The 144,179-nt window shown below is 43.1% G+C and overlaps 1 protein-coding gene across 5 annotated transcripts; it reads left to right on the forward strand.

Moving 5' to 3' along the window:
- The first annotated feature begins 278 nt into the window (after positions 1-278).
- KLHL13 (kelch like family member 13) lies at positions 279-64,249 on the forward strand. Of its 5 annotated transcripts, none has more exons than XM_088538477.1 (9): positions 291-365; positions 5,645-5,703; positions 14,179-14,250; positions 46,396-46,537; positions 48,907-49,039; positions 49,178-49,374; positions 54,545-55,340; positions 60,541-60,654; positions 62,689-64,249. In XM_088538477.1, exons 2-9 carry the CDS (start codon positions 5,684-5,686, stop codon positions 63,174-63,176), a joined length of 1,962 nt encoding a protein of 653 aa, XP_088394603.1. In that variant the 5' UTR covers positions 291-365; positions 5,645-5,683; the 3' UTR covers positions 63,177-64,249. The 5 variants fall into 5 exon arrangements, with proteins under 5 accessions (XP_088394605.1, XP_088394603.1, XP_088394601.1 ...); XM_088538475.1 differs by lacking the exons at positions 291-365; positions 5,645-5,703; positions 14,179-14,250 and adding exons at positions 31,597-31,660; positions 32,367-32,411; positions 32,920-33,032; XM_088538476.1 differs by lacking the exons at positions 291-365; positions 5,645-5,703; positions 14,179-14,250 and adding exons at positions 31,914-31,935; positions 32,364-32,411; positions 32,920-33,032.
- Positions 64,250-144,179: the final 79,930 nt, after the last annotated feature.

Genomic DNA, 144,179 nt, shown 5'->3' on the forward strand with positions numbered 1-144,179 from the left:
CAGCTTCTGTGCTTTGTCAGAACCGTGTTACTTCGTGTGGAGTTGGGAACGAATGTCCATAATGGCACTGTGTAATCCTTCACGCGTGCTGCCGTTCAGATGAATTTTAAGGATTAAAAAGTGCTTCTCAGTGCAGTCAGGATGCCTGGAATGATGTATTTTAATCTACCAATTGGTGCTGGGTGTGAGGGGGGTGTTGGGGCTGGGCAGCTCTTATATTTGTGTTTGTAATCCTGGGCTCAATGTTCTTTATGTTCCTTCCTAGGCCGAGCATCGTCGGACGTCCCCGTCTCGTCTCCGCCGTGGAGCCCGTGGAGTAGATCCAGTCTGTGCAGCTCGGAGGAGCAGAGCTGCCCGCACGCGAGGCAAGTGCCTCCTGGTCACCCTCGGGATGTCTCTTGGCTTGGGATAAGCTGGGGAACGGCTCGGGATAAGCTGGGGAACGGTGCGCGTGTTGCGTGCCCACCCGTGCCCTAGGGCTTAGTGGCTCCCAAGTGAGGTCAGTTTCTTGTTTCTGTATTTTTTTGTTTGTTTGTTTTAAGGTATGATCAAAATACCTGTTAAAACAAATGAAGACTAATACCTTTATGCTGATCTGCAGCCTGTCTTCCCTGAGCTCGTAAAACTTCACCTGCTAGCAGCGCTCTGGAATTGGTAAACTTCCTGACAGCGCCTGGTGTTCGAAATCATACTGACAAACTTCATCCAAAAGCATTTTTCCCAACACTTTAATAGCATACGTAGATATTTATATATATACACACACATTTTTCCCAAGGATGTGATTTAGCTGGAGCCTGCAGGTAAAGGACATGGCTGAATAAAGTAACAACGGGTGGAAAGGCTCAGAGTTCAGTCAAAAGTTGTTGCAGGGGGACTTGTCGCGTGGTTGCTCAAAGGATTTACAAAGAATTTAATTCCTCAGTGAGGCGGGTGGCTCTGGTCTGCGAATGTATAGTACAGCAGAGCAGTGCCAAAAAGTTTTCTAGCAGAAAATGGGAAAGTGATTTTTAATGTTCTGAGCTTCTTTGATTTTATTGTCAGAAAATGTATGCTGCTTATTTAAACATCATTTTTGAAGACTGGGAGATTTCAGGCTACTGGAGTGTGTGTTATTTTATTCAGAAATTTGACAGGTTTTAAACCCTTGCCATCATTTGTGCATTGACAAAGGGCATTAGTTAATAGCCACACATGACAGTTAACTAGCAGGACTTGGTCCCTTTGGATAGATGCAACTTCTGCCCTTAGCACAGCTACCTGTTCTGTGAGGTTGATGGGGTTTTTTATTACCTTTTTCTGACTGAAATAAGTTGATTATTTCAATTTATATTCTGTGGCTTATGATGCAGGATTTCTTTTGTTCATGGATGTAGTTTTTTTTGAAAATATTGAAATATTCATTTATTTCTAGTTTGTGGGTGGAATCTGGTAGTGTTTCTACTTGTCCATTAGTGATTAGGAGATATTTGATATGTGTTAATACTGCTTCCATATGCAACTCCAGTGTGTGCATTATGAGAAACAAATACCGAAAAACCTGCAGAAAGTTTTTCCTGGAAACTGACATTAGGCTGCTCTATGTAGTACTTTATGCCTCAAAAGGTGTTTTTATCTTACACTTTTCTATTTCGTTAGAGCCTTTTGAGATTGGAGGCACGTTGTGTGTAAGAGTAGAGTTCAGTGTCAGATGGAATCAGCTGCTGGAGGGACAACCTGACTTTCTGTCCAACTGTATGCAGTTGCTGGTGAGGCCACATCTGTAGTCCTGGGTCCAGTTCTGGGCCCCACAGGACAAGAGGGATGTGGAGCTGCTGGAGAGAGTCCAGCGCAGGGCTACAAGGATGATCAGGGGCCTGGAACATCTGCTCTATGAGGAGAGGCTGAGGGAGCTGGGCCTGTTCAGCTGGAGAAGAGAAGGCTGAGAGGGGACCTGAGCAGTGTCTAGAAGTACCTCAAGGGAGGCAGTGAGGAGGATGGGGCCGGCCTCTTTTCACTGGTGGCCACCGACAGAACTAGAGGAAATGGCCGGAAACTGAAACACCAAAAGTTCCTCAGGAACTTATGGAACAATTCCTTCCCAGTGAGGGTGCCAGAGCCCTGGAACAGGCTGCCCAGAGAGGTTGTGGAGTCTCCTTCTCTGGAGATCTCCAAACCCGCTTGGACGCAGCCCTGTGCCACGTGCTCTAGGTGACCCTGCGTGTGCAGGGGTTGGACTGGATGATCCCTAGAGGTCCCTTCCAACCTTCAGCATTCTGTGATTCTATGTGCCTCGGAACGTGTGGCCGGCACCGGGACAGCTGGATCAGCTGCTGGAAAACCCGGTTGTGCCGAGGGGCTGCATTTTTCCTGGGCACAGTTGCCTTCTGCTGACCTGCACAGCTGGTGGCTTTGGCAGATCCAGCCCAAGGAAGGCAAGTGGTAGCCGCTTGCATTAGGATACAGCTCGGGCTACATCACAGCCTCTTGGGGTTTTAATCCCTATGCAATGTTCTACATTCTAATTTCTGCACAAAAACATGCTTGTGTGCCCTAGTATATTATCAGCACATGCAGGGGTTTTAAGTTGCCTGTGAAATGCTTATCAATTTCCCATGGCTCTTAAAGCTCTTAACCCACCCCACTTAAAAACTCTATGCCTAAATTCACGCCGGAGGTCACTGCAACAGCTGTAATGGTTGGATGGGGAATGAATCATTCTTCATAAGCAGATGTATTTGCTTTTGGGTGTCAGGAAAAACGATGGCAAAATATGATCCTTGCTTGTGTCTGCAAGGAAGGTTTAGAAATCCCATAACAGCAATAGGAGCAGCAACAGCAGCAAGGAACCCGACCAAAGAGTCTGGAACTTGCAGAGCTGTGAGGAACCCCCGGGTTCTGGCCAGGTCTGCTGGTGGTGAGCAGATATTTCCTTTACGGGGATGTAGTGGGTAGTTGTAAGCAGAAGTGTGAAATTCTCCTTTTTGTATGCTGGGCGTGTTGAGTTAATGGGGACACTGGTTGATAGCAGGTCTGTCATTCAGGTGATTTTTTTTTTTTAAAGAGTTTGTTCATACTAATTTCTTAAATAGCACTTGAGCTGTCTCAATTTCTATGGTAAAGAGAGCTGTGTAAATATTTCCCACACACTTTATTTTGTATTTTATTGAAATAAAATTCTTCAGCTGCCACTAGAAGGACTTGTGTATGTTAGGTTCCCTGTTGGGCACTGTTATTTTCTGTATTCTTTATTTTTTTCCCATGTACAACAAAGCAGTGCATGCACATCCCTTGGCTGCACAGCACACGGCTCTCGAGAGGCTGTACAACTCTTGTCCCATAAGCAGAGATTTTAAAGAAAATGGCCCCCAAACTTAAAATTAAACCTCAGTCTTTCCCTGCCACTGGAATTGGCTCAGCACTCCTTCTAGAGCAGAATATTGTGACTGGAAAGTTTGTAAACCCTTTAGCTGAAATGTAATTTCCCAAGGGAACGGAGGTGTGAGCAGAGGAGATAGGCAGCTCTCGGGTGCTTCGTTTCTGAAGTCGCTCCAATGATGTTTTTTGTTTGGAACTGGTGAAACAGGCCGAGGAAGTTATCAGAAGCAGGATGGAGGGGAGTGTGTGTAAACAGCTTGGCCAGTCCCTGGTGTTGAAGGTTAAGCTCCTTTGCCAGGGATTTAGTTCCAGTTTCTTTGGGTGAATGCTGTGCAACAGCCCACTTACCTATTTTTTCCTAAAATAAACTTAACAAATTTGTAAGTAAGAGGCCTTGGAGTAACCTGCTTAGGCAAGTTACATAAGGTGGAAGGATTTTTTTTTTTAAAAAAAAAGTTGCATTTGGTTGCTGAGAATAATCGATAGATCTGGTTTCCCTCCCGTTCTTTGCGCAAGCTGGAATGAGTGTTTTAGGTGAGGGGTACAGATAAGCCATCCTATTAAAGACCCTATCAAAATAGCACTGTTTGACTTTGGCAGGGGGTACGTGGATGGGAGATGCATAACTATGTGTACACAAAACCCTCTCCAGTGTACACTGGTCCTAGACAGGGCAACTTCACTTATTTCTGGAAATACTTAATCTCCAGAAGCCTCATGGAAGGCCTGGATTTTTTGCAAAGTGGAGAGGACTTGTCTCTTGATCATAGTTTGCAGCTCTGCAGTGTATTTGCCTCGTTGGGTAAAATAATTAATACTGTATGTGTTTTTATTACATTAACCTTACTGTACGTGGTACAGGATTTGACAAGTGACCTTTTCTGGGTCTGTTTCTAGAAAAGCAGTTCAGGTGAATACGACACTTTTCGAATGTGCTAGTTTGATGGAGGATGGAGAAAGCAAATTCTAATCACTCAGGAGGCTGATTTAGCAGGGGAAAACCTGTAGTTTTTTGAAATGAGGATGTCCCGAGGTGCTGCAGCGCTAGGGGTTGAGAACCACCTTGTGCTGCCAGCAGCTCAGACATCATTGCAAAGGGAACAGGAACCTTTAGCTACTGCTAAGGGATTCTGTTTGAAGCCATCTCGGTTATGGCACTTCTGAAGTGTTGCAAGGAACACAGGGAATTTGTAATTCATGCTTACAAATACTGTGTGCAAATTCTTTCTGCTAACTGTGTCTCATCTGTTTTAACAAAATCAAATTTTCAGAGCAGAACCCCCAAACAAGCATTGCTTGTGGCTTGTTCTCTGAAGTCAGAATTTGCTTTGCATTTGGTAGTTTTGTTTTGGAGGTGAAAGGGGGGAAACAGCGGCTAATGATTTGCAGAAGTTCTTGTGTTCTTTTTAATATATAAATTGACCAAACACTTTGAATGCCATATAGATTTATTGTTTTGTGAGCCTGTGAAGCAATACTCATTTACTCTTGTTTATCATTCATTTGTGTTTAAAATGCAAAATATACCCAAGACCAGATATTTAAGTGTGGCTTTCTTCGGTTTATTCTATATCTTATATTTTGCAATGCTTGCTGCACAAGGACAGCTGCAAGCTGAAATATTACCACTTACCACTGTACCTTCCAGTAGAGATGGAGAAATGAGTTCAAAAACAAGACTGAAATCTTTGGGAGAATGACTGTAAGAGATATCCTTAAACTGAAAAGAAGCCTCAAGCATGGCTATAGCTTTGTGTTCAACCGTTATTAGATCTTAAAACTGGAGCTCGTTAAAATTTAGGCTTTTTTCTCTGTACAAATTAGTGTCATTACTTATTGCACATAAATAATGTGAGCTATTTCCCTTCCTCGCTCTTAAAATACGAGGCAGCTTTTAAAATAATGAGTCACAGCTTCCATTTTAGTAAATTGTTCATGGGATAGGCAGGCTCAGGAGCAACTGGGTTAAACCAAGAGATTATTTGAAAAATCTAGGGCATGCGCTCTCTCTGTTCACTTGATTAGTTTTCATAATTCATCCTTGTTTTCGCAGCAGGAAGGAGCAGTAGTCATGTAATACAAATAAGAAACATTTTTTTCTTGTCTTCCTTTAGCTCTGTATTTTTTACTGTAGAATGTTAGTGCAGTGAGGAAAAAGCCATTTTGGGCGTGAATATTTAGAGAAATCTTGTTTTGTTTTCCTGAAATACGTGGGATTTGGGAGGTGGAATGCTGCTTCTGGATGTCTGACTGTGACTGCTTCAATTCTTTTTCTTTTTGACTATAGGTGCATGAAGAACAGAGGAGACATTTCCGCTTATCAGAGATGATGTGGAGAGACACTTTGTGAGTAACTGAAATGTGTGCTTTTTTGTTCTTTATCCTTAAAAGAAGCCCCAAATGCTTTGTGAGATTTGAGAGAGAAAGTGGGAATTAATCTCTTTTGTAATTTAGAGTGTGTTGTTTGCCTAGAATTTTTGTTTGATTCTGGAAAACTGTGAACATATGCAGGGGAAAAATAGACAAAGCTCAACTTGGAAATGCAGAGCTGGGGACTGAAGAACAGGAGCTCTGAGGTCTCCTGAAGGGTGAACTGTGCTGCCCAACTGCCCTGTGATCACCCAACTCTCAAGCTGGTGCTGGTCACCTTTAGTACCATTAGGTGCTTGCTTCTATCAAGCCTGAGAGGCACCGCCTGTACTGCGTGAATTTTCTGTAATTAAGCCCTTGTTAATACTTCTCCATGCCTAATTTTGGTTGTCAGAAGCCTCAGAATTGCAAAGGTGGGTAGAGCGGTAGTCTATAGAAAAAGAAAAGTTTCTCGAAAGCTTTCAATTTGCATCTGTGTGCAGGAATGTGATATTCTGGTGTTATGCAGCTAAATCTCAGTTCCAAAAATGACAGGAAGCAAAGAGCCTCAAAGACAGCATAGAACTATACTGAAGTACCTGTACTGTTCACTTTTGTGAGGGCAAAGTCATTTTTTTGGTTGCCATGAGTTGCTGTTATGCTGTATTTGAGCATTTGTTTAGATTCTTAGACTGTATTTGCTTATTTCTATTGCCTAGTTCCAAAAAGATTTTAAAACTGTTTTTGCGCTTCCCTTATTTCAGAATATTTTGTGTATTTTCCTTGATATGTTTTTGTGATTTGTAGCTTAGTAAGTACTTAAAAAGAGGTGGTTAATAGTGAAGTTCCTCGTTCCGGGGTGAGATTGTGCACACAGTGGGTGCCAGTCTGTCTTGCTCTCCTTTAAATCTGCCTCGGGACAGCGTTGGTTCCCGCTGTTCTTCCCATGGCTCCTTCCAGGCTCCGCTCGCCAGCTCAGGAAGGTGGTCCCAGGTTTTCCTCGTTGTAGCGTCACGAAGCAGCAGCAGAAATCCTGTTTGTGATCCAGGTAACCTATCCAGTAGGAGCAGTGCTGATCTGATTTACTCTGCAAGCTTGTGAGCATTCTCCTTGGTCAAAGGCCATGAAGGCTTTGCCACATGGGCTGACAGCAGCAATAGTGAAGCATGGTAGGTAAAGGGAAAGTCCTTCTTATCCAAAGGTGCTTCCAGAAATGAGCTGGATCACCTCTGGTCTAGCAGTTACTAACATGGACTGCAGTGGGGACCCTACCCTAGAGAGCAGCTTCTGCAGCTTTGGGGAGAGAGCATCTCTTCTGTCTTGCTGTTGCTCCCTGATGCCTTGAGCAGAGGGACAAGCTGCATAGACCTTGCTGCCCCACAGTTATTTGGAGTTATTGGAGCACATACTCATCAGTGTTGGAGAATTTGTTATGTTTTCTTCCCACTGGAGATGGAACAGAGCTTTTGGGCAAGTTCTGTCCCTGTGAGATAGTTTCTCATACTCAAGAATTACTTTCTGGGAAGCCTCTTGCAGTGCTGGGCTGTCTGGTTCGTCAGTCCTGACTCGTGTTGATCCGGGTGTTTGTGGGTTCTAAGCAGTGCTTCCAAGCAAAATCCCTGGATCAGGAGTTTTAGGGAATGCTGCTTCATGCAGCCCTTAAGTGCTCCCTGTGCCTCCAAGACGGTGATCTTCCAGCAGTCCAACTTCCGACCAGAGAAAATTGAGGAGGACTTGCTTGGTGTTCTGCGTATCAGTCTGGAAGACTGAATACTCATTCAGTGGATAATGCTGCTTTAAAAACGTGTTTCAATTATGCAAAGTTACCAACAGGTATTTCTGCTCTTAGTGATAAGAGTGAAGGGGGATTCCATGCCCAGAGCCTTGGCTTGTATCAGAACTCCTTGTTTCAGTTTGCTGGACTATTGTGTTCCTCCTTGGGCAAAGGGAACTTCTTTTTCATAGCTCAATCTTTTTTCCTATTTTTTTAGTAATTACCTATCTTTTGCTGTGGCTTTGTGGAAGCTTTAAAGCTGAATGAAGGAAACAGGACTCGTGGCAGTCTGGTCTGTACAGACCAGGATAAAATATGCTTGAAGTGTTGTGGACAGGCACAGTGTGATTTAATTGCCAACTGGGTATCACTATATAGAGCATGGAAAACTTTGCAGTTGAGAAATAAATTAACCATTCCTCTTAATAAGGCATCCTCGATGCGAGGTTAATAAAATTATACCTTCATTTGATTTGTTTACCACAAATATAATTTAGGTATAAATATTTCAAGTATCAGTCTACATACATTAAATGAAATGTATTCCTAGTGCATTCACTGATGCATAATTTTTTGTTTGGATATATTTACAGATGTTGGATGTGTTTTACTGCGGTAGTTTTCAAAACGGGCTCTATGAGGAATATCCGTGCCGGTTGCTTTGGGATTGGGCAGTGTTTGAGATCCTTGCTGGTGAGGGCTGCAGCTTGGAGCCGTCAGCGTTCCCGGCTCCGACGTGTGCCGGGGTCGGGTTGTGCCCTGATATCTGGGAGAGAGTGGATAACGCCCGGGACACCCACCGGGAACAGGGATCCTGGATTGGCCTGCATTGATTCCTCTGGGTCAGCATTAGCAGCTGCAGGAAAAGGTAATATGTATCCATCTAGGTTGATTAATTCTTTCAGGATTATAGTAAGGGTGAATATGGTTAAGTTATAATGGGATTTTCTGAACTCAATAGATTTTAGTCCTTGCTGCAGCGTGAAGGTCCTTTTTTCAGTTCTGCCTGCCCATAACCTTGGCTTTAATCTCTGCAGTGTCTCTCTCAGCAAGTGATATTTACCCATTTTTTAGGAAGTTCGTGGGCTATATAAAGGGAATTGCTATTGATCTGTTTTTATCGCTGTTGTGAATATTGCTGAGCGGTTCTGACGGTACAGAATTTCTGTTAAAAGTAGAAAAGTGTTTTTCCTTTGAGTACTTGAGCAGCATGATTTCCAGGGCTTAAAACAGATACTGCAACTTTAGTGCATTACACTAATTTTTTAATAAAATGCAAGCATGCAATAGAAGCGTTTGAAAGATTTACTATTGATTTGTACATTCACAAATTTTAAAAAAATTGTGAATATGTTTTATAATGTTGTAATGGTGGCAATAAGGTACTCGTGAGCAGAATGCCAGGATTCAAGCTGCTCCCCTGTTGTGTTGTGCTCTGTGAGGTGCCTCGTCCTGCTTGACGTCTGCCCTGGGCTGCGTAAGCCTCATTTGTGCCGTAGCAATAGGTGCTTGAGCTGTGCCCGGGGTAATCCGCAGATCAGGGTGTATGTGCCAGGCTGGGCGCTGGAAGGACATGCTGTTTCTAAGCTGTTCAGGTTCCTAGGGAATACGCTAGTGTGCTCTGCTGGCTCCTAGGACCAGCGCAAAGCTTTACACTCCTAAAATAACTGGCAGGCAGCACGGGGTTTCTTAGCAGACTCTTCTTTCCCCCTCTGCTAGTGAGGAGAAAGTGATACCCAAAGGTCACTAGTTCTGTTGTCTTAGTGGAGATAAAAGGCTTTTATCTTTGATTTTTGTCATATTTGTTGCTTTTGTGTTTATTAAAAAGCAATCTAATCAGGCTTTATCAGGGGCTCCATGTCAGCAGCATAAATGTATTAAATATAAGTGATGATGAAGGAGCTTTACTGGACTGAATCCCTCACCATAGGTCGCTGCTATTGGCCAAAGACGTTGTGAAAGGAAAGAAGTGAAAGGCAAGAAGTGAAAGCCCTTCATAGAGCCCTGAAGGTTTGGTTCTGTGAAGACTTGAACGTGTTAGGAGTACTCTACATCAAATGGACTACATGTTTTTGGGGGCAGCAAAAATCTTGGGGATATTTTCATCTTTCTGCAAATATGCGAGAGAACTTGGTGTGCGAATCAAGGCATGAAGTATGTGATGAGCTCCCTTGCTCAGAATGCCTGGAATTCGGATTAGGAAGGGCACGAGTGTCAGGCACAGAGTGACTCGAGTCCAGACCCATCCGGGCGCAGATCCTGTGCACTCACACGGTGACATAACCCGATTCCAGGACAGTTACACTAGAACAGCACAAGTGCTACCCAGAGGTGCAAATTGTCAAATTGTTTGGAGATTAAATCTTGATTGCATTACTATCTCTATACATTCCCTTCCACCACCATGTAACATCTCTGAAGGTTTAATTTGCTGTCTGTGCAACATCTTAAAGTTGTAGCTATAGAGTGAACTCCTTTGTGTTTTAATTTGGTCAGGCATCCTGGATGGTTTCAGGATGCTATAAGATAGTGAGTGAGGCAGTAGGTATTTTGCAGGTTTATAACTGCACACGTTGTTAGTGTGTCTCGGTGTCACCTTGTGTGCCCAGATGTTCACATTGCTTTGACAGTGCTTGCTCTGCTGTACACACGAGCTTTGCAGTAGGTTGGTTTACATACAACAGGAATTACTTGCACTGATTTTAAACAGGGTTTTGTGTTATGGAGTTCAGTGTAATGGATGCTGTTCTATTAAGCAGTCCTGCTTCCCTATTAGCACATGTGGCTTTTTTGGAATGGTATTGTTTGTAAATGATATTTCAGGAAGTCTGAGCAGATCCAGCATGTGCTTAATGCTGAATGTTAATGAACTCCTATGTGCAGTGTGAAGTGTGGTGTTTTTTCAGGAACAGAAACTTCCTTAAGCTTCAGGCTTTGGGCAGTTTCACACCTATACTTTAATGATGATCTCTTGGTTTTGCTACAGGGAGTCAAAACTAAATAGCTTTGGAAAAAATATGTTGATTTTTAAAGACAGCAAGAAACATTTGCCTTTTCAATTAAATCCATGTGGAATATGTTGGGTTTTCTGGTTTGCTTTTTTTGTCTCATGCCTTGTTTAACACTTGCTCATAAGGATCCCTGACGTGACATCTACTGCAGATACCTCCTTGCTGGATCAGAATAACCCGCAGTGGAAAAGCTGGAGCCTTTGTGCTGCTCTCGAGTTCTCAGCAATCAGCTTACACCTCTCGCCGTGTTTAGTGGCTGTTGAGCACAAATAACATTCCCGTTGTTTGCACAGGTCCAAAGTGCCACCTTGACAGCAGGTCCTTGTGCTTGTCCTGTTTACCTACGGTTTGGCAACCATCAGCTCCTGCTTCTGGCAGCAAAAGTTCACAGGTGGTCCCTCTTCCCGGAGGAAGAAGTTTGGGGGGTTTCCATTCAGAAATAAAATTTTAAAAGGGTTGTTGAAGAGATTTATGAACTTTAAGATTTTTTAAAATTCATCTGGATGCCCCCCTCTGGCAAGCACAGACCTTTTATTCCTTTGAATTCAATGATTCTAAGTTTGTGTTCCTGCTTTTTTGTTTCATAAAAATACGAACTGAAGAGCACAACTCACTGTCTACTCTGCAGAGCCTCTGTGTGGGTAATGTGCTGCTTGGATACTCGCCCAACCAGCATTGCCAGGGTGCAAATGTAAAACACAGCATCTTTCACATGGCTTGTAAGTCCAAGAGTGCAAACAGAGAGCAGGGATGCATGGGGATCTATAGGAAATCAAACCAAATGGCTAAGAAGAAATGATCCCAATATAGCAGCCCTCTGACAAACGTCAAGGGCCCTGCACCATCGCTGACTTGTTGGTGGTTCTGAAGAAGAAATTGTCATGGCCCTAGTGTAGAAAAGCACCTTTGTGTGTGAGGGAACCTGAAAGAGACTGTAGAGGTGCTGCTTGTGCCATTTGCCAAAGGTGGATCTAATTAAGGGGAATCAATGTGGAAGCTGTAGTAAAGCTGCAGCCTTTTGTGCTTGATGTGCTGAGAGAAGTGGGATTATTGGGTGGATGTGCTGGAGTAAATGAATGTGGCTGAAGTGACAGCCAGGAAGGCATTCAGCAGAGTTTCCAAGAATTAAGCGTGTTATTTATTAGAAACCAAAATAACTTCATCCTGTGCAAGGTGGATTTTACCCGAGTAGGTAACAAGAAGCAAAATTGTTCTGAAGATGTAGAAATAGGAAAAAAAAAATTAGATGTTTGAGAGTAACTCTCTACATGCAGGCGTGTGCTTTCCCAGATGATTTGAAACAAGCTGGTGAGAGTTGTTTGCTGATGAAACTGTGTTAATCTAAGGCTTTTGCTAGTATAAATGTGTGAAGTGTTTACAGAAGCAGCACACTTTGTATTTCCTATACCTCCACCCCTTCCCAAGGGAAAAAGGTGATGCAAACTAAACACTCTTCTCTTTCCCCCAACAAATTGCCCGTCAGACAAAATTGCATGTCTGCAGTGAGATAAGCACAGGCAAGATGAAAAGCTTCAATGTGGATCTGCCCAGAGAGCCAAGGTAATATGTGGGTCTAGAGGAACAAACGAAAAGACTGTTTTGCATATAAATATCATTGCATTCACCAAAGGCTTTACTATTAACATGTCTGAGGACCTAGCTCAAATTTGAATTTCATTTTGATTTCTAGAAGCTTTGGAGGAGAAAAGTACTGCTAAAACTCAGTGATGCTGCAGAGCTTATTCTTATTGTCCAGAATATTCTCTGGTGACAGAAGCCTCTTTTAATGCCAGTTTTCATCAGAAAGTAATTTCCTCAGTGTGTAACACTGATTTCTTTCAAGCAAGATTTTTAAAAGAAGCAAGAGGAGGAAGTAGTAAATGTTGAAAGTAGCAGCTGCTGTGCTATATGCATCTCATATTTAAAACCCTTTTCATGAGGGAAGTGTTCTCTCTTTACTATGAGTGTGTTCTGAATAAAGATACCTGGACCGAAAGTCGGAGCACTTCATTAGATACCTTTATTTTAAGGCACTCTAAGTGCCTGGATCTAATTTTGAACTTGAGGAAGGATCAGTGCTCCTGAGCTGCTGTGTGCCCTGGATTGCATGTTTTGGCTTGAGTCAGATAAGCTATTTTAATTGTTAGTTCACAAGCAGTCATTTTTGGCCTCGTTTTCTTACCATTTGAAGCTGTGATTTCTAGTCCTCTGATCTTTATTGGATACAGAATTTAAGTCTAATACTCTTTAATGGCAGATGGGAGATTTTAAAAACAACTCGGTGTTTTTACTGCGGAACAAAGTTGTGTATCAAAGTGCATTTCTAAACAACTACTTTAAATCTAACTTTATCGAGATTTATACATGATACTGCTTTGGTTGTCCACAAAGTTCTTTGTTTTGAAAAAAAAGAAAAAAAAAAAACTCACAAGAACCAAATCCAAGGTTTTTTTAATGTGTTTGAAGATCATCTATAATGAAGCTATCTCAGTTGTGTGTGCTTTTTTTTTTTTTCTTTTTACTTTTGTTTTTTGCTTCTGCTTAGTCCAGGATTAATAATTGCAACAAAGCCGCTTGGAAAAGTCTTCTGGGGATGAAAGCGGGGTTTTAGGTTAAGTCATCCTAGGCCTTGTCAGGCTGAACACTGAATATTTCCGATCAAGGGAGACTCCATCACTTCTCTGAGCAAACTACTCCAGTTTTAATTCTTGTCATTGTGCCAAGGTGGTTTTTTTTTCCTTTTATTTCTATTTTTTTCCTTATATCCTCATGGAGTTTCCTGTGGCCCAACTTGGACTTTTTGCCTTTTGTCCCGTCTCTGTGCACCCGTTCGAAGGGAGCGGGTCCATCTTCTTTATAGTGACATTTCAGGTGTTAAAACACTGTGGTTGTATCACCCTGAGCCTTCTCTTCTCCAGCATGAACCAAGATGAGAAAATAGAGAACAATTTCATTCTCTCATTGTCTTATTTATTCTAAAGTTTAGGCCTTATGTTTCAGCTCATCTTTACAAAGTTGAGGAGCAGCAAAGCTTCGGTGCTGGTATTGAAACTGAATACTATGATTATTTTATCTTCTAAATGTTCTTCTTGTGATCCTAATGCTCACATGAATGCGAGACTCACAACAGTAATCAGGAATTAACATCCTGCATGAGAGCCCATCTTTGCAAGAAAAGAGGGCTAATTGGAGTTTATGATAGTCAAGGGAATAGCAGAAATACAGGCATCACAGCTGAATGCTGGAGAGAAAATTTGTGCAGAGGTGGTTTGTAAGCAGTATGTTTGTGAAAGACAAAGACTTCTAGAAATGTGATTTATCATGAGATAAAATCTTTCTATCAGGAATGATAGTTTTTTTTATATCATCAGTATTTTTTTCCCCTTTGAACTAGAGATGTTTCAGTTGATAGAATTTTTCTGAATCATTTTTCTCTGTGCTGCTCTTGAAAGTCTTGATATTTTTTCTTTCAGAAGCTCGAAAGGTAGTACTGAAATGAACGGCATGCGGGTACTGTCATGTTCAAATAAGTTTGAGTACATCTCTGCTGCTTTGTGGCTTTCTGGGGCTTATTTAGCCATCAGAACCACGGATGGACTTCACCAATCTTTGGTAGTTGCTGGCTGCAGCTCCGTGTGTTCTACCAAGCTAAATGACATATGGCATTTTATCTGCTTTGGTTGACAGGGGAGTTACTAAGCTCGCCGGCATGGATCCCTCTGTGCTCCGAGGGGAGCTGGCAGCAGCGCTTCACAACAGGTACGTCGCAAGGGGACGGGGTGATTTTTTAGGCAAACCCAGAAAAAACGAAGCCATTTTCCTCTTCCGGTTCTCTAATCCAGGATTTCTGTGCATCTGCTTGATCTAGCTGATGCTACATCTGCTTTTAGATCTCAAAGGCCAGTTTTACAACAAGGAGGCAGTAACGAAGTTCATTATGAAACCTTTCAGAATATGCTAACAGCATTGATTCTTGATATGGCTAGAAAGGGCTTTTTGCCTTAATATACAAAATACAGCTGTTTCTCTTTCTTCACTACACTTTATCTGCCACTTCTGCAACTTATTTTTAAAACAGACTCAGGAGAAGGGTTGAGATACTTACCTTATCTTGGACGGTCTCCCAGCAGCCTTGTTGCAGTGTCTCAAAATGAAGTTCTTAACGGATTGATTATGTTTAAGCATCTGAAAGTTTTACAGCTTCCTGAAATCAGGTTATGTTCGTATCTTGCTGAACTTTGTGTTCCTTTTCTATTAATGGTTGTCTGCTCTGATCTGTTTCATTTAAGACGTTAGGAGTATTGCTTTCATTCTTTCAAAGAAGCCGCCAGAGAAATCAGTATTTGTTTCTAGTGCAATGTCTTTCCATAAGAAAAGAGGTGTATTTGGTATTTTGATTTTTCTCATGCTTTTTGTAGTTGAAGTAGGAACTTTGGGTTTAATAAAATGCAGAGGAAAGCAAAAGTTTGTGTCTTTGCTAATTTTCTCATGAAATGGCTCACGTAAGCAACTATTCTGACATATCCTTCAGATTAGATTAGTCTTGATATACTGTATAACACTGCAGACTTTTTGCTGATTGTATGTTCCTTTGTGTAGAAGTTTTATTGCACCAAGAACAACTGTTTTGATCAGATCTTTGAGGAAGTGCCAGATCCCTGTTTCTCTGCCCCACTGTATCTAATAATAACCAGCTGCAATGTGAATGTGAGTGTTCACTGGGGTTGCTGGGAATCCGTTTTCCCTTGTAGTGGTTGAAAATATTGCTAGATGAAATGCCAGTGTGACTAATGGTCTTCTGTTAATGTTGCTTAAGACTTCCTCATTGTTCATTAGGATTATTTATAAAGGGAATTTACAGCTTTTATTTAGCTATCGTAACAAATTGAAAGGGCTGCTCTGAGCATGTTTGTTAAGAATAAATGCTCCATTATTTCTATCCCGAAGCTGGTATTGACATTATGCTGCTTGGTGAGATTGTCCTGATGGGCAACTCTATTAGAGTTGTAGTTTCATTGACTGATCTTGTGTATGAGCAGTGAATCCATGGGACTGCAGTGTGAATTAGTGAAGTTGTGTTTTGGCAATAGCAAAATCCTTCCTGAAGGATGACCAGGCTCATCAGTAACCTGCCCTCCGCTTCAGGTTCTTCTTACTACCCTGCTTGGGCTGGGATTTGAAGCAAGAGACTTTTCTACAATTTTTTTTTGAAATGGGCACACAAGCACCTTTTGTCTTGCCAGATTCATATGTGGCAGCTTGATGACTTGACGATATTCAATCTCAAGGTTCATTTTTGATCCTTATGAGTGAATTTCTGCTGCAAATCAGTGAATGTCTGTAGCCTTTTAGCAGTGTTTGATCAGCTGCATTTCTGCTTAAAATAGAGTGGCTGTAAAATGCTGTAAAAACTGAAGAATAAACTCCGTAAGTTCTCTTTAGACAGGAGGTGCAATGAGTAAGTCCTGTTCATCTTCCAAAGTTTCCAAATTGGAGTAAATCAAGTTATATTCTTTTTCCTTCTAGTTATGCACTAACACTTACTTTGGTTTGCTGCTCGTGCCTCCTCTTCCCTGCAGCAATCAAGTTACCTGGGTTGTCTGTCCTTCTCATTCCTGCACTTCCTTCGCTCTCAGCACGTGCACTTTAGTGTCCTAGGGCAAGTTTTTTTCCTTTGAAATGGGATTTCTGATGTCTTTATATAAATATCACGTAAGAACTGAGTTTAGAAAATAAAGAACTGGAAAAAATCCAGTGCATTTTTAAGGTGATGAAAAGCGTTTGTTGATCGTGGTTATTGGCCGCTCGTATTGTTCACATCTGGTTCCAGTATGGTATATATGTTTGGTGTGCTTGATAAGGGGGAAATTATTTCCTAACTTTAGTTGAATTAACCTCTTCAGGCAGAAGTTTCCGTTTCCCCAATGAGCGCTTCGAGCTTTGCAAATTACTTCAACCAAACCCTCCACAACTTCGGGCTTAATAATGTAAAAACTGGCAGCCTCTGTGCTGACTCGAATTTGAAGAATATTACTTTAGCCCATCTAGCGAAAAACTTTATTTTGTTGATAGAATATTTCCTTAAAAGCATCAACTTTTTGGATAATTTGTACTTGTATACAGCTGGAATCTTATGTACAGGCTTGGTGACTAAACTGGTAGCATGACAGGGTGCATTTGGCTTTTATTTTCTGCATGAAGGGAATGGTGTTTCAGTTTGGAAACACCCTCCTCCGTATCCCAAAGCTTTTTTGTTTTGGTTTATTTTTGGTTCAAATGCATTTCTAGGCTAATTGCAATTGAACTTCCTCTATCCATGCCCTCTAACTGTTAACATCTGTCTGAATGCAGTCGTTGTATCCTGTATGTGCCTTCAACGTGTGAAATGTTTGCAATTCGATGTTGGTGTGGGCAGCAAATAGGATTTAAAATATTAAAAAAAAAATCTGACAGAAGCGTATTGTTTTTAATTGGATAGGTAATGCTCACAGGTGATCATCTAAAACACGTTTGAAATAAAAGCTGTCCTCTTGAAAAGAGGAATGCTGTCCTTAAATTCTCCTTGTAGGCTGTTTAGGAATGCCATCTGTTGATGAATAAACATGTTGTTTCATGTTCTTTCCTCCTAGAAAATACTTCTTGGTGCTTTCAACTATAATTAATGTCTCAAGACCTTAGTCAAGCATAAATGACTTGAGGTGTTATTGATTCATAAAGAAAAAGGTGAGGGGGAGAAGCAGAACTATTTTATTGATGCATCTGTGGTTTTTTATTTTGTTGAATCAAATAATTTTTAAAGACTAAAATGCTTCTTTGTGGGTGCTCATACTTTATTGGCACTTTCTAGATTTTAAAACAACTTTACGGACTTCCTGGGAATATGCCCTGTACTTGAAGGAAAAAAGCAACCAAAATCCCCAAACCTGAACACCAAAAAACCCTGACTGTGCATTGGAAAAAATACTCTTTTATATATAATCTATTTTTTTAATGCTGAAATTCATTGGCATGTGCATGCACATGCACTCTAGTAATGTTTTTCGGATGGTTCCATTGCCTTTGGACAGCTGGGAACTCTGTGATTCAGGTTGTAGTTCACTCGGATGCAAAATCAGGCGTATCTTGGAGAATAATTATGCAGTGGTGGAAAAACAAGATGCCCAATCTTATTTGGGTGTTCACCCCATGGGAGATGGGGAGACTTTGCATCGCGCTGATTTGTTTTGATGAGCTGCACTTCCAACTTGCCAATATTTAGCTTACCTTGTAGGAATGACAAGTGTTAGGTTATTCGCACTGGTGTCATGCGCTGGACAGAGAAAACCAAAATAACTATTTAAGGATTTCCTTCATCATGTGCAGAGGTCTCGGAGAAGCATCCTGCAGAGGTAGCGAAGGCTGTTGAGAGGAACCAATTCAACTGCTGCTGTTTCAGACAGTGTGTTCTGCCTTTGCCTGGGCTCTACAGAGTCCATAAACATTTTAAAAACAAGACGTGCACCGAAATCCAGATAAGTGGGATACTTGTTTCTGCGAGTAATAGTAATTTGAACAGTGGAAAATAACACACTTAAAATGCAAAAATGTTACCAGCAAATCCTTTCAGATGGTATTTCTTCGACCTCTGCTCTCCCTCGTCTTACATGTATATTTATGCCTGACCTACGCGTGACATTCTGGAAATCTGAGCATTTTGCTAATCTCCTTCCATCTTCCCAAGCCACGTTATCGCTTCCAGATCCATCACTTTGGATATCCAAAGTTCTCAACGTGCAGCTGCCGCATTCCGGCCCTCTCGTGCCGTTTTCCTGCCTCTGCTCACCTGAAGCGTAGCTGACAGCCGGGCCGCGCAGATGTGCAACATCTGGAAGGAAACTCGGTTTGAAGTCAATGTCTGAAATTTCCACGCGCTCTCAGTTTACGTCTCGTCTCTCGAGGTCGTGTATCAACAAGTCGGCGGTTCCTCGGTGCCCCGGCCCGGCGGGGGCAGCGAAGCCGTGTTGGTGGTTGCTGAGAACTTAGCTCGCCGTGACTTGGGTGAGTCAGAGCGACGTGGGGGGAGAGCAGAGCACAGGAGCTGGAGCTGAGGGGTTTGCAGGCTCCGTAACGCTGCTCTCCCCGGCTTCAGCAGCAGCATCTCGGCTGCACAGAGAGGCCTTCTCCCTCTTTCTCCCTTTCCCTCCTAGAGAGAACGAATGAATTTAGAGGGTGAACGTGCGTGTGTTCGGTTCTGCTTTCAGCTACTCACACGCTGGCCCTGTGCAGTGGATTCAGGGCCGTCCTGCTCGGTTTTTGCCCTGGGCTTTTCCGTGGTGTCTTGGCAGGACCTTGGTGGCCTGTCACTGCAAGCCGGAAATCCTTCTGGTGGCTGCAGCTCCGCGGGCTGTGACGAAGCCGTCGCTTGTGAGCGGTAATTACAGGAGCACCGGGGTTTGCTCTGGAGTCAGCCCGGCCGTCCCTGCTCGGCGGGGAGGAACGAAGGGTGTCCTTGAAAACAAGGGCACCCCTGTTCTCTCGGGGAGCTCAAATATTGCCCTGTGACACCACGTGCAGCGCTGAACTCGGGGGCAGAGCAGGGGGAAGGAGAAGCGAGCTGAATCCCCTCACTGAAGTGGGCTCTTATAAAGAATTATTATGTGCATTTGACTGCTGAAAGGCAAATCCAGACTCGATAAGTGTCCTGCTTTTTTCCAAAGGGGGTTTGTGTCCTTTGGATTCTGTATTCCTTCATCAGATTACATCAGTGCAACAAAAGCTTAGTCATTCTGTGGCTTCTGCATTTGCTGTGCTGTGTTGGTGTGAGACCATCATAAATAGTGTTTATCTGCAAATACTGGAACTGAGGTGTTTGACACAGGAGCGTTCAGTGTGATGACTGAGAATCCTGAGTAACTTCTTAGCTGATCATTGAACATAATTATTCAGTGTCTCCATTAGTCTCAAAAGAAAAAGCCTTTTTGTTTTAGTAAGTCAGTACTTGTGATTGAATTGGGCACTGTTCGGAAGTCTTAAAGCTCCTCCTAGGGTCCAGCAGAACTTTTTCACACAGAAAAAAAATAATGGTTTTCTTGAGCAGCTGCTTTTTGTGCTGCAAGCTGTTGGCAGTTTGCTTATGTTTCTGTTTCGATTAAGATTACAGCAGCAAAGGTATGTTTGTGCATGTTGTTTCTCGATTCAGGATGTGAGCCAGTTCTCAAAAATTTCTTCAGAAGCACTGAAGAAAGAACAGGCTGCTGTTAGAGTGGGTAAAACCCCCGTGGTGCAGTAATTGCTCTAACTGTTGGCCTCCCTGCATCGTATTATTATTTGCTGGGCAGTTTCTGATTCAGTGTTTACAAAAATTCTGGTGGCGAATGGTCATTTGGTCTCTGACCTAACAACTGGGTTTTGCTTTACGTTCCATACTGACCCTATTGAATATTTGCCTTATTGCCCTTCCTGATCCGACTGCTGTCGGGTTTGGAATAGTTGGCTCAGCTGAGATTCCCCAGGCGCCCCCAAATTAAGCTTACCTTCTTTTCATGTTTCCTGTGTACTCTGCTCAAAGACCTCAAAGGCTTCAGCTTGCAAGGGTTTTAGTGGCATGAAAGTCCCGAGTTCCTTTGAGATTCCCCTCGACTCGGCAGGCGCCGGCAGCGCTTTCAGCACGAGGTTTGAAAGGTAGATGCAGAGTCCCAGGAGTGTGGAGGTGCTGCACTCAACTTCCCAATTGCTTCTCTTCAAGAGTAGTCATAAATCCCTTGAAATACAGGAACAATCCAGGAAGGGCTGATGTCAGACTTTTTTAAATATATGACTGAGACTGAGGGAGCTGGGCCTGTTCAGCTGGAGAAGAGAAGGCTGAGAGGGGACCTGAGCAGTGTCTATAAGTACCTCAAGGGAGGCAGTGAGGAGGATGGTGCTGGTCTCTGTCAGTGGCCACCAGTGAAAAGAACTAGAGGAAACGGCCACAAACTGAAGCACCAAAAGTTCCACAGGAACTTAAGGAAAAATTTCTTCCCAGTGAGGGTGGCAGAGCCCTGGAACAGGCTGCCCAGAGAGGTTGTGGAGTCTCCTTCTCTGGAGATCTTCAAACCCGCTTGGACGCAGTCCTGTGCCACGTGCTCTAGGTGACCCTGCGTGTGCAGGGGGGTTGGACTGGATGATCCCTAGAGATCCCTGCCAACCTTCAGCATTCTGTGATTGTGATATATATTTCAATTTTTAGCTTAATTATTTAACACCTCATGGAGTGACACCATTGCATTTTTTCATACAATGCTCCATTGAGGTGGCTGCAGTCCAATTATGCCTGGCCTGAGATTCCTGGTTCTTCCGAGTTTGCTGGGCAACCTTGGTCTTCTATTAGATATTTGTGCTGTGGTTCTCGTAAGGGATGCAGGTAAATAAAGAGCTGTTGCTCCAGCATGACTTTTGGTGGCGGTTGTGATTAAATTAATATTTAGTTCTTCTCATCATACGTGTATGCCATTCTGTATATTGTGATCATTCTGCCTTGTCTGGGCAAAATAGTAATTATAGTATTGCAAGAAACCAAAATGCTGAACTTAAGTAATGAAAAACCTTAATTATAAAACCCATTAGAGCAGTGTGTTGCTTATCATAAGGTTTGTTTTGTTTAGAGATTCAGAAAATGATTATATAATAATATATATATACACACACATGCAAAGAGTTACTGGAAATTGTGATGAGCAAGTGGGGATCCTTATGTTCTTGCACTTCAGTTGTCTGATGTTACCAGTCCACAAGTTTCTGAGCATGGTTTTGGGCTGCTCTAATACCAGCACCAACTGTCTAATTGCATTTTGAACCTGCGTGATTAAACTTGTCTAGTTTAAACGTACACTGGAAAACTATGAAGTGCCTAATAAAAACTAAAATTAAACTGTTAGGTACTTCTAAAACCAGAAGTACTTAATTGGTGGAGCGAAGAGTGACTAAGGCTGGAGAATTACTAGGTATGTGTTTTCAGAGCACCTGTGGAGCATCAGAGCTGAGAAACTGTTAGGGTCAGTTACCAGCATGCTTTTAGCAATATAATTTTATACTTATCCCATTTTCCTTCCCTAGAGACGCTCTATTTTTTCCATCTGGAAAATTGTATATGGAACTCTGAAATCTAGAAGCACTTTTGCATTGGAAGCTTAGTTTTTGCAGAAACTTGGAAACAGTCAAAGTCTTGGAGATGGAGTCCTGGCTTAACTTAGCTCCTCATCACGTGCTTAACAGCACAGGGCATTTTGTGTCGTTCCCGGTGCAATTCGGAAGAAAAGGGAAGAAAAGGGTGCAGGTGCCCCTTGCAGGTCCATGCGTTTTTCCTCCTGCAGCGTTTAATGGTGCTTTGGTAGGAGATAAGGAGAGACTTGCACAGTGTCATCTCCTGGCCTGTGCCTGCTCGTGCTCGGGGTCCTTCTAGAGCAGCGATCGGACTCACCCTGTTTTATAGCTCTAGGGGGGATTTTTTTTATTACTTTGTACAGCTGCAGCTGTAAATCCACGTGTGCTGTAATAGGAAGATTTTCCTGGAAAGACCAGAGCTTGATAGCAGTGGCACATGCTCTGTGAGGAAGCAGCTCCTCTTCCGTTTGCTTTTCTTTTCTTCAGCTTCATTTGCTACTCTAGTAGTGTTGGAGAGATGGTGATAATTACCTCTTGTTGGCCTTTTCCATATGTTTTGTGACATTACGGAGACCATTAGTGTATTTATTCTCAGTTATCTCTCTCCTGTGCTGTTAATTCCTGCTCCTCCTTTTCCTCCTTCCCTGCCTTGGCCAAGTTTCTGGTGCGACGGTTGGGAATGGGCAAGGAGCCCTTCATGCCTGGACCAGGTCACGCAGGGACCTGCTTCTTTGTGACAACAAGTGGCCCAGCCACTTTGAGGCTGAGAACAGGTTTGTACAAGCTCATGTGGTTAAAAAATCCACCCAAGAGTGAGGAAAACCCAAAAACCCTCAGTCCTGTTTTGCATCTGTGCCCTTCTGTGTATGGTATTTTTTTCTATTTAAAATGAAAATTGGTGAAAAGTGCATTTGTCTTGCAGAGCTGTTCTTCTGTATGCCAGAAGGTGGCATAACTGATTTTCCTAAAACTTTTGAGTGCAAGAAATACAGCTAAGGTTATTTTCAAAGGTCAAATTTTGAGGGAAATCTGATCAGCTTAGTGTTTTAAATTTAAGGCAATCCTTTAAAGATACATATGTTCTGCTGATTTTCGAATTTCCAAAAAGCAAAAGGGCTGGTGGGATTCGTGTTGGCATATATGGCTAAAATTTTTGAAGCTGAAAGTAGTTTAACTGAATCACATGATGGAAAGAAAGGGCTGTCCATCATGTGTGTAGTTGTATCTTCCTGAGATGCTTTATAGAATCTCTTTTTTTTTGAACAAATCGTTCACACGTTTTGCATTTAGTGATCTGCCCAGTGACACCAACTTCAGCCTGCTTTAAGTTCTTCATATTTGTTGGTGTTATGCAAAGATAAACCATTAATACAATATAACTTAAAGCTTTATGCAATAGCAGCTCCACCTACATGCAGCTTTATAGGTGCATTCATACCAGTTTTGGAAAGTAAGCAGTAAGTACAAAGTGTGCGCAAAAACAACCAGGGAGCACTGAAATGAAGAGCGGTTTTCAGTGTGATTTTTTGGCACGCTGAAAGCTTTGGTCTTTGCAAGTCTTACCATTTGCCAAAAGAAAAGAAGTGAAGTAACGGCTGTAATTGGGATTTTGATACCATCTTGCCAGCCTTTTCCTAGAAGTTAGAGGAGCCAGTGGCTGGATTAGCTATAGGGAGGGTCAAAAAAGCAGTTAAGTGTACCCAAAAAGGAAGAATTCTTTTCCTTTTTACACAGGACGTATTGACAAAGTGGCCGAGGAAGGGGACTCAATGCTGGGAAAGGAGAGGTTCAACAGTGGTTCTTCAGGAAAGGTCTGAGAGATGGACAGGGTCTGGACCTGGGAAGTAAATACCCATTTGGGCTGTTCACCCCCTACATAGCAACAAATCTGGCTGCTGTTGAGTTGAAGCTCTGGCTTTGGAGGGTCCCGAGAGGCCCCGTGTGTTTCAGATATTCAGGAGGCAGTAGTGAGTAGCACAGAAGGAAGCAATGACAGTGATGGAGACCTAGACCTTTTTGTGTGAAAAAGGAAGGCCATCGGGGTTATCCAGTTTGAAGAGAAACAGACTGTAGGAAAAAGCAATACTAAAGGTTTTCCAAATACTTCTTACCCGATCAACTACAGATTTTTTGGTCTACTTAAAAGCCACGTAATTGTTTAGGTTGAGTGGTGGGATTGGAGTTGGCTCTAGAGCTCTTGGTTGAACTCCTTGTGCATGGGTAAAAAACAGCAGTTTGGGGGGGAGAATTTATACATGTTGATTTTGCAATAAAGCCTAATTTTGCTGATAAGCTGAATGGTGCAGGACGCAAACTTGAAGCATCTCAATATATGGGTTTTTTTCTTCTTTCCTTCAGCTCCCTCTGGCTGACCAAGACCTGAATTACAACTTCATTGGGTTTGTGTTAGCTCAAGCTAAGGCCTGTCCCAACTTGTTCAAAAGAGTTTCAGCTGTAGAAATGCAGGTGACTGCAGCTGCAGAAGCTGCAGAAATACAAGTATTTCTTGGTTACTAAATGCTTTCTTTGTAGAGCCTTTGGGCATGTCCCAGCTATGTGATGCCGGATGACCCCAAGAACCTCTGTCCCGTGTTTATCTATGAATTTCTCTTTCCCCTCTCAAGCAGCCTTTCCTGAGCTTCACTGCATTAGCACAGATGAGAGATGTGACCAGTTTGTAAAAGTTAATGAGGTTTGCAGGGTCGTTGGGCCCTTTTTCTTTTTTTGCCAGCTTCCCTCCCGTGGCTGCAGGTGGATGGGAAGGGGTGTTGAAGCTCCAGCACTGGCACCTGTCATTCATGCGACTGTTGGATCCCTCCACCTGGCGTTACAGTCGGCAGGACAGCCCGGCAGGATGTGATACCGCCTTATGTCCAACACCATCCACGAAGCTGTAGAAAACCTTGTCTAGCTGGTATATCAGTTAATAAAACAGCTCACTGGGGTAAATGGCTACATGGAAGTCTTTGAAAGCGCCAATTTTCAGTCTTGCAGGTTTTAGAGCACTCAAGTTAATTTTGGCTGTTGTCGATGAGTCTGAACGTGATGCAAAATATTCCTGAAACTTATTCCATTGCACTTTCTGAAGAGGAGGTTCTAAGCCATTTGGTCTGAGCCCTTCATGATTTTGTGACTCCAAATGTCAGATTATCCTTCTGTTGTGAGTCTTTCTTAAAAAAAATAAAGAAGCCTCGTGCTCAGGCTTTTCTTGCTCCATGCAGTTTGCTTCATGCAAAACAACGTGCCCTGAGTTGATCCTAAATTATCTGGATAGTTACTGTTGTCTCTGTATAGGGATGTACAACTCCAATCTGCTAACTGAGTATCCTAAAACTGTCACTTTAAATCTGCCTTTGGAAGTGAATTCATGGCTTGTACATTTATCTGCTGTACAAAGCTTAAGTAAAAAACTTAAATAACCTTCATCTTTAGAAACTTTGCACAAAAAACAAGTGCGTAGATACTAGGGGAGAGTGCAGTTGATAATTTGATTTTTATTGTTTTACTATTATGCAGGACGGACATTTGCAGTAGTATATTTCAAACAAATTGAGCTGTTTAATCTGAAGCAGCCATTTTTTGTGATCATTCTTATTTTTTTGTATTTCCAGGAAAAAACTTTTCAGTAGGCAGTGTCTAATTCTGGAGCACACTTGGCTATTCAAGCTGTTCCAGGCGCTTCAGCCTGCAGCGTGTTCCAGGTATGAGGTGTAAATCATCCTGGGGCTGCAAACACCCTTTTTCTGTGGCTTTGCTCCTGACTCTCCTCAGGTGGAAAAAGCCCTGTGAAAACTAACCCCCCTCTCAGATTTTCCCTGCTGCTGTTGGGAATAGAAAAGCAGCAGCTCGAGTGTGAACTAGGCTGGTCTGTTTTCTGTTTGGTAACAGGTAGTGTGCAGGTTATCACCGCTGTGATTTGCTGAGGAAGGGAGGATCCTGAGCAAATATTTTTGGGAGGCCTCTGGACCGTGGGGACTTTCGGGCAGGAGTCTCTGGGCTGTCCCTGCCTTGGTCAAACAGGAGGAGCTGATTCGTGATCCCCTCTGCCTACAGGTAAAGAATATGAAAAGAGGCAGTCGAAGCCTGGGCTTTTAATGCAATATTCCCTTGTCTCATGTGCCCCCTTCAAGTGTTTCAGCTTCAGAACTAATTCTACCTGTTACTTAAAGGCATTTAGTTGGAATGATCTGAAGGCTTAATCTCTCTTCTAGTGTATATAAGCTATAATTTTGTTTTTGTGATGAATGTGGGAAATACTGTCATCACTGATAAATTTGAAACTTAGGTTTTTGCTGCCTTTCCTATGCCCTCGCGTATGAAGACAAGCTGAAATTCAACAATGAGCTGTCAGTGCAGACAAAATCTATACCTGCTTTATACTTAAGACTGGCTCGTTGTAAATAATTGATGGAATCTCTTTTAACATCGTTTTTGTGTGGCTCCTCAGTGATACAGCGAGCAGCAGGATGGAATAGCAGCTTCAGGTCTCCCAGAAGAAGTGTCCCTGCTGCTTGTTGGCCTCCAGGTTGTTCTGACAAGCTGGACAAGCACCAGCATCTCCCTCAGTCCTTTAAATCTCTGCAACTCTTCGTCTTGCCTGAGGGGCTTTGACCTGCAAATAAAGTCTTCGAGGAAGGGATGTGGCTTGTGGGTTAAAGGTGGCATCCGTTGGTGACTGCGCTGGGAATTCCTGCGTGCACAAGAAGTTCATCTTTGTCTTTGAAAGAAACAAACTCCTGTTCCTGCTGCCTGGGTCTGTAGTGGCTTCGTGTGCTTCATTCTCACCTCCCTGCCTGCCCTTTGGAGGAGGGAACACTTTGTGTGCCCATGCGAGAGCAAAAACTCCCTGCAGGGCCTGAAGACAACGGTACGGCTTAGGGGATGCAAAATGACCAACAGGCTCCGTGTAAATAACGCAGAAAAGATCCCCCTAGAAACTGCTATTTTGAGAAAATTTGCAAAATACTTTAATATGTAAGTATACTCATTTGCAATTTGCAGTCTTTGCTGCAGGAAAGCCTAAAGCTGGAGCTTGCTCTGGTTCTTCCTTGCAGCTCCTAAACTGCTTAATATATTTGCATCTTGTGGGTCTCCTGCGTGTCAGTGTTTAGGCGTGTTTTACTAAAGGGAATTGTGAGGAGCACAGATGAGAACAGCTCGGGAGAAGATGTTTATACGTTTTCATAGTTTAGAGATTGACCTAATAAAAGTAACTTGCTTCAGACCAATCATTTTCCATAGGCTCCATCTGGCTGCTGTGACTGTGCATTCAGATTTCTATTTAATTTTATTAAATACGTTATATGGTGACCTGGGAAAGATAAGCACTGTCCTTTGAATAAATCAGCATTAATTCAGGAGCATTTATTCTTAGCTCTGTGTTGGCAGTGGAGCGCCCAGGCTTGGCTCTGAAGTTGGGAACGTTCATTAACTTGCTTTGGTTTTGAGACCTTCCTCTACCTGTTTCCGTAGGTGGTTCTGGGTGTAGGTTGTTCACCCAAGCACAGGTGAGGTTTTGGATTTGCCTGTGTTATAACCTGTAGCCTGCGTTAACACTGTCTCACATCTTGGAAGGGATCTGCTCCTAGAGATCTTCCTTCCGTTTAGAGAGCAAAGCCCTCAGGATGCCCAAGGAGAAGAGGCAGAGTGTCCACACATGGAGTAAAATAAAAAACAGAATTGCAAGGAGCAGCGTTGTGGACTTCTGGAGCTGCTGAGGTCCTTCTAGCTTGGTAATGGAGTGATTCCTTATTCAACGTGATGACTTTTCGGTAGGCAGCTCCTCATACCCATTTGGCTTATTGAGAAATATCCATTTTGATAGTCTGAGAATCATGCAAGACCTCAAATCTTTCTAAATGGGCTGTCAAGGAGGGAAGGGGAAGTGGCTTTGTGAGATATAATATATAAAACAAATGTGCATAGCTGTGTGTGTATATATGTGTAAGGATATGATGTGTATCATATGCATATGTACACATATAAATCAGTATTTTTCTCTGAAATCATGCAGCCTAAAACATTGCTGCAGCAAGTTTCTATTTTATGTAGGAAATAACGCCAAGTGGGTGGGGAGCAAACCGCAATATTTTTTGTTACGCATGTGGTGCACACCCTGAATGCAAACCTGACTGCCTTATTTAATGCTTAAGGACTGGCTGTTTTATTTGTTTGTTTTTGTTTATTCCTGTTTAACAAATAGCCCTACATATATTGCCACGGAGACAGGAACTTGCACTGTTTATAGTATGCTGACAGCAGGAGGGGTTGGCCACAAAACTTGCTTATCTATATTTTGTGCTTTTGCTCTCTGTGACTGTTCCTCATTCTTTCCTGAGCAGTCAGCTCCATTTAAAGGAATTAATTATGTTTGAAAACATCTTTTTTAAGCATCTCTTCTATTTATGAAACCCTGTGCATCTTGATGTCTGCTGTACAAATGCTTCAGAAAGGTGCTGCGATACATGTCTTGTGTTGAAGGGTTTTTTCCCCCACTTGTAAAAATTCTTTGAGACAACATAATAGATAGTAAATCAAAGCACATGTGTAATTCTTCTGCAGCGATATAAATGCTTGAATTTCTAAAATTAAATATTTCTAAATATTAATTTCTCTATTTAAATATCGAATTGCAAGACTACCCTGTAAGACAGATCTCTGGGGCTTCTGGAAAAGTTGTAGCTTCAGGAAAAACATGGTCAGATACGTGTTGCCCCTTTTTTTCTCTTAATATTTTAATATGTAGTGGCACTGTAAGAGACTGTAGGCTTAACTGCGCTGGTTTCATCCACACTCTTTTTGCCAAGCAGGTATCTTCTTTACCCTCGTATGAATTTTGCTATTAACACCTTCAGGATGTATGGTCAAAGAAATCGTACTAATGAGCTGGCTTATGTATGGGGCAGTACAGGAGAGTCTGTCTTTTAATGATTCTTTTCCACTAATCAGGACAGCCAGGGTTGAACAGGCTGAAGAGCTAAGGTAAAGGCGTGAGAAGCAGCAGTGTGAAGGGGAACCGAGAACTGAAGGAGGAACCCAATTAAACACACCGTGAATCTTCCAGAGTCTGAAGGTGGTTGCTGATACTAATTAACACCAGCATTTCAGCCTGGTTTTGGATGTCACTTTTCTTATACGAAGAAACACTTTTTCCGATAGAAAGTAGCTTAATTATGAAATACCATTTTCATGACAGAAAACACACAGACCTGGCTGTTGCCCCCGTTTCTGGGTGAAGTCGAGGGGTGTCACAGCTGCCAGCCCCATTTCTCCCTAGCGCTTTCAGCTCCACAGAGACTTGGTCGATGAATAAAAGCAGGGAGGTAAAAGGCTTGTTAAAGCAGAGCAGCAAATTTCATAGGCAGAGCGGATCGCTTGACTGAGCAAATGGTTTTTGCCTTTTAACCATTTAAAGATTGAAAATTCAGTGGCATGTCTAGAAGACAGGTTTTACAGTGCTTAATTTTCTATAAAGTTCCTTTTGGAATGCCAAGGCTGAGAATAATATTTTCTGACCAGCATCTTCTTGCATTGCCACTGCGTTCAGGTGCTTCTTTCTCCCTGAGAGTGGTTCTATTCTGAAAGCCCCTGAAGGGAAATCTTACAGGGAAACTTAAAGCTGGTTCTAAAGTTATTTGTTGGAAACACACGTGATGCAGCACGATATGCTTACATCTTTGTAAGAGGAGAATTTGAGGGCTTTTGTGTAAAAGGCATATGCAAAAGATGGTAGGAGCTTAAAGCCTTAAGCTGCACGGAGGAAAAGGAGAGAATGCTGCAAGGAAAAGCAAAGAATCGCAAGGGAAATGGTTTTAACTTTTCCCTTGCGTCCCTTCTGTCCCTGCCTCTTACGCCACCTGCTCCGTAGCTTTCTGGAGCAGTTTGCAATTGCTCCCGCGTGCTGGAGAAAAGCAGATCTCCAACGTGGTGCTGGAAACGTGCGTTTTTATAGCGTTTGCCTAAAATAACCGGCTCCTCGGCGCGGCGGGCTCCGTCGTGCTGCCCTTGGCCTTCGGTGCCGGTCAAGCTGGGCCCGAAGGGCAAAGTGCTGAGATGCCAGGTAAGAAAGCAGAGCCCACGGAGCCACGTATGGCCCTCCTGGAGATCAGGGGGGTTATTTCCCCCTGGTATTAAATGTGTGACTAACCCGTTATCTTGAAGCCTTCATTAAAAGAACAGAATAGTATACTGAGATTTCTTTGTTATCTCAAGAGTACATTATGTAAAGCGTGTAATATTTTTAGCAATCTTTTTTCTCGGGGAATATGCAACCCATTCGTGACTGTCAAGAAGAAACAGTTGCACTTGATTTGGTTTCCTACCTGGGTGCAGATAGGTGATTCATTCCTCACATGGTTCCTTCTTTTGCAAGTCAAAACCAGGGGGATATTTTTAGAGAACCTGACAGCGCTGCTTCCCGGTGCCGTAGCTCCGATTGACTGCGGCCGCGTGCTCCGCATTGGAGAAGACCAACTTGGCTATTTCTTGGAAATGATACGCCTTGAAAAATGCCGGGTTTACTTCAGCTTTTGGCTTAAACTCTGGCCTTATAAGTGTGCTGTTGTGGTGCCTTTTGGTTTTACTGGAAAGGTTTTGATTAGGTTTGATTAGGGGTCGGAACGCTGATGTTGCCCACTGCGGGTTCCTTGGGATCGGGAATGACAAGTGACTTGAGCTCCCTTCCACTGAGGCGGTGTCTGAGGATGCCTGCATTGCTCAGCTTTCCTGTTCTCCATCTCTGTTCAAAAGGCAGATATAGGGGATATTGCAAGTGTTACTTTCCAAAAAGTAGGGCCGTGATTGTCTGCAGAATCTTCCTTCTATATGCGTATTGCTGCAGATGATAAAATCTATAAGCAACTCCTTGGGATGGGTAGAGCAGGCAGAGACTGTTAAAAACACTAGTTGGCTTCACTGGTTGGACTCTTCACATGAGGGAGTAGCGGCACTTAATCACAGGATCACAGAATGCTGAAGGTTGGAGGGACCTCTAGAGATCATCCAGTCCAACCCCTGCACACGCAGGGTCACCTAGAGCACGTGGCACAGGGCTGCGTCCAAGCGGGTTTGGAGATCTCCAGAGAAGGAGACTCCACAACCTCTCTGGGCAGCCTGTTCCAGGGCTCTGGCACCCTCACTGGGAAGAAATTTTTCCTTAAGTTCCTGTGGAACTTTTGGTGCTTCAGTTTGTGGCCGTTTCTTCTAGTTCTGTCGGTGGCCACCAGTAAAAAGAGGCCACTTACTCATTTTAAGATGCTTTCTGTGTGATGGTAAATGTAACCCCCCAAGTGAATATACCAATTCATTTTTGGGGTGCATGGTTTTAATGCCTGCTATCTAGATTCTCTTTGAACTTATTTTTAGGCCTTTGCAGCTGGGTCGTGATGGAGTACCTTGGTGTTACTCGTGAGGATGAGGCTGGGGGCACTTCCTCCCCTGTGTGCAGACAGCAAGCCTGCAGCTACATACGTGATCTACCACAAGGCAGAACCCTTGTTTATGCCAAAAATACATATTCACTCTTTTCAGGACTATGCTTTTTTAGTAGTTATAGCATGTAAAGGCTTTCTTGCCCTACACAGCAAATATCTGTGTGACACTGAGTAGTAGTTTCTGTGAAGTTTATTGCTGGTATTAATAAGGTTAATATATAGCGAAAACTTATTTGGAGTAGTGGGAGAGCTCAGCTACTTCTCATAGAGGTGGGTCTGGTGTGGAGTTAGTGCTGAGCTGTGGTCATCCTGGATTATTGCAGTTCATTCCCTAGCTTTAAAACTCCCACACTGTATTTGGGGAAACACTCGCAATAGTCATCGTCGGCTGCAGAAGCAGCAATTGTTGCCTAGTGATTTCATCCCCAAAATAAACTTGATACTGTAGGTTTTGCCTCTATTTTGATAAACCTATCAGAGTGCTCCAGAATGCTGTTAAAGTGCTTTAAAAATGTATTTATAGAAATTCTGCTCCCGGTTCTATTTCAGCACCGTGTGACAGGGCGTTGCCTTCGTTGCGCTAGGACTAAACTAACCTGAAGAGAAGAAAAATTGCTGTGAGATGGCTCTGAAATCTGTAGAAGAAGTGTTGGAAATAGGGGTGTTTTGTGCTGCCGATGGGCTGTGTCACCAGGGCGCTTTTCAGCACAGGGGTTTCTCAGGGTAGCTGCAGCTCTGCCGCTTCCCCCCCTCCAGCAGCCCCGGTGCTTTTGCCCGGTGCTCCATTCCCATCCCCTTTTCCACAGCGTCTCTTCCCGCCTCCCGCCTGCCCCGGGAGGTCCCGCGCGGTCCCCGATGGCCACCTGCGTGACCGGCCGCTTCCTCGCGGCTTCGGGAGCCGCCGGGAAGGGGGGGCTGCTCGGGATGATCCCGTCGATGGGATAGTCGCTCCGAGCGCTGCCGCTCGCCGCTTCTCCGCTGCGGGAGCCGGAGCGGGATTCGTGTTCCCCTCGCGTGTTGTAAAATGCATGAGGTTTCGCTCGTCCTCCCTGGGAAGGAGACCAGGAAAATGAGAGCATCCCGACCCAGAAGCTGTTAGAAGAGCATGCAGAAACCTGCTGCGATTGATGCTTTATTTTCTCTTCCTAGCTATGGATTAGAAGGACTGATTTTTTGCAATGGGCTTTTTCCATAATGGCATTCTGGTATTGTCTGGTCAGAGCTTGCACAGGAGGAAAACAGGCTGCTGAATTTAGTCACTGATCTCTATTAGCCGTGGCCTAAGGCTATGCTGAGATTTATATCCCATTTGTATTGTTGCAGCTCAAAAGAAGACTGCTCAGAGGATGACAAGTGTATTCTGAGTAGGTATGTTGCTTCATTTTCATATGAAACCTCTTCTTTTTTTTTTTTCCTGCTTCCATTGGTCAGAAATCAGGTTAATAGGAAGGGAATATAGTACGGTGCTGCAGTGTCCCTGCTAAGGTAGAACAATAGCCTCCGAAATAGCTCTTTAGAAATTAGCTGCTTTTGCTAAATAAAGCTGCATTGTGCTGGCGTGCACAGTGCAGTCTTTTTTTTTTTCCCTTTTCTTTTTTTCTTCCTTTTTTTTTTTAAGCATATACTGCAGTCAGCGCTTCCCTAACGAGGTGGCACTATTGTTGAGTTAGAGAATCCTCGTCTGGCTTTAGGGGACAGCAGGACTGAAGCAGGCGATGCCCCGCGGCCCCGTTTCGCCGCTCGGCAGCAGCGCTTTAAGGGCATCGGCAGGATCGTTTCCTTGTTCTTCGCGGCGGCCGCCGCTGAGCCGGCAGCGTGGGGAATGGAAGTCCTAGTTGGTAGCCTGTTATGGAAACGCTGTTTGCTGTTATTGTAGTACCGTGGTGACAACATGCCATTGAAATGGAAAACGAGCTCTCCTGCTATCTGGAAATTCCCAGTTCCTGTGCTTAAAACATCCAGGTCATCGCCACTTTCTCCAGCATACATGTAAGTGAGAGAAATGAGGATAATAAGGTGGGATTTCTTTCGTGAGACTACCCTGTGGCAAAATACCCTGTTGTATATTATATGACATTGGCATTCAGTATTTTTACCTTTTCCTCTGTGGACCCTCAGAGTTTCTCCTGGATGTTTTGTGATGGATGTTGTGTCGAGTCTTTCCCCCTTTTGTTGGAACATAGAGAAATTGTGCAGATGAAGCCTTGCTCCTACCAATACCGTAAACGTTCGTTTGCAAACTTCACCTTGATGTGAATTTGTAAGAACCGATCTCGAATTGGCACGGGGAAGCTTTGAGGCAGGCTTTATTTGTAGTGTATATGCTCCCATTCCCTCCTCCCGCACCCGAGCATGGAATCACCTGCTGTATCGGAGTGCACTTGGGCTTCCTGGGACTTCTCATCTTATAAAGAAAGAAAAATATCTTGCTTTGGTTCTGATCTGTCATTTAAAGTGCTACCCTTAATGCAAATGTAATGTCTTGTGTTTTAAAAACGTACAGGAAAAGCTTAAAAATGTAAATCATTAATATTGAAAAAAAATATATATATTACAAAATATACAGGTAGCTTATGCAGGTTGTCCTTATCAAGGAGCGTAATATAAATGAGTATTTCAGTTCCCAAGAAAACAGTATGTCTTTGTTCTTCCTGCCAAACCTTGGTAAAGCTTATATTCACCTTGTGCTGCTGGGAGCTTTGTGTGAGCACGTACAGGTGGCTTTTTTTTCTGAAATAAAACCAAAAGTAGCTACTCTGCTTGCTTCTCCCTTTGTTCAAGGAAGCAGCTCTTTGAAAATGAGGAAGAGATGCTTTAAAAAACACATATTGTCTCTGGGAAATGATTCTAAAGTCTCCTGTCTCTCAACAGTATTCTGTTTGTAAAAGCTGCAGTATTTGTAGTTTTAAGCCAATATTGCCCCTTTATGGATAGGTTTTGGCTTCCTCCGCCGTAGGTGGGTGCTGGGAGGAATCCGTATGGTGGGTGTTGAAGGGTTTTGGGAATATCCGCGTGTTTGGAGAATTGTGGTGCTAATGAGCGGGGCCGCCGCGCTCCCGGGTCACTGTCATCCCCGGGGGAACCGCGGGAGCAGCCCCGCTCTGCCCACCCGCTCCAGGTTCATGTTCGTGGAAGTTCCTTGGCTCGCTCTTTGGAGACATTAAAAACGCCTCAGGCTGTTAGAAAATCTGCCTTGTGCAGTGGATTGCTGCGAGTTTATCCAGATAGGGCCAAATGCAGAGGAAGTATCGGGGAATAAGAGAGTTGGGGGCTTGGAGGGCGACTCGGGGAAATAAAGACTTGGGTATTGCTGGGGTGGTTTATTGAACTACAGGATTTATAAAATGCAGGGAAGAGACTAGGCTGGTACGTCTGCTGAAAACAAACATTTCTTTCATGGGCTGCCTTTTAAATTGCTCATCTCTTCTGTGCCTGCTCCTGCATTTATTATGGGATCGTGTGGCCGGTTATCTCCGTGTGTTGGAAGCATGTGGGCATGTTCAGTATCGTGCGTGACTACACGGTGCTCCCTTACGTGGAGCATGAGAACTGGGTGATCTGCAGTCTCAAACATCTCTCTATAATGATACGATGCACCCCAGTGCTTACAGAAATGCATTTCTTCACTGATCCATAAGTCCTGCTGTTAGCTGGACTTTTAAATGTAACATAAAATTATTCATCCCTCACATGGTAAAGGATGGAAAGCGCTGCAAGATGGCACCTATTTGATTAGATAGTGTTTATTAATTGCTAAAAACAGACTTGTGATTTAGCTTGACCAGTAAAATAGGTGTTGGAATTGCTATTTTTCATTGCAGAGATTGCACTGAATTTGCTAAATGTTTTACAGGAACTTTTAACATCAATATTTATAGGCTTTTCTTTCCTTAGCAGTGTTCTGTGTGTTGAGAAAAGACTTGTTTCAAGTAAGACTTGGGTGTAAGTGACCCGCGACATGAAACATCTATTGATGTAAAAGATACGACTCAAGTCTCCTGCATTTACAGATCAACATTTTGGCACTTAGCATTTTGAATCTATAATGTATAAATGTGTAACTAAATCCTTAATATGTGGCATCTAAATTTGTTGTAAAATAAGTTTGTAATGTAAAATATATTGATAACATCAGTGCAGCTTGAAGTATGTTTTTTTCCAGCATGAAGTTGCAAACTTTTCAAGTTTTCCTAGTAAAGGTGACCTTAACTTGCAGTGCCCCATCCTTATTACTTATAAGCAAATATTCCGCAGGGGTTAAGCTGACTGTGCGGTGCCCTTGGTTTTTATTAGCTGCTTTATGTGGTTTGTGTGCCGGATTCCTGCCCTCTGCCATAGTTTTGCTGCGCTGGGAAGCTGGAATTTGTGGTCGGGAGGCTTCCTGCATGGAGCAGGTACCTGCGTGCAAAGTACCCCCGTAAACTGGGGAATTGTCCTGGACGCCGCGGAGCCTCCCCGGCAATTCCCCGTTTCCCACTTGTGATTAGATCCAAACGTGCGGCGGGAGGACAAAGGGCTCGTTTAGGAGAACCCGCTGCTGGACCCGGGCGGCACGTGGAAAAAGAACCGGTCCGGTTCCAATTCCTGGCTATTTTCACAGTATCCTGCACTGCAAGGAGCAGCTCTTTGCCTTATGCAGAGGCAGAACTGCCCATCGCAGGGGGATGCAGCCGTCCCCGGGCTCCTGGCCGAGCTGCTCCAGAGCAGCTGGAGCTTTTCCAGGCATCGGGAAGGAGCCGGGGGTGGATTTTGGGAAGGAGCAGGCAGCGACGCACCCAGCGCGTTGGAGCAGCAGGCAGAGGTGCAAGGCAGTGCTCCAAGCCCAGCTTTCCAGATGTGCACGCAGCTGCAGGCCTCCATCCAGATGTGCGCACACCTGTGCGCCTTCAGTTATTTGCCTTTTTTCTGATGTCATTGAAGTTTAGGGTATAGATTCCTTTCGTAGCAATGAGTGCAGGGGCTATTCAGCAAGTGTATGCCCTATTAGTGAAATTTTATATTCTTACCTGCTGGGGTGTCACCTCTTTGGGACAGGACTGGGCCTTAATATTATTGCAGACCCAGGATTTATTGTTAGCAGTCAGGGAGCAGCTCAGCAGGTGAATCAGAGGAAAGGACAAAGTGACTAACAGTGCGTTGGAATAGCCCAGCTTCAGAGAGGGTGGCATGCAGGATTGCACCGCGTAAAATCAGCTCAAAGTGCATCAGAAAACGTGTCCTAATTATTGAACAATCACAGATCCTGGCATATAACGTTACAAAGGGAAAGGAGAGCTCTTGCTTCTCCAAAGCGGCAGTACGTCCTTAATTCTGTTCTCCAAAGTTGTTTAGAGCTTCCATTAAAAAGACTGAAGAGCTGCATGTGGAGGATGTGGCACTAGAGTCCTGTCATGCGCTGCCAAAAAGATACAATCTGCAATAATGCAAAAATACCATTTTTCCACTAAATACAAGTGAAGATAATGAGAACTTCTCTAATTCTGATTTCCAGTGAGAATGATTGTTAGCAGTTTTCTGTAAAACGACGTTAAGTGTTTTCAATCCCCAGGCTGCCGTGCTTAAAAATAAATAACGCAAAATTTACAAAATTCTTAATGGGGAACAACTGGTTTGTAACCTTAGCCTTTTAGCTTTTTATGTTGAACAGTGTTCTGATGCTTTAAATGGAAACTCTCCTTTGAATGTGTTTTCATAAATAGCTGGATAAATCTAAGAGAAATAAATATGATACAAGTATGTTGTTATCAAAGTGTTTGCCACAAAGCCTATCCCCAGAGTGTGTGTTCTTAAACTGGTCTGATAGAAACTGCTGTACTGTAATGGAAATCAGTTACTATGCAGAAAAGCTGAAGAAATTGTGAGCAGCTGAGGGTGATCTGTGTTAGGTTTAGTTACTTACAAAGTAAAAGCTTTTATATCTTCTCCCAAACCTTGGATTTCCACTGCGGTGAACTTAGATTTCTGCTAAACGCTGTTGTACTTAAGATGGAAAAAGATGTTTTTGTGGCAGCAAATAATTCATCAGAGATCATCTGTATTGGGCGGTTTTCTCTCTTGAGATTACCCTACATTTTTGTTGGTCAAATTCAGGAAATAAAACATTTCACCGGGCTTTGGAGCATTTGACAGACTTATTATTTGCTTAAAGACTCACCTGTCTTTGACAGGGTTTCCATTCTAAGCAATTGCTTCCTCGGTGTCTCTGTCTTCACTGCCTTGGAAGTCAACATGCAGGTTTCCCAAAATATTTTTTAAAAATAATCCCTTTCCGCTCTCTATGCGCTGTGATGGTGCAATATTGACACTGTGACATGCTGAAGTGTCTTTATTGGAATATCCGGAACATGTTGCTCAACCTGTTCTGCCAGAATGGCACATCTGCCAGTTTGGCATTTTTGTCATTATTTCCTTGTTATTAAGAGAAAACGTCGTTGCGCGGCGACTGCTGTCGCTTTCTCCTTGCCAGCCGCTATTGCCATGCAGTAACTTCCACTGAAGTTTTGGGGGTACCCATGTCTTTTTTAGTAATTACATGGTAAATTCGGGGTTTGAAAAAAATAAGTCCCTTATTCTAAGTGATAATGATGGGAATAACAGTGTAAAAGTGCGCCGATGTGACATTAAAATGGAGGTGCACGTTTGTATTATTGCTGTATTGCTTTGCCTAGGAATAACTGAGAAAAATCCTTGCTGTACCCAAGTTGCAAAAATTGGCATTGACAAATAGCCCAAACTTCTTGTTTTAGATTTAAACTCTTCATTGTCTGGGGGAAAATTATTTTGCAATTTGAGCTAATAAAAAAAGAGGAAGGAGATAGTAGTAAAGATAAAACAACTGCTATAGTTAGAAATCGCTATGAAATAACAGGAAAGCAAATGATAGAGCAAACCTTAGTCAGAGAAGGAGCAAGGGTTAAATAAACTGCAAAGTCAGGATGTTTTTATCTTTTTTTTCTGATAGGTTTTAAGCTCTCAAGACCATCCTGTGTAGCAAGTGGACACATTCTGGGGCAGAAAGAGGGGATATGGACGGGAGTTCCTAGGTCTGAAACAGTGATGAGCAGATCTGGAATGCAGAGATGCCACCTTAGAGAGACCAATAAGGGGTTTTAATACATTCATTTTGCTTTCATTCTAAGGAATTGTTCTGCCAGTTAAACAATATTTATGTGTGTGTATATATATAAACTAAATGTAAAGGTGTGTCGGGGTGTGATCTCCATGTGCACACAGTGGTTTTCTTAGTGCTTGTCCCGCCTGGGAAGTGTTCCCATGTGCAGCTCCAGTGATAACCTGGAAAAATGAAGCAGGAAGGGCGGAGGATTGGACTGCTCTGACAATGCACAAAAGCGGAGCCGCTGAGGGCTGCATTTTACCTGTTTGAACTTAAATGGCATTAAAGTAGTAGTTCTTGTGCAGGAAGGCTGCAAGGCATGCGCGCCTGTGCTGCTGCTCCTGCTTTTCATGAGTGAAATCAATAGACTTTGGCAAGATGTCATTAGAGAACTATTTCTAATTTGGAGTCATTAAACAATCTGAGTCTGCAAATCCGAGCTGGAAATGGCTAAATGAATGTAAACCCTTTCCCAAACAGATAAACGCGGATGTTATATTAAGGCTCCCAGAGGGACTGAGTACTGTTAGGAACAAAAGCCTTATAGCGATGTCTGAGCCAATTATTGTTTTGTTTTGGTGGAAAAACAAATTTGGTTTAACCAGGGGGCTGTAATTATGCAGCAAACATTTGGAGATGTCTGATGGAGTTTGATTGTTTTTTAATCAGGATATTTTGAGGAGAATCGTTCCTGTGCGCGCGTCCTCGGGAATTGCACCTAGGCAGTGGGCTCTGCGGGGCGCATGTCGTCGTTGATGTTATTGCTCCTGGCTTTGCAGGACCCAATTTGATGCTGATTTGGGGGCCTTCACAGCCTTCAAAAGGGTCAAGGGACGTGGAGAATATCCTCATTTCTCTCCCTCGTTCCACCCGGATCCGCTGACATTTGGGACAGTCATCACTTGAGGCATCTGAGAGTTTCTACTAGTGTTTCCCAATCTGTGTGAATCAGGGGCTTGTGGGCACGGGGAGAGACTTCTGCCAGGCCTCATGGCTGTGTGTGGCAGAGCAGAGAGACTTCATGGAAATCCGGAGGAAAACCAGCAATTCAGAACATCCAGATATTTCTGCTCTCCCCAACTCGGTTTCTGCAGTAACTCCCCTTGAGCCTGGCTTTGATTCTGTGTCCAGAATTCTCAAATTCTGACTGGGGAGCTTGGTATTGGGTTATCAAACTGAAGTTTAAATATTCTGCCCTTATATTCTGCTATATCAACAAATTCAGGTGTAAAAAGTGTGACGTTCGAATACAAGCTCTCAAATTCACCTGCAGTAGTTAACAGCAGTGTTAATCCGTCGGAGGTGCCAATTTGTTCACTTTGGGTTGCAGCGACCCTTTCGAGCAAACAGCATGAAAATGCAGTTTGCACGAGAGAAAAAAGGTAAGAAATGCACAGCAGTAACCTGGCAAATGCACAGTGTCTCCAGGTAAATGCTGTATGTTAAAAAGCATCCTTTAAGTTGTGCAGTAAGTGATGTGAAGTGGATGGCATGTGACTACTGCTCACCATAGGAGCCTTATGAGTAGGACTGGGCATGTGTTTTAAGTACAACCGATCACTTCAGTGCCTTCCCCTGCTGCCGTTTTGTCCATCCTCACTTCAGATCTCCAGCAGCAGCTAAAGATAAGGAGGAATGGACCCGAATGACCGGGTCAGTACCTGTCGGCCCCCAAAATTACAACGGGAGCTCCAGGAGCCTCTTTGCTAAATGTTTGATCTGTTTAGAGATCAACCTCTCAGCCAAAAAATAGCTTTTCTCTTTGTTTTCTCTTCTGGCTGAGGCTGTGCATGTATTTGGCAAATGTAAACTAAGGTTTTCTGTGCAAACTTCTACTGTATTTTTAAATTGATTAATTGGGAACAATGATGCAACTTTTACTGATACCACAAAAGAATGTAACTGAAGAAATTCCTCATGAAAAGTAGTAATAAAATATGAGAAGTTATTGTAGGGAAGGACAAGAATAAGAGCAACTCCACTGGAATAGAGTTTCCCAAAAACGTGGGTATAAGATGCAAAATGGAAGAAACATGAAATGCTATGGTTGTGCAGCTTGGTCATCTGTGTTATAACACCATTTGCCTGGGTATCAGCATGATGAGATTTTTTTTTTTATACAACACTGCTGTATCAGTTCCACTTAGTGAGCTCATAGGTGGCCACAATTTATTGGGGAATTCCTGGATTCATTAATGAGGAAGCTGGAACATCCCTTCATAAGGGGAAGACGATAAGACAGTCAATATTTAACCTATTTTTTGGCAGACTGAGCATCCTAAGAATACACCTTGGCAGACCAAGCATGCAAAGTGAAGAGTTACTGGATATTCTAATAATAGCTGGAACTTTCATGGTATTTCGGTTGGCCTTTTCATTCATAGTTTCCTCAGCAAAGCGTATCCCCGGCTGCACACACAACAGCCCTGTGCTTTACCAGGTTGTTCAACATCATAAAACAGTGAAGATTTGTCCTGGGAGAAGATCACAGCCATATGAAATTGAAATCCAGTTCTTTGTTTGCTGATAAATGCCAGAGCGCTGGCACATGCCAAGAGCAGTTTCTGAAGATGCCATTTACCCGAGCGCTCGCAGTCATGGCTCGTTGGATAGCAATTTGACAAAGAAAATAAGGTTATAATCTTTTCAGAAAGAAGCCATTGAGCCTCACCAAATTAAGAATGCTCTATCTGGGCAGTACTGCTCCGCTAGGCTTTTCCTGGATTATTGTAGAGATTGTGGGTTTTAAAATAAATCAGGGAAGACGTACCCTGAAATATCTGTAGATGCTCCTGTGCTCTTGCCTTCCAAGACCGCGCGCTGAACTCTGGCCGTTTCAAGCACATCAGTGCTTTACTGATAGAAACGAACAAGTTGACAATAATTTCTATGGCTGCCTTGTTTCTGTCGCATCAGAGAGTTCAATTTCTTACTAAGAAAACGGCGCAGACCAGTTGTTTGTTTTCATTCCTCTTAGTGCTGCACAAAATGGCAATTCCGCACCTGAATATTTTAGGCTGGAGTAAAAGTTTCCACAGGTCCCTGATTATCGTAAGTCACTCGGAACTATTTTAGCAGGCTAATATTTGCTAAGCGCAAAGAAAGTGGCTTGGCTGCTGCCTCTGCACTGGGTTGTAATTCAAGTCAGTCCAGAAATATTTGTCAGTATTGGCTGGAAAGCGCCCAACTTAGGCCCAACTTTGGAAGAAGGTGCAAAATCCTGTTGTGGAGATGGAGATGGATGTCTGAGCAGCAGGAATGGGCTGAGTAAACTCCAATTCCTGGTTGGATTACTGTGCTGCCATGGGTATTTCTGCTCTGCTTTTGAGGTCAGTCCTTGCAGCCTCTGTAAATCACTGCAGATAACCCAGAGTGTGTGTGCAGTAGTAACAGCGAGCAGTCCTGCAAAGGCTTGTGTCTGTGTGAAAAAAATTCAATTAAAAAAAAAACTCCAAAAATACTCACCTCCCTAATGCTTGTGCTGGGCCAGATACTTGCTGGTGCCTCCTATCTCCTTGTAGCTGCTAGCAATTAAGCTTAGAAACTCGATACAAAGACTCACTGGGGTGATTTTCACCTTCTGGTCATCTCCTCGTTAACAGAAGCTTCTCATTCTTGTCGTTTTCCCCTCCACATTTGGACCTGTGTTGTGATTAGATGAAGGACATTATATACCTGCCCAACTAGCATTTAAAAGCCCCTGAAGTTCATCTCTTTGAAATAAATGAGGCAGACGTAGAATGACGTTACTGAATTGTTCTTATTTGAACTTCCACCTTACTTGTCTTCTACCTGAGCTTAAAAAAGAAAAAGAAAAAAAAAACCATTATTTTCATTTTTTTTTTGTAGCTCAGCGTTTGGCTTACAGTCTTTCCCATTCTGAAGTTCTATTTCTAAAGGTACCTGCACAAACTACCTGCGATGAGGTTGCCTGATTAAAAAGATTAGAAAGGATAAATGTAAAGAGAAGATAAATGAAGAGAATCCAGGAAATCCAGTAATTATTATGGAAAACCGTACTAGAGACCAAGTGTATATATGGGAAGTGGAGTTAATATCCATATTTATAGCAGCTTCCTGTGAATTATCACTGCATGCCATTGTACTTGTCTCTACCAACTTTTTTTCTTCCTGATTAAAAATGCTCCTGCTGCACTTCTTGTTTAATGACTTCTATTGATCAGAACAATGGAATTAATTAGAAAACGAATTAGCTTTCTTCTTTGGTAGTATGCTTAATCGTGATATACTGTACTTACAATACAGTACAAATCAATGTATTTGCATTCATTATTATCTAATTACTTATAGTGCTTGGCAGACCGATGTTAATGAATATAAATAATGCAGTTGGAAACGGTGCCTAAACAAGGCAGTCGTGCTGGCTGCGAGTGCACTGGGGATTGAGCTGGATGCAAACTCAGATGAACCTTTGTGGCCTGGACATAGCAGCAGAGCTGTTCCTGAATATTTGCTTTACAGCTCCCAAACTGGAAATTATACTCTGAATAATTTGAAATCTCTTTAGAGGACAGTTTTCTTATATATAATATAGTGTTTTTCTCACTTCTTTGTCTACTGGTATCAATGCAATATGTAAGTGCTGTTGCATTTCCACCTTCTTGCAAAGATAAGTAGCTTCTCTTGGTATGTGAAAGTAAATGTTGAACCTGGTACAACGCCAGTGGCAAATTCCAGCCCTGGTCACTTTGGGAGCGCTGTTTCCTCCTGTGTGTACATCACACGCTGGGGTTCAGCAGATCAGTGGGCAGTTTCCAGGGTTTATTGCTGACTTGCACTGCAACTTTTAGCAAAATAAACTCCTCAAGTCATCAGCCGTTTCTGTCTAATAGCAGCGTGTGCTGGTCCTCTCTAAACTAAGGGAGTTGTAGGTGAAAGATGCAACGTGTATGAAACAACGCTTTTGCTTTGGGATGGGAATGAGTGGGGACTGAAAAAATGGTGCTTGTGGATTGTATTAAAACTTGCAGTAACCTTCCAGGAAAGCAAACAACATCTTGATTTCAAAGAGAGGAAAGTCTCAAAACGTGGAATGAAATGCAGCAGAAATACAGTTGATTTGTTTGAACGGTGCAATGCCCTTTAACTTGTTTTTGCCTCTAGTGGGCAAAACAAAAGCCTCATAATGACTATTTAAATATAAAGTAAAGGCTAGTGCTATAGGAACAGTATTGCCTGGTTATCTTTTAAAATTATTCTCAGAGAGTCAAATGCAGCCAAGTTAGCAGCTAAGGTTAGAACTGTAACATTTATATTTCTGGTGGATTTATGTAGTGTTCAGACTTGCATTTTTGATGTCTAATTAGCTACACAAGCTATATTATATTCCTGTGGATATCTAACAGCAATTGCAGAGGAGGCAGAAGGGCAGCGTGTTCTGCACGATGGGCATCAGGGCAGCTCTGCACAGGGAGGCTCCGGAGCTGCTCAGCTTTCGTGTCCATGGTAGAGATATTAGATATCTGCCCATTATGGATTGAAAACCAGGAAGGGAAAAATAATTCCTCGTAGGCACATTTCAACTCACATCTCAGCTTTGTAAGTGTTACAAATGTTTTAAAATTTATTGTATTCTCCACTGTGTATGCTCTAGCAATGAGGTATCCTATGTTAGGGACCCTTTTAGGACAAAGCTTGGACAACTTTATGCAATTTATTTTCAGAGATGCTTATAAAATACACCGAGTGCTCTGTAATGGCAAAAACTAGCAGAGATGGTGCCAAATTGTCTACCAGGGAAGTGCCAAACAGACTATGTTGTAGTCTGCCAGTTATTCAAGTTGCAAAGTGCATGCCCTTTCCAGTATCTACTGGTCTCCTACTTGCAGGGCTGCAGATGCAAAGTGCTGAACACCTGAATAAAATGGAGGTTGCTTATCCTCATTTTTTCAGTATTTCAGTACCCTTAGTGTGTGTTTGGCCTGCTCTGGGTGGGGAAATGCATGTGGTGATGGACCCTGGTGGGTTGTTGGACCTCCTAGAAGGGAGCTGGGTGACAGTGACTGAAATCCTGTCACTTCCTAGTGGCCTCTCCAGAAAGGAAAGGAGGTTTCATCATTTCTGCAGCTGTTGACATGAATGCATCATTATCCAGGTGTTTGCCTTCGTTTGCAAGCATTATTAAGTACGTTAGCTGGTGAGGAATGCAAAGAGCGTGTGGCAACCACGGTAAAAGGCCCTTCCAAACCAGCAAGCAGGTTGGCTTGCTCGCCCCCTTAATGATCGAGGAGTGCATCTGTTTGCTCCCATGTTTGAAAAGTCTTGTATAAGCCCCTTCATGCAATGCTTGTCTCATCTGACATTTCTGGAAGATCTTTCAAGAGCATCTGCAGTCAAATTAATGCTCGTCGAATCTGCAGCTCTTTCCCACCCACGCGCAGAAGTCTCCCAACGTTATTTTGTGTTTCTTCTTGTAGAAAGACATGTAAACAAATCTAAAGACTGCATGTCTGTTCAAATCACAGCAGACTCTTTCCTTGATGTGATTATGTTTGAACTAACAAAGATCTAGAGCAACATGAACAAAAAAATCTTCTGGGTTGCATGCTAGCAACTGGTTTGTTGCTGTGTGATGGTGAGTGATGCATTTCTTGAATGCCAAGGGTGGTTTGGAAAATGCTTTTCTGAGTATGATAAACTATGTAAAATACTTTATTTAAAACAAATCCAGTGTGTGGTTTATAAATTGGAAATCACTCTTTAAAACAACTGAGCTATTGCATCCTACAGGGCATTCACATTTAATGTGATTTTTTTGGACGTATAAATATTGGGTTACTACATTAGAAGTCAAAGCTATTTAGCTGTACCCTTGTTCCTACAATCTGTTATGTCTGTGTGCATAAAATCTCACCGTTTCAAACCCATGTGGACTGTGAATTTGTTCTGAGTATGTTTTCATAGCTGACCTTAAGGAACCATGGGTTTGAACAAGGCACATAAGTGCTATCAGAAAAACTCATAAGTTTCAGAAACTGCTGTAAGTAGACAACCTGCCAAAAAAAAAGGGGGAAAGGCAAATTTTTTGTATCTGCAAATTCCCATTTTATCCCTTACATAGTGGTCCTAGTCAAATCTTGGGAGGAAGGAGAACTAATTAGAACACATTCTTGTCGCTTATTTCAAGTAATTTCTGAAACTAGTTTGGAGCCCAATGTTTTTACCTGCATGTAAAAGTTGGGAGAGCTTTTTGTATCTGAGATTTGCAGCACTTACATTGATTTGCTACGAATCTTTTGGAAATATGGACTCTTTATTGATAATGAAAATACCCTCACCCATCTATGAGTTAACAGCATATGTTTGCAAATTATTATTGTATATGTGCACATCTATAGAGAGAGCATGCATTATGTTGGTGTGCATGCCAGTAGGAACTGTAGTAAATCATGGAAATTATGGGTAATGATCATTAATATTTCTAGAGATTAAGGTTATTTATAGTTTACAATAATTACTGGTTAGGGTAGGTAGAATATTATATGCACATCTCTGTAAATCTACTTTACATCTTAAGATTCAAGTGAGAGGTCAGTTACAAATGGATAATTTTTAAGAGCTACCTAAAAATAGCTATTCCTACCTAGATTGGGCAGTAATTATTTGCGATCAAAATTGCATGTACTGACTCTTCACACTAACAAATATTAACCGAAAATTAAATGAAATGGTTGCCAGCAATAGTCAAATACTAAATTTCATATCCTAGAAGAGTTCTTCTAGTTATGAATTCCTAAGAGTACTGTTTGAGACTCCATTATATATTTTCTATTGTTATTTTCATACTTGGGCAAGCTGATACTTGCCCCTAAAATGAAATTACTGAACTTTAAAATTACCTTTAAGGTTTTAATCTTTTAGCTTTTGATGGCAATCTAGTGTGGTAAGACTTGATGTTGAATGTTGAATGCCTGAAAACACTTTAAATACTAGCAGCATATATAGAAGTAAAACAGTGCCCAAGTTTATTAATTTTGGAGATAAAAAGTAAAAGAATAGCTGAAAAATAAATTTTGAAGTTAGACTGCTTAGTTATTTTAACATTTCCCTTTCTTAGGTTAGATGATGACCATTAAGGACAGGTTTTGTTGCCTGCTGATTTTGCCTCATGGCCTCTGTGCTGTTTCTTTTTACCTGAGAAGACTGTGGCTTTAATACACAAGGACCTGGAATGAAAATGCGTTTTCTCTTAAGGCTGCTGTGTTCTGATCTCCTTAGATCTCTGGTGGAAGAGGAGGATCCTCATATGAAAGTATCTCTGGGGAGCAGCGATATGGGCGTCTCTGCCCATCTGCAGTCTTCGAAGACAGGGACCACGAGATTTTTCACCAGCAACACGCACAGTTCTGTGGTATTGCAGGTAATTGCATATTCTTGTGTCCAAAATGACCTGTATGGAGGTTCTGGAAGGCTCTAGGCAAGCTGCTCTGCAACCTTTTCAAGCTGGCAATTCCCAAGAAGCCCTGGAAAGCGTATGGTTTGTGTGCTCTGCTGACAGTGCCCCAGAGCAACGCGGCTTGTCACAGCCTTTCCACAGAGCTAAAGGTTCAACTCTCAGCAACAGCCTGAAAAAAAAATGGCTTTTGGGAAAACAGCCAAGTGCCTGTGACTCCTGCATGGCAGCAGCAGAGCCCACGCATTGCTGGGGAGCCTGTGTTGTCTGCAGAGAGCAAGATGCTCTGTTTTCTGGGTAGATATTTTAGTTGCTGTAAGTATGTTTCACAAAAGTACCTGTGAAATGGCCTGCAGTCTAGCAATTAGCCAAGCAAACAAAGTACAGCCATTAAATCAAAGAATTGCACATTCTTGCAGCCAGTATACCAAATAGGTGTTCTGTTGCAGATGGCTTTAATTTGTCAGATACAAATGAATATCCCTCTTTCTCATAATGCCCCGTCTTCCCTCTTGATCAATTTAAGTTTTACTTGTCTGTATTTCTTTAATCTCAAAAGATATAATTTTTTTTTTAAAAAAAGTACAGAGCAGTACTTTTGGTAGTGCTTTCTCCTAATAGATAAAAACACCATCCCCTCAAACTTTAAAAATCTCTCTATAAACGCATTTTATTTTCTCGTTTCTGCTGGAGGTTTTGCACATCATACAGTACCAAGCTTAAAACTTGGGCTGTTCTTGCTGCTTTCCAGCCCAAGCTCCCTCAGGAGTGCAGTTGGGTTTGCATCGAGTGTGGCCTGATTCCTTGGAGAACTGCTGTCAGCGAAGAAGTAGGGAGAAGAAAAGCAGAAAGCACCAGATGCAGGACTGTGCTGGGCTCAATTTGCACATTATTAGACTGAGATTCTGCCCTCAGTTTTCTAGCAGCAATGATACTCGCTTTTAAAGTGGATGAGAACATACAAGAAAATAAGGGTATTGGGAAACCTAGGCCAAGTGTTGAGGTCTTATTTCTTCCTCATCCTAGTCTTCTTCGCAATTTGAGCCATTGGAAAGCTGATATTTGTAAAACTGTTGCTCAAGTCCTTGAAATGTATCAGTTTCATAAGAGCTGAGAATCAGGAGGTTGCTTCTCCAAATGCCCAAGTTTGCAAAGTGCGAAATATCTGATCCTGTTGTGCATCAGAAATGAGCTGCTCGGAATAAGGAATCCTGCTTCCCCTATTTATTGCCAAATTTTTGCAAACCTGATACCATAATTACAGTCCATTTTCTTATGCCCTGTAGAGAGTCCTGGCTTCAGTGCAACACTGTGTCATGAGTTACGCTGAGTTGACATTGGTGTGAAAGCTTGGTGATAAATATCACAGAAGGTGCTGTAGAACATAATCCTGCATTGGCTTCTGGTATTTATTAGAGCTAATAATTCATCTCTTCATTGGTACTGTGTTCTTTTTGGTTGGACAAATTTGAATGTCCTTTTCTGCTTACCTTTATAGTTTTAAAAATGCAGCCTTTCGTTAAGGGATCTTAAATTTTAAATCCTAGGAACCGATGCCAAGACTTTCTCAAGTGTTAAACCTGTAACAGCAATATTTGCATGTTTGTTAGTACTTTTAAAAAATAAGAGGTTGATGGAAACTGTTTTATGTTTAAGCCTCTGTTCTGCAGTGCATGAAGGAGATTAGAATTGCACACACCTGCCAGCATCCCCAGCCAGGCGTACATTGGGAGGAAAATATTTGGCATATTATTTCTTTCATTAGTTAGCACTGTACTTCAGTAAAGTGCTTGAGAGAAGGAGAGCAGATACACTAATGTAGGAGGATATTTTGGAGCTTGCCTTTACTTCAGCAGTAAACTTGATAACCGGGTGACCGCTGTCCTTGCAAACCCCAGCCTTTTGCAGCCTCTTTGTTTGCAGAGCGGTCTGGAACAGAAATATATTAGAATGAACTTGTGTCCAGAATGGATAGGTCACAAAGTGATGATACCTGTCATTACCTAAAACAGCTTATGGAATATAAGGAGTTGGAGGAGAAAAAGAGAAAGAAACCTGCTTTCTGAAAACGATGTGTCATGAGTATAGCACGCTGCTCTTTGCATCCTTCACTTACTTATGGAAAATAATAATTACTCAATTTAAGTTTTCTAGTGAATAGTTACCATTTGGTATATTAGATAATATGGTATGTAGGAGGACAGCTTGCTGGCTTTTTGGCTGTATAGTGTGTATGTGAATAAAAGTCAATAAATTTCACTCTTCATTTAGGCAGGCAAGGAGTCCTGCTCCCTGCTCAGATGGAACAGACCCTTCAGCCTCTGCTCTCCTTGCAGGGATTCGACCAGCTGCGGGTGGAGGGTTTGCTCTGCGACGTGACGCTCGTTCCCGGCGACGGCGACGAGGTGTTCCCGGTGCACCGGGCCATGATGGCTTCTGCAAGCGATTACTTCAAGGCCATGTTCACAGGTGAGGTTTCCTTTGCAGTAATGCGTGTGGCTGTCCCTGTGTCACCACCGCTTGGACACCCCAGCACGTGCTCGGTGTTGAGTGTCAATCAGTCCTCATCAAAATGATAGTATGAATTCACCTCTGTGTCTTCCGCAGGAGGCATGAAGGAGCAGGATTTAATGTGCATTAAGCTTCATGGTGTGAACAAAATAGGCCTAAAGAAAATCATCGATTTCATCTATACTGCAAAACTTTCCCTTAACATGGACAACCTTCAGGACACTCTGGAAGCTGCCAGCTTTTTGCAGATTTTACCTGTTTTGGACTTCTGTAAAGTATTTCTTATCTCTGGGGTAAGGCATCTGATTTAATGCTACTCATGTTTCTCACTGAAAATGATAACAGTCTTTTTGATTTTTTTTTTTTTAAACAACGGTGACTAATAGGCAAAGTTGAGACTTAAAACTTGCCATTATTCATCATTCTATCCACACAGGATAAGAACTAGAAGGAAAATTTCAAGAAATTGTGTACCACTTGTCTTTTCCTCTATGGGTATTTTGTGTAGGGTGGATTCAATATGAATATTACAGCACGTTACAATTCTTTTAATCCCTAAGTGCATTTCAGTGCTGGTGGTAGTAACACTAATTATAGCTCACAGACTCCATACTGGGTTTCCTAGTTCACACTCTTGCTTTCTCTTTCTGCAAGAAAGGATTGTTGAATTTACCTGAAGAAATACTAGAAGGGAGAACTGTTATTGTTAAAATAGTTAATATGCTTTTTTAAGCTTTTTTTGAGAATCGAAGCATGCAATTGTAGTGATTCTCACAAAAACCTTTACATCATCTTTCTAAGTTGGTGAACTTGGTCATGATCCTGTAGTATAAAACACCTTCTAAAGGAATTACTAATAGAGATGTTACAGAAATGTCAGTTATATGACAGAAGTACCTACAAGAATTTCATGTTGATTATCTTGTTATTTAATAACTAAAAATGTCCTGAAATGGAAATATTTTTCCACAATGAACAAAATAACTTTGCCTTAGCCGAGGACAGTCTATGAGTAACAGCCCTCTGCCTTCCACTAGTACTGCTGCAAACCAGTATCGTGCAGTTGCAGTGCAGTGTTTTTACAGCCTATGCAATGTATTTATAGGTTAGAGCTGGCCTACTGGTGTGTGGTTTGTTTGTTTGTTTTAATCTCTATTTGAAGTTAAAAACTCAGGTCCTGAACCCACTCTGTGAGGGGACATGTTAGTAACACCGTCCTCATCCTCCTTCATCGCCAGCGTCGTGCCCTGTTCTGGGGTGGTGCTTTGGAGAAGTGCCATGTCCCCTTCAAGCTGAATGTTTAAATTTGCATTTTTTTCTATATTAAAAGACAAGCAAGATCATTTCTTTCCTAACAGCAAGGCAGATTTTAAAGATTCAGCCTATTTGGTAATGCAGTTTCTATCGGTGTAGGCTTTATGCTGGGTTCGGCCTTCCTGGGTGGAAAGAGGCATGTGAGCAAGGAAACCTGATGTGAAATGCTTCATTTTTCATTGAGCTGCAGCCTCTTGTTAACCACACTGCTCAATGCTGCTTAATCTTGCTGTATGCCAAGCATCACCCCGTGTGTGTGTTCTGTCAGCTTAGGTTGTCTTTCGGAGGCCTTGTTTAAAAACATCCTTTCCATTTTAAATCTCCGATATCGGCGGCTTCAGGTTCTCCCTGGATGACTCTGCTTCTTCTAGCATTGCCCTCAGTAGACTCATTCCCTAAATTTTGTATGCTTCAATTGCATTTACTTAATTTCCATGACTAAACAATGCAATTTCTTATTAAGGGTGGAGTTATCTGTATTCTGTCTTGCTCACGGGATATAAGCAATGCCAATGTATGCTGCTTCGGTACCTTGCCTGGCTGCTGCTCTGCAGTCCTATGTAAATATAACTTTGTCCTGCCTGCAAGAAAAGGGCACCTACTCCGTGGGCTGCACAACAGGAGTGCTGCAGAGCTCTGCTTTGAAAGGAGTTTTGCTTAGAGGCACATCCTTGACTTACTTTTAATGTTTCCTCAAGCTTTTCTAATGTTAATTGTGTTTATACCTAACTGGAAAACTCTCTCAAGACTTTTAGCAGGGAAACTGGTGGATTCTACTTGAATTATATTATTTGGTGTTCAGTGTTCTGTGTGTGAGTAATGACAAATAAGCAGGTACTTGGAGCTGCACAGACTACAAAATGTGACCTACTTAACCAAAGACATGTACCAGGACTTATGCAAACAAGAGGACTCGGAAATGAAAACAACAAAAATCTGCTCCTTAAGGAAAATGTTAGATGCAACTGGGCTCTCTAAAACTGCCTTTTAGTCTTGGCATGTTTGCAAGTTGGCTAATTCTCGGGGAGTTGAGGTAATGTTTCCTTAGTCTTAAACCCTGCAGCATCTATTTTAGGTTGCAGTAAACACCAAGGTGGGATATTCAGCATTCAGGAGTTCTAGTTTGCTGAAGCCTCTTCCATTTAGTATTGACTCAGCCTTCAGTGTGGTTCAGATAAGTCACCTTGTGTTTGATATTCTCCTTTGAAAGCGTCTGGCCTCAAGATCATGAGGACTTTTTTTTTGCTGATTTTAATTCTGATATTCTAATTTTTAAGTATTTTTATTTGCGTTGCTATTTTGATATATTTAAGCACGAGCTCACAGCTTAATTTGTGTAAAAACAATGAGAATTTTGTAGAGTGACACATGTTTTAGCTGGCTTGTAGATATTTTTGGTGCTTGTTTACACCCTCCCTGTTAAAAAGCCCAAGCTCTGTAGTTGTGACAAACTTTGCAGACCTGCTCTGCAGCTGAATGGGATCCCAGCAAAAAATGCTGGAAAATCTCCTGAGATGCTTTCTGTCTTATTTTTAGTATTAGTTTTAAATATTTATAGCATTGCAGAATGCTACAATAGGCTAGGATTGCTCCCATGTTAATACCTAGAGGAGTCATAATGTGAGGAAAATTAATAAAAAAGCGGGGAAATGTGTTCAGAAGAGAGTGCTAGAAAATGCACAGTACTGTTTTAGTAAGAGTAATAGCAATGTATAAACTACAGAATCATTAGAAACCTCTCCAAATAAATCACAACATTCAGAGGAATACAACAGTATAATGGGAAATAGGATATTATACTGTAATTAAACAGAAAATTTTCCAAAACAGGGAAAACAATTACTTCAGCTTTACCTTTGGTATAGTTGCTTAGGTAGATCTTACTGCTTTTGTAACTGTTTTGTATTTCTGTAACAGCTGGCAGTTTGTCCAGGGGGTCTTAATACTTGGAAGTCTGTCACGTCCCAGGAATGCAGTGGTTATAGTTTCCTGGGTGAGTGGGATCCAAGCATTTTTGCTTATGGATTTTTTCCCAAATGGTGTTTAGCTGCTTTTTTTAAAGCTTTTCAAAATTTCTGGAGGTCTGTCTTCTGCTTTGTACTGAGTAAATGTTGTGAAAGAGCAACTCTCTCCTATAGTCAAAGTGGAGTATCAAGGAAAAGAGAGTTTATCAGAAATCTCAACTTTATTAACACTTCAGTAACTTACATGTTTAAATAGCATTATTAGACTTTAACTCTGTCCAATTTAAAGTACTTAGGTAGAGGTGACTATTATATTTCATTCTGTTAAAGGATTATATTTCTGTCTCTAAAGACTTAGGAATCTTTGAGATAGGTACTGTTTATGACTGTGAAATAGTTCTTTGCAATAAGTTTTAGTCCAGCTTGTTGATTATTTTCTCAAAGCACAGTAAAATGAAAGGCAAGGAAAGGAACTTTCAAGAAAATACTTAATATGGTACTCTAATTTGAGGTCAGTGATGGAATTATTACTCAACCAAATTTCGTAAGTATTGGAGCCTGCTTATAATCATCATATACATGGACAAAAGTACAGTACAACACCAATAGATGGAAAAAGGTAGCATAGGGAAATAAGGTAAAACAGTAGAGGTGATTGGAAGCTGCTGATGTGATGTTCACCTGACATTAGTGGTGCAAAATTAGGAGTTCTTTTCTCCAGGGTAAGCATTGCAGGAATATATTCAATTGCAAAGATTTACAGTATAGCCTAGTTATTTATACATGGCATAGATGCATTGTAATGGAAATCCTGTTAGTCTGCCATGCATTAATCGCATGGATTAATCTTGATTACAGGATTAGTGTTTATAGAGATGAAAAATAAGATACACGGAGCCAATGACTCTCCAAAGGCATTTCAGGACATTTGAACAAAGACTTTTGATGATTGCAGATATTCACTCTAGCACAAGTCAGATCAGTTTCTACTGAATAAAAAGAATATATCTGCTATTTTCATACTCATTACACTTTCAGAACTGTCTAGTATTAAAGGACAATGATGAGATTCAGGTTATGCAGTAGAAGAATCTTGTAATCTCCGTCATGACCTTCAGGTTTTTGGATGCTGAGGCTACAGTCAGGTAGCAGTCCTCAATCTTAATATGTATGTATTTTAAATAGCCGTGAGATTTGGAAACTTGAATTCTTTTGGCATTATGACTCTATGAGAATCACGAAGGAGTTATGGAAATTGTGCATGTTGAGGGGTGGCTGGCATGCTTTTGGCCAAGATGATTAGACAACTTCTATGAATAAGGTTTGGTTTAGCATAAATCTCAGACTTGAATGCAAAAGAGCCGCAATTCTCAACAAGAAGCCTATGAAAATGGGCTTGCTGTCCGTCACTGCCGTAGAGCTAGCTGGAGTGGTGGAGTTCACTGGAGTCCCATTTAAAATTGTGTTCTGTCCTTTCCATTATCCTCTGCCTCGATGCCTTAAATCCCCAGTGACCCCAGAGAGGAGAATTTAAGTTCAGTAACGTGTTAGAAAAGTCTAATGGCAGGTCCTACTCTCGCATCATTCATAGACTCATGGAATCATTATGGTTGGAAAGACCTTTAAGGTCATCAAGTCCAACCATAAACCCATCACCACCATGTCCCTAAGTGCCTCACTGCTGAGGACGGTGACTTCACCATTTTTGTGGGTAGCCTGTTCCCATGCTTGACCACTCCTTCCATACAGACATTTTTCCTAATATCGGACCCAGACCTTCCCTGGCACAACTTGAGGCCGTCCTGGAACCTTGGGCTAATCACCTCTTGTTTGGCCGTATTTTCCACAGTTCTAACTTAAAACCGTGTTTGCAGAGCATTCAGAGATGAAGTGCTATATAATTGCTATGTATCATTGTTGTATAATGCATCTGACAATTAATACATGCCATCTGCTTGATACTTGTCTCACTTCTTTCTTCAAAATATGGAATATATTGGATCTTCCTTTGCAGTCATGAATATATATATCACGTTGAATATTTATTTGTTCGTGTGTAAATCACCTTGGGCGTTGCAGAAGGATGAAAATATCGCTGCTTCTATAGTATTCATTAAAGTCTACATTATCATTTAGACACCGAATTAAGAAAGTGTTTTGATTCCTCTTTCTATTTACTTAATAGGTTTCTTTAGAAAACTGTGTTGAGGTTGGGCGAATTGCCAACACATACAATCTCACAGAAGTGGATAAATATGTTAATAATTTCATCCTGAAGAACTTCCCTGCGTTACTAAGTACTGGTGAATTTGTGAAACTCCCCTTTGAACGTCTTGCCTTCGTGCTCTCAAGTAACAGCCTTAAGCACTGCACCGAGCTGGAGCTCTTCAAGGCGGCCTGTCGCTGGCTGCGCTACGAGGAGCCTCGGATGGAGTACGCGGCCAAGCTCATGAAGAACATCCGATTTCCCCTGATGACCCCCCAGGATCTTATTAACTACGTGCAGACGGTGGACTTCATGAGAACTGACAACACCTGCGTGAACTTGCTTTTGGAAGCCAGCAATTACCAAATGATGCCCTACATGCAGCCGGTGATGCAGTCGGAGCGGACTGCCATCCGCTCGGACAGCACCCACCTGGTGACGTTGGGGGGAGTGCTGAGGCAGCAGCTGGTCGTCAGCAAAGAGCTGCGCATGTACGACGAGAAGGCCCACGAGTGGCGATCGCTCGCGCCCATGGACGCCCCGAGGTACCAACACGGCATCGCCGTCATCGGCAACTTCCTCTACGTCGTCGGCGGCCAGAGCAACTACGACACGAAAGGCAAAACCGCGGTCGACACGGTCTTCAGATTCGACCCCCGCTATAACAAGTGGATGCAAGTCGCGTCGCTGAACGAGAAGAGGACCTTCTTCCACCTAAGTGCCCTCAAAGGACATTTGTACGCGGTCGGTGGTCGGAACGCGGCCGGTGAGCTCGGTAAGTGCTTCGTCTGGAGCAGCATTCCTTGCCTTTCCCTTCCAGCCTTGAAATATTTCCATGCTCTGTAAAGAGGTGGAGAGAAAACAAGCTGAAGTCGTCACGCTGCTGCTTTCTAGATGGAAATACATGGAGAACTTGCTGCGGATGTTGTTAGCAGTTACTTATTTTGCTTGAGATCCGATTGTAGCTCCGTAGTTAACGTGGCATGGATACGAAGGACTCCGTCTCGCTGCCTGCTTTCTCCCTCCTTGCCAATGGTGATTCATCCTACTTGCCAAAAAAATCTAATTCCAGGGAAACTGTTAGGAACAAAGAATAAATACGTGATAACTTTTTTTTAAAAAAAACCTTCCGTTAAATTAAAAAAGTAATGCACGGCCCCTATTAATCAACTGCATTTTTCCAAAAGAGGTTGTATTTAGACGTGAATCTGGGAAAACAGTCATTTATAAATTTGTCTCAGTGCTCTAAAATTGAAATGGTACAGTAGCTAGGGTTGGCATATTAATATATAGACATATATTTAATATATATGTAAGGTTTTTTCTTATTAGCTCTTGCTTGCTGCTTTCATCCCACTGCTCAGCCGTGGCTTGTTTTCCAGTCCCTTCTTATGGCCATACCTCACTGCCAAGATCAGCTTTTTACAGCAACGTTGTGCATCTTTGTTTACTGAGGAAAGCAGAACCTAATTTGTGCTGCATTATCTGCAATTCTCTTTCTTAATGCATCTCAGCCATTCAGATAATCCACTTTTTGTTTCATGGTCAGATTACAAATGTGAAGAAACGTACAGATTTTTAACTTTTGGCAAAAATAACCCAGTTTTGAGTAGCAGAGTCAGTCTGATGGTGACATGGGGCATTTTTAAAATGCTGCCTGTTTCAAAAGACACTTGAAACTGTTTTGGAATAACTTGTTTTTGCCATACAGCTGTTTTCTGATTTAAATCTAGGTGTTTTTTTATTAAATGTCTAATTGTCAGAGTAAATTATGGATGACCAGCTAAAATGCTGGTTTTCTCACATGTCACTCCATCTACGTTCAAAATTCATTCTAAAAGTAAGTGCAATGCCCTTTAAAAGACCTAATGTACAAATTAATGTGTATTGATTGTTATCTTAAGAGTATCAGAAAGCCTGGCCTTCCCTGGGATTTTTTTTAATGATTTCAACTGGTAGCAGATAATCTGCTTGCTATTTTTGTGTGCAACAAGAGCTCAACAGAGCAGATTGAAGGGAGTGCTGATGAAGTTGCAGCACTTGAACAAAATCAGCATGAAATAACACTTTCACTGAACCTGTGCAACCTGAGTAAATGTGGGCCTTAAAAACGGTGTTTTTTTTTTAAATTAGCTCAAGCCAGTGCTGTTCTGCTGACCTCCGCTCTTCTGCTGCTTTAATTAAAACATAAAATTTATTGCCTGTCCAAAATTGTTTGGTAAAGCTATCATTAAAATAGCCTTAATTTCTGCGGTGATTTCTGCACAGACCTGGAAGCTGTCTTTGGATCATTCCCTGGGAAAAGCGCTCGGTAAATGCTAAATATTCCAGCTGTCTGATGCTTTGATTTGGGGGTTTGGTTTCCTTTGCTGTTCAATTGGGAGGCAAGTTGCTTTTCATTTTCGTGTTTTTTTCATAAACCTTGACAGCTGAAAAATGAAATCCAGCTGAAATTTCCCCTTCTGTTCAGATGAGGAAGAACTCCAAGCTTTTAAATGAGCGGAGGTCAAATGTGTGTTGGACAGGTATTAAAGAACTTGCCCTTGAGTTCAAACTAATTTCAATCTCTTGTTGTCAGAGAGGGAGAAATTCTGCAAACCCTGAATTCAGCTTTGCAGAAGATCAGCGCTAGATGGAAAAGGGCCAAAGGATTACAGTTACCAAAATGAATTTCTGTGGTTTTGTTTGTCCTCCTGATCATCTGCAGGAATAAATATTAAATATTTTTATAGGGTTCAGATTGTGGTACATGTCTTTGAAACTTGTCATGTTATAAAATTATTCAGATCTCTGTCCCTGAGTTTTGGACTACGCAAAAATTTGCAGTTCGCCTAAAACTCGGCCCAACTTTGCTTGGTGGTTCTTAAATGTGAGCCCAGGCGAAGGCAGGGAACAAGGAGGAGGTCAACCTGGAGAAGCTGAGGGTGCAAAAGAAAAGGCAAAGACTTCTTGGAAAAGGAAACAAAATGAAAAAGGAAAAGGAATTCAGATGACGTGGATCAGTGGTCATAGACCTTTTCCAGTTACGCTGTTGTGCCGAGCACAGGATACTGTTTCTCCTCTTGGACAGGTAGATTTTGGGGTGGTTTTGGTTTTATGGTGGTGCTTGATGGCAGAAACTGTGCCTTTAACTATTACAAAATGTAGTATATGCAGATTCCTAAATACTTAGTCTCTCCTAAGAATGAATTTGAGATTTTGTGCATGCCAATTTGTTAAACACTTCTGGGTATGTTGGGTTGTGGTTAAAACACAAATTAAGCAGTAACTTGTTCATCATGCTGCAATAAAGGCAGCAAACTCTCCCAGTTCAGAGCAAGACAGTTGTGATCAGCTGAACCCTTGTCCATTGAATGGGAAGGTATTTATTTTCCAGGTGCCTTGGAAACTCTCAGCTCAAGCAACTCCACCTTTATATAAAAACTTTTATTGTGACTATATAGAAAATATAAAATGTTGTTTGGCTAAGATGAAAAAAAGCTCCAGCATTGCTCAGCTGAGCAGCCTGCTTGTTACTGGTCGGTATTGTGAAAATCAGAGCAAGGTTTGAACTCAAGGACCCTCGAATATAAGTTTATTTGGAGGAATTCCTTGCCGTGCTGTGGACAGAGATGTGTCATTACACAGAGCTCTGTTTAACTGAATGGAGTAAGCCTGGAGTTCTGCAAGAGCAAGCTGTGTTACAGGAATAGCACAACAAAAACGAATGCCGTGTTTTGGGATATAACACACCCCAGCAGTGCAGTTGCTCCTGCCAGGAATGGCAACAACCCGTGTCATTCCCAAATAGCATCCCAGATGCCACCGTAAAATGTGTGCGGCCTTCCTGAGCGTTGCCTCTTCTGGAGATTCCTTAATTCCGTAAGAATGAGGCAGCTCCTCCCTGGATTTATGGGTCCAAATTGTTGTTTGTTAAAGCGGACATCGAGCTGATGGAATCACCCATCCTTTGGGGAGAGTGAATCCATCATTGTATAGTCTGTGTGTGTATATGTAAGTATATGTAAGTGTATATATAAAAAAGGACAATAAGATGGGGCTCTTTTCAGTGTGTTGTGCTCTGCCCTCCTTATAAAGATGCTATATAAGATATCCCTGCTTTAAATTTGTTTTTAATGCAGAGATACTTTGGTATGAAGGTCAAATTTAAAAAGTGTTCTGCATTTCAGTGCAGAGGGAGATCTCGTAGCAAGAGAGAATATGAATGGCCCTGCAGGGAAATGGGGAAAACAACCATATTCAAGGAATGAACAGAACAGCAGTGTTTTTTTTTTTTTTTTTTTTTTTTTAATCTGGGCAATAAATTAGCGCTGTCTTGGAGCACAGCAGAGGCATGATGTGAATTGAGATGTTTTGTGAAATGCTCTCACGGGCCGCACCAGCCCCGCCGGTCGTCTTCGAGGGCGTCCTCCAAAGTGATGGACCTTGGTCTTGATGGTGGCCTTTATCAAATGGTTAATGTCTCCTTAAAATGGTGCTAGAAAGGTTTCAGTAGGGTAATGTGTACTGGTTTCTACGTGTTGTATCTTCTCAGCTTTAAGGGCTATGTTATTTTGGTTATAGGTTTTCTGGATTCTCTCTTAAATGCAGCCTCTAGTGCAGGATGGGATAAATGGTTGTTCAGTGTTAAATGTGATGTTTTACTTAATTTTCTCACCTCAATGCAGAGTGGAAAGACTGTGGCCAAGAGGATGCCTTTGGGTATGAAAGCAAATTGGATGGTGCTTTTGGTGCATTATAGCAGTTAACGGCAGGTTAGGATGGTTTGCTGGCAAGGTAGGAAGGGGAGAGCTACAATTACTGGAATTTCAAATCCATTTTGCCTCCTTGCTTGAAGTTTCTGCACATCTTTGTGCTTCTGACTGCTAAATGGAGCAGAGTAGAAACGAGGGTTCCTTTTTAGAGAAGAATCTTGGAATGGGTGAGTACATTTATAGGAGAAAGAGCTGATTTAGTTGTTGGGCAGATACCGGGCGTGATGCCCAACGCTCCAGGACGCCTAAACGCAGTGCCCAGGTTGAGGCTCAGGTTTGGTTTGTGGAGTTGAATCTTCAGGGTGCCTCTGTCTTTTAGCTGGGCAAAATGCTGCGTCCTGTGTTCGCTGGCAGCAGTGGCCAGTGATGACAGCCTAGGTCCTAGTTGGATATTTAAAGTGTGCAGGACACAGAGGGAAAAATCAGGAAACTGCTATTTTCAAAGACTGATTAAGTTCTGTATATGTAGTCTGTAAGCATTTCTCTAGAACTTCAGCACTGCGTAACAGGCATTAGAATCTGCTTCCTAATTTTCATTATTTAGCATTTTTCATTATTTGCCTTTAAGGTAGCCCAGTTATTGATAATTCCCTTGTGCATTGCAAGTTCACTATATTGCAGGGTGTTTTAGGATCTTTTACTCTGGCCATATTATCCTGTTCAACTTGCCACTCTCCATAACTTGCTCTGATCTGTTACTTAAATCTACTTCTGTGCTTACTCCATATCCCTTCTCATGGGACCTTTTTCCATGTCCAAGAAAAGTGTTCTGCTTGTGGGATATGGTAGCCCTTTTTGTGACATGTATCCAGTATATTCTTTGCATATCTACAACAGATGTTGGAGAGGGTTGAACAAGAAAAAGGAGTAAAAAAGCTGAATGTACCCAAATTTGTCACGTTCTCACCTTCTACCACTGTATCTGGCAGGGTACGTGAGCTGGAGCAGGTTAGTTGTTGGGTAGGAGTGAGAAGGAGGCAAATGCAAGGCAAGAGTGTGAGAAGATTTCCCTTTTTGTTCCCCTGGGAGAAAGCTTGGCTTTTCTGCATTGTCTCTCGACATAATATTCAATAATTCCCTTGACACTTTCTCAGCTAAACAGTGTTGTCTCATTGATACTTCCTCTGTTTATGAATATGTTAACGTCACTGCTACTGTGCTCCAAATCAAATCACTGCTGGAGTCGATGGTTTTATTTTCTCGCTTGTTTGTTTTAAACAGCTACAGTGGAGTGTTACAACCCCAGAATGAATGAGTGGAGCTACGTCGCAAAAATGAATGAACCCCACTATGGCCATGCTGGAACCGTGTACGGGGGGTTAATGTATATTTCAGGTAAGTCACTCGTATGATGAAATCATCTCAATTGAAAAAATTGCTTTAACTTTTCCTGTTTCAGCAGGAGAGCCTAAGAATCAGTCTGTGGTTGCGGTAGGTTTGCTGTTGTATAAGCAGTGACTCAAATTCATACGAAGCCAGGCCAATAACGTATATACTGCAGAATCCAAGACAACAGTTTTAGATAATATTATGCGTTTACATATTTAAACAGCAGCTCTGAATTGCAAAGCAGAGTTATGTGCTTTAACTGTCAAAATACATTTTTTCTGGCAACGGCACTTGAACACACATCTATCTTGGTCTGTTTTGGAAAGCATGGGAAGCTTTAATACAGTAAAAGACAACATCAGCCTTTGCTGAACCAATGCGAGGGCCAAAGCTTTAATGTTAATCACAGTAGCAAATGGTGTCCTTAGTTTCACTGCTCTGTTGTAATATGCTTAGTCCTGTATGTTGCCAAGGTTATAGTTCAATGCCTTTTTTTTAACTGGAGGGCAGGAGGTGTTCTGAAAATCTGTTTTTAAAGAGGATTCAATAGTCTGTCAGGGATCTCTGCTAGACCTGTTCTAATTTCTCCGCTGAGGGGAAGGATTTAGACTTTGTGCCTGTGTTTCTGCACGGTGTTGGTTGGAAACACCTGACCGTGCGGCAGCATCAGCCAGGGCTGTGCTCTCCAAGAGCCAAGGGGAAGGGAGGGCACAGCCCTGTTGGGTTCTCCTGTGGCTCTCGGGAGCCCTCCAAGGACCAAGCTGAAATTCCGGGGGCCGAGGTGGTGCAAAAGTGTTTAGTTATGAGCAGAACCCACGGGGGGATCCACTGGATCAGATCCATCACCAGGGTGCTTTGATCTGATGCGAGTGCGCGTGGAATGGGGAGTTGTTTAAAAATTTAACATAGGCTTCTTATTTATTTTTCTATACTTAAGTCTGTTTAATTTATGTTGTAGTCACTGTTCTGCTGTTGGTATTTTCGGCCGTTTTCCCCGTTTCCCTGCAGGCAGCACGTGTTGGTGCTCTCTGCTGTAGTTGCCCACCTCATTGCAGTGTTTCCTACAGATTTTCCCTTTCTTCCTCCTGTCCCCTCACATGTCCCCATGGGTGTAAACGCTCGTTTCTCTAACCACCATCACTGCCGTGGCTGTCAGTAAATGCCAGGACTCTGCACTCCCCTCTAGTTTGTTCCCGTGTTTAATTTTTCCTGTCCAAACGAGCTAAGTGCTCCTTGTGCAGCTCCCGCAGACACCGTGCAATGGCTCAGTCGCTTAATCCAAGCAGCAGTGTTTAGTGCTGAGCAGTTGAGCAGCAGGAGGAGGCTCCATCGTGCTGCTCCCTGCCTATTTCCGAGCCCCTCGAGTGCAGTTGCAGTGTGGTCCGAGGCAGAGCATGGTTAAGAAGCCGATAGTGTCCGGAATTGGTGGGATTGCTTTTGGATCTGCCTAGTGACCTTGCAGAAAGGAGGGATGTTTCATCCACCGATGGGAAATCGCCCTGTGCTTTCCCCTGAAGCCCCTCCAGCTGTTTTGCAGGGAACCACAGGAAGGTAAATGGCCAGAACCATAAACATCTATTACAGTAAGAATATTTGAAATCTGTATCCCCTCTCTCTTCCATTCAAGCTGATAAGAATAGTTCTCAGAATAAAGTTTTGCGTAGCAGGGCTACCTAGAACACGATACTATTGCATTAAAATTTGAAAGGGAAATTTACTCCTAATTTCATGACAGTGAGAAGCAAAATTAGCAAACTGAATAAATGTAAATGAAGGAATAATAATTTTGGCAAAACCAAGTGTTGAAAGGAATTTCTTTGCTTTTAATCTGCCGGTTAAAGTAATCTGAGACGTGGCTTCTTTCCATATTCAGATTGGAAAGAACAAAGTGCATTTAAAAACGTAATTTTAAGCATAGCAGAGATGTGTGAGACGACTGTAAGAAGTTTTAAGGCAGATTGAATGAATTCATTAAAATGGATGTTTTGGCTATTTATTGCTCACTAGAGTACGTATTTAAGATGTGTTTTCTTTCCTCAGGGGGAATCACCCATGATACTTTCCAAAAGGAACTCATGTGCTTTGACCCTGACACAGACAAATGGACTCAGAAAGCCCCGATGACGACGGTCAGAGGTCTGCACTGCATGTGTACTGTAGGAGACAAGCTTTATGTTATCGGTGGAAATCACTTCAGAGGAACGAGCGACTACGACGATGTTCTAAGCTGTGAATACTACTCCCCAACTCTAGACCAGTGGACTCCCATTGCCGCCATGCTGCGTGGGCAAAGCGATGTTGGGGTAGCCGTCTTTGAAAATAAAATCTATGTGGTTGGAGGATATTCCTGGAATAATCGCTGCATGGTGGAAATAGTTCAGAAATACGATCCGGAAAAAGATGAGTGGCATAAAGTGTTCGACCTTCCCGAATCACTTGGGGGCATCCGAGCCTGCACTCTCACTGTTTTTCCCCCCGAGGACAATACAGGGTCTCCTTCTAGAGAATCTCCTCTTTCAGCACCTTAGAAACATCCCTTGACTTCTGTTGTTGTAGTAATACCTTTGCACTGCGTTCATGGAGTCTGTTCTTTTTCTTCAGTAGTTTCTGTTAGGCTTAGCCTACAGCAGTTGGTACAGTTACTGGAAATAAAAAGACTTTAACATTACGTGTGCTGTTCGTTTGGCCTAGAATGTTTATCAAGTGGTAATTAATTAAAAAAAATGTATTCACCGGAGCCAAATGTTTAATGAAAGTGAAACAAAGTATTGTCTATAAAATGTATGAATTGGGGTATGTTTTTAATGTTGTGTATTGGGTATGAGGTACCTTATAACTCGCATTTGGAACCTCAGTTGAGTTGAATTGGAAGAGTTCATGTTGAACACATTCTTTCACTAGACGTCATCATTGAAATCCTTTTTTCCTTTGGTTTTTGACTGCAGGTGACAAAGGGAGGTAGACTGCAGCGGTGTGAACCCTCACAAACATTGCCAAGGGGCCTGAGCTACCTCCCTCTTTTCACAGAGTATTTTTGACATATCTGTTTACCCACCTGACTTTGGGGGTGCTTTCAGAGCATATGGAATTTTAGGCAGACAGGAGAAATAAAAATCATTTTGAACTCTTAATACTGCAGGAAGCAGACCTTGTAGAGGCCGGGTGTTTTTTATAACATGTTGAGTGTTTTTTTTCTCGAGTCAGTTGAGTGATGCTTCAAACAAAAGATTTAAAATGTTTGGGTTTTTTTAAATTTGGATTTTTTCAAGAATTGGCTTCCGCTTGCATGGGAGCAACTATGAACATATGGGAGTTCAGTGCAGTTGCATATCCTGCTGTATGCCTGCCCTGAATATAGGTAGACAAGGGCTAGAAACATTCACTGAAGCCACTGAATTTGACCAGACCGTTCCTTCAGATCAAATTGAATCTACCTTTTCTCCTTTGCTGTTGAGAACTTGCATATTGTGTCCTCTGTATAGTCTCAGTTAATAAGGTTATTTAGCACAAAGCGCAGCTTCAGCGGGAGAGCTGCATTTTGCTCAGTGAACTTGGACTACCATGTTTTACCTTCTTTTGTTCAATAAAACTTTTAACTGCAGTGATCCAGTCTGAGCTACCTCATTAATGTATTTGGTGTTCTTCCTCTGCCTCGCTGTCACCCGGATACACACCGACTGTGTCTGGATAGGTAATTTGCTAGGAAACCAATGCAGAAGTGGTCTTGAATGGGTGTTTTGACCTACTTTGAGGAAACTATTTTGGCCAGACCTATCTACTTTATTGTTAAGAACTGCAAATACAAAAACTGTCTTTTTTTGGGAGAACTGCTGCTTAAATGTTCAGCAGCGCAAATGTACAGGAGTCTTTAGTTGCTCCAAAATAGAGTGCACTGACAAGTCATAGCTTCGAGTGCTCGTGCAAGGCCACTGCTATGAGGATTGCTGCGAGTTTCCCGTCATATATTGCAAGTGCTTGTGCTCATGGGGGCATCGTTGGGGAAAACAGTGTCTAAATCAGTCTTAGTTTATCGTGCTGCCTATTGCCAACAGTGATGTAAAGCTTCATAGCCGTGCTGGTAGGGTGCTGTGTTCTGTCCCTGCTTGCTGCATCAAACCGTAGTATTGTTATGGTGTCAATTTTTGAAATACTGATATTTATTCTTTATGCAGTTTGCTAGTTATGATCACTACCGAAATGTGTATATAAAAGCTTTTGGTTTCGTAGTTGTTTTGGTTAAAATTGAAAGCAATTCCTCTTTAAAACAAAGAAAAAAGTCTTAATTCTTCGTAGCTTTGCAATATGTCACATCTGGGATAGTGGCACCAGGGGCTGCTCTTGGAGGGCAGCCGGTTCAGATGAAGTTGTCACCTTAACTATTCTGCCCTTAACGGTAGGGAAAGCACCGGATATGAAAACGTTGCTCTATCATCTAAATGTCATACTGATTTTATTTTCAGCTTAGATACTAACCTTTTAGAAACTGCTTGCGGCTGAATCCATATTTCATTTATATTTTATTAATTCACCTCGAACACAGGAATTAGTTGCAGCTCTTCTTGGAGATTCATAAATGCATCTAGCTGCCAGCGTGCAGGGGGTGAGGCAGAAGTGCTCTTCAGAAGTGAGTATCTGCACTGCTATTCCCATTTGGAATTAAGGTGGATTCAAACCCTTCTCCCGTGGTTCCAAGTTAAGATGTCAGTCTTGTGCTTGAGCCTTGAGGACAGCCTTGGAGCTGGCCACAGTTTAGAGGTTTTGCTTCAGCAAACTGTTAATGGCTCTATTTAAAGTGGAAGAATTCTTTTTGAACACTGTTTTGTCATCAGTATTGGACATGGCATAGCGGATTCAGTGTAGTGCTTCAATAAAATTAATCTTGGAGGGGTTTTTTTTTCCTTATATCCCTGTGGATTAAAGTGTTCCTAATGACAATAGTTAATGTCTGCTCGCCAGGGTTGCAAAGCAAATGTCAAAGATTTGCCGAAGACTTCAAACTGGTTTCCTTTGTAATGCAGTGTGAAATGACTTCATGCCCATTGCAGCTTTAACTGCAGGATTGCAAACCCCGGCTCACTCCAGATGCGGAGCTGTAGCGGGAATTCTGGATGCGGAGCTGTAGCGGGAATTCTGGATGCGGAGCTGTAGCGGGAATTCCGGATGCAGGGCTGTAGCGGGTGTTCCGGATGCGGAGCTGTTGCGGATATTCAGCCTCTGTTTTCAGCAAAATACTTTTATGAAGAGAAACCCCCCGTGGTATCGTGCTGCCAATGCACAGATGATAATCGCCTGTTTTTCCCCCTAGATTTTGAATGCTTTCGTTTTGCAGCTGGACCCCAGTGAGTAAAACATCTGGATCCAAAGCAGCCGGTTGGTGGGATGGAGACCATGCTGGTGTGCGAGGTGGGAGAGCTGCTGGGGCTGCTGCTTTCTGTCCTGGCTGCTGGTTGTTTCTCCCGTTGCCATTTAGTAAGCTTTTTGCTGCTGTTTGAGCTCTTACTTTTTGCCTTCAAAACGAGCACCATATCTTTTGAATTTTTATTATTATAATTTGTATTAGATTTTAATGATATTGGTATTGACGTGGCTCAGAAGTCCATAGAGCTTTATGGGGACCGCAGGACGGAGGTTTGGAGATTCCTCAGTCCTTTCCTTCAGTAGAAAACAAGTTTCCTCTAAATAATAACTTTAAAATGGTCCCTTTCTACTCGTTTCTCCCTGTATCCACTTTCTGTTCCCACGTTCTTGGTCTCTGCTGCATTCACAACTCCCCTTTGCCTCCCTTGTTCAGCATCACTGTAAAAGATCTCCTTGGTTTCTTTTCCTCTTCTTCATTACTTGTAACTTTTTCTTAGCAGTGTGGAAATAATTTTTTTTTGCATTTTTTATGCACCAAAATAAACACCACTTCTGGTCACCTGACTTCCCGCCCTGTATTTCCTAGGAAGTCCCAATCTTCCCAAATTTATCCCATGGCTGTTAAATTTTTCCCTCAAGTTTCTGACCGTTATAAAGTCGCATAATTTCTCCTGACAGGCTCAGTGTCCCAAGCTGCATCATACAGCAAAGGTAGGTCATCATTTCTCTTAAATAAAGTACAGTAGAACAAATAATTGTTGCTCTGGAGAGTGGATCTGGATCAGAGCTCTGGGTGCAATAACCACCTGCTCTTTTCTGACTTCGGTTTTGAATGTTTTATTCTTTCAGATACTTGTGCAAAAAACACCTATGTAGCTTTTTTCTGCATAGCGTCTCCCCCTTGCTAACAGGTGGATATAGGTGGATACAGTGATGCTGTGTGGGGCTAGCTCAACATTTGCCTGCGCGGCTCCCTTTTTGCCCATGCACACCCGTAGAAAAGGTTGCTGCTGCTCCCAGCTTCGAAAGAGGTGCAGATAGAGCTGCACTGCAGCTGAATTTGGGTGCAAAATCAAAGTAGCTTTATAATTGCAGTTAGGAAATCAAAATCAGCATCTGGGGTTGGAAGCTGCAGGCAGGAGAGGGGCACTCGGTGTCTTGACATGAGTTTAGGGTATTAGCATGGGAATGACTGTGCCCTGAATAAGGACAGTTAAGTAAATCTCCAAGTCTGTCCCCAAAACAGAGACAGATTGCTTCTGTCAATATGCAGCACTGTTAATATTTTACTCTGCATACGCATGAATATATTTGCGTATATATCATCTGAGATGTCTCAAGTGCTCATATGTAACAGATGCCCCACTTGCCTGCTGTAATCACAGAAATGATGCCCTAGTGTTCTTAAGTCACAGTATTTTCCTCAGTTGCACCTTGGAATTATATGCTGGATATAGGATGCACCTTCTGATGTTCTTCCATAGCTGTTTAAAGCACTTTCTGCATCTGGTGACAATGCATTTACCTGGCCCTGACGAGGACAACGGGAGGTGTCAGGGCCATCCCGTCCTTCCCTGCACACAGAGCGGAGCCCTGCGGATCCCTCCATCAGGCAAGGTGGAAGAAGGGGGGGGTTTCCTGTAGTTTTGTTTCTATTCTTAATTGCTTGTAAGAATAATTTGAGTTTTGGCTCTCCAAAACGAAGGTCAGACTTGAGCTGCAGTCTCTCTTTGTGGAGCTCATTGCAAGAGGATTTCTCCATAAGGAAACTTCATGGCAGCATTTTCCAGCCATGGATTTACAGTCTTGGTGGTTGGGTTGGTTGTTTTCTGCCCCGTACTCTAAATAATTCCCATGCATTTTGTCTGTCTTACTCCCAATGCCCCAGGGTGGGCAGTGCCTGAGCAGTTGGGAATGTGACTGTCACCCCCGGTGTCACCAGACGTGTCCTGGGCCCCGTGGTGCCCATAGGGGTAGAAGCTGCAGCTCTGCCTGTTCTCCTCCTCCCAAAAGAAAACCTCTTGCATTTTCATTACATCATGCTGTCAATCTGGGTATTTTCGGAAATATTTCAAGTTCTACCTCTCCTGCCTCATTTTTGCATTTTTTTCCAAATTAAGATGAATTTTTTTTAGTCCTCCTTCAGTGCTGTGTGGTTTGAAAAATCACACCATTCACCAGACAGCTGCAGCTGAGGGATACTCCAGAAGATGCGGTTCTTAAGGAATCTCATTTCCTTTGCCTTTTCCATATTTATATACGTACGCATAAATATGGACTTTGGGGGATTTAGTGAACTTGATGAAGATGACGTGTGCCATATGGTTGCTGGGACAACTTCCAGCTTCATTAACAGTCCACGAGGCTGGAGGGAGATGAAGTAGCAATTCCTATGTTGAGATGTATCAATCCCTCTATCCGTTAGGAAGCACGTGGAAAATCCTTCTGCTGCAAGGCCCTGCCCTGGCGCTTCCCTGCGCTGTGTGGACTTTCCCATAGCCAGCCACGAAACCAACGTTCATCCTGCTCTGTGGGAACGGGTTAGAGTGAAGCGTAGGTTGCTTGATTCCTGCACAAAGTGAAAATATTAAAATTAATGGGTAAGATCTCGATATTCCTCGGTTTTACTGGCACGGTCTTGGCTGGGAGAGGTGCTTGCAGGTGATGGGCAAAGCCGGGGCGCTGGAGCAGGAGCATCCTGAATCCCTGGCGTGTGGCTCGTTGCGGTGGGAGGTTTTGGAAGGATCTGCATCTCCGGCTGCTCCTCAGCAGCGTTGCTGTCCCCTGACTCGCCCGCAGGCAGCCTGGGGCCGGGTTTGGCCTCTTTTGATGGCAGCAGCAAGGACAACGTTGTAGCTGCAGCCGCAATGACCCTGCACAGGGGGAACGAGCCCCTCCGTGGGAAGCGCTCGACTCTTCCACGAAAACTTCTTGAGCTGCTGCAGAGATCAAGGTGCAGCGGGATGGACTTGCTTAGAAACGGGGGGAATAAAGCAGACCACCTGAATGGCTCTGTGTAAAACTGTGCTGGCTAAATACCAGCCGTGTTGTTTTTCCTTCCCTTTTTAACACTCGTTCCATCACAGACGATGGTTCATACATAGATAGGGTTGTAAAAACCTGCAATAGACTGGGAAATACCTGGTGATTTTAGCCCCGGCCCTTCCCGTTGTCTGTAGGAAGTGGTTCACGGCTGCTCCCATCGAGACACCACGATGGGACACAGCGCTTCATAGTGAAGACCTGTTTTTGGAAAGGGTAGGTCCACATGAGCCACCTCACCAGCAACATTCATCCCGCTGAGCCTTCGAAATCCCCAGCACCTTTGCCCATCCTTTACAAGGTTTGTGTAATAGGAGAACCCTAAACATGGACAGCACAAGGGCAAAAGATGCTCTGCAGGCAGCAAGGAATCAAAGGGGAATGGATTTCCCTCAGTGTATTTGAAGATGCAATGCTAAATATTTGGATGCAGCTTTGCACGGTCATATGAAGTCCCTTCTCCTTGCAGCTCCACTGGTTGATGCGGAGCAGCCTGAGACACTGGTTGCATTCCCGGGTGAGATTTCCATGGCCGGTTTCAAGCAATTCCGTGCAGTGTCTGTAAGCAGCGGTGGAGCTCGTGGTCCTGCGGGTTGCACGTGGTGTGCGGGGCCACTAAAACACAAGAGAAGGCAAGCGAGCTCTTGCATGCAAAGCCGAGCTGCTGCTTCAGCACCTCCCCAGAGAAAGCTGCTGTCAGGCAAAACTCATAAGGGTTTTTTCCTCTGTCCTCCAAATCATTGCGATGCGCTGCAGAAAGCGTCTCCGTGTTTGTGTGCTGCGCTCTGCCCTTGTCCCAACACCAGCAATAAAACCGAGCCTGTGTCCATCCCAACGCTGTTTTGCAAATATTCCCTCTTGCCCATAGGTTATCCAAGCAAGCAGGTCAACTATTGGAAAGAGGGAGCTGCCTTGGAGAGACAGGGAGGGAAAAGGAACAGGGTTTTGCGCAAGAGCCCATACAGGTATCGTGACATCTGGGTGGGCTTAAGGGTTTGTAAGAGCTTATTTTAACAGTTCTGTCAAGCTTGGGTTTTTGCAAGTTGAGCATCTGCTTTGGAGAGCTCCAACCAGCCTCCCATTGGGAAGCCACTTTCCTGCAGCAAAGACATATTGGGAAGCTGCAGCCCAGGAGAGCAGGAGGAGCCAGAGGAGGGAGCCCTGGACAGGGCTGGAAAGGTGAGGGAAGGGCAGAATCACGGGGCTGGAACGCGCCGGGAGCACCACGAGGCACCTGCAGTGATTTGTATTTGTGTGAGATCATCGCCAGCTTTTGTAGGCAGTGGTTATTGGTTTTTTAATATTTTTTAGTTTTTCCCTGCTGCTTTAGAAAGAAAATAACCGATCATTTTTACTATTTTTGCCGCTCACAAAGGCATAAAGCTATCTTTTAGGTTCTTTGATGTATTTTTCCAAATACATTAGCCTGTGCTGTTGCGTTAGAGAAGGCCAACTATGAGCTGCTAATGAGAATTCCTGTATTCCCAGAGACAAACCAGGAGGACTTTCAGCACGAGGATATGTATTTGCATTAAACTCACCTACTTAATATCCCCACATTTTGCACAGGCGTTTGTAAAACCAGCACTCATTCCAAGTAGGATAAGTATCACTTGGAAACTATATTTAATTTTCCGCTCTAGACTTTTGTGTCATTTAGTGTGTCTAGCTGTGCTATTGGTGACTTATGTCATTGCAAACCTGCTGTGACCTTACAAAGCCCGAGCCCCTGCACAGGCTCCCTCCATCCGTCTCTCCAGACAATCTGTTTGGGAATAAAAGCTGGGCATAAAGGAAAACTAACTTTAGCTGCACAGTGGAGCTGGGGGGCGGAAATGATTTTTATGTGTAAAAGCAAGAGTTGAGGCCAACCTTCTTGGGGTACCTGCATGAGTCCGATGCCGTGTGGTCCCTTGAGCTCTGGGTCCAACCTGCCTCGGAAAAATGCTGGGAGGTCTCTGGGCAAAGGTGGCGATGGGAATGGAAATATGGGGGTTAAAATAATTAAACCCAGAGGTTTGGCAGCTCTTGCAGGACGGGTTAATTCCCGGCTGGAGTTTCGGCTCGCTCGACGCCTCTGACGCAGGATGGCCTCAGGACCCTGCAGTGGGATATGGGGAGTTTTCCAGCTCTCCTCGCTCATCTGGGTGCTCAACCTCCCCAGCATGAGCAAAACCACAGGGAGTTGGAGTTTTAAATAATGTTGCAATTTTCTAAAGGCATTTTTATATATATAATAGTAAAAAGGGCTGTGTTTTGGTGCGTGGAAGGGCAGGTGCTGCAGTATCCCAGACCGGTAACGGGCAACAGAGCTGGGGCCTCCCCAACCTCTTGCAAAGCATCTGTGCTGTAATGAGGTTGTCATGCAGAACAAAAAGTGGCGTAAAAGAAAATTAATAAATGTCAAAGTCCATGTGCAAAACCATTCCTCATGCCCCATGTGCTGCCTGACACCCCCCTAATTGTAATTTCCAATTTCAGCTTCTCTGCACGGCCACGGATAGGAACTCATTCAAATGGCAAGGAAGAAATTAAGTCCTAATTTAACAAAAAGAAAGGGCTACAGAGGAATTAGATTAGATGCTTAAATTAAATATAAACCTGTAAAAAGGTTTTCTGAGTGTTCCCAGCATTTCTCCTTGATAACTCTCTGTAGTAATAAAACAAAATGCTACTGAGTGTCTGGCAAAGCACCCCCGGGCAGCATGCTGATGATTTGATAACGTGATTTTTTTGAATAATTCTGCAAATTTCAGGGTTTTGATGTCCCCAGCAGCTTGCAGCAGTGTGGCCACCCAAGGCCATCGCAGGTGGAACCCAAATGCTGGCCAGTGTCACCATGCCCAGCTTGTCCCTTCCCAGCATGGTAGAGATGGCAACTGGGGTAAGGACAGAGGCAAATTATGATTTAAGAATTTCTTTGGGACTTTTCTAAGTAAAAATAGAGGTTTTAAACTCCTTTTCAATTCTGTGGGAGCCAAATATCTTTAATTAGATTTTACTTCATTTTTACTTCATTCTCTGGTAGCATTCTCCTTTTCTCTACTTAGCCCATGATGATTTGGGCTTCTTTAAACAGATAAAATTATGCTGTTGGTCTTTAATAAATAAATAAATAAAAGCAAAGTGCTGAGTGATTTCATGCTAAATAGCAGATGAGGTGTCAGAATTAAAAGCTACTCAAGACAGTGTTTCGGTCTGATGCATTTAGCTAATCTATTTAAGGTTGCATGATGTATCGAAGGCCTGTTAACTTTAATCTTAATTCTGTTTTCTTTTCCCTGTATCCTTTAGCTGGGAAACAGGCTTTAGAATTGCAGCTCTTTTTGCTCGTTCTCTCCATTTTTAAGGTCTCAGGTTACAAAAATCGTGCCTCTTCATGGAACAAACCCCAGCCTCTGCAAAGGTAAAAAGGATTTTTGTTCCTTTTCTTATATTAAGTGGAGAGTGATTGCTCAGTGGTTCCTGGCTCTGCTCCCTCTGTCTCCAGCAGATCCGGGTTTAGACTCAAATTGCTTCAATAATTGAGTAAAAATCCAAATGGCAACTTGTTACTTAAGCCCTTTAAGCCCCTTTCAAGCCCCTATTAAGCAAAATGTCCAGACACTTCAAACAATAGATTTGTTTGAGAAAAAGGAGTTAGAAAAACCCCAGCAAGTGGAGAATGATGCTCTCATTTGTACTGAATGGCTGAATATAAACTCGGTCTTGGGACTAAATTATCTTCCAGTTATTTCCATTAATTTAACTGGAATTGTGCTAAGGCTGAGCATTGCTCTGTCCTGAGAAACTCGCTACTCTCTTTAAAAGCAAAACCCTAAACCAGAGCAAGTGAGCGGAGCCACTCAGTAGATTTGGAGATTTTTTTCTCTCTGTACTGATTTGCTCTATCACCAAAATACATTTTCACCCTGAAAACCTGAGGTGTCTTTTGGCATTGGCAGTCCCTGCTGCAGCAGGTCAATCCTGATTAAAGGGTTATGTTAATAAACATAGAATAATATCTTAGCCACCCAATTTGGATGGGCATTTTTCTTCACCCTCTCGGTGTCTGGAGCTGGAGCAGGTTGGATGCTCCCTGCTGCCGCCGGGCTTTGCAGCTCAGATTGGCATTGAAATAGTTAAAATGTTTTATTTTGCAGGGAAAAATCCCCTGACGGTGGCTGTCCTGACCCCCGTGCCGTCGCGCCCCATCTCCATGGGGCTGTTTCCACTGTCTCCAGCCACAGCCCTGTGAGGCCTACTCGATGGTAGGATATTTTGGGGCGCTACCTTTGTATTTTCAGGGGAAAAATTCAGTGGGAAAACGCGTCCCGCCCTGGGCCGCGGGAGCTGGTCCCTCAGCCCGGACTGGTGCTGGGAGCAGCTCCGATGAATCCCCTTCCTCATCCGCTTCATTTTTCCAATGTGGAGTTTCCCTGAGAGGCGAATGGATCATCTCACCCTCCAGCATCCTCCAAAGACACCGTGAACAGGATTGTCCCCCCGGGACATTCCTCCTCTGATCCCTTTCGGCACAAGGTGATTCCTGCCCTTTCTTCCCATTCTCTCCATCTTAGAGCAGTAATTCCCAAGGGTTTATACTTATTTATCTTGGGTTGGTTGAGCGCAAGCATTTTTCCATGCTGCAACAAGACAGGCATCTAAGGACTGATGTGACAATGGTCAAGCACGATTTCCTGGTCATAAAAACCCACAGAATTCTCTTGTTTTCCACCTATTTTTATTCTGTTGTCACACAGAGGATTATTACATTTTGCCAGAGCGACAACATTGCCGTCCACCCATAATTAGGTTTATGCCCAGCCTGGAGAATCGACAATTATGTCCTTTGCAGGCAGATAATTGTCTGACACAATAACACAGATAAAGCGGCCGAGTGATTAGCCGGGTATTTGCTCCTTTGCTGGATGCAGTGCCAGATCCGGTGGCCTCCGGAGCCCTTGGAACGTGTCCCTGCTGCGCTCCCAAGGGCTTCATCCCTGTTTCCAGGTCCTGCCCTTCCCGGGAGCGCTGCCCGTGCGGAGGTGGCTGCTGCTCTCGACTGATTCTCACTGACGTCTCTGTCTTATTTTGCTCCTCACCGGCTGTTGGGAAGTGGGTTATTATTGTTTTAGGCTTCTGTTTGGAAGTATCAGCTCCAGAACTAATTACGTATGAAATCGGACTGATTTTTTAAACACTTTGAAGTTTTTACAAGCGTGACTTTGAGTAAGAATAATAAGGGAATAGACCAATGTTTCCCTTTACTTTGAAGTCCCTAAAAGCACGTCTAATTACAAAGTGATTAGGACTGAGTCACCAATTGTGTCTTTTCTGAGCGCAGCTCTCAAGCAGTATTAATGTTCTTAAACATAAAATATTTCCTAAACAGGAGCACAGAAGCAGCGAGGTTGGGCTGTCTGTGCAGCCTGAATTTCGCGTTGAGCTCCTTGCGGTGAGTGACAGTGTTACATAAAACATCAAAGCCCTTCTGTGTGCAGTACGGGGGAAAAATAACAGCCCTACCTGCTTAAAAGAGCAAAATCAATGACAGATGATGTTGCTTAGCTGCCAGTTTCAACAACCTTTGCTAGCCTTTTTAAAAATATTCATTTATTTATAAGCTGTGAGATTAATGCCTGAGCTGCTTCAAAAGGAGGGCTTGATGCTACTCTACGGTGAGCAATTGTATTTTTATTTTCATAATGTTCTATCTCAGTTATTAAAAGCTATTGCAGCTGGTGATAAGAGTTACCCGGACCAACAGGTAATTGAATAGGTTTAATGGAGCCTTGATTCTTAAAATACTTGCTCGGAATGATAACGTGCAAAGTTAAATAGATGATGGATGAGCTAGATTAAATGGAACAGAATTCTAATCTGCCTTACATAATATAAGAGACATTAGTGTAATTCCAAAACACCTTGAGTTAAAGGCTATGAATGTCACAGTGAAGGAGAACATGGGTCCCAGCAGGAAATGCCGTGTTTCATGTCCAGAAGTAGTTTTAGGTAAAACAGAGGCCCTAGAAGAAGCTGAATCTGGAAGTTTAAGGCTTGAACGCATCTACAGGAAGGTACATGTTGGTGCCAGCTTGGTCGCAGGCACCGAAGGGCTTTAGTTGTGGAAATGTTCCTGAGAGCATCCAGCAAACGCTCATTGGGTTGAACATCTCTGCTCGCTGAGTCAGTTCCCTCCTGTACAGGATCATCGATGGAATGTGGACTATGATCCTCAGCGTTGCTGTTGTCCCTGAGTTCCCTCAAAAACACTGTGTGGGGAGAGGGCAGCAGGGACAAGGTAGCCTTGTCCCAACACCAAGTCACACAAAGGCCCTTGGTGCCGGTTTGTTGAGAATGATGCCAGATTGGTGAACCCAACAGCGCTTCGCAACTGCTTTCCAGGGACACTCGAAGGGCATTTAGGGATGTAAACACTGAACAGATGTTAGTTCAGGCTGGCTCCATCTGTACAAGCCCAGGCAAGGCCAAGCCTGCATCAGTGGCCACCTCCCTCCTCGAAGGAAGCAAGCGTAGCTCAATTTGCAATGCTGGCTTGGGCATGCTCGTCTCATGCCGTTACCCTCCTCACGCTGGACAGCGGGTGAATGTTTTGTAGACGAATTAGAGCAATTTCCAGAGTAACATGGTTTTAGAAAGGCATTCCGGTTCTTTTAGCAGTGCAGGAGAAAACAGTGTCAAAATAATAATGTTAGATGACACAGAAGGTGATGTCCCACCTCCTGTCTGCATGGCTGTGGCTGGAGGACAGGAAGTCGACCCGAGTCCTTTTTGGGTGAGTGGATGGCTTTTTATTTGCTGCACTTTCCTCCAAGGAATCAAAAAGGTCTCTATTTTCCTCTGCAGGAAATTGGTGTTTTCTGAGCAGGAAGGTGAAGTCATGACCTTGAGAAGTTTAAATATTGCAGGAGGCCACGTTAAGGTAGGTAATTTCTCTAAATGCTCACTCAATACTTTGTCTTAAGCAATCCCATTTTGTGTGAGATGGATCTTCAGCAGCGAAGTGAAGACCTGCTGCTTGTTCTCCCTCCCAAGACAGCTTTTCTGCTCATCCAAACAGGCATTCGCATTCGTGCGAAGCTGGGGGTGCTTTTTTCTGCCCACCTTGTTAGGGATTCAGTTCAGAGCCATCCTGCTTCTGCACTGAGTAATCTAGATCAAGAAAAAGGCTGTTTTCAGCCGCCAGACTGGAATGATAAACAAGTCTCATCAGACATTTTTCAGGGTCATGGGTTAATAAGACCATAAATCTAAGGGTAATTTCCCTGAGAGCCACAATGAAGTCATAGGCTTGAGTATGAAATGTCAGCTTGATTGCTCCAACATTATTTATCTGAGAAGAGGAGTTATAGGTAATTTGTGAATTGTGCAAAAACATTAACTCATGCATAATAATCTTTATGGAGCTTGTTTACATCTTTTTTTTTTTCCTGTGTATAATTAGTAAAACATATGATCTAAGTTGTTCTCCTCACCCTCAGCCCTGTTTTGGCTGGTTGACATCGTGTAGCCGGTGTTGCCAGGAGCTCTACCGAATAATGTTTTCTGATAGATTTAGTGTGCGATATCTGTGCACAGCAGCAGGATCCTGCAGATTTATGACATAAAGACTGAGACTATCATAAACAGCAAGATCTGCTGGAATTTAAAGCGGTGCTTCCAGTGCTGGCATTTCCTCGGTGTCACACATGTGTCATCCACCGGGTCTCCTGTCACTGCCTGTCACTGCACGACTGATTGTGCCCCAGTCTTGAGATTAGACTTCCTCACTGGAGGTGCAGAAGGAATAATTTTAATTCAATTAGGTGTTACTGGCTGGACAGCTAATAGCATTTTGCACGCCTACGCAGATTATTATTAACATCTTCATGAGCTCAGTTACTGACACTTGGATACAGAAAATCAGTCCTTTTTTTATAGCTTTGGCATCAGTTTGCAGCATCTGGCTGAATTAGAAACAGCAGTAGATGTTATTTAACATCTTTCTGCACAATCTGCAGGAAACTCAGCCTCATTTATGTGGCTGTAGTTATGATGTTAACTCTGAGGCTGATCAAATGCTTGTTGCTAATTAGGCTTTGGTGAACTTTTACCTTTTTTTTTGTTCCCCCCTGTTTTCAAGCCAATCCTGATTCATGCAGAGGTAATAAGTTCCTGAGAAATTGTCCATGCAGCCTGTTCCAGCAGGTGACTTACTTGCAAGTAGTTCACCTCAGCTAGTTGCCTCTCCCCTATTCACTCTTCATCATATTGCAATGGGCAATTTGCTTACTAATTATGTTGTTTGCTCCCTTCTTGGATTTATGTGTGTCTTTCAACGGGAAAAATCAAGCAGGACTGAACAACCTGGGTGGCCGGGCTCTTTGCCCTCTCCGTGAGCACTTTTGGTCGGGCTCTTCCATATGCTGCAAGGGAAATGGTCAAGTACTTTTGAGTTTTCACCCTGCCACGCTCTCTGCTTTGGTGCTGACATCTTCAAATGAAGCTGACTCATTAGCACAGCTGAGCTAGGCTCTCATTTTCCCAAATCAAAAGCCCTTTCTAGCTCTGCAGCAGCTCTGATCTGAGCAGAAGGTGGATCTGATGAAGCTTGCGAGAACGGCTCTGCTCACGCGCCGCAGCTTCACACCTGTGTGAGCAGAGAAATTGCTCTGCCTTTCCTACCAACAAGGTCCTTGCAGGTGGTCATCGAGCCCAGCATGGAGCTCTTTATGAAGTGGAGTCTCATCTAAAGGCTTTTGGTTGCGGATCTTTCTGGTCCCACCGGGTCCTGCTGCAGGACCTGCAGCTCTGCTTCAGCAGCGGGTGTCCTGGATGGAGTTTTGCCAGGGAGGTGCAGCTCGGATAGGGATGCTCTGCTGCAGGAAAGTCTCCTGTGACCAACCGGGCAGTGAGGAGCTGTTGGAGCATGTGTCTGTTTGGGCAGATGCCTTTGGAAAGGCGAGGGACCGTGCTGCTCCTTCCCGGAAAGGCACAGCTCCTGCCCAGCACAGTGTTTCAGGAGATGCCGGGCTCTTTCTTGGGGGATATTTATCTATTCAAGTGTTTTTTCTCTTCAGTGCATATTCCAGATGTAGTAAGAGAGAAATACAGGGCCCAATGAGGGAGAATACCCTTCTCTGGCATTTCCCTTGTCTGTGGGATGTTCCTGAGCTGCTCCTGTGCACAGAACAGCCAAAAACCCCTCATCAGGAAGGCCCTGGCCAGGCCCTTGGGATTGTAGCAGAGCCCATCCCTAAAGGAGCAATTTCCAGGGGTCTCAGCTGCAGCCTCCAGCTCCGCAGTCCTCCGCTGGCCTCCTCTCAGCTGAGACCTCAAAGTGTCCAACCAGGACCAGCTTTCTCCTGGTTTCCCTCATTGGCATGCAATTTATACCTTGTTTTGTTTTGTGTTTTGGAACTTTGCTTGAAATTAAATTTCAACCCAGTACTCTTTCCAGGGTGACTCTGAACTCATTTGAAGCGAATTGAGGCTGAGCCTGATTTCGTGGGTGCAAAGATGTTGCTCAGGTTCTCTCCCTCTGGTTTCTGCACTGATGTGGGGAGGTTTCACAATCATGCTTCTTTGGGGTGACCAAAAAACACCCCCAAAACCTCTTCCTTGGCTGACGGCCTCCATGGGCTTTTCTGCTGTCATTTCTTCCCCTTCGATACCTTCCAACACGTTTTGAAACCATGAAACGGGGCCAGGCAGTGCCTGCAACCCTCATCAGTGTGATTCTGGGGCCAAGGTGCAAAAAGTGGAGAAGTGACCCCAAATTGCTCTGTTCTTGTGCTGAGTTGTACAGCAGTCATGCAGACATGCCTTAGTATTGGGATACGAATCCTCATATTGCAGGATAAAATCAGATGTCAGCTTTGAAGTCTGTGTAAGAGCAAGGAAACATGAGTTTAAAAATACTTTTATTCCCTTCATTCCAATCTGCTTTTCAAAGAGAATGAGGCCTCCGACTTAAATTCTAGCAAATCTGGATGTTTCCCTGCAGCGTGAAGCACTCCTGCCTTCTCCCATGCGCCTTGCTGGAAACGTTTTCTCATGGAGCATCTTTGCCATAAAAGAGCTTTTTATCAGGCACCCAGCAGTGTGAAACAGAGATATGCAGAAATTGGCAGCTCTTCGCAAGAGGTACTGCAGCCTATGGAGTTATCTCTTAATCTCTGCCTCCCCAGGCAATACTTTCATGAACTTAAAAAAAAAAAAAAAAAAAAAAGCCCCGAAACCTGCAAAAAATAAATAATAATAAATAATATCACCTCTATGCAAAATCTTTCTGTTTAAAAAGGCAAGCAAACAAACAAGAAAGTCTTACAAAGAGACCGTCTTTCCTTTTGTCCTCCAAAATCTGGCGCTCTCCTCTTGATACGAGGGTATAAATGAGCAAACTGTATTATAATCAAAATGCTTAGAGATAATGACTGTTTTGGTAACTGTATTTAGCGACAGTGTCGACTGGCCCTCTGTTAATAATAGGTCTGTTTTCATTTTGGAGGGAGTATAATAAAGCTACAGCAAGGCAGAGCAGATAGCACTGGTTTCCCCTTCAATGGAAGCAGAGAGTGAAATTGGGTCTTTTATGGCACCTAATCAATGATAAATCACTGAATAACATGTAAATACAAAAAATCCTAGGAACGGGCTTCTGTGGGGCTGCACGTGCCTCAAACCACCTGGTGAGACTTTATCAGGATGCCAGGTGTAATACAGTGGCATTTCCACTTAATTTTATGTGTTGGGGTCTTGCATCGTCAAGCAGGAAGGGATGAAGTTTTGCTGTCTCATTTGGCTTTGCATTGCCCCTTTCTCTGTTAATTTGGGCATTAACAATTGCGGTTAAAAAGACCAAATTTTTGAAAAAATGATGTTTCATACTTTCCACAACAACTTTTGGACTTTTTTAAGATGAATATTGAGATTATTTAGTCAGGTCTATGGCTGGGTAGAAATCCTAATTTATATCGTAAAAATAGGTTAAAAAGAAGGCAGGACTCTTTCCAATCCTGCAAGTTGAAAGTAATGTTTCAATCTCTGCTTTTTTTCTGAAATAATTATTTTAATTTTTAAAGCTCTAGGCAATAGCAATGATATCTTCATATTCAAAAATGAAGGATTTGGTTTCAGCTGGAGACTGGATTCTTTTTCCTTGTGAATAGCATCCTGTCATTAAGAGCAGGGTCTTCCCAGTGACTGTAACACTGCAAAATGAGGTGAATGAACCCCAGACCAGAGCGTTGGAGGGTGTTTCTGCTCTCCCTTTCTTCCTCGGTGAATTATCTGAAGATCACAAGTGCTCTTAATATTAAAAGGACTTTTCTTTTAATATGTTTTTAAATATTTTTAATATTTTTGCTATTACATTTTAATTCTTAAAATATTTTTAAGGCGGGCGGGAGCCTTTCTCAACAACAGTGAGGGAGAGGCTTGACTGAGGCTGGAAAACGTTTACTCTTGCAGCAAAATGATTAAAATCATCTCTCCATCCATAATACATTATAAGAGCCTGGGAGAGTGCAGGTAGCCTCCTGAGACAGCAAAAGAAATCTTTAATAATGAAATACTTCACCTGCAACAGCAGAGCGTTGTTGAAATTATTGGGGCTTGGAAGAGTAATTCCCGAGTTGAGCTATTCCCGGGAAAGAGCTATTTTATACCCAAATGAATGTTGGACCAGCCTGAAAATGCGTCTTGCCTCCTTGGATATACATGTGCCATCCTGGACACCAATGTGGGAAAGGGAATGGCTTTGGGGCTGGACTTAAGGGTATTTTGGTGTCTCTGGTTTCACACGGGAGCTTTTGAAAGTTCATTAAATGTTCCATTCCCAGCCCCTCTTTCTCTCCCGCTATCTCATGGTCGCTCCTTGTCTGTTCTCCTTTCTTTCATTAGCACTTTATATCATTTGACACCTCATCAGGATGATGGCCTGTTTACTGTATGCAAATAATTCCTGAATTATGCATGAATAATTATGAATTTGCGCATTGGTTTCCTGAACTGGCGTCTTGCCATGGAAAATCAGCTTCCCTTGAACGTGAGCACAGAAACGTTGTCGACACAGTCAAATTAAGTGGAAGGGAGAGCTCACCTTGAAGAGAACACTAGGAGAGTCGAGTAAGGCTGGAGCTTGGGCCATGTGGCCACGATCCAAGCCCTGTGGGGCTGGTTTTCTAGGACTGGTTTTCTTCCCATTACATGCTAAAAACAAGTCCAAATCAGGCGTTGAACCTCTTTGAATTTCCCCACGTTTTCTGTTTCTGCATGCCTTTGGATCACAATTCCAGCCTTGCTTCCTTGGGCTGGGGTGAACACGCCAGGTCCCACCCTAGCAGGACTGCTGATAAATCCATCTTAATAATGGCAAGCAGGAGGACTCTTCTTTTGACCGGGCTACTTATTAAGACTGCATTAATACAGAGGTTGTGCCCTATACGAATTAAGTTGAAATGGGATATTTAAATTTTACTTCTCTGCCGTTATAATCTTTTGCAGAATTGACTTCAGCTTACCAGTCTGCCTCTAATGAGATGAAATGACTTGCTTGAAAGAAGATTTCAAAAGCCGAAAGCACCTTTTTTCTTCCTACAAAGCGCCGACCTGGGGTGCCATCGTGCTCCCCGCTTTGACATCCTTGCCTTAAGAAGTTTTCCTGTGAAAAAGCCTGTTGCTGACTTGCTCTGTAAAGAAGATCTAAGCTGAAAGTGGTAGCAGCCCTTTCACAAGGAAGAATATCGAGGACAAGAGAGGTCTTTTTTCCTTTCTAGTGTTTCTCCCAGACGCCGTGGCATGTGTTTTCAGGAGGACTGAAAACAGCAATACTCCTTCTATCTTTCTTTCTAGCTTAGGCATAGGAAAACCCTTCAAGAACTGTTCTCTGCTGGCAATATGTGCTAATTCTGGTTTGCTCTGATCCTCCGATACCCCTGCTAGTAAGCTCTTTGCTATGTTTTCATGTAATAGTTGTCATTGCATAGAAATGTGACGTGTCGTTGCATACGGGTTCCCGTCACTCTTTTCTCTTTGAATTTCCTTCCAGGATAGAGCTGCTGATGACAACCTACCTCCGTACATGTAAGCAAATCTTAAAATCTGCATTGGAATATTGGTAATACTGTGTTCTGCCTGTGCTGCTTGGCAAAGGTTAAAATAACTTGCGTTGTGTTATTTGAACTATTTAGTATGTGCAGGGCAAAGGCGTATTGGGTATCCTGGACCTGCAGCATCCTTGGCTCTGCTCGAGGCTTGGTGAGTGCTGGATCCGAGTCTACTTTCCAATGTGATTTGTTTAAACTCTTGACTGCAGGGAGCAAAAGGCTGATATTCTCACAAATGTCAGCAGGAGGAAAAAAAGTCCTTTTTCTTAAAATCAATGAAATCTGATTGCTAGACGCATTATTCTTGCCTGAGGACTGTCATTCATCAGCAACAGATATCACTGAAGTCACTTCTGTTTTTTTTCTGTTAAAAAGAGAACTAGTAAGAAATCAGAAGAGTTTTATTAGTTTTTAGGGTGAATCTGCTTTCTTAGCAGATGAAGACATTACTTAGTGCATTTTCAAGGGACTGTAAAGCCAGTGGCAGCTGGAAGAGGTCGCATGGTGCAGCTTGCTCCATGCAACACGTGCCAGAGCTGGATCTACATGAATCCCAGCAAATCCCCATCTACAGCTGAAGCTGTGGGAGAACTTAATGACTAATTCTGCAGGGTCAACACAGATAACCTTCCTATACTGCATTTTGCTGGTCTGTTGTGGCTTTTCCTTCAAATACAAGGAGCTGAGTAACTCTGGAGCACTGCTTCTGGTTTTGCTCCCTTTTCAACCATGCTCCTGTGCTGTGATGCAGGGTATGGACTGTGGGGAGAGAAGAGGATCTGAGGTTCCCACTATCCGGAGCAACCAATGCAGGTGCTGAGCAGGATCCTTTTCCAGGCACAGCTTGCTGCAACGCCGCTTTTCCACCGTTAAACACCAACCAAACTGGGGTTTAATTGGTAAGAAAATTAGCAAACAACATCCTAGATCTTCTATCATCCTCTTGGTAGGAGGGCAAACAGGGATGTGAAGTTTGCAGACATCTGAGAGTTTCTTTTTCCTTTTTTTTTTTTTAGGCTGAACATGGTGTTTGGGGGACTCTGCTGGTGCTCGTTCTGTCTCTTTTTTTTATTTTCTCTCTTTTTCATCTGCTTTCCATGTTTTTCTTACTGTGATAATGAAGGTAAAAGATAAACACTGCAGCCAGCAATGCCGCTCCAATAAAGCTGCAGTTAAAATAGCAAAGAGAATGCAAATTAAATACCATAATCATTTAGAAGCTGTAGTTTCTATTAAATATAAGCACTTTCTATCTTGGCTTTAGAACGTGGGTGGATTCTATTAAATTTAATTGTTTTCCCAGTGGATTGCAGGGTAAAGGTGTTTCACAAATTTGTAGCTAGCAGAGAGGACAATTTCTTTTTAAAATTGCACAGAAAAGATGCAGTCGTTAAATATATGTACAATAAAGATGTGCTATTATTGATAGAGCTTTTCTGTCCTCTTTTCAAGTCTACTTTCTTTTGACATTGCAGTTCCCTAAGAGCTCCCACAATGAGTCTTTCAGAAATATTAAGTATATGAACACCGGGCAAGCTCATTCCTTAATGCTTTGCTCCTCTCTAGTCCTGGCTCTGTCGAACAAACTTTGTCTCCCACTTGTGACCTTGCAACAGTTGTGGAAACCGTCCTGGGAAACCATCCTGGTGCATCTCCAGGTGCTGTGCTCGAAACAGAACCTTATGCTCAAACCTTCCTGTAGACTTGGCCTTCAGGGACCACTTCAGTGACCAGCCAGTGAAGCCAGCAGCAAAATGCCATGGCTTGCAGGGACACAGAACTGAGCTGCTCTCACAACTTTCTTAATGAGGGGTGACTTTAGCACGTGGTGGTGTTGTGAAACCCCCCAGGCGCTCCTTGGCTCTGGTTGGACCATCCTTTCTTGGGGATGTCTTGCTGTCACTGTTTTCTGCTGCATTCCACCAAGCACGGACAAGAGACAAATGTAGATGAGAAGCAAATTACTGCTCAAATTCCTTCATTCCATATAGGCAAAAGAGTGACAGGGCCGGAGATTTTTTTTTTCTATTTTATGGTGAAAATGGGGTGAGAAAAGAGATGCTGGGGACTGTTGGTGGTAAGCCTCACTGTGTATGCAAAGACTGCAGAAGAGCTGCTAGTGTTTCTTCCAAGGTTAATGTAACTGATTTTGTTTTGTTGGTTAAGTGATTATTTCCAGAGGCATTAGTTATAATCCAGAATTTTCATCTTTGATGGTCTTTGTACAAATCTTTCATATGACCATCCAGGCAAATGATCTGAATAGCTCAGCACTTTTTACTGAGGGTTTTATTGCAAATCAAACCCACTGTGTATCTTCATGTGAAGGGGAAAACACTTTTTGCTTTGAAAGTGCTAATTCACTGGAAATTAAATGTTTTACAGAGCTTTTGGAAAGACACATGACCCGTCCTGGAGAGGCCTGGCTTGCACGTGTCCTTGTAAACATCTGTTGCAGGTAGCAGAGGGCAAATTCTGCAAGCCTCATACTGAAAAATCCCTCCCTGAGCCCTTGTGTGTGCACAAACGTGACTTGCCACATGCAGGGAGCACAAAACAGGAGCTAGGAGAAAAGAAAACCATGCTGCATGGGGAAGCACGTCTCAAGGAGCTCCTCTTGTATTGGAAGCCCGCTTAGCTGGAGCTCAGCTGGAGCATCCTGCAAAAATCCAGTCATCTTTATGCTATGGGCCAGGAAAATATATTTAAAGCAAGACATTCTCCTGAGTTTTAAGTCAGCCAAAATATTTTTAAGTCTCACCAGGAGACTTAATTTGCCTGAGTGGGTTGTGCTGCTCTGTGCTGCACAGCACCCGGTGATGTCTGAGCTTGTAGCTCCTATGTGAAGCTCGGAACAGCTCCCAGGTCTTCTTTTTGGGTACCTGGCTCCATCCAGTGTGATGGGAGCTGTGCACACAGCCCAGGGAGACAGATGTGTGCCCAGCACATGGGTCTGGGCTACAATAAGCCCAGAGGCTCTTGGAAAATAATTTGCTGTGGGCTGCATGACCAAGATGTTGTGCACTCAGGCCTAAGGTGCATTTTAGATACTCAGGTGCTTCGGACCCTCTTTTTCATGAGAAGAAAATCATTCTCCCCTGTCTTAGGCTTGCTAATGAATGGGTGCTTCAGTGTGGGTATCTGCATTACTGTGCAGCCCTCATTGCTGCCCGCAGCATCCTCGGCACGGCTCCGAGGCTGGGTCAACTGGCAAACCTGGTGCCCCTTCCCTTACTTGAGATCACAGGCTTAGAATTAATCAGCATTTTGGGTGGGCTGAGTAATATCATTGCCCTTGGCACAAGGGCTGCACCAAGCAGAGCCAACTCAAGAAGTGCTTGTGTGGCTGGAGGCTTCTCTTTCTGCTGGATTTTCCTATTCAGCAGCCAGGGATAGGGGTGAGGAGCATCATTTTCAATGGAAAAGATTATCCAGACTCGAGAAAGAAGCTTTAGGGAAAGGTACCTGCTTGGGACTGGTTTGCTTTCAAAGGCGCTTCCCATAAATAGCAGCTTCTTGGATCCAGGCATGGGAATGCTTTCCATATCCTTGTCAAAGAACACATGAGCTGAAGCCCTGCAAGCTCTACTCCCTGGCCTTACCTACCTAATATTTTATAAGAAGCAAAGTTTTCCCTGAATCTTTCTGTCTGCTTGTGCACATGAATAAGATATTGCATTTGACCTATCAATTTATCAAGACATGGTCCTAGGGGTCCTTAGACCCCTATGCAGGTGGGAGGACGTGCTGAAGCAAAGCAAAATATTTCCAAATGTTTCCAGAGAGTGCCGTGCTGCTGCTCTTTTCTTTATAGAACATATATATTTTTATGCGTGCATTTATTTTGACTGTTCTGGGATATCTACCTAAACAAAGTTGTAATACAGAAGAGTAAACTATGGAAGCTGTGTTCCGTGCAAGCCTTAGTGGCAACTTGCAGCTTTCCTTTGGACTAGCTAATTCAGGTGACATAAAACTCTCCTAATTATACCAGCAATACAAAACCTAATCCATAATTGTGCCTGTAGGTCCTCTTCTATAATGGATGTTTTTTTGAGACTTTGAACTGATTTTTGTTACTTGACATTGAATTCTTATGTGGTGAATATGTATTGCAGATGACTTTTCTTGCTGAATGTGAATATATAGGATGTCATCACAGTGTCCTTGGTCTTTGTTAGTAAATTTAAAGATGATTTCATTTATATTTATACATATTCCACATCAGTTACCTGATATACACAATATGGTGTTTTTCAAAGCCTGTCGTATTGTAATACCAAGGGTTCTCTAAAGGAAGGTGGCTTTAGGGAAATTGGAGGAATCAGTCCAGGTTTAAAAAAATACATCCTGTGAGATGATTAATCTTTCCAAAACAGAATTGTGACCCTAGCGTGCCTACATTACTATTGATTTTGTGGGGAAAAGCATACATTTTTATTAGTTTTTTTAATTTTATTTAGCCTTTGCTCTCAGATCCCTCAATAGCACAACTAGTTATATGGACACTTTATGGTCATATAATAAATAGCCTTCACAATTTAATTAAAAAGTCAAGTAGAAGAGCTGTTTATCAAGCCAGATGAATAAAGATCCTGCCATTTTTAATGTAATAAATCAGAATAAAGACTGTCAGTTTAATCTTCCCTGTCTTCAACTGATGTACCCATGACCCATCCCTGTATCGGTGTGTGCACTTGAGGGTTCAGACTGGGCTCAGGAGCTGCGCTTAGTCCAGGCTGCATTTCTATTTTATCCTGTGTTCAGCTGTGGATCATCCATCCTACTTATTCCTAGGGTCTTCCTAAGCTGGATCATGTGTAGCAGCAGGTAACGAGCAAAGCAAACCCATACTCTCATTTTCAGTGACTATTGCTCAGTTCCAGTTAAAAAAAGGCAACATTTCTTTTAACAGAATAAAAGCAAAGTTTGTAAATTTAACACAAATTGGAATTTTAATTTTAAAAAATAGAAATTGTGATTTTATCCATGTGATAGCAACATTTAAATGCATGTATGGAATATTTCTTGTCAAAAAACAGTAGTTTTTCTTGTCTCAGACTGGAAGAGTGTGACCTTCCATTTGAAAACCCTGGCATCGTCCCTTGTCCTTGAGACAACTGCATCCAGATGAGATTCCAAAACACACTATGTATGTTCCAAAACACCTGTAGGGACCTGTAGGGGCAGATCAAGGACATCTGTGCCATAGATGCTCCTGTCCTGCTAGCAGTGCTGCAATGAACTGTGAATTGTGCGAGAGGTGCCCAATTCCCTGCAAGCCTGATTGCTAGAAAAATCAGTAGGTGAGGCAGCAGACGTGCAGGGAATTGAAATTCGCTTCAAATGAAGGCTCAGTGCGTGTTTGTTCAGCAGATTGTTTAGTCTTTAATCACGGTTAAATCTTTTAGTTAGATAATTGTTCTACCAGCTGATAATTTGAATTGTATTGGAGAACAATATGCTAAAATGTCTTCAGCAAGAAGCAGCAAAGGAGATGAGTTTGGGATTCCTTTCGGTTCATTTCTTGTGCATAAAGATGTCAGATTTTGTGTTCCCTGACTAATACGGTTGCAGGGCATGCATTTTTCCTTCCAAACACTGATTCCCAACACACCCTGCCTGTGGCAGCCCCCCGGGAAGGCAGTGCTCGCTGCTGAAGGTGCAGAGCTCAGTGCAGGGTGCCCTTGGTTCCGATATGCAGTTGCATTTCCAGCTGCACAGCAGGATCTGGGTCAGGCCACCTAGCAAGGACATGCCTGAATTTTTCCATTTGCAAACTTGCAAGGTCTGGGATTTGCATTTCCTTTAGTGGTCAAGGTGCTTAGTAGTTCTGAAGTTCTTTAAGTAAAATTGCATATTATTTTTTTCAAGGAGGCTGAATTTAAGCTGTGCTTTGCTGCAGTTTCTTCATTGTATAGAATCACGCTATGTTTTTAGTTAAGAACATCACAAGTGCAGTGGTTATTGCCTTGTCCGTTCCTTTGGACAGGGGCACCTGCACAGGGCTGCGTGTTGCTCCATGCATTATCCAGTGTCAGCAGGGAGCTGCTAGTAATGAGATTTACTCAGGAAAAAGTATCTAAAAAGCCTTCTTAGTCCCTTTTTAACTTGTGGGAAGAAAAAACAGTAACTTTTGGAGACATGGACAAAGAAGCACACGAAGACGTGGGCAGAGGCTTTAGTCCTGCTTTCCAAAGGCTCTGAGGCAAGACACACGTCTCAGTTCTCATCCTGTTTGAAAATTAAGACATGTTTTTTTCTCACCTGTGCAAAAAGCATCTCAGTCAGTGGCTGTATTTCTTCCTGTTTTATTACTCAGCCTGTATGAAAGCTTGCTAAGAACCTAGTAATGAAGTGGAAAACTTGAACTTGACCTTGGCAGCGCTTTTGTCAGATGTGAAACTTGTAAATGGGTATCTGCATTTCCATTAGTTTACTGTCCAAACTGTACATGGGTGTCCAAGACTGGCTTTGCAAGGAAAATAATTCTGTGCAAAATGGCCTATCACTGAATTTGACCCTGCTCCTAGCAGGCATTGGGCTAGAGAACTTCAGAAATACTTCTTAATCTAAACTATTAGTAGAATTTCCTTATAATAGTTTCAGATAATAGAAATAGAAGTTTCAGATAATAGTGATTAGACATGTATGAACGCCAAGTGAACACAACCTTAGCATAGCTCATGACAACCTCATTCTTCCTCGTCTCAGGAAAGATATTAAAAGCTTGTGCACATTTTGTGTAGACAAAAGTCTATGTACAACACTCATCTACACGGAGGTCTAAAATCCAGTTTCTGCTCTTTGTAATTGCAGACAAATTTCCTCCCCCAAAACGCTGTTCTGCTTTTCCTTGTGTTTTTGATCTGCGCTCAAATCAACTAATGAGAGAGAGAGAGTTTTAAGAAAAAAAAAGTATGTGACAGATCACGAACCTGGTAACGAATACAAGATTACCCATTGCCTATGGCTGTGTATGCTTGCTTCCAGCTGGCAGCAGCTGGGATTCTGCAATGGAGTTTTTTTACCACCCTGGCAAATAAAACAAAGTCTGATGCATGTCTGAGATGAAAGGGAAGCGCCCTCCGTAGATAAGCTGCTCACTTTCCATGTTGGCCCTTTCCAGCAGGGAATATTCAATTAAATGTGCAAGTCCCTGACTTGCTTCTGCAGCACCACATGGGTGATTTAAGGGGTTCAGCAGAGCTAGGGAGGGAATCAGACCAAGAGGGTTTCTCTTTACACAGCAACTCTGGAATCAGCTCAAAGTTAGTGGGTATTTTATGTCTTTTTGTAGCCCATCTAAGTCCACATTCTTCCTCTTATCTCGGCTTTCCGTGTCTCATCTATTGCTTAATTGTGGGTTTAATAGTTGATGTTTACCTGAAAGTTGATGGAAAAAAAGTGAAGTCTCCTCTGGTTTGCACTTGGTTGGATGGTCTATTTGCAGTCTCTCCAGTACCATCACTTAATGGGCAATGGGTTCTTGCTCACTCATTCCTGTTTGGCAGGGAAAGGGGAGCAGGAAGGCGGATGAGAACAAAACATCAAGTTAGATTAACTGGAAGATTAAAGCTCTTAAAGAACTGCTGACACTGTTTGTTCTTATGCACATGGTAAATATTAGAAAATACATGTGCAGATTAAAAGAAACCAGATGAGAGTAGCAAGGGCAGAAAAAAAAAGGCAAAGGAAGCAGCTTCACAACCCTTATTGCAGAAAATATCATGGGTGAATGAAAAAAAAAGACTGGGTTAGTTTGAGGTAAAGGAAAAAAATATCTGGGTTAGTTCATGGTAAATGTTGGCAGCCAGGACCTTGAGGCTCTGCCCCAGGTACCAAGTTGTTCAATACCAATTTCAATCATTTGAGTAGAGAGTAACGTAGCTGCCATGTAGACAGTGCTGAGAGTCAGGAGGGGCCCTTGGGATATTCGAAGAGAGATTTTGAAATGACATGAACTGCAGTGAAATGAGTGCCTATAGGTGTGGAGCAGCACAGATTGAACAGCCAAGGCAAGACGTTCCCTGTGTTGTGGAGGCCCAAACTGCCATGTCTTCTCCTTGGGCTCTGCAGGTCGATCTCTTCTCACCATAGCAGAAAACAAAAGGTAACTTTCCTCCAAACCAGGGCAGGGTATCTGCAGCTGTGGAGGATGAGGAAAGAGCGCAGATAATGAAAAACTCTCGAACTTATTTTGGATTCCCTATGGTCGTGTTTTGCACTTAATGCTCTGCTCCCTTTTTCCCGCTTTGTGAATATTGCACAAATTTTTAAACTTTCAAGGTTTAAAAATTGCACACCATTTTCTTCTCTAAACACAGGAAGCTGCTGAGCTGAATTTCAGCTATTAAGCAAAAGCAGCCTAAATAGATGATCATTGCTATGTCAGGCAGCAAGTGTGCACCCAACCATGCAACCCTGAAAGGGGAAAATTATTTCTGTTTCATACAGAGTTGATTGAAATATTTAGTGGGTTTTTCATTCATGCTTTATTACGGATACTCGCAAGCTCCTCTAGGTAAGAAGACAGCACGAATGTCCCTCCTGATGCCAAGTTCAGGATGGCCCCATTAAGCACTTGTTAGTGTGTGTGATGTGCAGCAGGTGCTGAGCTTGTGGGCTGGAGGTCCAGGCATCTGCATGGGCTATGCAGAGCCCTGCGAGCATCTGGCCATCGTGGCAGCCCTGGGCATTTTCTTGTTTTATCAGGAATATGTTGGATTAGTGCAACCCAAAGGAGAGCTCCACATGGGAAAGAAATTGAGCAGTTTGCTGTGGTACAGGATTATGCTAGGCTGCTCGGTCCGCATCCTCTTTCCTATTACACTGAGCATGAAATTGTCTCCATGGCCTGGGAAACAGTGACGGACCTGATGAGGTCTAAATCAGTGCTTGAACATGTCAAAATGCAGATCTTGGGATTTTTGGCATGTGTGGAGCTGGAGCACTGCATGTTCCTGCTGTTCTCAGGCCAGGGAGTGGGAATTGTGCGGCCGACACACCAGGCAGGAGGATATTTGGGATGTCTGGGGTGTTTCCTGGCTTTCCTGCCCAGCCTCTCTGGGCTGCACATCCCAAAGCCCAGGCGGTCAGGAATTGTCCATGGAAATCCAAGGCAGTAGGTCTCTCCAACTGCTGTAATTATGGACTTGAAAGAGCATCCAGAGGCTCCATCCCTCCCCATGGCTCACACTGGAGCTCCCCCAGGACCACATAGAGCCATTTGTGCCTTGAACTGCGACTAAACTTACCCAGGCACAAACATCCTGGAGGTGCCATTGCCTTATAATTCAGGCAGATACATAACTAGGCTGCCTTCGCCTTCCTCCAACTTCATAACACCTGAATGATCATAATATTAAAACAGTATAAAGAGCTCTATAATTCAGTGTCACCTCATTATGGTTAAGAGAAATGTCATGCTCCCAGTCACAGCCACAGAATTGCTCTCGTGGCTGGCAGTACAAATTGCATCCAATTGCCGTTTCACGTGGCCCCAGAAAGCTGGAGGGAATGAAAAGGCTTTTTAACATATCTAGGTGTTTGGCTGTAGTTAGGAGGTAAATGGTATTTCAGGCTCATTAATCAAGGGTTCAGGAGGGAGGCAGAAGTGCTCAGCATTGATTAAAACTCTCCTTGCTGCTATGACTTAGACACATCCTCACTTTGAAGCCTGCCTTAAGAAGACAATGTGATGGCATTAACGTGGAGCCGTGTTTGTTTGTTCTGGCTGACGCTTCCAGCCCCAGAACTGGAAGGAGGAAAGGGCTCCTGATCCCGTTTCCATGCTGGAGCAGAGCTGGCACCGGGAGTCCAGGCTTGGGCTGCACTGGGGAATGGGGCCGGTGCAGCAAAATGCAAACACAGCTTCAAAGCTGGTTTAGGGAGCAAAATAAGCTTTGTTGGCAAATGCAATTTACACTGGCACTCGTCCTCTCCACTGTGTGTTTTGCCAGCAGAGAAATGTGGCAGATATAAGTAAACATTTTTTTTTAAAAAAATCTACCAGCAGTAAAGCTTGGCAGAGCCCAGTGCAAATCTGATGCAAGATGCCAATTTCCTTGGCCCCTGGAGGGGTAAGGAAAGGATCGAAGCAAGAAAATTGTTGTTCTGGATTTGACTTTGGGAGCATCAGCGTGGGGTCTAGGAGCTCCCTGGCTCCATGGATGGGAGCAGTTTGTCCAAGGCTGGTCCAGAGCCACAGTCTGTGACACTTCTCCGACCTTGGATCCCATCGAGCACCAAGATTGGAAGCAGAGGAAATGCAGGGATAAGGAATCCATGCATTTCCAGGGGAAGGTCAATGCCGGAGAATTAGTTATTTCCAGATTTTGCTCTATTTTCCAGAGCTGGTAGCCTTGAAAATGTGGATGTTTGAGGATCTGGTGTTTTACACAATTTTGGTGCTTTTCTGTGGCTTGATAATTTTTTTTGCAAATGCATCAGTCCAAAATTTTGTTAGGAGAAAACCTGTTATCGGCAGTTATTTTCCAGTATCGGGCTTATGCCTGGAGTGCTGGGGTTCATTATCTCGGCTTTACTGTGGATTTTTACAGGTCACTATTTTGGGGCAAGGAGAGGAAATGTCCTATTTTTACCTTTTGAGATTAAGATTAGCCAGATACTGTCAAATTGTAAAGCAAGATTTGCAAAACGAATAGGATTGACCCATGGCACAGCAACCTTCCTCCAAGGCCAGAGGAGGTCTTCCTGCAGATTTAGGGTTTTTTTTCTCTACTTTTCCATGCCTCTCAACATGTGTAGAGCCATATTAATGATAATATGGGAGAATGAGAAAGCTCGATAACTATATTTATTTACATATGCATATATATACACACACACACACACACACACACACACACACATATATTCCCCCTCCCATTCCCAAGCATTGGATACTTAAAATCCTGATTTTTTGCGGCATCCAGGAGCTTTTCATGCTGAAGTTGCCCTCCAGGACCCTCAGCTGCCAGCGTGCTGCAAAACAGCAAGCAGGGCATGAAACAGCAAGCAGCGTTTTGGGCTTGAAGGGCAAAAGAAAGTGTCACTGGAGAGAGCGATGGGGTCACGTTACCCTGTGTGATTTTCACCTTCCAGCAGATGCTTTAGGAGGGAGTCCAACATCCTCCTAAGATATTTGTAGAATATTTGTGCAATCAGCATGACTGGAAATGGTCCTTCATGCAAGAGGTAAAATGGTTCCGACCAGCTCTGCCCCAGCTCGCTGGGGTGACGTTTTCCTTGCTGGAGAAAGAAAAGCAGGAAAGAAATGGCAAAAAAGACAGGTATCAAAAAGGCAAATGACATGCTTTCTTCTTGAGAAGGAAAGGACTTTCGGGGAGTATTTGGGGGGATCTAGCAAATGCGACCAGCGTGGCACATCTCGGTGGCAGCCTCATCCCATGCATGTATCCCTGGCTCCAGCCCTGGTCCCAGGTTGCAGGGTGCAGCTCCCGCCCCTCCTGGGCGATGGAATTTGCTTTTCCTGGTTTTCCTTCTGCCACTTCTTGCATTTGCCCAGGCAGAAATGGCTCTTAGAAGAATTATGCTCCTTTCCTAAAATGACCCTAGAGCTGATTGCATAAAAAAAGAGAAAAGAAATGGAAGGGCTGCTGTGGCCAGCTCTTAAACAAGAGCAGTGAGAGCAGCTCAAGAGCTCTCGAGGGAAGGAGCAAATAAAAAGTCTCTTCCCTTCCTAGAGCCGAAATCAGCCCAAATCGAGAGTCTGGCTGCATGCAGGTGGTGGGTAGAGATCTGAGTTACTATGGGGCTTCCTAGCATCCCCATAAAGGACACATTTGTAGAATTCCCCTTGGAAACCTGCTCCCAAGGGAGAGGCAAGGGCTTGTTTGTCTTTTGCACAGTAACAGGTTGGGCAGGTGGGGACATCCATTTCCAGGTGCACATTCAAGGGACACATTGACTCTTAGCCAAATCCGTGCCAATCTCCGCTGTAGCTTTGCACCCCCTAACCAGGAATTCCAGGATTGCTGCTCATCCAGCTCTCTGCTCCCAGTGTTTTCTCCTCCTTAGGGCCCACGCAAGGGTATCTGAACCATCTCAACCAACCACAACATTCCCTTTTGGCTGCAGAAAGTCTTGATTTCAGCCTATTAATTGGGTTTCAGTGGGGGTGTTGAGAGGATGAGCTGCAGACAGTCCCATTGGCAAGTGCATCCATGGAAATGCATTTGACTGCTTTTCTTTTCCACCCCCAAGCAGGCTGGAATATCAATTTTCTGTGAGGGGGTGGAATCCGTGAATTGAATTTGTCACTCTAGATCACATCAGGCTATAAGAAATGGTAGGAAAAATGAATTAAAAAAAATAGAAAACAGGAATAAAATGGAGGTTTGTAAACATGATGTTTATTAAACATTATTTTCTATTATCAGGAAACAGCTTGCTGGTTTTTAGTACTGTTCAAGCAGTCTGTGTTGCCTGATGGCTAAAAAAATGAGGAAAAATATTGCCAGCTGTACCCAGGTTGCTTTTCTCCCTGTGGCTTTTAATTTCTGTTGAAAAAAGTTGCTTGGTATCCAGGACCAGGTTTTAGAAGACAGTTTTTTTAGCAGAATATTATGTCGTGCTGAAGACAGCGAGTGGGTGCCACCAGTCTATAGCTAATGTTATTTATATCCTTCATGTCTGGTACAAGCAATAAATCTGCAAAGACAGTGAGGATCTTATCCAGCCACCCATACTGGTAAGGGCATTCCTTACCCATAAATTGAAAACTAATGTTTATTTCTCTTTAATTAAATACTCCATTAGCCAAGGACTGTGTTAAAATATTTAAAGAGAAGTAGCGTAATCAATACACCAACTGTGCCGTTACAAAAATAATTTATATTCAATAAGTGCCAAGTTTCCTCTCTTTGCTGAATTACGAGTACTTCAAAATGGAGAGGGGGAACATAGTGGGCTGAGATTACCCGTAAATGCAAAAGAGCTGTCTCCTTTTTGATTCTCGTGAGAGCATTTAGCCAAGGTAGTGTTTTAATAATGTCCAGTGTATTAATTGATTCAGTTTTATTTTATGACGTGCAACATTGCTCCTAGACTCTTTCTCTGCTTCCCAGATATGTTAAGTGTGTACAAACATATATATATATATATGTATAAAAAATATAATTAAAAGAGGTTTACTGATATTCCCCCAGGAGATTTGAGAGCTTTTGCATTCTGGGCTATCAGCTCTTCTGCCAAACGAGCCCCAGACAGGGAAGGATGGCCTGGGAGGAGAAGCATGGGAATAACCAGGCAGAGGAGATGTTCAGATGTTGCTTCCTCTTTGCTCCCTCTGGGAACCAGGCTAAAATCGGATTTTGAAACACTCAGGAAATAAATGTTTTATTTCCACTAAAATAAATATTCTGCAGCCACTCAGTCACTGCAGTTAGTAGTACCTGGAGGAGCTAAAACAGAAGCATAAAGTGTCAGATTTATTATCCTGCCTGTTCTCAGCAGGTGCTTTCCCCCTCTTCTGCTATTGCTTTGCAGGTTGTAGCTTTTATGGGGTAATCAAGGGGAATTTTTGCAGTTGCTTTTTTTTTTTCTTTTTTTTTCCCAGAAACATATTCCTATTTTTAAAAAAATCATTTCTGAAGATTGTCTATCAGTAGGATTAGTTTACATGTGCTTTTAATGCCAGGAACCTCAGGCTGCTTAAAAATAATAAAAACGAAATGTCAAGCAAATAAAAGTTAATTAAACGCACAGCGAAGGAGGCTTAGCTTTAGCCCTAAAAGGAGCCAAGGATTCTGTAGAACATATCTACGGAGATGGTGAAATCCCTGGAAGCAAAGTGTAAAACATCCGAGACAGATGGAGACGGAACCTGGAATGCAGCTGAGCTCCAGGCACAGGCAGATATCCCACAGATAGGCAAGGGATTATCTGCGAGAGATTTGGGGGAATAAGGCAGCAAAATCACACAAAAAGGCCTTGTAAATGGTTGTATGCCATTAATACACTTGGGAAATGGTTGCACGGATAGAGCCCAGTGCTGCCCCAAGGCTGATGCCACGTGAGATGTGAAGGTCAGTCCCATCTCCTGCTCAAGCTTGTGGAGCCTCCATGCATTTCACAGGAGACTGGACTGGGCTCCTGGCTGCTCTCAGCACGCTAATTCCAGCATTTTGGAAAAGCCGCTACCACACACGGCTTCAGATTTAGATTTAGAGGGTGACATCATTTCAGATTCCAAGGAGGGGGAAAATGCCTGAAATGTTGAAGCTTCCTCATTGATAGGCATCTCTCAGGCTCTTTCTTTTTTTTCCTTCTGCTTCTCAGCAGATCTTTTGCTAGCACCGTCTAGGAGTCATTTATGCCAAGGAGATGATATTTCTGTAAACTCTCAGCATTTAATCTTTAACAATATAACAGCTTTGTTAATCACTGTAACAGATTAAATTAAATGTTCCCTCTCTGAGCTGACCTAGTTTGGAGGTTAAAATTATCCAGCCTAGATGGAAAAAAAGTCCTTTTTTTTTTTAAAAAAAAGGCCAAGCCTCTCTCATCCTATTTGTATGATTTTTTTGCAATATGAAAAGAAGACAAAATCAGCATCATTGGAAAAGTAGACTTCATCTTGACAGGAGATGTAATTATAGAACCAGAATAGCACAGAAGACCCGTAAGGAAAATCAGAGTCGTGCCGAGATCACAGGCTGGGTGGCCCCAGGAAGCACCGTTCTCTGGCCAGGGACTGAAGTGTCACCTCTTGCTCGGCTTTAAATGGAGCAAGAGCTGGAATTATGGGCAGGCTGGAAGGGTGTTGTCCAAAACTGAGGCTGGACTGGCTGCTGTTTTGCCACCACATCCCTGGAGATGAGAGCAAGTTGTCAGCATTGAATTGCTCGGCTGCGTGGAGATGGAACCTGCTCCAAGCATCTGCACTGCAGGATGGGATGGGACTGGATAGGCGAGGTGGGATGGGATGAGAAACCTGCTTCAAGAATCTGCACTGCAGGATGGGATGGGACTGGATAGGCGAGGTGGGATGGGATGAGAAACCTGCTTCAAGAATCTGCACTGCAGGATGGGATGGGACTGGATAGGCGAGGTGGGATGGGATGAGAAACCTGCTCCAAGCATCAGCACTGCAGGATGGGATGGGACTGGATAGGCAAGGTGGGATGGGATGAGTTAGAGGACAGGAGGGGAGGAAGGTGAAGGAAATAATTATATAATCACTTTTTTTTTTTCATTTTTTTCACTAATATTTACAGAAGTAGGTCTTGTTGTTCCATTGCTGAACTTCGTGTGGTGCAAAGAGAGACGAAGCCAAATGATTGCCTTCAGATGTGCGTGCATTAAATGCATGAAGAAGTAGAGCAGAGGAGCTTTGCTAAGCAGCAGGCGACAGGCAGTGACTGTGGTGACGCATCCAAATTTTTCCTTTGGGCCTCATGGGATTACCTGTAAATTTTTATGTGATTGTTCTGGATGGGAAAGAAAGGATCATTTTGCTGGGCTTGGAAACTAGTGAACTCGTGATCAAGCAGTGATCGATGCCCTGGGCTCTGGAGGAGAACGGCTGTTCTGCCGGAGCATGCGAGAGGAAAACTGTAAAGTGACAGAGCTGCCTGTGTCCCTTGGCCTGTCCCGATGCCGTCCCCAGCAGGGTGGCTTGCGAGGCCCTGCAAGGAGCTGCCAGTCAGCAGAGACTTGGAGGAGCAACACTGATTTATTAAACTCTCTCCCTAATTAGGTGCCATTAGATACGTTCCAGCCAATCCTGGGAAAGGGCACTTGTTTAGCTGTTGAAGTCATAAAACCTAAGTGGCATTTGGATCGGCATCTGGTCCTTATATTTTTGAAGAGGGGTCGATCCATGGCTGCGTTTACCTTCATTTTCCCCACACTTGGCTGCTTCATGGCTACATCTGCAGGACGAGCCATTAGGGCCTTTTTTGGTGCTGACTCTTGCTCCAGTTGCCCCAGTGACTGTGCAAAGCTCTAAATGCTGCCAGCCCTCTTCAGATTTATTAGTGCAATTTGCATATGGTTAATATTTGCTCCTCACTGACGTAAAACTTCATTATTATTGGCCTTTATTAACTTTTTGGTGAAGGTCATTGCACTGCTTTATGGAGGTGCTAAAAATTTGCAGAACTTCCTATCGATGCTTTGATTGCATGCATAAAACTTGGAGGAGCTTTGGTAATAAAGCTTGTTGAGCAGCTAGTAAATGTCCTCCTGTTCCAAAGGAGCCATGTGTGTGGTGTGTGTCCTGGAGACTGATTCCTCGGCTTTGAAGAGCAATTTCCATTAATCGGAGCATCTCTCAGCTGCATCCCGGCCTGTGTGTCCGGACAGGTTGGTGAAGGATCAAGGGCTGCTTCCTTGTGAGCCGGTGTTTGCTACCTGCCATGCTGGGAACATTTCCATCATGCTATATAACTCTTCAGATTTTCTCTTTTACCAAGCAGTAAAATAGAAAAAAAAGCCCCTCATGTTACATGCTAAAAAGATTTATTTTATTGTTACTTTCTGATGATTTACTATTTTTTTTTTTTAAAAAAGGGAGTAAGACATGATTCAGAATAACATGGAGCAACAACAGGGAGAAATTTCCTGACAGATGCAGCATGTCCATCCAAACAGACATCCAAATGTGGCTGCAATGCAACTCTACTAATGTCTAATGACTGCTCAGGGTGTAAGATGGGGAAGAGCAGAGCTGGACAAGGTCAATCAGCCTTTCAGTCCTCCCTGGTAACTGAGCGCAGAAGTTTCCTGAATCATCCATAATTTATATTCCAGATATAGAGTTTCTTGGTGACTTATTTTCAGTTTGCACGTTCTGAGCCAGTGTCAGGAATGAATGTTGTGCAATTAATTCATTTATCAATCACATTTATTAAATGGAGATTGTCTGATCTGAATTACAGAGAGAAAAATTAGGCAGATTAATGTCTTTTCTGAACTGAAGCAAAAGCGGTGATCAGAGCTGGCTGAACAAACCGACAATTCCCGTCATTTCTGCAAAGCCCAGTGGTTCCTGGTGGATTTGGGTCATGTTACTCGCTGTCCCCGAAGCAGTCGAGCACGGTGGCAAATCTGGGACGTTCCAACCCGGTAACCCACATCGTAATTCATGCTGGATTGCCAACATCCATTTATTTTATGGGCTTTTCTCCCTCCAGAGAAGGAGCAGCAGGTTGGTGTCTCCAGACCTTGCTCCTGGCCATTAGAAAGATCTAATGAAGACAGAGCATGATGCTGTGGGACGTGTCAGGGTTTCCATTACATGTCTATCATTTGTCCAAAGACCTCAGCAGCACAAACCTTTGCTGCAAACAGAGCTTGGGACACTTTTTTAGCTCTCCGGGTTAGAAAGGTTTGAGGATCTTAATGCGTTTTTGGTGAGCAGTGTTCTGGCCTCAGTGCAGATTCTTTCCCATGTTGTTGCTGCAATAGCTCATCGATGTTGTATTTTTTAAAGCAACTTCTTTTTACACCATCTCCTTAAATATTAAACGGGTGCCTTGAATTAACTATTAATGCAAGACAAATTGATGCCCTTGAACAAACATAAAGCCTAATTCTTGATGCAAAGTCATTTTGTCTAGGCACTATGTAAGCAAGTGGTTTGCAATTGCTGCCCCATTCCTCAGCCCAGTTACTCACAAACATGTCTGCACTACTGTGCTCTTTTTCCAAAAGTAATTTATTTTCTTGGCCAGTTCTATTTTCCCCTGTTAACAGGCTCTGAAACAGTCCAAAGCAGAAGAAGAATGGGCATTCAGTCAAAGCAAGGACTGCAGGAAATATCAAACAGACAAGCAGGTAAATGTTGCATATCTCAGGCTGAAGAGTTTAACATAAACACGAGCTAGAAAATACATACAACCTCATTTTTCCTACAAGTTTAAGACTGAGCTTTCCCAACCCATCTGTCCTGTGTACCATGCTAATGGGTGTAGCTCTGCATTGAGAGTGTTGGAAGTGGAGGGGGAATATATGTCCTATTAGAAAATGTGTCTTGTTAGAGATGAGTTTATCCATTACACATTTTTTTTTTTTACTCTACTGGTCTTGAACATTTAATTTCCCCAGTTCAGTAGCCTGAAAGCCATCGTGTGTTTCAAAAGTGATATTTTCCTGCTCATTAAATGCCATTGGAGTCTGGGATAGAGTGGCCTTCGTGACATTTAATCAGCAATGTGTCACGATGCTCTTCGGAGCCTGGATGGGCAGGGCTTGGGCCGGGAGCCACTGAGTTAGGATAATTCTGGGAAAACACATCTGAGCAAATTTCAAATCTGTGATTCAGGCTCCTCCGAGAACCGAAGCTCTTGAAAGGTCCTTGGCTGGGAAAAGGAAGAGGCTTTTGATTCTCACATCCAGATCACCCCCTGGAAACTGGATTCATGTGCACTAAGTGGAATTCATTACTGCCCACATAGGCATGCTTGAGTATCTCCAGGAAGCTCACCTGCCTATGCCATCTGGTGCTGTGTTTGATACGGAATTGAGAAGCAGGATTGTAAAGCAGAACCTCTGATAAAAGTACTTAAAGCATTTTCTTATCTTAGACCTGTTCCAAATTTTCTGAATTGTTTTTTATGAAAAAAACATCAGTTTTGTTAAAGTTAATGAAAATAATGTGTTTCAACACAGTTTTATGCCACCAAGTGTGTTAACTAAACACAGTGAACTCTTGCTAAAAGCAGTAAGAAAAGTTTAACAAAGACAGAAGTTCCAATCTGAGCCACTGAAAATGAAAGAAAATTTAGAAATTTCTCTGGGGGAAATGGAAGCTCTCTGACCTTGTGCCCATCCAGGTACCAGCACGAGGTAGGATCCCCAGTTCACCAAAAGATGCCCCAAATGCCTTACTCAATACAGTGTTGGGAAATTTCCAAAGATATGTATTTTTATAAAATGCCCATTCCCTGAAAGACAGCATTTTTTCCCCCAAGTAGCAAATAGCCTTAGGTAGGCAGTTGTACAGGATCAGGAAGAACTAGTCCACCCCACTACATGTGGCTTAGCTTGGGGATTCGAGCAGAAATGCAGAAATGCAACAACTTCCAAGCTGCTGCCCCAGGCATGAGGCTTTGGGCTGCTCTGGTTGTTTTGTGAAAATGTGTTTTCAGAGCATTTTGGCTTTGTCCTATTGAGGAAGGGGAAATCTGCCATCTCAGGAGCCTTGCCAGCTAGCAAAACTGTATCCCACCGAGAGTATAGGACCTGCCCTATAGGATTGTATCAAGCAGATGAAAAGACATAAAGGTTATTTATTCCCTTAGTGACAATGCATTATACATGGGTTATTTAGTCAGGTGACTGAGGGGATTGCTGGCTGCTGTCCACGAATATTCCCTTTCTTTAGGGCAGAGGAGTCTTTCCCAAACTGTCCTTTTCTGCAAGTGAGGGCAGAGTTGCATTTCTTCACATAACATGGAAGTAATTTCCTTTTGACACAAGTTTATTCTGATGTAGAGACTAATTGATAGCTCGCAGGGCACTCGCAGTGTTTTCCAGGCTGCTGGTTTTGCTTTAAGCACAGATTTACGCAGTGATGAGAATATTTTGACAACTCTGCCTACCCGTGCTCAGGAGCACAGTTCGGTGTGAATTTTCTGGGTGTACTGACCCAGTTTCAAAGCCTGGAATGAGCAGGCTTTACATGAACGTGGAAATACTGTAGTTCGCAAAATAAAGCAAAGAAATGGAGCAAATGAGTGGAAACACTGCACCTCCTGAGCAAGAACTTGCAGGAATTGTTTAACTTAGCTGGTGATAGTGTTTTTGTCATTAGACCTTCTCTAGGAGGAAACTGTTAAAAATTATTTTGCTTTAACTTGCAGAAATGTGTCATTCTGACCCACTTGCCTGTCCCCATGACCATGACTTTTGAACAAATCAGTGCATTGCTGTTAGCCCGTAAAAATGAACATGTCAAATCAATCAGAATTTGTTTTAAAGGGAGGGCACATGTTGCATCATGGCTTTACCTGTCTGGATCTAATAAATGCCTCATTTAGAAGCCCCTGTCCTTCATATTTGTGGTGTTTATTTTTAAATCAGAACTTCTCAAAAATTATTTTTAGGCAGCTCAAGAATCATTCTTCAAGGACAAAAAAATATCCTTTCCTTTTTTATGTGCTGCTGTGTGAGCAGATCTGGGAGGAATGTGCTTATTGTCTTTAGATGCTATAACAAATTAGCTTCTTCCCAAGTACTATGCTCCAGAGACTATGATCTCAGGAAGCAGGAGAGAATATTAGATTATATTGCCAGAGCTCTGTGTGTGTATGTCTGCTGTGTACAGGGTAAGGTTTTAAGTGGAAATTCCCTTCGTTGGTCAAAATGGCCTTTGATACAAATTATCCTAGCAGTGTCTTCAGGAGCTCCACAAATCCACAAACAGTTATTCATGCTGAAAACAGTTATTTTGCTGCAGGTTTTGTGCAGAAGATAGATAATTAATTATACTGGCTATCTACAAATATACCATTTATTGGTACCAAAAATAACAATTATTATAATGGTTGTCTACAAGTATAGAAAAGAAGTACTCTGCCGCTCTCTTTCATTTCTCTGTAGGTTTTGCAATCCAAGAGCTACCCATAAATAAAAGTGCATTTACCTAATAGGTAGGTATCATCACTTTGCTTCCCCATCCGTCTCTCCGGTGGAATTAGCTGGGTTGCTAAGCCATGAAAACGCAGCAAGAGCAGGGAGCAATTAGGAGCCCAGCTGCACATCCCGTGCTCCCGTGGAGCGCATCCCTGTCTGCTGTCTTCATTGCCCTTTGTCTCTTCTCCTTGAGGAGCCTGCGAATTATGGAATTATGGAATTATGAGCCCATGAAATGTGAGGTCACCCTGGTCATTTGTTATCCCAGTAGCTGGAGGGAGAAGAGGGAAGAGTGAACGCTGGTGCCTTGCTCACAGCCAAGGGACCCTTGGATTGGGGTGGGAATGGGAAAAGTAGTGAAACTTCTGCACAACGGGATGCCCTCCCTCACATCCTAGCACTCCTTGAAGCAGGTCATTATGATGCTGAACGCAGTGCAGAAAGTTAACACCTTGGCAGCTAGTTTAATTTTAAAGCAAAGCAACCTCCAGCAGGTTCTGTATGCAGCCGAGCTGTGCTATTTGCATTTGCCCAAGCCCAAATATCAAATTTGGATCCGACGTCCCCGGCGCGGAGATAATGAGCATGGAATTTCACATCTGGCCTTGCAGCCTGGGCTTCCTTTTGATAAGGCACCAGTAGCAATTTGGCTCTTTGAATAAAGCTGTCAGAAATTGCTTACCAGAGTCTCCCAGTGTGTTGAATAGCGTCTTATGGCTTCTAACTTTGGCTTGATGGGTTTCCTGTTCATCCTGTTGGATTTCATAATGGAAGGAAAGTCTAAGGTGACAAAGCGAGCCAAAAAAAAAGCGTATATATAAAATCATGTTGGCAACAGCAGGCTGTGTGAGCATTCAGACTGCCCCAAATGTGGGTGTCTGCAGAGCTACTGCAGAGAATGGCTGCGTTCATAAGCAGATTACTGAGTCATGAGCATGTTTTGAATGTGATTACAAGCAGAGAGACAGAATTAAAGTCTCTGATTTCCATAAAAAATTAGTGAGGGAGACAGACAGGGCCAGAGAAATTGCAGAGTTCACTTGCTTAATTTTCTAGCCAGCAGCTATTGTAAATGCTCCTCTTGTTTAACAAAGAAATATACTAAATCTATATTGGTTATGTTGGCCAAGAAAAGCTATTAGTGTGCTACAGGCTTACCTGGGGACAAATGGTGGCAACAAATTTGAAAAGCTACCATATTCTAATTTTGGGACATTTTTATGCATGTCCCCCAAGTGTAGTTAATTCCTCTGAAAATAATGTTTTGCTTTGCCTCTATGCAAGTACAGTGGACTGATTCCTCTCTCAAAAGTAGAGAGTCCAGTTATGATTTAAAAGTATACTAAGTACATTAAAAGTATGCTAAATATGTTAAGTTATTCTCTGGTATGGGTGCAATGAGACCTTCATTTCGTGCTACAGATGCAGCAAGGGCAACAGTGCTGGGTTTCCTGTTAATAGCTGCATCCTTCTCCATAGATATTTTGAACCTACCAGAGCCTATTTACTGCTTTTAACCAATATTCAACTTCACCTTGCATGAGCTGTGCTTCCGAAGCTTTAGTCCAAGGCAGCCAAAATGCCACCGTTTAGCAGAAATATCTACCGTTCCGCATGGTTTGTGAGGAGCAGAGTGTGAGGCTGTCGAACCCAAAATGGAGCTGGCTTTAATTTGCAGAAAATATATATGAATATTTTTACAGTGGTTTCTGATCCAGATCTCATGCCAAGTGTTAAGACTATTTACAAACACTACAAAGAGGAGAAGATGAGTGCAGACCTCATTCGAACACACTTCCTAGCAGCTATGCTTGAAAAGGAATTATTACCCTCACCTGAAGACTTTGTTCTCACGGAAAATGGCTAGGAAAGTGGTAGATTTGAATCGTTTTCAGCTTTTTTAGATAGTCTTGCAAAATGTTAATGCCTCAGTGGAAAGGATTAAAACAGTTTTAAAACTTGGGACAGAAATGGGCAAGACTGGCTGGACATGTATAGCAGAAACTCATAGTCTGCACATAATAAAGTAAGTAATGATTCAACTAAGGATGAAAATATTTAATGTGAGGATTTTAATGTAGTCTAGATCATTGTAGGAATGTAATAGAGAAAAAAAATCACTTGCACTGGGAGGAAAGAGAGGGAATAACTTGCTGTAGTAGACAAACTGCTTTTTTTTTTTTTTTAAAACACATTATGGAATTATTGACAGTTAAGCCACATATTTAGTTTCTGCTTTTATGTCTCCTATTATGATAGTACCTGCATCAGCATCTTTGTGCTACAGAAGTCCAATAAATAATTCATGTTTTTATTTAAATAACCGTGGATTTATTTCTCTTTGGCATGGAAAGGGCCTCTATTTTCTGTATCATTGCGCAGTTGTCGGACTAGCCTCTTATTTCAAAATGTTTGTGATTCATTTGGAACACATCAGTAAATCAAATTACTGCAAACTTAGGCTGAAATTTAATTAGATGATCAACAGTCATAGTTCTGTACTTTCCTCTGCAAGTATCTTCTTGTAGACAGTTTACATTGCATTGTCTCTGCACCTGAATCCATTATTCTTGAAACAACATGGCAAAATATTAAAAAAGGTAAGGAGAAGATCAGAGATGGTAAGTTGTAGGCAAGCTGTATAAAAGTGAGGAGCACTTGCATATGACCGTGTTTCTATATCAATTTGTGCTTGCCAGATGGAGCTGAATTTGAAGTTAAGATGTTGTTGTCTTTCTCAAAGGTGTGAAGGTTTCCTACTGGCAGAAGCACCATCTCAGCGAAGGTTCATGCAAGAGATGTGGCAGATTTCTGCAGATCCCATTCTCATGACCCAAGCGTTGCTAATAATGGCTTAGGAGAGATTTGGATGTTACACCAGACTGACACAGCCCTAGCCAGATGTACCTATCCAGGTAAATATCATGTCGAGCAAACAAGAAAATAGCCCTTGAAAATGTTTTATTAGTCTTACCTTCAATCTATGATGTTATCTGTGTTAGGCTGGATTCTGCTACCATGCACTGACTTTGTAGATATATGCAGAAAGTGGATGGGGCTTGGGGAGAGATTGTCTAAAACTACTAGACTTTGGAGGTGGATTTTAGGAGTGGGATAAGCTCAGAATCTGAGTTGAGTTCAGCACAAAGATGAGGAGAGGCTGGCTTTTGAAATGCTTCTTGCAGATCAGAATACTTCTTAAGAGGTTTATCACCAGCTCAGTTACTCATCTCCAGGTCCCAAGCCCTAACTCTTTGACATAGGAAAGAGTAAAAACCTGATTCTTGCTTGGATCGAATCTGGAAATGTGCCGGGAGCAACGTATCAAGGAGGAGCCTTTGCTCTGGTGGGATTTAGGGATCATCCCTCTAAGCAGACCCTGAGCTACAGAAGCAGGTATGGAGGAAGGGAGATGATGCCTCCGTGGCAGCATCTGCCCTCCCGATGCACTCATTTATTATGCACAATCCAGCTGCCTCTCCACTTCTGGAGATGCTGTAACTTCCCTTACTCTGCTAAAATCTGTAATCTAAAATATGCCAGGTAGTTTGAGATATTATATATATGATTCTCCATATGTAGAAAAGAGAACAACGTCTCTTGTTTGTCTAACAAAAACCCAAAGTTTAACCTGTGAGGCACAATGCAAAGAGCATCTGTCCATTCAGATTTCTAGCCTGGAGGCTGAGAAGGATGGTTTGTGTTTGGTCCCTCTAGCTGACATTCATGTACTTAGTCTGCTTATGTTTTCATGTGGTTTCATGTACCCAGAACCAGTTGTTTAGGTTATGATAGGATAGGATATAAATATATGTATGGTCAACTTATTGTTTCTCCAAGTTGTCCCAGCTAGAATACCAAGGAGAAAATGAGTTTTGGAGACCTAAAATCCCCAGGTATCAGAAAGAAAGGGTGCAGAAATAGTAAAGTTTCAGCGTTTCATTGCTGCATGGAGCAGCTGCTGTTGTAGAATGATGGAACCGCTGTGATGAAGAGCCAGGACTGCCCTCAGTATCTACAGCCCTGGGCTGGGAGGAAGCTCTTGATGCATCACAATTCATCTCTTGCTAGATGATGTTGTGCAGCCCTTTGGATGCTGGTTGGGGGTGCAGGAAATAGCATTTGAAAACTTTTGACATGCCACAGATACGTTATGTGTGTGTGGGTTGCAGTCCTGCTTTGGGGAGCACTTTGTCCAAGCGGGGACCACGTCCTGAACCACCCCATAGACCTCATGGTCCAGCCCTGTCTGTGCATGGTGCCCATCTGCCAGCTCTGTGCTGCACAAGCTCTGCAAAGACACGTGTGTCTGTGAGGAAAGTCTATTTCTGGGAGAAATTACCCTAAAAATTCTTCAGAACGCTTTTATTGCTGTTATGACTGTAGAAAGCTTTCCTTAATAACGTCTAAATATGGGGCTAAGCTTGAGCTGATGACATCTCATTAAAGCCAACAGAATAAATTCAAATGTGCCTCTTCTTCTAAGTGTTTATCTATCAGCAGAAGCCTAATATCTTGTGTGACAATGTTATCTGCCAGTGACTGTATCTGTATACCAAAATGAAGATGGATACATTTAAACTTAGAGGATTCTGAGTGTTTCTGATGGTGATGATAACCAAAACCTGCTTAAAGGATCAGCGTAGTTTACTTAATGAAGTCAAAGATTCAAATGACCTTCTTTATTGTTAGGATTATTGTACCATACAAGCAAAACTGAAGTTTCTTAGTGCCTGATGCTGTATATAGAGAGATTAGATAGATGTGCATACTTCTATGCACACAAATGTACTGGCTGCTCCTGAGTAGATTCCCTCCAAGGAAGCAGCCTGCAAACCAAATTCACAGGGTTATTGGAGCATTTTCCCTGCAAGAAAGTATTGTATCTTGATGGCCACAGGCAAGCAAGAAGAAAACTGTCCTTTCATGACCTTGTATATATATATATATAGTATGTATGTGCGTGTTTGTATAATGTATGTATATAAAATTATCTCCTCTGGGCTGGAGCATCTGTGACCCCATGCAGTTTCTCAAGAAAAGCCAAGATTTCAGTTGCTAGCCATACCCCCTTCTGAAAAAGATCATCTGCAGTGAACTGTCTATGCTCCAGCACTAGATGCTTAGGGGAAAAAAATTCTTTTAAAGGAGCCACAGCAGAAATATCCATCCCAGTGAGAAAGGGAGAGCAAGGATGCTCATGGGCGCAAGAGGCTATTTGACTGCTTGATACAAAGCACAGCATGTTGCTGGCCTAGTGGACCCTGGTCTGGTTGTGTTTATGTCCCACTATTTCCAGGGAGCCTCGGTGAACCCTTTTACCCCCATTCTTCCATGATCCTTAGGGCAAGGGGTAGAGGTCTTGCAACTCAGAGGAATCTTTGCTTTCCAGGGCAGAAAAATCTGCTTTCTTGGCCTTCCCTTTCCTAGCAAGCTGCTTTGTGGGAGGTTTTTCAGAAATGCAGCAACCAGACACAGTGTAAGGGTAACATGCAGCAAGTCAATGTACAGATGCCGCCGGGGGCCAGGGCCCCGGGGGGCTTTTCCTTGGCTCTGGATACATTTCAGTATCACTCAATAGGGTGAAAGCCTATCGTCATTAATTATGAAGGTTTATGTTGGCAACCACTTAGTTCCTATGGTTACATCCCTAAGAAATTGTGAAATAGGCACTTCAAGGCTCTGGGCAGAGAAACAAATTGACTGTTACAGAATTCATGAATGATGATAACTCATTTACTTATAATGCTAATAAATAATTGGTGTAAAATCATCTGCTGCAGCCTTACATGCATAGGGTGTTTAAAGGTCAGTACTGCTCTTAACTCTCCATTAAAACCCTTGTATCGCAGTAATGCATCCCAATGAGCAATTACAGTGTCCCAGCGTATTCACTTAGCAAATCTGTAACCTGGTCTGGTCTGTCAGGATGCCCGGCGTGTTTTCCCTTGGACGCCAGCACATTCTTTCTCTTCTGAGTTAAATAGTGATAGGAAACCCGTTGATTCTGGACATGCTGCAGCTGTGTCAGGAGAGGCACTGCTCAGCGTCTCCTCCAGGCCATGGCAGCATCCCGAAAGAAGAGATGCTCTGCAGCAGATCCATATTCAGCAATTTGTCTATGGGATATTTCCTTTCCTGTTGGAGAACTCTCTTCCTTTTCTGAGTTCTCCTGATCTTTCTTTTTTTTTCTCTGGATAGAAAACATCATCCTTACCCTATAATATTCAGTGCTACGGGTCCTGGAATATCTGCCTCCTGTACTGCTTTTCTACTCCACTTCTGCCCATATTTTGGCATACCACCTTTTCATTTCTGTGCCCTGTTTGTCTTACAAGCAAGCAGCCACACACCAGTATTTTTGTCATTTTAGGATGATCTGCCATGTCCTACCCAGATAGCACAAGCTCTTGCTTCGGTTGCAATAAAAAAACTTGATTCTTTTTCTCTAGACTGCCTCTCCTCCACCTTCTCCCTTTAGAGCTGGCCTTTGATAGCAAACTCTGTACTCAGGCTAAATGAACATCATCCATTTCTATAACTGTGCTATCATGTTCTCAGTGTTGCAGCTGGTGTAACCTCACATTCTGCTTTCGTTGACCGGCAATACGTACAGGGCAGAGATGTTAACTGAGATGCCCGTGACAGTGCCCGACGGTTGCAGATAATTTAGAGCTCAGCGATACAGGAAGGTAACTTCAGATTATTCCTTCATGAGGCCAGGATGAATCAGAATGAATCACACGGCGATGGAGGTAACTCCTTCCATCAGCTGAGCAGTGAATCAGCCACTGTTTTTCTTGTTGTAAAGATGTCATTTTTTGTGCCGTTTTCCCTGCGAAAACCATGCGGTGGAATCAAGTGGCCGGTTTGCCATGGGCCTGCCCATGAATTAGCAGTATGGGTTTCAGCAGAACAGCCTTCAGCATAAGCAAATGGTGTTCAGTGATTTGGAGAAGAAATTCCAGTTCTAGATCAGGAGACAGCTGGAAACACTTTCTCCAAGACAGGTATGGAGGAGCTGTTGCTTGAGACGGGAGACCATCACATCCCAAACTTCCCAAAATCTGTGTAGGCCCGGAGAGCAAATTCAGCACTCAGTTTGCAGTACATGTCCAGTAGGTATCGAGTTCCATTGGTGGCTCTTTATGTAGAAGAAAAGGAAATATCAAGGAGGAGGAGATGGGATGAATCCCAAGGCTCTTTGGCTAAAGTGACCACTTGGCCAGATATCTGCTCCTTATGGTACCAGCCAGTTCTCTGCCGGGTGCAAAGCTGCCACACTGGTTTATGGCTTGGCCCATTTGGGAAATGCCCTCACCTTCCTTGGGATTAAGGCTGAGGGATCTGCAACACAAACAGGAGCTTGTGCCCTTTATTCATTATGTCACTTCCAGCATTAGCTAAATAAAGAAAATCTTTACATCACTTAAATTTAAAATGACACAAAGTCATGATTCAAACTTGCAGTGACATTTATCCAGTTAGCTGATGCTTGCTAGAGGTTGAAGGGACTCATAAATACAGTTGTCTTCATGTCTCAGGAACATTTCTTGGTGTTTCTTGACAGTTATTAAGTGCGTTAATTCTTCTGATGCTAATTTCTGTGTAGTACTGATGAAAAATGCATTTTTCCCAGGGAGTTGGCACTTGGCAAATATCTTGATGGCAATAAATTAAAGTACGAACTAAGTTTCTGTTGCCATGGTTTTCTTCTCCAGTGATACATGCAATTACAGCATCTTCATTCCAGCAACAGCAGAGGAGGGAAACCGCAGCGCTGATCACCCCGTTGAGCAGTAAACTCCTGGTTCACCCTCCTGGTGCTCTCACACCTTAAAGCAAAGACAGTAAATAAGTTGCTGTTTTATCTTTCTAAAAAATTATGGATATATGCCCGCCCAATTTAGCTTTTTTTTTTTTTCCTTTAAAGCTATTTTATTTCTTGATTTTATTAAGCAGGACTTTTAAGCTATTTTTTAAATGATAGATCTAGATGAAAACTCCCAGCAGCTCTTTTAGCCCATCTGGCTACAATTAAATATTTCTCTTTGAAACGTAGGAATATCAGGTTTTGAATTAAATAGAAGCAAAGTCCCTCCTTGTTTTGCACTGATTCAGAAATATTGCCTCTCTCTGAGACTAATAACAATAATGAAGTTGCAAAATTTCTAGCCTTAAGATGTACTTATTTTATTAAATATATTTACATATTTTCAGCAGAAATAAAAAGAAGAAAACACTTTTTAGAGCCAAGGCCGATAGCAGGTGGATGGCAAATCATTCTAGCTTGTATTTAGGGGTGGGTGTGCAGGGCTGCTGGGCAGGGGGCAAGTTTGGTGCAAGCAGAGCATGGAAAGGTTTCCACAGACCCTTTTCCTTGGTATTTTGCCGGATGGCCGCATCGGCAACGCTTCTGTATCTGTGTCTGGAGAAAGATTTAACTGCTTCCACCAGCAATCTGATGTCTGCAGCAACTGTTTGAGCCGCCGCTGCCCGTCGTCTCCCAGGGGTCCGGTTCTGCCAGGAAATATTTGTCACAGCAGCCTCCTTCCCCGCTCGGGCATCGTATTTGTTATTGCTTCCAGAGCAAGCGCCGAGTTGTGATTTCTGCTCCTTTGGCAGCCTGGCCTGCACTGCGGCAGCCTCCCCCTCTGCTCGTGGAGATTTAGAGAGGTTGCAGTAAACTGCTTTGCCCGGAGATGCTCCTGCTCTCCCGGCTCGGGCGCAGCCTGGCCCCGCTCTGCACTGCTATGGTACCGTATATAGGATCAGTTTGCAAAATCAAGCCCTTGCAGAAGAAAATGATGCATTTGGTCTCAAAACAACACATAAAAAATCATAGAGGGGATTTAGGAGGTCTAATCAGAGCTGAAGTCTTTTTCTAAACTCTCCTGTGCACAGATGCATGTCCTGGATGCAAGAGGGCAATTGCTTCCAAGCCACAAATTTTACTTTTTTTCTTCAGGCTTGCACGGGGGCTCTGCTCCGCTGTGCTATGTCACTTGGCATCATTCATACACATAGGGCTGGATCTAAGCACAGCAGCTCAGCAGCCAAATGCCAATTGATTTATGGTGCAGGCAAGAGCTCACAGCGAGATGCACTCGGGGACACGTGGGTTTGCAGCCTGAATGAAGAGCTGGGCAAGGGGAACGGATTTGCACGGTTGCTGGCAGTTCATATATTACAGCTAGTTAGCCTATTATATGTAAAAGATTCTTTTTTAAAGTTTGATTGTAAAGATCCAATTATACTTTTTTCAATGAATGTTATTTCATTAATAAGCAACACAATGCCCTTTTTTTTTTGTTGTTGCATCTGTTTGTCACTGTAGAGGTGAAAAATAGCATTGCAGCTCTTTTACCTTAAACAATGATATTTCTATGACTCATACATTATTGAATGCTCCTATTTTTTCCCAGTGAGTTTTTTAATTTTAATATCACCTGATATTACAGTTGATTCCCTTGTTGCCAAGCCATATAAATACTGACCTCAGAATTTCAGAATAGCCTTGGCAAAAAAAAAAACAAGCAAAAACAACCGAGTAGCTTAATTTGCATCATCATTGCCAAGGGCTCTGCATATTTTCATGATAAAAAACCCCCCTATTTTCAGCAGTCTGGACGATATGGATTGTTACGGACGCATTCAGCTTTCCGGAGGAAATTTATTCTTAGAAATTGGGTCAAAGAATTTGGTTTGGCAAGACCCACTCAGAGTGACTGTGATTCAAAACCAAGATTTTGCAAGGTGGCTTATTAGCATAGTACAATTGCTTCTAAATATCTTTTATTTTAAAAGTGGGAGACTTTTAAATAAACTTTCATCAGCTAAGTTTTCTAAAGGTGAACCGAGTTGTATGGATGAAATAAATAAATGAGAATTGTTCAGAAGCCAAAAAAAAAAAGCCAGCCTGATGTACAGATTTTTTTGATGTTCTTTTCCTTTCCGCCTTGCTTCCTTAATCCTTCATAGTGTCAGTAAAATTGGGTCTTTCTCAATATTGCATGTCCTTTGTGCAGTTAGCTTTGACATTGAGGAAAAGGAGATATAAATTATGCCTCTGATGGAGATGGGCTTTGAGTCTCCATGGACAGAGGGCTTCATGGAAGAGCTGGTCAGAAGACCGAAGCCTAAAAATAACCGCTCCACGTGTGTTGAAATGCTTTCCTTCCTTCTCTCCCTGGTCATACGCAGGTTGGTTGGTGTAGATATCTGACTCAGTAGAGCTCGGCTGTGTTGACTTTGTTGGAGGAGCTGGAGGGCATGGACAGGGCAGCAGGCAGATCAGGAGATGCTGGGCTCTGCAGGCACGTGCTGTGTCCAGAGCTGGAGATGTTGGGCTCCCAACTCCAATGCCAGGAAGTTAGTGGTAGACACTGAGATATTTAATCCTGATTTTTGTCAGAGGGGTGCAGGTGGAGGTGATCTCAGTGGGTCTTGTGATAACCATCTACAAAATTGTATAGTCATCTATGAATTTGACTGAGAGAGTTTAGATCTGAGACTTGCAGTCTCTTGTTACTTCTCGGACCAAGCCTTGACTTCATCTTCTCCAACTCACTGGGTACCTTGTGGGTCCTCCCATTTTTGGATGCAGTACCAGGCAAGGGCCAACAAGTTGCTGGTGTGGCCACATGGACCATCTTCTCCTCCCTGTAGCAGTGGGTTTAGGATAAGTTTAGGGGGGATGTTGACTTCTCATGACTCCTCTCCCCACCACAATAAGAGCAACGCAGCCCCCTGATTCCTGGGTCACTCATGTGTCCTCCTAGCGCCCTTCGTTAGCACGTGTAAGAGTTTCTTAATGTTTCTGAATGCACTCGTTTGAGAATATATTAATTGGGCAATCCCATGGAGACCTTCGAGTATACAACATTTGTGGACACTTGTCAATTAACTTTTTCCTTTCAAGGACTAATGACTCTAAATAACATTTCACGCTCCGCACTTGCATCGTTGCTGTGCACAGGGCACCGGCCTCTTGTGCTCCGAGCAGCTCTGGCTCTGGAAAGACACCTGCTAAGAAGATTAAGTCTGCAATGCTAAGCATTAAACCCACCAATATTTATACAGCAGACAAAATTCATATCAAATCTATCAGGCAGAACCTGTCACTGTGCTGTTTCTGAAAGTCTACCAGCCTCGAGAGATCTGTTTTTCACTTGCAAACCGATTCTAAGATGAATTGTCCTTCAGTTTGCATCTTAGACCACTGGTAAACTGCCTAAATCATTATTGAATTAATACATTTGAGGGGGTCCATCTGCAGGAGCTGCTCCAGTGAACATGATGAATAGCAACCTGACCGATAGAGAGGATAAGGAAGAAATGTTTTCCCTTCGGAGAAAATGTGTGATGTGTTAAACAGACGTTTACTGCCTTTTTCCTTACAAATGGCAAGAATCTCATGGAGAGGTACAGGATGCAGTTATGAGGTTTCTCTTCCAAATTTCAGTTATTTCCCTCTCTATTTCCCTCTCTTTCCGGGGGAAGGATCTGACCCTGGCCCCACGCTTGTGCATGGAAGGTGCCGTGGTCCCTCTCCCAGCCTCCTTCCTGCAACACAATTGGAAAACCAAACATGGCACTAGCACCTAAGCACCGCTTCTATTTTGCAGTCAGATTGCTCTTTTATATAAATTTGCTCCTTTTTTAAAATTTCTGACCTAAAAAAGAATCATATTTTTCTTTCTAATGGAAAACTTGTTGTGCAGTAAAAATGTTTACTGAGGCATGCAGAGCTCGACCTGTTTCCTATTTGAATCAATGGAAAGACTGCTATTGATTTCAGCTGTTTCTGAGACAGGCTCCGTGGTTTATCCATTTTTCAGTAGCTGAATTCCCTGGTGGTGGGTGCTTTGCAAAGGCTAACCATCGTCGTGTTTGCATGTCTTTTGGGAAGGAAAGGAGGCATAAGAAAAAGTGATCATTCCATAAACTAAAAATGTACAATTAAAGGAAGGAAATGCAGATTGCTATTGGAGGATAGCGTTGTTTTATGCTGAAGGGTTACAGGTAGGATGATTGACCATCTCTAAGAATTTGTCATGCATGGGGTAAAAGCTGCCAACTTCTTTAAAATCTAATGCAACATGACATTTATGTCACATTTTATCTGCTAACATTGGCTTACGTTATGTCGAGTGATGTGATGTAACCAGACATAGCCTAATAGCTAGTGATGTGCAAAACAGGCATTTGTTTTTCTTCCCATGCTAGGAGAAGTGTAAGATATCACAAAGGGCAAAATAACCTTTGGCTTTGTGTATGCCACATCAGCATGTTCTCACAGGGCAATGACTCCAGGGTTATAAAACACCATGGACCACAGGGATGTGACTGCAGCACGCTCCCCATCTAAGCAGGCAGCGCAGCTTCATCTTTGTAAAAGGCAACGGAGCAGATCGAATCCCTTCATTTGCATTGGTGATTCCCTGCTGCCAGGGAATTCCAGGCTGAAATTCTTATTGAAATATTGGTGTTTTAATTCAATGAGTCCCACGAAATGTTGGTGCCTGGTGTTTTAATTCAATGAGTCCCAGCAGGTGCCGCACACCACAGGGATGCTGTGGACGTGACAGGATTTGGAGGTGCCATGGCCAAGCTTTGCTGTGGCAAAGCCTCTTCCAAGTGTTCTGGGAAGAACAAAATAGGGAGAGCAGTGAGCCAAAGGAGCGTGTTTATTCCAGAACTTCTCTATTTCTCTGAGATAGCTCCTCCTTTAAGGGACAACCTGGCCAGCACACCTTGCCTCAAAGATCTTGTTTGGACAATGTTCCTCTTTGTGCAAGATGAAGTACTGATGCTGGGAAGATTTCTACAGAGGCTTTCAATGTAAAATAGCATGTGATGTATTTACAGACGTGTGATGGCAGAACTAGAAAAAGGATTTGTCAGGGAACCACCAGGATAGGTAATTTATATTTTGTATGAAGAATACTTAAAGAAAATTGTCCTGATGTTAAAAGCCCTTCTGCAATAGACTGGTTCTTGTAGTCATCTAAACTGACATCCAAACCCATACGGACCTGCTGGTAAACTGGCTCCGGGCTGCTAATAAGGAAAAGATGAAGCTGTTTGCAGAGCAAAACGCTGCAGGATCCCAGCTGCACGCGAGCCCAAGCAGAGGTTGAGGTCCCCTTCAGTGACCGTGAGATGTGTTGGAGCTGCCGTATCCCGCTGGATGGAAGTCACCCTGCCGGCCGGATAAATTCATTGCTAAACGTGGCAGAGAGAAGGATTAAACATTTCACGAGTTGCAGGAGCCAAACCCGAGCTAGAGGTGGGCACATCTGTTCCTCTGCCGCGTGCATGTTTGCAAGCTTTAAGCTGGCTAATGGAAAATACGGTTTATTAGTGGTGCTGATCTGATTAGACTGGCAGCAGAACAGAGACAAATATGAACCTTGCCCAGTAGTCATTATTATGACAAAAATATCTCCGTGACACTGCAATGGCCCATTGCATTTTGGCAAGTTGCTTTCCCAGGACAAGCCAGTGATTAAATTCTGTGTACTGCTCATTATTTTTGTCAATTTAGCAACTTGCAGGAGTTACTGCAATAACATTTAAATGGCAAGAGGTGGCTGATCTGGATCAACATTGCTCTGGGTGTCCCTGCTCAAGCCCCTGGCATTCAGCAGGGCTTTCATTATCCGTGCTGCTCCGCCACTTCCAACGAGACCGTCTCCATAACTTCTTCCTAGGGACACATTTTCTTCCCCAGCACTGTCTGGTGCTTTCTGGAACTGAAGCAGCGCTGATGTGTAAATGCAATTTAATCATGGCAAGGTGTGTAGTGTGCTGGGAAAGGAGTTGGCTTGCTCAAATTTCTCATTCCCGAGAAAATCTTTGGCACTTTGTCTGGATGTGCAGAGTATAAACAGGACGATGTTTTCAAATGATAAACAATGATCAGGTAGGAATGGAAAAGGAGAAGGAGAGAAAGGGATAGCTCACTAGCTGGTTTTAAGCAACGTTTTGCTCATTGCAGCAAAAAGAATTTCCTGGCTACTTAGTCGTGTATGAATCTCTCTGCACACTCTTTCTCTGTGATATTAGTAGGTGGCAGGGCAGAAAATGATGCTACAAATCTGCATGGCTCATTTGCCAAATCTCAGTGGCTTTTGTCCCAGGTGGACAAAGTTCACTGCTCCAGTGATGCAAAGCACCTCGCACGGGCCTCGGTTTCCAACACGTTAAACCATTGCACGGCAGAGACAGGATTTGGAAACTCCCCCAAATGGACGTGCAATTATCTGTTCATAAATAATCTGTGAAAAGTGTGAATGGGAAGAGGAAGGAACAGTTGGAAAAAAAATACATATATTCATATTTTAATTGCAGTTTGGCACAAAGAGGCGTAGTCTCCATGTCACTGAAATGCAACAAGTTGAAGCCTGTTATTGCCACAGTGGTTAAAAAAAAGAGACCAGGGTCCCAAAGTGGCTCCAGACGTGCAGTGAGGGAGTTCAGAAGGGGCTCCTTGTCCCCATTCCCTCATGCAAACGTGCTATTTGAGGGAGTTTCCGTGGGATCCATGCTAGGAGGGCGCATACTCAAGGTCAGAGACAGTTGAGGGACTGCAGTTTCACATTATTTTCTTCTATGTAATTATATGTAATATATAATACCTGGAAATCTAGGAAACAAGACTCAGATCACAAACTCTTCAGTCCATGAATCCCTCCATTGCTGTTGCTTGGGTTTTGATCTGACAAACGGTGGACTATTTTAGGTAATGGAAGAGATGTGTCTCACCCATTATGATATTTTTTAAATCCTGCCTGTATGTTATCTGCGCTCTGAAACACTCTTGCTTTACTTGTTCATTTTAACAAATTTTGTACAAGAAAGCCCTGCCTTTGTGCTGAATCTGGCAATATTGGCTGTTCCATTCGCAACCTCTGCTTAGGAAAACAGGAATTTATTCTGGCCTGGGATATTCTCTGTTGCACTTTTCTTGTTGTCATAGCAATGGAAATATTTTACTAGCCCAAATGAGCCCTGATTAACTAGATTGCACCTTGATTTCCACAGGCTAAACTGATCGCTGGTTCTTTAACCCGCGCGCATGTGGTTGTATTTTTATTGCTGGTTAAAAGACACATGCAAAGGGTAGAGGAAAGAGGCTCCATGTGCAAGTTGTCCCTCTGTTAGTGGACATGGGCTTCGTAATGTCCTTCCAACAGCCTTTCTCCATGTCAACTGGCTTCAACACTCCTGGCAGGACCTGTGTGGTCCCCTTTTGTCACATGCCAGGCCCATATTTTTGATTCTGTAGCTGCTGGGATTTGATTTGGGAGGAGTAGCTGCTGCCCTTCCGCATAAAGATGTGGATATATCTCCTCACCCCTGTAGAGGCTTCAGGAAATGAGGGGGCTGAGTTGGGGTTTGATTTATCCCGAAAGGCAGCAGATACATTCTAGCATCAGGCTATTGTGCTTTTAGAAATGGATGTGCCCCGGAATTTTATTGAAAGGAAGAAGATGGATGACACAGGATAAAAAAAATTTTTTTGATCAAGCTTAGAGATTTCATTTCTAGATTGATGCTCTAGGATTTTTCTTCTTTTCTTCATGATAACATTCTGTACTGTATTTCTGCCATGTTCTTTCTAATTGGGGAATAATTAAATTGTTAAATTGAATATTTTAAAGATCTTCTTTGGCTGGCGGTTTGATTTCCTCCGGCGCAGGTAATCGGTTACAGACCTGTCTCGGGGCTCAGCAGCATGAGTAATACCCTCGCATCAGCCTGGTTTGCACCAACAGGTTTCAGGCCAGCCCTTTCCTGCGCTGATGCTCGTGTGGCTCCGAGGAAAAGCTGAGGCTGTGGTTCAGATCCAGGAGGGAGAGCAGCTCCTTGCGAAGCAGAAAGTTGGCAGGTCTCATAACACTGAAGAGAAATGCTAAGTATATTAGTAAGGAGTAGAACAAAGCTGGAAGACTAACCAAGGATAACCAAGGCTCAAGGGAAAATTATAGAGATTTCTGCACAAGGGTGCCATGGTCATTAGCAAGGGATTCCCCAGACTACCGAAATATATTGAAGCTACTTTTCTGACTGTAGAAGCAGATGCATTTGAAGGTATTATTTCCAAAATACAAAGGAAAGGATCCTCCTTATTTGTTAAAATGAATCCTTCAAGTATACAGGTAAATCTGAAAGTATCAGTGACATTCAAGAAAACCTTTAAGAGTTTAAAAATGCAGACCATGGTAGATTATGAAATTAGCTGAGCAGAAAAACATCATTCTCATGAACTATTAGACTCAGGGGAGACACCTCTGTCTGTAAGCGAGGGCAATATGCAATTTAAAGCACGAGGATGCTGTCTTTAAAATCATAGGAACTTAACTCTGAGGGCCTTTGCACCTCTGAGCAGCTGGGAGCACGCAAGCTGCGGCAGGATGCTGACTTTCAACAGGGCTTCCCATAGGAACTTTTCCGATGATGGGAGAGTTTTGTTTTGTTATTCCAAACTACTCATTTATTCACAAGCCTGGATGCGGGGCCTAAATCAATCTGTCAGGGCTCCTTGTGATGGGCCGGAACATTTAGACACTTAGTCCACTGCCAAGGGAAATCGTGGGATCGTCATCGTCAGCTCTAATGACAATCCTATATTAAGGATGCTCTTGGAATAAATAATCAATGAGACAGTGCTTTGAAATGACCCAAGGACTTTCCAGCCCAATGATTTAATAACCTAATAAGTTAAAAAAAAAGTAAATCTTGGTAAATACTAGTGGCCTAGAACAGAATCTGCCCAAAGGAATTTTCTGATATTATTTTTATTTGCTGGTCATAATACATTTGGGCCACATTTTCTCCTTTCTGTTGCATGTGTTATATTAAAGATGAAAAGAAAAAGTTTCATATTCAGCTGGAGTTTATCATGAGCCTCTTTTTCCTCACTAGTTAACCAGAAAGACATTAAAAAACTGAAATTTAATTATCTGACAGAGCAATTTAAGCCCAGTTTGAGAGCGGTTCCTCTAGCAGCAGCTGGATGCCTGGAGAAGCAATGAAGAGAAAAATCCCTTCCTTGGCAATGCATCTGCGTTTCCCTTTCTTCTTTTGTGCAGCGATGAACCTTTTTGATCTCATTCTTTTGTAAAGTAAATCTTCGTCAGATTAAATTTGGAGATCCCTATCAGAAAGCACTTGGCTTTGACAACCCTGACAGAGTCCTACGTTGCTCGCAACATAGCGTGGTTGGCACTGCAATGCAAAGGACTTGGATAAGGAATAAAGGATATTTTAGTCGCATGACTCATACGGAATACAAAGGCAGCTCTGGCAACGTCTGCACTAATTACGGGCTAGTTGCTATGTTGCTGCAGTCGTGGATAGATATTAGCTGTGTGGGATGCTGAAGCGCGTGGGCAACCTGTGAAGCCAGAGCTTGGCTCCCCGGAGCTCGCATCCCCATCCAGCCCATCTGGGAAGTGGGCAACACATGGAGGGGCCTAAATGAGGATAAACCACCTGTGCCTTAGTTTTGGCCTCTAGTTAACTGCAAACTTTTGGTGATATTAAGAAATATGTGCAAAATAGTGCATGGCAGAACCTCAGGGCCACCAGCCTTGGTGCTGCACAGAGCTCTGGGTCTGACCTTCTCACCGTCCCCACTGCTACAACCCCGATGTCTGCAGCAATGGCCCAGTGATGCTCTCCTGCCTTGGAGGATGGTTGTTCTATCATACCTTGGTGGGGCAAGAGATGGTTGTTGGTTCCTCCAAGCTTTCAGGGCATGAGATGGTGGGGGACCACCTTGGGCTGAGAGATGTCAATGTGATTCATATCTATCTGCACTGCAGCGAACTCGGGGTTAGAGGGGGAATTTGCTCTGTTTCAAGAGTGAAATAGTGGGAAAATTATCCAGGCTCAATTCTGTGTTTCCTTCAAGGATCTTGCTTCCTAAGTTGGGATGGTTGCTTCCCTGCTCATCACCCGGCCTTGCTCCCTTCTCCTGCTGACCTTCAGGATTAGAGGATTTCTTGTCTCTTCTTTCTGGAAATGGGACACATTCTGTCCACTTTAGGGCAAGAAAACATGATAGCAGAAGCTGCCCTTGCTGCCAGCACTACAGCTCTATGCTATGTGCAAAGATTTCTGCCTTTAGGTGCTGCATAGCGAGGGAGAGCCCTTGGTCTGGGAAACCCGGGCGCAGAAAGCACATCCATGACTATTAATTACCCGTGACTACTACATGGTGATGTTTTAAAACCATATGGCAGCTCATGGACCGTGCCAGCGAAGGAGAACACAAGCTGCAAGGGGTATTTTGGGAAGCAGAGTGGATGGGTAGGTTTGTTTTGGAATTAATGTCTCCAGTAACAGAGCTCTGAGGAGGGCCAAAAATCCCTGCAGCGCCGGGGTAGCCTTTTCTAATTGGACTAAGGCTGCTGCAATGAAAATAACCCACTCCTCTAGATCCCCCAGTACAATGACCAATGTTCAGGTGAACAGAAATTGGGAGTTTTTATGCACATTGGCTTTTCTGCATGCTCCCTGCCTTGTCCAATACCTTAGCAAGACGGTGAATGCAATTATAGCTCAAACTATATTCCTTCAAACACTATAATGGGACACTATATAGCTATATAGCTCAAACTATATTCCTTCAAACAATATAATGGGAGATAGCATGGCAGGCTTCCATCCTTTGAGTGTAAAAACCGTGAGCAACACACTGCTCGTGGTGCTTGGGTTTGATTCTGTATCAGAGATTAAAGCAGACGTTACCTAAAATATTCACCAAGAAATGTCAGCACTGAGGAGGAGATGCAGGGGCAGGGCTGGAGGTGGGCTCTGTGTGAAGCATTTAAGGCCACGAGGCTTGAGGAGCTATTCTGGTTGCATCATTCTCAGCAATATTAGTTCAATTACGTGATCCAAATCGCATCGTTAATGGCAAGCTGCAAAGAAAAGAAGTGCTTCTGCTTGAAAACATAGTGGCTTGGGAACCTGGCTGCCAGCTTGCCTTGTCAGAAATTATCACGGGACTTATATTAAAGAGCCCGGTGGGGAAAACAGCTCTTTTCAGCCTGGCACGGCCAGGCAGGGCAGCCCTGGCTGCTGCCTTGCTCTGCTGTAATTTTGGGGTCTTTATACTTAAGAAATGCTGGAGGAAAACTTCCCCTGCAGCTAAAACTGATGAAGTCCCAGCAAAGATAGTGAAATCGGCCTCGTGGTGCCCCGGCTCTGCTCCTGCTCCTCTTCAGTTACAGCACCGAGCTGCAAAGAAGGGCAGCTCCAGCTAATTGGCTGCCCTCATCTAGGAGTTAATGATGCTTCTGTTTTGGGGGAAAGCAAAACCAAAAACATATCTCAATTCCATGTAGGTCTATTGACTTTAAAACAACCAGCATGACTAAACTAAGCTTGCTCTCCAAGGGAAGTTTGGCTTGATGGGCTGCAGAATTTGAGCCCATATACCACTCTCATGGGACCTCAAAAGCCGTCAAAGGAGGTTTCTGAGGTCCTTGGTTTCTGTATAAATTCATGTCTGGTTTTGCATTCTGCAGCCTTCCTTCAGCCTGAACTGCTGGCTCAGCTTTGCCTTGCACTTGGCTTTGGTATAATGTAAATGGGAGAGAGCTGCATTAGCAGCTATTTAACTTATTTCTTCACAGGTGAGTTAGTCTGACAAGTCCTGTGCCTTTTTGGTTAAAAGCAGCCTAGTTAGTGGCTAAATGGGGTTGTTTCCTTGTCACTTGCTGCTGCCCCCTCTATTTTTGCATTCAAAGCCCACTTAATGTACACGATTTGGTTGTGCTGATTTGCTCTGGATGTCAGACACCTGAACAGCTTGTCTCAATCACCACTCGGTTAGCATACTATATATTTTTTTCTTGCCTGTTCTTGTCCACAGGCTTTGATACAGTGATTTCTTTTGCCACAAGCATTGCATTCAACTTCACATGTATAATTTTTTTTTCCATTTCCATACTTTCTGCCACTTCCTTTCCACTCTATCTACACTTTATTTTCTATATTTTTGCATGCATTGTAGTGTACTTTTGATGGTCCGACAGACTTCTTCCTCATATTTTCGAGCTTTTCTTGCACTACGCTACTGAAGAGCAAAGAACACCAAAATTACTTGAGGGAATAGTGAGGAAAGAGCAAAGGAGCCACGTGGGTGTTTTACATAATGTTGGAGGAACCAGTTGGCTTGTGGGAGGAAAGATGCTGGAACAGGGGCCAAAATATAAGTCTGAGGACACCAGGGTAGAAAGCTTGCTGTTCTCTATTAAGAGCTCTCATTAAAAAAGCCACTTCTACCTGTGAAATTTGCTGACATAGGAGATGTCATAAATTCCCTAAGGCAGGTAACTAAGCAAAACCAAATAGTCTTGAAGATCCTGAGTTTACATCTCAGCTAGGAAGACGTCTGAAAAAGGCAAACTTATTTCAAGAATGCTCTGAATTTTTGTAATACCTGGCATAACTTTATCAGAGGAGGATTTAGGTGGCCATACATTACATCAGCCCAGTGCTGTGCAGGACATATGGAAATTAATGATGGATTAGATTCCAGAAAGCTTATAAAAAGAGCCTTGCAAGACCTTTCACCTTAAAATCGTTCATAGCTGAGCAATGCATTACAGTAACCATGGAAGTAATCCTCGAATGGTACAGCAGCAAGAAATATGCTAGTGATTAATAGGTTTGGGTTACTTATTTAAAGGTTTAATACACGGCTGCATGGAAAATATCCGTGATAACAGCATGCAAGGCCTAACTATCGGAAGAAAAGCTGGATGCTGAGCTGTGGAAGTTTGGGCATTTTCCTGAATTGCACGTGGGATTTGCCAGGTGCTCTTCCAGGGGGTTGCCCCTCTGGCAGGAGAAGGGGAATGCGGGGAGGCTGCTGGCACGTGCGGGTCCCTGCGTGGGTCGGGGCTGCTGGAAGGACGACGGGTTTTGTTTTTGCAGCGGCTCTCGCGGCGTCGGAGCGGATTATTCTGCTGATGCAGCGATCTGACAGCCTTGTCTCCATCGCTTTGCTGCGCAATGTCACCCGGCGTCACATCAGCGCTGGGAAAGGCAGCTTCATGGAAGTGCAAATCAGATTTTCCCGTTGGACACTCACGGCGCGTGGTGCTCGCTGGCTCCGCAGGGACCGAGTGCGCTGTGAAAAGATTCATTACCGGTGATGACTGCTGGAATATAGCTGTCTACGCGGAAAAACATTGCCAGGAAGCTGCATTTGGAGCTACTGCTGAGGGGCTTCATGCTGCCAAGCAGGAGTCTCTTCCATAGCACAAGGAAAAGCCACTTTCACCGTGAGGAAAATAGGAAAAAGCTGCTAAATTCAGCCCTTACCTATTCGGCGCAACGTAAGTTTCGCGGTATTTCTCATTGTTAATCAGAAAATCTACCTGTTAGAGCATTGTAGAAATGGCCAAGGATGATGTTCTTGGCTGTAGCAGGAGCAAATGGGGGGTCTTGGGCACGTAAAGTGCCGCGACTTGGCGAGTTTGCTTCTCCTTCCACCTTCTCCTTCCACCTTCCCCTTCCAGATTTTGGGTGTTAGTGAGACATGCCAGGCTTTCCAAAGAGCAATCACATCAACCGGAGCCGGGAACAAGCTGTCATCATTCCCTGTGCTAATGAAAATGATGATGACACCACAACAAGAAATCCTCGCCAAGCTCATCATCTCACGCCGCCGCGGCATGAAGTTATTTAAAGGCTGATGTTCTTAGCAGCGCATAAAAGCTACGAACAATTTCTAAAGGTGATTGAGCACCAGAGCAAAGTAGAGCTGCATGGAGAAGGGAGCTGGTGTCTGGTGAGTGTGCTTTGCTCCAAGCACCAACATTATTCATACTATATTAGAGAAAACAAGCTCAACAAAGCATGACCGCAGCCGGCGGAAGGAAAAGTTGTCTCTGGCCAGAGAAGAGCTGGGAATTCACTGTTGCTGCCATGCAACATTTCACTAATAATGATGTGAGTGAGGATGCACATTCAGTTTGCTAACATTTAATTCCCTCACTGCGGGTCATAGAGCTTGACTTAAAATTAATTGAGGAAAAAAAAACAGAATGGAGAAACCTTCTGAGGAAGGAGATGCACATTCCAGACTTTCTGTGGTGTGTAAGCCTAGGACCCATGCAGAGGGGAAAGGGAAGTTGTCACGGGTCCTTCTATCCCTGGCACGTAGTTATTGCCACATGCGAAATAAAATATTTATTTTGTTAACTCTGGGGGGAGAGTGTGGGGAGGAAAGAATCCACAAAGGCGCAGCAGGGGAAAAAGCATGAACTCAAATTAGTTTTATGGAGCTGGAAGAACGAGTCTGTGAGATTTGATCTACCTCGAGCTCTATCCCCAGCAGTGACTCATGAAACAGAATGTCAAACTACAGTAAATTCAAGGAATAGACACAGCATTAAGGGAGTGGAGGAAAACCAAGACGAAGGCGAGAGCGGGCAGTCAAAAAGAACAAGAATAAACAGGGAGGTTGGAGGGAGAGAGGAGGGGGAACAAAGGGAATTTGAGGCAACAGAAACACAACAATATGTTGGATTCCACTGAAATCTTTTCATGTTTCAGTATATATCCTCTATTCCCTTTACTCAGAGGTATTGCTTTTCAGAGGAAATTTAACTTGAAAAAGGATTTTCAAGTTGGAACAGGAGCCTCAGGTAAGCAAAGGGAAAATCCTGCTTGGATCAATTCTACCTTGCCTTGAGGGAAGGCCAGGGGAATAAATACTTGAAAAGTATTCTTCTTGCAGAGCAGAGGGTCCCAGATCTTGCAAAAAACCTTTGATACCCTCTAGCATCCTTCAGGGGATGGTAAAAGACCCAAAAGATGACGATGGAAATCTGGGAAACTCAGGCTTGGCTGCAGCCAAGGGAAGACTCCAGCTCCCATCTCTCAGCATCCCACTCCGTGCTTGACTCAGCCTGTATGTGCTGGGAAGATTTTTAGCCTGCTTTTCAGAGGAAATGAATTGTTGGCCACTTTTCCTCCCTGTACTCGTTCCCAGCCATCCTCTAACGAAGTGCATGGACTGCTAGCAGCCTAATTTCGCCAGCTTCTTTTTCTCCACTGTGAACGTCCCAGTGCTCCCAGGACTTGGGTGCCAATGATGGCTCTTCTCTGAGCCATCTTTTCGTTCCTAGTCCAAGAAATCACATTCTGAGATAGCTGGGGGGTTTCAGACCTGCTCAGGCATGTGCCTTTCAAGCACCTCATGGCTACTGGACTGCATGCACAGAATAAGCTGAGTATCTGTATTAATAAGGCACAAGACTCTTTTTTTATTGCACAGCATAATGTGTTTGCTATGTATTTTTCTCCATTAATCCAGAATCACTGTATTTCTTTTCTTGGGATTTTTAAGCCTCTCATCCAGTTGAGGCAAATATACATATATCTTTCCTCTGCAGAAAGGCATTAAGTTGTCTACAAAGCTGTTCTGCTCCAGCTACAGCCTTCAGAAAATGCATGTGTGTGCCCAGGGCCAGCACATGCAAGGCCACCAGCTTCATGCCCAAAGGGCCCCTGTTTTCAGTTCCACTGGCCATGGGGAAAATGTGTATGGGGATTTCTTTAGGAAGAAGACTTAGTTAAACATCAGTGCAGGCACTGTCTGAACGGCTGAATGCTGTTGTGTGTTAGACAGGAATCTCCCCTCCAGGAAAATCCTAGGATTTAAGTAGAAAAGAGGAGAAGGACGTGTTTTGGTTTCAAATAGCACAAGTGAGAAATGCAAATAGGAGAAATCTTTCAGAAGAACATCAGGCAGATGATGGGGCTCTTCAAGCCCCGTCTTGCATCTTAAGTGCAGCTTGCATGGTTAACAAAATCTGCAGACAGCCACTCGGGGAATGCTGAATCATTACATTTTACATAGTCCTTCGCACTATGAAACCTGGATGGTTCCCAAGAGGGAGCAATCTGGAAATAAAAACGTGTCTGATCAATAAAATCAAATGGCTTGAAGAAATCCGAGTTTAGTGCCCGGTAAGTCGGAATTGGCTTTGCAAGCATCAGGGGTGACCTTGCCCTTGGCAGCGTCGCAGCTCGAGGGTTGTGCAGGGTTATTGCAAGATAATTCCAGCATGGGGATGATTCCTGGTGCTCTCGGCAGTGCAGAAGACCCTGTGCACAGATGAAATCAGAAGAAAGGTCTGCAAAGAGAGCAAAATGTCCCAGCAGACATGCCCAGCTCTGCTTCTCCTAGGCTTTGCTGTGGGATGAGCAGAAACCTCCCATCTCATGTTGCCTGCATTTCTCTCTGTGCTGGTACAGACCAGGCCTTGCTTTCTCGGTGCCCCGTGGCATTTGGAGCTGTTGGGATCAGTGCTTCCTTGGAGCCCTGCTCTTCGTCCATAACGCCAGCTCACCCTTGAGCTTAGGGCTCGGAGAAAATTCCTTGGGAAGAGCAAAAAGCCAAGCTGCAGAGGCCAAGAAATGATGCTTGTTAATGCCCATTTGCGACCCCAATGTCCAGCTTCTTCATTTTCTTTTCCAGCACTATGAGATATAGACACAGAAACAGCAGATGTAGGTGAGCTATTAAAAAAGCTAGCATAAGTATTTAAATAAGGAAGTTAAACAAAATCCATCCTAGCTGGCTTTCAACTCCCAGCCCCATGATCTAAAAATCGATTGGTTTTACTTGCAGAATGGTAAAAGCCCTGGAGGAAACGGTTCTCTTTCCGCAGCCGCTTCTGTGGATGGAAGAAACTTCAGAGGTTTTCTCGTGGTTAGCCAGAAGAGATGGACCGTAAAAGCACAGGGATCTCCCTCCACAACTGCCTGGGTCTCCTTTAGTGCACAAGACCTGGCTTTGCAACAGCAATGCCACAGAGTAAGTCAATGGCCACTGGTGCGGCTTAGGTACCACGGATGCAGATGGATGCAGCTGCATCCTGGAGAGCTGAAGCCGGCTCTAACCCCCAGGAGACAGTAAAACCAAAAATCAAGTGGCATCCCCAGGCCACTGCAGCTCCCATTGGTCCTTGCAAATTCAGTTGCCTTTGAGAAGATGGTAACCTCAGCTCTGAGGTTTGCTAAACCTCGGGAACCCAGAACTGGCAGCAAGCAAAGGCCTGGGGACCACTTTTGTTTGAAGTTCGACCCCATTTTTGTGCAGCTTTAGCAATAAATCCATAGATCTCTGATGGCAAAAATAATAATAAAAAGAGTAAATAGTGACAACCTGAGGCAATGCTCCACTATATAACCTCACAGTTGCATGGTACACTAGTGTCACTTCCTTGTAATGTACTTACAACTTTATCAGGATAAACATTAGAGAATCCATCACATTTCTTTGTATTTTCTCCCTGCCTATGAGGCTGCTGGCTGCTTCAGTGAACCCTCCGTACCCAGCTTGGCTGCAGACCGCTGATCTGCAGCTCTCAGCACTCGGATATCGTCATTTCTCAAGTCCTGTCCAACTCGGGCTGTAACTTTTCATGAGCAAAGACGGATGCCATAAGCAAAAGCCAGACACAGGCAAAATTTATCTCAATTTATCCTGGACAGAAGAAGTAACTGAGAATACCTTGCTGAAAGCAAAATACACTGCTTGACTGAATTTACTATAAGTAATAAAATACATCAGGGAGAGACCATTTACTGTAGTGGAAGAAAGTAATATGTGATGTCAGTAAGTCATTTTAAAATGATGCTATTAAGCAAGGATAATGGTGATTATTTCTTTTTTTTCAGGCATTAAAGTTATATTTATAAGCCAGTTGGTGGCTGACATCTACCAGTATAAAAGAGCCATTTTTAATTTCTTCCAGAAGAAGCTGTATATCTTTTATGTCACTCTCAGGACTGTGCACACTCCCTTGGCAAAAGCACAGAGCAAGGCAGGCCTGCAGCTGACATGAAGGTAAGCATCCTCAGGATGCTTCTGTCCTCAGGACTCTGTTGTAAACACCAAAAAAAATCTAGATGTCTCACCTAATTCATGGAGAAACTGCTGAGACATGAGCAGGAATTAAACGTTTCCATTGGCGTTAGCCTAATGCACAAAGTTGTCTTGAAGCTAGCATAACTAGCCATAATTTAGCGATGTCCAGCCAGCATGGCCTTCTTGCAAAAATAGATCATTTTGGCATAGATTAGGTGTCTCTACGTATTTCATAGACATTTGCATTGGACCGCTTTGACTTTGGGCTGGTTTCAGAGAAGCTGCTTTGGTTGAATTCCAGCTCTTCAGGCCAAAATGCCAATCCACCTCCCTCTCCACACCTCTTGCCCTAGTCCTGAGGGTGCCCAAACAGCTCTCTTCAACCCTCCTTCCCTGCATTTCTGTGGCCATTTCTGCACCCATTCTTTTCTTTCTTTTTTGGAATGTGGACATATGGAATTGTAAAGAATATTGCAATGCATCATGTGCAAAACCCGTGACTTCTTTACCTGCTGCAGCTGGATACAGCAGACCTGTGGCAGGGAGGTTTTCCAACAGGCCTTGGACATTCCCATCTCTGCACGAGCAAACACTGATGTGGTTTCAGTGACCTCGTGCCAGGCAGCTGCAGGATTAGGCTTGGCAGTAACTGTCCCCTACGGCAATGATGCCTCAGTGCAGGCAGGCTGGAGCCTGGACATGCCAGGGATACAGGAGCAGCCTGAGGTCTCCATGGGGAGCACGCAGAGTTCAGTGCCAGGAAATTAATTGCAAAGGATGCAGGAGCCTTAATCCCAGCTAGTCCTTCAGGTTGTTCCAGCTCCATGGCTTAACCGCCGGGAGGATGTTGTGACAAATGAAAACCCCCAAAACATCCATCAGCTGGAGGGAGCACTCATCCCATTTACTGTTCATCGTCATGTGGCTCTGACTCATTGGCGTGTGCTTTATATAGCTATTTTCAGGCAATAGCTGGGCTAATTAGAGTTAATTTCAGAAGGAAGCTTTCCAAAGCGGTTAAGTCTTCCAGCCATTGCCAAATTACAGCAGCACAGAGCGCATGAGGCATGACAAAAAGCTCCTGCTCCACCTTAAGTTCTAGCTCTCATGAATATTTCACATTTTCAAGGGTTGAGCAACACGACTTCTCCAACCCTTGTGCTCTGCTGCTGTAGAAAAGATCCAGTCGAGCAATGGAAAAATCAGCAACGTCCAAAGCCGCTGGTGAAATTACCATTGGCTTCAATGGCAAATTCTGCATTTAAGCCCTTTCCTGAGATCATCAAGCTCAGGAATGGCACCTGGCAGTGCAAGGTGCCTTACCCTCCTGACAAGACCCTCATGTCATCACACTGCCTCTACCTACATTATAAATGGTTGAAGTTTTCTTGACAAAGCAGAAGCATCCTTATTAGATTATTTAGGAAAGCACAAAATTGCCAGATTTTAATTCATTAACAAGAAGAGCAAAGATAGTTTACACTATCTTTGGAGATAATGAAATTGCGCTAACTCTAAGGATGAAAGAGGAAACAAACACCATGGAAACTGCCACCAACAAAAGCTGCAATATTGCAGAGAGGTAGTGTGCCTGCTTGTTGAAAATATCCAGTGCTTTCCTCTTGCTTAATACGGAAACAGGAAAAATATTATTCACGCTGCATATGATGCTGACAGACAACAAAAGACTAAATCATGGGTTGCAAAAGTGCTTTCCTTTGGTTCTTGTGCCAGCTGGGTAGTGGCTGTCTCCAGCACTGATATCCTGAAGGGCTCTGGAAGGGAACAGGCAGGATGTATTTGCTGGAAATGCCAAAGTTCATTGAAGGCAACTATTCTTTCCAGTGGAAAGGTGTTTTTTTTTTTTTTTTCTTCCCCCTGCAGGTCTGTTAGAAAAGTAGTGAAAAATAAAAATAATAACAAAAAGGTTGAGGTTGCTTCTGCCTTTCCTTCCAGTGCTTTCTGCTCAATGTTGCATGCTGAAATTAGGGCACTTACTATTTAATACCAGGAAGAACACAGCACCTCATCACTTCTCTCCAGAAAGAGCCTTTCTTTTCCATCAGGGATGGAGGAATTACTGTCCTGGCAGCATGCAAAGCCTGAAAAAAGATGCCACAAACCCCTACGCTACAGCCAATTTATCCTCTCACCCAAACTGGGGACACTGGGCTGGGAGCAACCCATGCCCAAGACAGCACTGCTCCAGCTACATGCTCCAACAACAGGGTGAGACAGTGCAAAACACGAGGAAAGGCTTTTTTTTGTGGGGAGTTATGGATATATGTAGGCCTTTTAGCAGAAATACTGCCCTATAATTCTGCCTGATGCCAAGTTGCCGCTAGCAGACGTGGGCATCCCAGGCTTTGCACCATTAGATGCTTTAACAAGGAGGTCAGTGCATCCTGCACCAAGGGATTTGGGGTTTGTATGGTAACTGGAGTGGCACACGATGAAGGGACACATGAATTAACAACATTATTTATAACCCATCTCATTATCGCACACAGCTAGGCAGCTCAGACAGCCGCTAATTCTCTTAACCACTTTCTTTTACTGGAAATAAAACTGCTCCACTTCAGCTGTGATCCATTAGAAGAATGTTGTTGTTATTTTTTTTTAAGGCAAAAGCTTCTTTCAAAGAAAGGCTTCATGACTGCATGACATAACTCCCCTGAGTCCAAATCTGGGATACAAAAATATTCATGCTGAGTCTGCTAAATGAACAAACAAATAAATTACACACTTGATCCCTCCACTTTGCCTTACCTTTCATCTCTAATATTAGAGTGCTATAATTGTTTTTCAGCTCATGTTATTAACAAGCATGTTGCTATAGAAATGCAGAAGCCAACGTATTGTCCCTGAGCTTTAAACAGCAACTTTGCCCCTCCTATTAGTTTTGTCCCATTTTTGGCACACTAATATGAATTCATCCTGTGGCAAATATTAAAGCCTCCATCCAGCTGCAGCTCCACAGCATCCCAGACACTAGAAAGTTCTCCTCTACCTTTTCCCACCTCTGCCAAAGCCCTGGGAAGCTTCAGGGCTTTCTGTTCTCTGGTGTTCTGCACTGTGTGGTCTCTCATGAAATATGCACTGAAGAGATCAGTCCTCTGTGTGTGCTTTGAAGCCTTCTGGAAGGCCCTTCTCGCCCTTTGGACGTGGTGACAACCTGTAGAGGCCCCAATTAGCACTCTGCTCTCTGTGACAGAGAACAGATCAACTTGGAGAAAGGTAATTTTACATGACACTAAGGACATGCTTGTTGGCAATTATTAAAGCCCAGACACCAGCATAACAAGGTACCTACAAGTCTACTTTTGGTGCATTGTCCAAGGGTACAATGCAATCATCAGAAAAACATCCTTCTCTTACGGATCACATTTTGTTTTAGCTTCATTTCTGCTAAAGAATATTTTGCCCTGCAATGTTCTTGCTCCTAAATATGTTACTACCTTTAAATGAAAACAGGGAGATGCAGAAGAGTATGAAAATACTGATTTCAGCAGACGACTCCACAGGGGACAGCCGTGACTATCACAACCCATGTCCCGACACAGCCGTCCGGCCCCGACTGCAAGCCCAGTTGCCCTGTGAGCCAGAGCACAGATTGCAGAGAGAAAAAAAACTTGTCTCCATAGGGAAAAATCTCCTGCAATGACGACTTGACCACAACTCTCTATAAATTATTTCCAGAGTTAACTTTCTTCCCTTCAGAAAAAGCACAACTTTATTTCCAAGTTGAGCTAGCTTCAGGTTCCACTAGGATCTTCTATACTTAGGCAACCAGGCTGCAATACCTGCAGCTACCAAACTGCCCTCCATCAGGGAGGGAACCTATTGGCACAATAAAAACAAAACACACGGAGTTTTTAACCCAATTTGCCTTCCTTCCCCATTGCTGGATTGGTGATGCTGCCTGCAGTGTTAATACGAGTCCTCGTTCTTCTTCACATCTCCAGTTACCGGTGGGCCCCTCCACGGCTTTTTCACTCCTAATTGCTTCCAGTCAGCAGAATTGGCATTTTTAAAGCAATCCTTATATTCCTCTCTGGGATCTGGCTTTGTTTTTGCAAGCAGCAGTACAGCCCGGTCAGAATTATTTGCACCCAGACAAATGGCTAATTCTCAGCCTGTAGAAAGGCATCTTCCCTCACTTTCTGCCAGGGGAAGGTCAAACAGAGAAGTCTCCTGTGCTGAGAAAACACTTTTGCAGCTAAGAGATTGCCATCTATAATTATGAAATACTTCAAGGGTGTTTCAGTGCTGACAGGCCAAGATCTCCATTTCCCAAGGCAGACTGGAGTCCCTCATGTCAACACAGCCTCCTCCTTGGGGACAGCCATAGGGAAGCTCCAAGTCCCTTGTCCCACTGCTGGGGTCTGCATCAGCCATCAGAGTGTAGGAAAAAACCTTTTTATTCATTGGGATAAGAAAATTTGCAATAAAAATATTTCTAGAGCTTTAATCATTGCTCTACTGAGCAGCTTGTAAAAAAAAAAAAAATCAGTAGAAACCTTAGGAAAAAGTATGAGTTTCACCTGTGAAAATTTAACTCTTCCTGGGAAAATACCAAGCCTAAAGAGTCAAAATTACGGAGCCTGATGCAGGTGCATATCCCTGCCCTCACTGGCCATGCTTGCCATCACCCCAAGGCAAGCCCAGAGAAAGCATTAGTAAAATATTAACCAAAATAACCCTGTACCTGACTAATGCCACATATTGAGAAAAGCCAATAAGCAATGCTTGTGCTCTCTGCTCTACTTTCCTCTGAGTTAAACTGTGATTTTTTAGTTCATGCATAAGGTTGCAATGGAGCGATGAACGGGTAATTACCTCTGCAATTTCTTACTCTTCTTTGCATTATAAGCATATTTAAAAGGGCACTTGGCAAAAGCAGTCAAAATCTAAATTAAAATGTAATAAGAAAAGAAAATTCGAAAGGCTGCGTGGAAAAGTAGCATATCAAGCATTACATAAGGGAGAAAGTGACCTTTTCCCCTGAGATTTGTCCTTCTCTCTAGAGCTTTTTTGCTTGCTTCCTTGTATAGCTCCATAGTTTTCCTTGATTCCCCTTGAGAGAATGGGCAAAGTGGAAGGAACAAGCAAGCACTCTAGACCAGCACAACCTTTTTTTTGGTTGCAAGTGCAACCTTTTGTCGCAAAATTAGCAATACGTGGCTCAACATAGACTCCAGAAGATGGAAAAAGCCAGATTGTTAGGTGGGAGCTGGCAGCTTGCTGGGAAAATTGCTGTATAGATGTCTACCATCCTCCCAAAAAGGACCAAAGCTAGCTTGAAACACCCTGATGAGCGTGAAACTGGCATTCATAATTAAGCCTGCAAAAATACAAAGATTAAAAATTCATCCTGAACTAAACAGAGCTATTAAGAGAACAGTTTTTTCCCCCATTATGCATTTATGATCAATAGGATGCTAATACATATCCCTTGTTCTGAGGATGCTGAAAGCGGTTGCTCAGTACCCTGGGGCTGGCACTTGTGGAGCTGGTGCCAACGGTCAGTAGCTCAAAATTACTGAAAAGTGATTACTGAAAAGTAATTTTGACTCCCTAAACTGGGACATTTCCTGCAAGGAAGTGTTGGAAGAGGAATGTGTAATCTGGATGGATGCAGGAAAGGGACTGCAGTTCCCAAAGCAGCACACGGTGCCCCTGAGGCTCCCGCAGCTGCAGGTAGATGCTGCTTCCCCTTCAAATAAAGGAGATTTTTAAAAACGAGAGAGAAGCACATAGGACCAGTCCTCCTTTTGCCCCAAATGTAAGGCCCTCAGTGGAACTGCTGAGGAATAACCAGCATCAAAAGGGAACCCCCAGAATACAGCAAGAAATCAAGTTTCTGGGCAGGACGCCAGGGCAGGCAATGGCTTTTTTGCACGTCCATATACCTCTAATAACACTATAGTCTTAATTAAGTGTGATATTATAACTGTCTAGACCAGGTATTTTTTTTTCCCCTTTTTTAATTAAATATTTCTCCCTTTTCCAATAAGTTCCAATACCACACACTCCTGGCTTTATTTACCACAATGGATAATTCTACCAGAAGGTGAAAGAAGCTTTAAGTTCAAAACCATCAAAAAAAAGAAAAGGTATTTTTTGCTTTCTTTTGGTTAACACGCTCACCATTATATACAAATTCAGGGCAGAGTCCCTTACCTATGAAAGTTTGGTGATGTTCTTCTCTGGAAAACTGACAAGACATTGAATTTCAGATTCAGGAAACGTCCAACTCTATGATGTGTTTATAATTAAATTTATTTCCCTTGAATGCAACCAAGAGGCTCTCCGGCTTATTGCGGTAGGCAGCTGCATGTTCAGGATTATGCTTGTGGAATCAAATCGATTGATGACATGATTTAGAAACTATCTGGAAAGATTAATTGAATTAAATGCAGCTCACACGGTTTGCCCTAATCCTCCAAGGAGAGTCTGGCTAAATTCACACCTCCACTTTACTCTAGAAACCTTATTAAAAGACAAAGAAGGAGAGGGGGATTGTTTTACATACTTGATTAGAAGCTTTAAGTGTTCAATAAATTGCTACATTTCGGAGGGGAAATTTGAAATGTTTGTCTCACCCCTTGTCTTGCTGGTTCGATGCTCCCTTTGCTTCTCCATAAATCAGCGGAGTGATGCAGAGTCCTTATGCCTGGGCTTCCCCAGCACTGAAGTGATCAAGTCCTTGTGGCATCGCTGCAGCCCTTGCAATGCAACTCATGTGTGTGAGGCTACTTTGGAAATCAACATTTCATCTTCAGACTTGGAATTGCACAGAAAAACAAACCTCTGTCCCATAACTCTAGGGTCTGTGGCAAAGGCCCTGCGTTGATGTCTCAGCATTCCCACATTGCTCCTGTCCTGCATCCCGTCACCCATCCGTGGAGCTGGGTATTGCCCAACAAACGCTGCGCAAGAATTTTGGGACAGGCCATTAAGAGAAATACTCATCTGTAGCAACAGGAGCATCTTGACATGCAGAATCATGCTCATCAGCTTGGATTTGGGCCAGGAACACCCCTTCTGCAGTGAGAAATAGGATTTTAAACCTCAGAACTTAGAGCCAAGTAATTACATGGGCAATAAAATTAATTCCCCCTCCTCATAGACATCTATAGCTCTTGATTTGTAGATATCTGATTTTTTTCCTTCCAATATCTTTAATGAAAGTCGAAGTGAAATGCACTCTCTCATGATTTACAGTCTGAACACATCTTCGTGTTGCCCAGTGCTTATTTGATCATATATCTAATATGACCTTATTGATCCATTATGGGCACTTTTATTACTACCTAGAAATACAGCAAATGTGCCGTGCAAAAACAATGAGATGCAAAGACTTCAAGGAGCATCACCTTTCAAAATAACTGGGGGTTTCAAATGCCAGTGCAAATGCCTGGAAGTTTAGCATAGTAGTATCTCTGCTATGTATTCAATTTACTATGAAAACATTTCTATATACAAAGAGTGAGGCTCTGCAAGGAAATAATTTACACAGCATTTACCTATAATTTGGCAACACAATAAACAGTCCCCTTTTGCTTTCAGTTCAGGCAGCATATGCTGGAATAAAGCAAATTTGCTCCAGGTATGTACAAAGTTTTGCCCGTTCCCTTCCACAAGGCAGCTACATTTCCAGTATTGCATTTTTGTTCTGCGGCAGCTAATTTGGACACAACTGATTGAATTTAAAGGTCAAAAAGGCACAAAAATTGACTGGCTGAAGAAGGTGAAACATTTTTTCAAAACTAAATTAAAAAAATGAAACAGCTCAGCTAAGTCGCCAAGCATTTTATGAAATCTGTATTTCATAGGAGGCAAAATTGATATATCTGCTAGCAACAGCCTATCATCGGTCCTAGCACATTCACCTCTAAACAGTGAATTCATCAAAATCTGTTTTACTTCTGGCAACACTAAGCATTGAGGTGGGAAATACACCTGAGCCTTAAAGTCCATAAAAACAGACACCTGATAGGCAAGAACTGAACAGCATTCAGGCCCTGGACTAAACGTGAGCCTGACAAAGCAGAACCTGGAGCTGAATTTTGGTTTACACACAGGTCCTTCCTCCAGAAGGGCAACGCTGGATCCAAGCAGCCCAAGGGATCTCAACCCCTTTCCCAATCTGGGAATCTTGGCCCTGAGTGACTCTTGCCGTGCGCAATGGGGACTTCGAGTCGTGCTAAAGCTGATGCAGGATGGACTCAGGTCATTAGAGCTCGTTGATGCTTTGCAGTGTACGAAGCCACACGTCCACGTGGGAGGAAATTGGCTGCTCTGTTTGACAAGGCCACTTCACCTGGTGACTAAACATGAAGAGCAGCAGCCACTCGTGGCTGTTGAACACACAGCCCAGAAGCACACAAGGAGCATGCACGGCCACGCTCCTAAAGCTGGTCCTTTCCTCCTGGATTTACTCTTTTACAGCATCCTCTGTCCCAAACACCTCAGGCAGAGCATGTGTGCTTGGTCTCCAGCACAAATGACCATGTTCAGCATGCTTACACAACCCCAAAAGCACTATTTTACTAGCAGGATTGGCAGGAGACTTGCAATACCATCACTGCATGCTCATGCACCCAGCGTTGCCAGCCCGGAATGTCAGGAGCCGGCCAGGCCATCTGCCCATCTGCTCCCCTGTCCTAGAGCCCGTCGGTTTTGTGCGGATCTCACCTACCCTGAGGGGCTGAAGCCAAAGCTCTGGCTGCCCTTCAGTGGTTTATGCACATCTGCTCCTGTTCAAACACCCGCACACGCCACGAGATTAAAGGCATCTTGCATCTAACAGCAGGAAACATCTTTGTCTCTAGTGACAGCTCAATAAGTGTTATTCGGAAAAAGAGTGAGGTTTTTTAGGATGGCTAAAGAACTGCCTAGTCAGTCCTAGCAGAGCAAGTGCAGGTACCTGGGGTCCCTTATTTCCTGCATATCAACTGATAGGAGAAAAGGCACATCTGCTGTAAATGGACAAAAGCAATCTTGCATGTATTTGGACACAAATAGTATACAAGACGCTTTGCTCAGGCAGGGTCATTTGCAGGTTCTATCCTAAAACACAGCTGAGACTTGGCAATCTGTCCCCAAACTCATCCTTGCATCACGCCATCACAGCCTGCTAATGCCTCCAGGAAAAGCTGACCTTCCCAGCTTTACTGACTACTAAACGGGGCCACACACCTGCATTCAAGGTGGGAATTTCCATCGTGTCCCCATCACTTCCCTCCTACAAATCCGCTTTATCCTTGGGGCGAGCATGCATTATGCATGGGAAACATTTCTCCATCCATCTTGCTAAGCACGTTAGTACTCTCGATAAGGGCTTTCCAAGTCGCCTCTCTCATCTGAGAGGAAGGAGAGCTGACCCGTGAATATCACCCACTGCAGCTCCGAGTGCTCCCTGCAATGAAAATCCAACAGACGTGCACGAGGGGCAGGAATGTTCTGTGCAAGCCACAGCTTGCAAAGGGCAGGCTTGCCCAAGGCTGCAGGACCCACACTTGCAACTGAAGAGTTGGAAATGGAGGCAACAATTTCCTGGGAATACCAGGGACAGAAGCAAAATGCACAACATCTCCAAGGTCTCTGGATTCCCCCAAACCAGGGTGGTGATAGCAGAACTAAGCTCAACTTATTACATAGTTTTCTTGTAATGGATATAGCAGGATAGCTGGGTGTATAGGAGAAATATAAACACAGAAAAGCAATTAAAGTTTTGCAGTGCAGGCTGTACAATTTTATATAAATGCAATAAAGCAAAAAGTAGTATCCTATTCTACCTTCCATACGGTAATAGCATATTTCCCATTTCACTAATGGAATGTGCAGATGCGGCATAAAGCCTGAACCCGGGCTCGTGGGGGCTATTTTTACAGCTTGTAGAATCAGAAAAATACCTCCCGGAGACACAAAGCAATGCAATCAACCACGGCCAGCAGTTGGCTGCTTTCTTAATGAGCAGGCATCGCATCGATGTTTCCAAAAAGGCCACTCCAAGAGCAGCTCTGCTCTGATTGTGCTCTAATCCCTGACATGAAATGCCAAAAAAATATTTATGCCTGCTGTATTACATTACAAATTTATATTTCTGAGAAGTAATGAGTTGTGACATTACACCAGGCATGATAATTGAACCTCAGGGCCTGGCCCCGTTGAAGCTGCTCTGGAGTTGTCTTACTTTGGGGGGTTACAATAACCTCCAAATGGCATTGGGGATGTTAAAAATAAAGACACATCCAAGTCTATAGACTGACTTTTCATCGAGAGATGCCTAATTGCATATCCGCTTTGCTGTACTCTGCAAAGTATTGAGAGCAATTATTTTAAATAGATAAAGGATGTCAGTGAGGTTCAGTTTTGCTCTCTGTCTATCACTCATGCAACGTGGGCATGTGGCCATGGCTATAGATATGGCCCGAAGTTGTGTTCTGACATTTGTGAGTCTTATTAAATGCACTTCCTTTATTGATTTGTTTGTTTTGGTAATTGCAGCATATGAATGTTCTTAATTCTTCATTTTGCCTCCTGGCATTTAATTTGAAGTGATCCTGTGTTTAGCACTAAAAGACGTGTATCAGAAATGACCTTCAAGCTTGAAAGGAAATCATTTCATTTTACAATCCGTCGATAAGCAATAGGCAGAAGCTTCGTACATTTAATAGCATCCATCAAACATTTTTCCTTAAGAACTTACTGGCCTTCTTGGCAGAGGCCGTTCAAAACACACCACTTGGACTCGCTGCCTTCATCAAAGGGATGGAACTGCTACTAAGTCATTTCAGCACTTAAAAATTAGGTCAGCTATCGACAGCAACAGATTACAGAATTCAAACGATCTGTTCTCCCTGCCTGATGGAAGAGAAGCACAACATGATCTATGGTCGGGTCTTCTTCATCTCAGCTCTGCTCCTGTGGTTGCAAGACTCCCTTGAGCAGCGAAACGATCTAAGGAAGAGACTCTACTGCTTGGAAGCTGCAAATCTGTCCTTACATTTGGGTTTTGGTAAGAGAAGACTGGGTAATGGCTGATCAGTTAATGTGTGAAGGAGTTTCTCATGATTTACAGAAAGGAAAATAGGACCCGGACTGCAACAGAATTGTCCCCCAATAAGTTCCATAAGCACATTTGATGGCAACCTCCTTTTCAGATAGAAAACAAGGGAAGGAGGAATTTGAGTGGTAGCCTCTATAGTAACATTTTTTTTTTGCTTCCACAGCAGAAAAATCAAACTGATTTCTGGAAATGCAGACAATAAATTTCAAAATTAAGCATTTTCAGGTGCCCCAAAGCTTCAAAAACTCATCCCAGACAGAAACTGGAGTTTAAAGAGAATGAAATGACCACATTTCAAAAGTTAATTCTGTAGCAACACGCTTAATGGGAGGTAAACGGTTGCAATTACACTGCTGCAGCTCATTTCGTAGCAGCCGCTCGTTTTGTGTTGGAGTCATTTTGCATTCCCCCTGGAAGCTGCTTCTGAAGCATTTTGGCTGGTTGCAGCTTCCAAAGGTGCACAGGGCCCAGCTATCCTCACCGTAGAGCATGGATGACTTCAGTACTCTAAGCCCACCGCGTGCTCGATTAGTTGTGCAGAGTTAAAGGGAATTTTCATGAGCCCACCCAGAAGTAGCTGCAAGGAAAATTAATTTCCAGTTCCTGAATGCTCAGCATTAGCAGAACAAGCCCTGTGGGTTGTGGATCACCAAGCTTGGGCAGAGTGTGGTGGAGAGTACGAACACAAGAAGATCCAAAAGAGCCCGACTGGCAGCATTTTTACCCACCCACTTCCCACTCCAAAACTGAGGTCCCATCCAGGTCATCCCATGGAGCATGCGGAAGCCTTGGTCACATACCTGTGATGGAGCCTGTGAACAGAGGATGGCCCCATCCCTCCTCTTCCTTGCTGCTTCCAAGGGGCCTGGAGCAGGAGCTGGGTCACAGGCTGCAAGGAGAAGCAGGTCAACGAACAGCCCCCAAAGAAGAAGCATCCCCAGGTTTTACCACCTCCGGGAAAAGGGATGAACCTACTATGGGATGAACTCGATCCCTGTCACCAGTCCATGTCATGGCCTGGCTCTGCAGCAGGGACCATCACAGCTGCCTTGTGCAACGCAGCCACCACCACCTCTGCAATGCTGCTCCTGCTGCTCTGCAAACCTAGGAGGGTAAAGGAGCAAAGAGCATCTTATCCAAAATGCCTCTTGGAAAAGATACTCATTTACAAAAGCATCGTCATTTTCATACTGGAATTGACTCTTGAATATGTATAACTTCCAAGACTGTTTAAAGCAGGAAATCTATAGCATTAATTCCTTCCCCAAAGTAGTACTTTGTGTACTATGGGGATTTATGGGCACTGAAAATGCATCGGACAAAATCCATCTACTTTTCATTAAAAAAATAAAATCTGATCTTTCAGGGAAATAATTATAGCCAAGACAGATTTCTTCCAGGCTTGGAAATGAATAGCTTCACCTGGACAACAAATAAATTTCCTAACCTCCCAATTTGCCATATTTTTTATGCTCCTCAGCAGTGCTGCTAAGTGGAATTTGATTAGCAAAAAATGATAGGTGAAAAGATGGTATGGAAGGGACTGCAAACACGGGGATGTCCTGAGAGAGATCAGACTCTTTTGCAGTGTGAATGTGAGAGCTGGGATACTTAATCCTTGATGCATCTCTCTAAATCAGTAAGAAAATCTGCTTTGTGAGGGTGCATATATTCATTACTATCATTTTGTACCATCCTATAATTTTATATTTTTTTCTTGAAGCTCATCCTCTTCATAGCAGAATACAGAAGCACATCATTATATAAGATGTAAATAAGACATCACTTGCAGCCAGCTGTCTAGCTTGTACAATATCTTTAGTAAACAAAAAATATTCAGAAAATAATAGTAATTACTGTACTTTGAGCGTTAGACAATTTTCTTTCAAGGAAGTTTTCACTGAGACTTTGCAGAAGGCAGGAGGAAATTCTGGTAAAGTCTTCACAAAAAGCTGCATTTTTTTTTTTTTTTTTTGGTCTTCTGACAGCTCTAATCCTGGAGATTTTTTAGCCAGGTCTGAAGTAGAAAAGACAGAAAAAAAATGTTTTTTTAAATAAAACAGGCAAGATACATATTTTAGTACCTTAAAATGTGTGAGTTGTCCAAAGTTAAAAAGAAAATTGACCTCTTACTCCTTCCTGAGAGAGGTAGGGCAAGGACAGCTGGAAAAATTGCTGCAGGATGAGACCAAACCCTCTCTTTTTGGGTTAGCACAAGAGCAATGAAACCAGCACCCTTTACTAGTTGCGCTCATTATTTACTTGCTTTACTATCAAAAAATACAGTTTTTGATATTAAAACATTCTACAATACCTATAAATAATAAAGCAAAGCCCAGACACTCTATTTTTCTCTAGTTAACTCAAATATGTATATGTATCTGTGCGTATATGTATATCTCAGAGGTATTCATTGCAAAACTTTCAGATTTTACCCAATTAGGATGTTAATTGAGAGCACTGCTGCATTTGGAAAGCTCTCATCTTTCCCTGCAGAACCGTGCAAGAAAGGAGCCAGAACAAAAGATCTGCGTCTTGCCCAGCTGCTCCTGGTGCACGTCTAATTTCAGAACTATTCAAATTCAATGCAATAAGCAAGCGGTCAATACTGTAATTAGATAAATGAGCTCACGCCTCAAATCAAACAAGCTTCATCAAATATCCCTCATAAGCAAGGGAACGAATACATTGCAAGGCCTCTTTTCAAACCCTGATGATGTTAAGATACCTTCTCTAATCTTTTGGAGAACAACAGCGCTGTCTCCTGCGTGCGCCACACCACCGAAACCCTTTGAAACTCAGCAAATTTAGCTCTTTGCGGATCAAACACTTTCTGAAATCGTAAGTAACCAGAAATGGCTATTCCCACTCCAAGACAAGTCGGCATCTGCACATCAAAGGAGCCAACAAGCATTTCCTGCCTGCAAACCCAGGGAGAGGAACCTTTCTAGGAGCAAACCAATCCACTCTGTAATCACCACATGTTCCTTATCTTTCGGCAGCTTTAGATTTTATATTTGTGAGTAAAACGGATATTATTTGAAGCAGGATGTTATTGCTGTCTGGATAATCGCGTTACGCTTAGAACTTGTCATGAGAGATTATTGAAATCCTCCTGAAATGCCGTCATTAGAGGGTAACAGGTTATAATACTAACACTTATTTTTATTAAAGCATTCTCGGGTAGCGTCTGGAGCATCAATAACTCCTCCTCAGTGGGAAGATCATCTCCTACCCGCCCTCAAATAGTTTAATTGCAGCTCTGAAGGAAACGTGTCCTCTTGAGCACCCGGGCCCTTGCAGAATCGCAGCTGATTAACGGGGCTATTGCTCTTCCCGAGTCGCTCATCGGTGACACATAAAAATGCTCCGTGATTAATGTTACGTGAGCTCACGCGCCTGGGCTGCGCAAAGCCCTCACAGGCCGTCAGTTGTATTAATTTATTAGCAGCAGAGGAAAAATCACTATATCTTTACTGCTTCCTGAGCTTTACCTCATCCACTTGCTACCTCAGTCCTCATCTTTCCTGGGATCGCTTCACCAGCAAACCTGCTTCATGGAGATGCAGTTTATACACTGATAGTCATCCCTCTAAAATACACCTCTGAAAACCTCTGGAATGAAATAAATCATTTTCTAGAAAAAAATGGAAGGTTATTTCAACTAGAATTCTTGCTGGTGCCGGGAGAAGCAGCGTGAGTCCTTTTGTGAAAAGCTTTGCTGCGGCAGGGAGGCGATTTATCAGCATAACTGACAAATTATAAAAATATTCAAAACTTGTCCCTTGCCCATCTTTCATGATCCATAGTAGGTAGCAGAGGAGCCCAAGAAGAAATCTAGAGTCTGCTTTAATTTAATTTAAATTAAATCTAAGTATAATTTGGGCTTTTTACCTTCAAATCCACTGGGATCCAGAGTGGTATTCTGGCCAAAGGGCTACACGATGATTAACCTCAGATCAGGCAAGTTCCTTTTCTTTTGGGGCTTTTTGTTGTTCAGAAATACCAAGAAGAGCTGGAGAGCCTCCCCCAGTTCAGATGGATCTGAGCATAAACTATCATGGAATAGTTGGGTAGCCCAGAAGTGAAAAATAGACCTTTTATTAAAAGAAATGCAAAGAGAAGACATAATAAAGATGTCTGCTAACTTTGATATCTTCAAATTTAATAGGTTCCAACTTTTAAAATATTTTTCTTATTCTCAGCCTATGACTAGGTTTATATGCTTGATTATAGGTTGGGGGGGGGGTGGAAAAAAAGCCACTTTGCGACCAAACAAGCCAAGGCAAAATTTTAATTCCAGCACTTAGAGTTTCTCGTTTCTCGTGCAAGTTTTCTCGTGCTAATCCTGTTCATTTATATTAATACAGAGGAGATCAGCATTAGCCTGATCGGAATGTATACTCATGGTTGTGGGCTTATTTATTTAAAACAACATTTATCATCTGAA

Source organism: Tinamus guttatus, unplaced genomic scaffold, assembly GCF_059628265.1.
Source record: "Tinamus guttatus ecotype Peru unplaced genomic scaffold, ASM5962826v1 Tinamus_guttatus_pri_ptg001087l, whole genome shotgun sequence".
Lineage (NCBI taxonomy): Eukaryota > Metazoa > Chordata > Aves > Tinamiformes > Tinamidae > Tinamus > Tinamus guttatus.

Excerpts from the sequence above, each read along its gene's own strand:
- KLHL13 (XM_088538475.1), top strand. The coding sequence starts at position 32,935 with ATGCCATTGAAATGGAAAACGAGCTCTCCTGCTATCTGGAAATTCCCA. Across the intron at positions 33,033-46,395 it reads CCACTTTCTCCAGCATACAT|ATCTCTGGTGGAAGAGGAGG; the intron begins GTAAGTGAGAGA and ends TGATCTCCTTAG. Across the intron at positions 60,655-62,688 it reads GGGGTTAATGTATATTTCAG|GGGGAATCACCCATGATACT; the intron begins GTAAGTCACTCG and ends TTCTTTCCTCAG.